This window comes from Schistocerca gregaria, chromosome 1 (assembly GCF_023897955.1).
Source record: "Schistocerca gregaria isolate iqSchGreg1 chromosome 1, iqSchGreg1.2, whole genome shotgun sequence".
Lineage (NCBI taxonomy): Eukaryota > Metazoa > Arthropoda > Insecta > Orthoptera > Acrididae > Schistocerca > Schistocerca gregaria.
In genome coordinates, this window is record NC_064920.1 from 104,668,025 (window position 1) to 104,812,203 (window position 144,179).

Consider the following 144,179-nt stretch of genomic DNA (forward strand, 5'->3'; position numbering starts at 1 on the left):
CTGAAACAGAGAGAGAGAGGGGGGGGGGGGGTGTTTCTTCTGCTAGGACCAATGGATCAGTGCACAGAGCGCCCTGTAGTATAAGATCCTGAATGGTTAATTATTGCTGGCAGCCCAGAAGGCTGTGGAGCTTGGACCAAACCTGAAATGAGAAGGCACACATCCCCCGGGATGAAATGTAGCTCTCACTATTACATTTTACTTCACATAATTAGGTAACGAGCCTCAGTGTGGAGAGGCTTGGCAGCAGTAGGGTTGTCTGTGGAGGGTGTCACTCAAATTGTTGCAGCACATCTCGGCAGTCAACCACAGGATTGGTCAATGATGAGGAGACCTGTGGGTAGGAGAATGGCAGTGTCAGAGGCATGAATATGAGTGGCAGAGACATCTTGCATGACCACATCAATGTAGTCTGAGAGAGAGGTGTTGAAGTGCATAGCAGATGCATATGAAAGTCAGTTGGCTCTGTGGAATGTCCAATGTGGGGGATCTGACTGCCTGGAGGGAATCACCAGGAAGTGGTCATTGTCTCAAAGATCTTCATGGGGTGAACAATGTAGGAAAGCCGTGATATCAGGGGAGGAAATCACAAGAATGACACTGAAGAAATAGGTAGGGAAAACTGTCATTGAGGAGACACAAATCAGTCAATAATAAGTTGGTCAGTCAGAAGACCTTGACCCATCAAAGTGGTGCTCCCCCACAGGGGGTGGTGTGCACTGAAGTCCAACAGGAGATGGTTCAAGGGTGAGAGTTGCTGTCTTAAGGTAGGCAGTCCAGCATATGGTGAGTGCTGGGGTTGTTCGCACTTGTTCCAGGTTGGTACAAAGGGGATCCAGTCACTGATGTGTGAACCATAGTGCAGACCCTTCCAGATGCTATCCCAGGGCCGGCCTGCTCTGACAGAATGCCTAATAACCACAAAACATTGGAGAGTGGTCATCATGGAAGCATGTGTCAAGAAGGGCAAGACAGAATGCAGGATAAGAGGAAACAAGTTGTTATAATTGTAGTAGGTGATGGTAATTTCCCTTGCAGTTCCACTGGATTATTGTATGGTAAGTGTCCAGGTTAGACATAAAGAAACTGAGGGGAGGTCATGTTAGCCGGACAGTGGTCATCACTGACAAGGATGGGGTGACATCCACAAATAGGATGTCGGACTCAGCTTGTGAAGGGGAAATGGCAGCTCTGGGGGCACCAGGGGGCCTGGTTCTAGGGCTTATGTTTCTTCTTTTTCGGAGTTTGAGGAGAGCAAGGCACAGACGGTTAGCAGGCTTCCACAAAATCCAGAACTGAAAGACAGCAGGTGACCTTGAGGTGCTCAGATGGTGCATCCTGGGAGTTATGAGAGCAGGCCTTTGGTGTGAGAGACACCAGATGGGAGGACCCCCGGGGTTGCAACCCCATCACTTGCAGTCACTGAAGAAGGGGGGGGGGGGACCCAAAGAGGAAGGCATGGTAACTGCAGGGATGGGGGAGATGAGAGGGGACTGGGGCTGGGGAAATGATGTAACAGAGGCTAAAGTGGATGAAATCAACGCAGGGTGGAAGCAGTCGTATTTTTGTTGAGTCTCAGGGTGTAACCAGGGAAGAGAAAGGTGCATGATCATACAAAGAGGCATTCAGTGATCCACTACCACTTGAAGAGATGGACATTTGATAACAGCCAGATTTTGGCAAATTGATATGCTTCATGTGCTAAGCATCTGCACTGATACCAACCTCTCTGATCAGGGGCTCTCCTCAAGGGTGCACTCAACCACAGCAACAGCAGTCTGGCATGGCAGCCATTACGATGAGTTCTGATACTCCAGGATGAGAAGCAACCACTCCTTGGCTTACATGGTGAGGGAACAGCTCAAATGTTAGTAGTCTGGTGACTGTGTTGTCAGGGGCTCAGCCATATGGGCACGTAACAGCCCTACTCTGAGGAGAAGGAGGGGGCAGCAGGAAAGGAGTGAGGACAAGGTTGGAGGGGCACGGTGAATGAAATGCAGCTTGGGATGGAAGAATAGGCTGTAATAGCTCAGGGCCCCATGTGCGCCACACATAAACTCACAAAAGAACTGTGAGCCCACTGGCAGGTGGGAAATGAAGTTAATGAAGATGTAATGACATGAAATTATATCACTGTTAATCGTTCAGATATGCCGCATACATAATATAAAGAAACTGTAGTGACAGTTCAAAATCTTTGTCTCACTTAAACATGAAACCTGATTTCCTGCCTTTTGCAAGCAGTCACCTAACCATTAAGCCGTCTAAGCATGCCCTTAGGTCTGACTAGAATTTTCATTGTACATGGTATTTCCACTTATAACTCCTGATCACTTCTATCAAAGTTCCAGACAGTATGTTTTATGTGCATCAAATTTGGTTACAATTGATACAGTGAATAAGGAGGAGATGTGGAACATACAGACATATAAACACTCATTTTATATATGTGTATATGATACATGTAATAGCTATCTTACCACATTAGAAACCACCTTGCACAAATCTATTTAACCACAATTTGTTTTTATGATATGCTTCTACTTGATTCTCCAATTTTGATTTCTATTTCTTTTAATGACACATATTCACCTCCAATAATCATATTGTCAGACCTTTTTCTGTTGCAGTTTTTGTGTGAAAGGTCAGTCCTCAATATTGTTGTATCCATCTACTACATTCATAATTGCCTTTTTTTGTCTATGTCTGTGTCATTATTATTTTCAATGTGCTGAACTTCTAGTTTAATTCTATGTTATATGTGACTATTAAATGAATTTTCAGTATTAAACATTGGAAAATCCAGAATGGTAGACATCTCTCTCTCTCTCACACACACACACACACACACACCACACACACACACACACACACACACACACACACACGATCACAGTCTCTTGGTGCTTTCAACTTCCAGAGACTAGTCAGGTGTGTGAATTGCATTTGCATGAGTGTGTGTCATCTATTCTTTTTGTTTTGCTTATCAGCAACTTGGTATCTCCGCTATATGGTGAGCAGCAACCATTCTTTCTATAGTATTGAATTTATAGTATTAACTTTGTTTTCTTCCCATATGTCTCTTTCCTTTTTGCATAATTTTATTTTCTAACCACTTCAAGGTCACAAGGGGTTTAGGGCTCTCACATTGTGTGTACTTTGTTTATCTATATATAGGAAATGGATGTATGTGGGTGGGTTTCTTTCAGCATTGCTCTGGAATGACTTGAGCTGTTTCAACCAAAGTAAGTACTAATGTGACATGCTGATTGAAAAAAATAAGAAAAAAAACTTGTATGAGGGTTAGAGACCCTTAGCTCTCCTAAGGGCAAGTTAAGGTTAGATTAGGACAGAATAGGTCAAGTTAGCTATGGTTATTATAGGTTTGGCAAGAAGATGCTGCTGTGTAAAGAGAAACTGAATGACTGATGATGGTGTCAAATCCACAAGTTTAAGTGATTCTGTTCTTGTTGGTGACAGTTAATGGTAATGTACTCCTAGGGGTAGTGTTGGTGGTGGAAATGGGACACTGGAAATAATAAAAATAATTTAAAATAACCAATATTAGTGTCAAATGTCATGTTATTTGTGTTCTGCAATTGCAAACATGTCATTACATAGGGCTCAGTGTTCTGCCTTGATATGGTAAAAAAATAACACCCTTCCTAGCAGTATTCCTAACTAATAATAATAATAATAATAATAATAATAATACTCTATTTCAGACAATATATGATTTGCAGCCTTCAGTGTCTTCAGAGAGCTCTTGCCATTTTTCCTGATTGGTTACTGTTATGTATTGAGTGCCACTCATGTTTAAGCTATTAATACACTCCTGGAAATGGAAAAAAGAACACATTGACACCGGTGTGTCAGACCAACCATACTTGCTACGGACACTGCGAGAGGGCTGTACAAGCAATGATCACACGCACGGCACAGCGGACACACCAGGAATCACGGTGTTGGCCGTCGAATGGCGCTAGCTGCGCAGCATTTGTGCACCGCCGCCGTCAGTGTCAGCCAGTTTGCCGTGGCATACAGAGCTCCATCGCAGTCTTTAACACCGGTAGCATGCCGCGACAGCGTGGACGTGAACCGTATGTGCAGTTGACGGACTTTGAGCGAGGGTGTATAGTGGGCATGCGGGAGGCCGGGTGGACGTACCGCCGAATTGCTCAACACGTGGGGCGTGAGGTCTCCACAGTACATCGATGTTGTCACCAGTGGTCGGCAGAAGGTGCACGTGCCCATCGACCTGGGACCGGACCGCAGCGATGCACGGATGCACGCCAAGACCGTAAGATCCTACGCAGTGCCGTAGGGGACCGCACCGCCACTTCCCAGCAAATTAGGGACACTGTTGCTCCTGGGGTATCGGCGAGGACCATTCGCAACCGTCTCAATGAAGCTGGGCTACGGTCCCACACACCGTTAGGCCGTCTTCCGCTCACGCCCCAACATTGTGCAGCCCGCCTCCAGTGGTGTCGCGACAGGCGTGAATGGAGGGACGAATGGAGACGTGTCATCTTCAGCAATGAGAGTCGCTTCTGCCTTGGTGCCAATGATGGTCGTATGCGTGTTTGGCGCCGTGCAGGTGAGCGCCACAATCAGGACTGCATACGACCGAGGCACACAGGGCCAACACGCGGCATCATGGTGTGGGGAGCGATCTCCTACACTGGCCGTACACCTCTGGTGATCGTCGAGAGGACACTGAATAGTGCACGGTACATCCAAACCGCCATCAAACCCATCGTTCTACCATTCCTAGACCGGCAAGGAAACTTGCTGTTCCAACAGGACAATGCACGTCCGCATGTATCCCGTGCCACCCAACGTGCTCTAGAAGGTGTAAGTCAACTAACCTGGCCAGCAAGATCTCCGAATCTGTCCCCCATTGAGCATGTTTGGGACTGGATGAAGCGTCGTCTCATGCGGTCTGCACGTCCAGCATGAACGCTGGTCCAACTGAGGCGCCAGGTGGAAATGGCATGGCAAGCCGTTCCACAGGACTACATCCAGCATCTCTACGATCGTCTCCATGGGAGAATAGCAGCCTGCATTGCTGCGAAAGGTGGATATACACTGTACTAGTGCCGACATTGTGCATGCTCTGTTGCCTGTGTCTATGTGCCTGTGGTTCTGTCAGTGTGATCATGTGATGTATCTGACCCCAGGAATGTGTCAATAAAGTTTCCCCTTCCTGGGACAATGAATTCACGGTGTTCTTATTTCAATTTCCAGGAGTGTATTTATATATGGTGGATTTGTGAAGTGCTAAAGCGACTATAAAATAACAGTAAGAATGATTCACGATGATTTTTATGTTATGCTTTCTGACATGTTCCACACCCATGAGAATCATCTCATTTTTGGGTCTGTGGAATGGAAACTGAATTTAATCTCATCTAATTTGTGTTTTGTCTCTTTTGCATGTACAAAGCATAAACATTTTATTTAAGCATGTACTAAGCATAATGTATTGTTTCCATAGAAAATGCAGAAAATTATGGAGGACAACAAACCAAGGATTGTATGTTCAGCTTTCATTGCACTTTCAGGCTATAATGGCAATGGTCTTTATTCTAGAAATGCCATAATATCCAGTTTAAGGCATCAGGTAACTCTGATTGTAATGTTAAATGACAATACTTATTTATATTCTTGGATTCTAGCATCTTGTTGTCTTGCAGGTATTCACTGATCAAAATACAGTTTCAGTATTTGAGGTATACCAGAATCTTAATAGATTAACTTGGGGCTTCTATAATCATGGTATGCAGAAGGCCATTACAACGAAAAATTTAATGAGACATGGTGAATATTTCAGGCATCCAAAGGATATTTTGTTAGTTTTGTTAGCAGAGCACACAAGTTCACAGGATTTTGATGGTACCGATTAAAATTGTGCAATTATAAAAAAACTTTTGAGGTACTATTAGAAACTTTCAGAAAGGAAGATCATGAGACATGCAATACTGTAAAAGACTAACTATTAGGAAATTAACAGTACAAGACTCTGGAATATGTGCCTTAAGAATAATAGAGGTCCTTGCTCAAAGTACATTTGAATAATGACTGCTGCAACTGTGTACATAGTGCCTATTATTTACGTGAATGTTGTTTCAAAATAATGTCTTCATCCAAGTATTTCAATTTTTATATCCAAGTTTTTATTGTGGTTTAAGTGGTCAACAGAGATCAAGAACACTATAACATTAACACTAGAACACTACAACAGTAACACTATCAGCAGATTATTTTAGTCTTAAAAAGTCATGAGTAAGAAGAGTTACTGATGTAATAAGTGCCTTGGCTTTCATGTAAGGAATGGTTTTAGAAAAAAAAATTATAAAACTCATTCTTATATGTGAAAAATTAATGCTGTGTTTTATGAATAAAAATTACTTTTGTACTAATCTGATTTTATTTTTATGTGCAAAGTTATGAGTAAGAAGAATTATTAATGTAGCAAGTGCCTTGTGTTCAAAGTGAAGAATACTTTTAGGTAAAAATTGCATTTAAATAACTCATTTTTATATATAAAATATGAATCATCTGTTTTATGAATAAAAATAACCATCTGTTAATCTTTCTTGTGCAGTACCTGTACTATCTCTCATAATAAGAGCTGTTTGACACTGTCAAGGTAGATGCAGGGCCATGGAACAAAACCTGTAAATCCTCCCACTTCCATGTATATATGTGTGAGAGATAACCGTGTTTGTGAAAAAAATATTCAATGTAAAATTCCCCCCTCTTCCAGAAAAATGAAAATATCCGCTCCTATAACACCAGGTAAAAGGAGACTTTTATCTAGAGCCCACCAACACCACCCTGAATAAAAAAGGAACCCTGTATTATGGGAAAGTTATATTATAAAAACTTCCCCCACAAATTAAATCAATAAATGTCCTGGAAAATTTCAAGTCAACTCCTAAGGCATATTTGACTCATCACTGCTTCTATAGCCTCCACAAGTTCCTTCAGAAAGTTCACTAATTATTTGTCTCTCTGCCTTAGTGCTGTATCATATAAATGTAACTAGAACTTTAATGATTTACCATGTAAATGTTACTGTACCAGTACAGTACATGCTCTTTCTCCTTTAAAACATCTACTTTTTATTTTTGTACAATATTTGTTCTGTATATTGTAACTCGGTAATCATTTAATGTAGGAATAATGAATTTAATGCAAATGTAATGTTATATTTTGTTATACATCGACTTGTCCTACATCAGAATGTACTATTTGTGTACTATATTATAACCAGGACCAATAAAACTCTACTCTACTCTGAGTATGTATCACTGGCACAGTATAGTTGCTAATGCTGCTCTGGAAGCTAATGGTCAAGATTTGCAAGAATAAATAACTGAGTAAGGCAGTTGAGAAATTTTACACAAATTCTGAGAAATATTCTTCTAATAATGGACAAGTGTTTGTGTGTAATATATTCTTTGAACAGAAATGGAAATTCCAGGGAAACACGTTTTTCCATCAGTAGAGCCCTTTGGGATATGGAAATAACACTACTAGTGTAATGGATTTGGTGGAGCCCCATAATTTACCCTGCAACATGTACTTGCGTCAACTGAAGTCAATTAACTTATTTCACAGGATATCAGTAGAATGGTGTGACATGAAATGATGAAGCTGCTATTCAATGAATATATAATTAGAAACGAAAAATTTTGTCAAATTCCCTTCCACTGTGGATTGGATTAGTGGTGATCAGACAACAGCCTGTGATTTGGAAACCTCTAGGCATGAGAGCAATGGTTCTGCCTCCTTGGGTTCCCAGACTTGGCCTAGTACCTTCCATGGCCACAGTTCCAATTCTTATTCTATCTTTCACCATGTGGATGAAGATTGTATATGAGAGTAGTTTTAGTGTACTGTGTGTAAGGTTGGCAATATTTGGAACTTTACTCATGTAATGATGGTGTTGCCCTTACAGACCATGATGGTAGTAGCTGTTTTTAGTAGCATGTGAGGTAACCATGTATGACCTCAATCGTGAGTAGCTTTGGACCTCAATGCCCCATGATGGTACTGACTGTCCAGCCAAGGGAGCATTTGTAGGTGTGGTAGTAAACTGTTGAGACTACTCTGGAGAGAGACATGGTTTCTATTTCAAGGACTGATGCTGCAATTTGTGGACTAGAGAAGGTCTATCTGGTGTCTGCAGCCACAACCCTCAGCTTAGCTCAGCTGCTGCTGTTTATTTGGGATGAGCTTGATGCACTTGTAAATGTGATGAGGATTTGATTCATTCAATTCTTTTACAATACTCTGCTAATGCTGTGGCACATAATTGAGGTTTATCACAGTTTGTAGTCCAGGACAGAGGTCTGCACATTGGGGAGGGAGGGGGGGGGCTTTTGCTCACTTGTACATTTACATCTACATTATGTTCTGCAAACCACCATGAGGTATATGGCAGAGGGTACAGCCCATTGTACCAGTTATTGGGGTTTCTTCCTTTTCCATTCATGTATGAAGTGTGGAAACAATGATGGTCTGAATGCCTCTGTGAGTGCTGTAATTATTCTAATCTTATCCTCACGAGCCCTATGTGAGCAATATGTCGGGCGTTGTAATATATCCCTAGAGTAATCATTTAAAGATGGTTTTTGAAATTTTGTTAGCAGACTTTCTCAGGATAGCTTATGTCTGTCTTGAAGAGTCTGCAGTTCTGTTTCTTCAGTCTCTCTGTGACACTCTCTCATGGTTTACATAAAGACGTGACCATTTGTGCTGCCCTTCTCTATATATGTTCAATATCCCCTGTTAGTCCTATCTGGTTTGAGTTCCACCCATTTGAGCAATATTCTAGAGCCAGTCACAGGAGTGATTTGTAAGCAATGGCTATTTAATCATTTCATTTTATATCCCTACAAAATGTTACACCCAGGTATTTATATGAGTTGGCCAGTTCCAGCAGTGACTCATTGACATTATAGTCATAGGATACTACGCATTTTCATTTTGTGAAGTGCAAAATTTTACATTTTGAAAATTTAGAGCAAGATGGCAATCTCTGCATCATGTTGAAATCTTGTCAAGATCTGATTGAATATTTATGCAGCTTCTCACATAGTGCTTCATTATAGATTATTGCATCAGCTGCAAAAAATCCTGATGTTACTATTAATATTGTCTGTAAGGTCATTAATATAAAATGCAAACAGAAAAAGTCCCAACACACTTCCCTGGGGCACACACAAAGTTACTTGTCTGTCTTACACTGACACTCTATCCAAGATAACATGCTGTGTCCTCCATACCAAAAAATCCTCAATCCAGTCATAAATTTCACTTGACATCCTGCATGATCACATTTTTGACAAACATAGGTGCAGTACTGAGTAAAACACTTTTCATAAATCAAGAAACACTGCAACTACCTGGTTGCCTTGATCCAAAGCCTTCAGTACATTATGTGAGAAAAGTGTGGGTTGGGCTTCCCATAATTGATGTTTTAAAAATCCATGCTGGTTGGCACTGAGGTCATTCTGCTCAAGACACCGCATTGTGTTTGAGCTCAAAATATGTTCTAAGATTCTACGACAAATTGATGTCAAGCATATTGGATGGCAGTTTTGTAGATCACTTCTACTACCCTTCTTGTAGACAAGAATGACCTGTGCTTTTTCCAGGTACAGGGCACTTTTTTTGTTTGTTTGTTTGTTTTTGTTCCAAGGATCTGCAGTAGATTATAGCTAGAAGAGGGGGTTACTTAACTACAATTTCAGTACCAGTCTGACAAGGATTTCATCAGAGTCTGGAGCTTTGTTCAGCTTTAATGATGTTAGCTGTTTCTCAGCACCACGGACACTAATACTTATTTCAATCTTTTCAGTGGTTTGAGGATTAAATTGGGACAATTCTTCTGGACTTTCCTTTGTAAAGAAACATTTGAAAATAGATTTAAATATTTCAGCTTTTGCTTTGCTACCCTCAATTTCAGTTCCTGTCTCATTTACTAAGGCCTGGATGCTAATTTTCTTGTCACTAACAGCCTTTACATTTGACCAGAATTTCTTTGGGTTCTGAAAAAGATCACTTGACAATATTCTGCTACAACAGCCATTAAAGGCATCATGCATTGCTCTCTTGTTCAAACATGTTCCACTCAGCATCTATCTAGCTTGTTTTACACCTATTATGCAGAAATCTTATATCCTCCTTTCAAGACACTATCCATTCCATTCAACTGCTCTTCCAAGTCCTTTGCTGCCTCTGACAGAATTACGATGTCATCGGCGAACCTCAAAGTTTTTATTTCTTCTCCATGGATTTTAATACCTACTCCGAATTTTTCTTTTGTTTCCTTCACTGTTTGCTCAATATAAGGATTGGGCAGAGGCTACAACCCTGTCTCACTACCTTCCCAACCAATGCTTCCCTCTCATGTCCCTCGACTCTTACAACTGCCATTAGGTTTCTGTACAAATTGTAAATAGCCTTTCACTCCCTATAATTTACCCCTGCCACGTTCAGAATTTGAAAGAGAGAATTCCAGTCAACATTGTCAAAAGCTTTCTCTAAGTCTACAAATACTAGAAATGTAGGTTTGCCTTTCCTTAATCTAGCTTCTAAGATAAGTCATAGGGTCAGTATTGCCTCACGTGTTCCAATATTTCTACGGAATCCAAACTGATCTTCCCCTAGGTCGGTTTCTGCTAGTTTTTCCATTCATCTGTAAAGAATTCGTGTTAGTATTTTGCAGCCGTGACTTATTAAACTGATAGTTTGGTGATTTTCACATCTGTCACCACCTGCTTTCTCTGTGATTGGAATTATTATATTCTTCTTTAAGTCTGAAGGCATTTTGCCTGTCTCAAAGCAAAACAAGGTTAATGGAATGTAGGCAAATTAAGTCGGGTGATGCTGAGGGAATTAGATTAGGAAATGAGACACTTAAAGTAGTAAAGGAGTTTTGCTATTTGGGGAGCAAAATAACTGATGATGGCCGAAGTAGAGAGGATATAAAATAATGTAGACTGGCAATGGCAAGGAAAGCGTTTCTGAAGAAGAGAAATTTGTTAACATCGAGTATTGATTTAAGTGTCAGGAAGTCATTTCTGAAAGTATTTGTATGGAGTGTGGCCATGTATGGAAGTGAAACATGGGCGATAAATAGTTTAGACAGGAAGAGAATATAAGCTTTCAAAATGTGGTGCTACAGAAGGATGCTGAAGATTAGATTGGTAGATCACATAACTAATGAGGAGGTATTGAATAGGATTGGGGAGAAGAGAAGTTTGTCGCACAACTTGACTAGAAGAAAGGATCTGTTGGTAGGACATGTTCTGAGGCATCAAGGGATCACCAATTTATTATTGGATGGCAGCGTAGAGGGTAAAAATCATAGATGGAGACTAAGAGATGAATACACAAAGCAGATTCAGAAGGATGTAGGTTGCAGTAGGTACTGGGAGATATGAAGCTTGCACAGGATAGAGTAGCATGGAGAGCTGCAGTAATCTCTGTTTCTTTAGAAGTCTCTTTACAATAACTGTATACTATGGAGGTTCCCCCTCACTATGAACTGTTCTACTGGGTACATATCTGTCCAGTGCCTAGTCAACTATTCTTTTAAACTTGTTTGAGTGCAGCCTAGTTGGGAATGGCTTGTTCAAGTATGAATGCTCAGAATAGGCAGGCTGTGTTCAAATAAAGTGTTGTGGTGGGAGGAAGGTGGGGAGGGCAGAGGCCACTCTGTGTGTCCGGACTAGTGATTATTTTGATATATTTACACCAGTTGATGCAACAAAAATCATATTAGTTATGCTGTACATTTATATTCCTGCGTGTAGGATGTAAAGCTTTAGACAACAAAGAAGATTCGGAAACGGTTAAAAGTCTTTGAGGACACTTCAGTTGTTCTGTAAAACTGTGTCAGTTCATTGTTGCATTCAATTGTAGCCAACATAAACACAATTTCAACCATCTTAAAACTTATTCAGGTATGCATTCATTATTTTTTCATAGAGTTTCTGTGATTATAGTCTTTTCTCTAGTATGTCACATTAAGGGTAAACTTAGCTAGTAGAATATATTTAGTTTTTATAACTACTTTTTGTCATTGTTTTATAATTAATCTAAAAATTACACAGTGGCAACAGTGTGAATTTGGACTATTGCATATGATTTTAAACTTGGGCAAATAGCCAGATTTTGGACAATTTCACCGATATGACTAACCTGTGCCACTTTCACTCTAGAGTACCATGTCCAGAACCAAAATATATCCCAGAGGGAAAAAGTGAGAAATAGAATGAAAGAAATATCACGTGTGCCCAAGGCAATTCACGTGGTCACAGAAGATAAGGGCACTGAAGGCTACTAAGATATTAAATGTGCTATGATCTATGTTAGAAGCATTTAGTAATGCTGAAGTTTCTCCTTCAAAATTAATTTCACGGAAATCTGGAAGAATATTTGTATTAGGTGTAAAATTGGAAAAGGAAATAGTGTCTAGTGTACTTCAAATAGAAGAGAAATTTTATGCCTACACACTTCGTGAGCTACATCCAAGGGCTTACCAGTTAGCAACAAGGCACAATCTATAATATCTATTTAAGAAGGGAGTTGTAGGAATAGCTAGGATAGAGTTCTTTTTGCAGCATCACAAGAAATGGACAAGAATTAATTGCTTTTATGATGTGTGTGTACTACCTGTGAGACCAAAGCAAATGATTTTCCAGAGTAACTGGTCACCACTAGGTAAAAAATTCATATATATCTGGGATTTCTGAGCCTGATAACATGCCAGCACTGATTGTTAGTAATTTGTTCTTCCCTCCTGCAGTGTTTGACAGTGTGAAAACCATGCAGGAACTCCGTTGCCTTGTGATTGTGGCACTGAAGCTGTTTAATAACTTGCATTCAGTTGTGAAAGAAGACAGACATTCATGTCACTGCAATTTCAAAAACTCGTATTTTTAGCTGTATTTTTAGCTGTATTTTCCTAACAGTAATGTAAGGTCTAAAATGTAGTAATTGATAAGCTGCATCCTATCACACTTTTTCAATATGAGATTTGTAAATCAAGTGCACTTGCTTGGCAAATAACATCATTTCACATTGACTTATGCAATATGAAAAGATAAGGGTTTTATTAAAAAGCTAAGATTTAACACTACCACATGTGAAAAAAAAAAAAATCAGATTTTATAATGGTATACTTTCTTCAAAATCAACTGAGAAACATTATGAAACTAAACATCACAAGAAACAAAAATGAGTATTTTTTTCTTTTTTCACGTGGAAAGTAAAGCTACTGATGAAGAACTGAGTTCATAAAATGAAGTGACTCTTGTACACCAAGTACTTTTGCGGCATGAAAATCGGACAAGTGGATCATCTCTTTTTTCCTGGAGTGGACAGTCAGGCCATTCAAGCATAGGATGCTGAACAAGCATGAGGGAAGTCAAATGCAGTTTCTCTGGAACTACAAGCACCAAATAATTTGAGCGACAGAGATGCAGACTTCTGGTCTGGGGGTTCCCCTGTGATGGCAAAGACTTTTGATACAATTTTCACAATGGCTGCTGATGTGCTAGACATAATTCATATGACACTCAAAAATACCAGTAGCTTATTCAACCTGTAACATTCTTCTACAAACCAGTCTGAAATACTGACAACAAAGCCCAGGCTTGTAATTAATTTACAGAGAATTTCTACAAAGTTCTGTTATAAATAATGAACTGTTACTTGTCTTTGTCATTTGTCACTGAAGGGGTGATTGTTAACAGTTCTCAGTTCATCACTTGTGTAGGATCTTTGAATATTCTCTCTAGTTAAACAATGTACACACATTTGTTATTCACCTCCAGTGTCTCATAAATTCTCATAAAATGCGTTAATTTTGACATACTTACACAAAACAACTACTGCTGAGCTGTAACCACAACTGAGCCAAATCAATTACTTCTACTGCCTAGGCACCCACTTAGATATAACACAATTATGTCCATTTATCATCACTGACATGACAGAGTTTACAATGAACATTTACAATTCAATAAGAATTCAGATATTATACATATTGGTTCTTAAGAAAGTACAGATATAGCTGATGTAAACCAGACTGCTGTGCATGTGCACATATGATTTTAAACTTGGGCAAGTAGCCAGATTTTGGACAATTTCACCAATATGACTAAACTGTGTGTGTGCGTGCGTTTTTGACAGTTTATGTTTTCATTAAAAAAATTGTGTTTTGATTTCTTTGAAAGGTACTAATCCAAGTTTTCCTAAAGTTTAATTTAGAGTAGCTTTGACTGAGAGATCTTTAATAGAATTACAGTACAAATTCCACCATGTTGGACATGGAATAAGTTGGGGATTTTTCCACACGATTCCAAATAGGTTTTGCAGGCTATAGGCAACCCTGCACACACATTTCAAAATGCTTGACATTTTGAACATGGCTACATCATCAATTCTTTTGTATGAATTAAGATCTGGCATTATCCATACTTTTTATGGTATTAAATGAAATGTGTATGCCTTACACATCATAACTAGGCAGTTGCAGCTCTTCAAAATCAATACCTCAAGAAATTCTCTTAGGTTGAAAACACCATCATCATGCAAAACTTCAGTATTTAGAATACAAGCTAAATCTCTGTCACTTGTTCCTGTATCCAAATCTTTTCCATACAGTTGAAGAGCTTTGGCCATATTTGATCTATTGTCAGCTTTAAGTGAATTCTGAATGAATGTCCACAACCTGTTCAACTACTTTATCATAAATGTGCACTCCCTTAAGCCTACCGCAAGCTAGAGTTACATTTTTTTTCATTCAATAGTCTTACAGTTAATTCAATGAGCCATTACACACACACAGCTTCTCTTGGACGAGGACTTAATATCAGAAGCACAGCATACAAAATCAACCTTTTCCAAATCTCATTTCGCATTCTTTATATATTCTGTGTATCGTTCTGCAGTTTTTTACTACATGTTTCCTGGCACATAATTTTTGGTCAGACAGACAACTGCTGTTTGCATTCAGTAACAACCATAAAGGACTCATTTTCTACAATTAATACATGTGATGTGGTATCATTTAGGAAACAAACAATCACCACAGTAAAATCTTTGCCTGCACTTACACTGTAGTACTGGATACACAGGTTTAGTAGAACAGTATCAAAATTATCAATGGCCAATAAAATTATTGATATTGATCTCATCAATGAAAAGAAAAATCAGATGCAGACACTGTTTACAAATGCATAGTTGTCAGTGTCACACTGACTGAACACTTAGCATTTCTCGTCAGTGAACTCATAACTGCACAAGAATGCCATAGTTAGTGTCCCTCCACTTTCTTTTGAGATCACTAGACATTATCAGATAATTTCAGTACATTTTACAATAAACAAACAATATCACATAATGTGCACTCAAGTCTTACTGCCTTTTACTAATGATTACAGTCATGGTCACATTCAGTTGACAGGTATACCTTTGGCACTTACTGCACCTTCTATATCTATCAAACTATTTTTGTGTAAACAATGAATGAGAAATAAAAAGTATGAAATAAAAGGATCGGGAGATGCATAATGCATTTACAAATACAAAATTAGTGTATTATAAGTATTTCGCATAAAATAGAAAATTCTTTTTGAGAAAAAGCAGTTTAAATGCAAAATAGAAAAAGGGATATTGTGTTTGCATTCCAGATATATTTATTTTACGTAACTAAGTATTGCATTTAGCACAACTCTCTCTCTCTCTCTCTCACACACACACACACACACACACACACACACACACACACACACTCACACACTCACTCACTCACTCACTCACTCACTCACTCACTCACACTAAAAAATGACGCACCCTGAAAGAATAACTGAATTTTCCTGATGTGATGTGTTTCAGGCTGTTCAATGACTCAGCCTACTGGCCCATTTGACAAGTCATGTGCAGTGATCGTACTCCAACTCACTGAATGCCAGATACTTGTGCATGTGTTCTCAAGAGCTCACAATGTATGCTTTACAAGAAATTCATTGAGCAGGTCTCCAGTGTTGCGAGACGTGTTCTAATTTTTCATTCCTCACCAATATTGCTGTCAACTGAATGGAGGGATAATATGATAAAATATTGCTTTGTGATATCTTTTAGCTTATGTTTATACTGCATGAATGCTGGTTGCATGGATTGCCCTAATTTCCTTCAGATTTTTAAATGTATATATCCAAGTACAGCAGCTTATTGAGTTGTGCTCATTAAATTTTTTGATACAAAATTAAGTGTCTTAAATATTAATCACTGTGATAATCCATCTTAATGATAGTGGGAGAGCCAGCCATGACAAAACTATTCCACTTTGAATGCAAGGACTTTGAACTGCAGTTGAACAGGATGGACAGTGTCTTGTACATGCTGTTCAGTGTGATGTTGTTTAGATTTATAATCAATAATGTTACCTAAATGTGAGTGATGGGGAATGAACTGCCTAAAGGAATAAAAGGTGGAAAAACTAAGAAAAGCTATTCTTCAAACTACAGGTTAAAGTAGTTGTCATAAAACTTTTTTGCTCCAATACCAACATTGTGGGGCAGCACCTATGGCCACACATATACCGAACTGCTTATTAATTGACAGTCTACATAAATTAGTATGTTATGAGCAACCCAATAAACTAGCTATAGTAAGAAGCATGATAAGACGGACTACGGATCCCAACCACTAATTGTTAAAAGTCGGCACCATTCTGAATGCTGTGTCATATCTTCCTGTTTTGGTTTGCTGTCACCCTCAGTGGCCCTAAAGATGCAGAGGTGTAATTGCCTGACACAGTGTTGTTGTCTGTGAGAGCAGATAATTAACTGGTTAACAACAGTAACTGTACATACATTTAAATGGATTATTCAATATGAGACATGATCACAAATGTTTACTAAATGTTTTGAATTTCATTTTCCTTCTGCTCATTTTGATGTATTACAGCCAGTCTTAATTTCATATTACTTTGTACAAATCTTTACCACATTTGAAAATGACCATGTCTATAATGAGCGTTTATAAATCTATGCCACTTCTGTAAAGATTTACAGATAACTAGCTGAACGGTACACTTTGCACACACCTGTGAGTTGTAAGGCGTACCCTGGAGCAGATATAGACTCAGATCACAATATAGTAGTGATGAAGAGTAGGCTGAAGTTCAAGACATTAGTCAGGAAGAATCAATACGCAAAGAAGTGGGATACGGAAGTTCTAAAGAATGACGAGATACGTTTGAAGTTCTAACGCTATAGATACAGCAATAAGGAATAGCACAGTAGGCAGCACAGTTGAAGAGGAATGGACATCTCTAAAAAGGGCCATCACAGAAGTTGGGAAGGAAAACATAGGTTCAAAGAAGGTAGCTGCAAAGGAACCAAGGGGAACAGAAGAAATACTTCAGTTGATTGATGAAAGGAGGAAGTACAAACATGTTACGGGAAAAATCAGGAATACAGAAATACAAGTCGCTGAGGAATGAAATAAATAGAAAGTGCAGGGAAGCTAAGACGAAATGGCTGCAGGAAAAATGTGAAGACATCGAAAAAGATATGATTGTCGGAAGGACAGACTCAGCATACAGGAAAATCAAAACAACCTTTGGTGACATTAAAAGCAACGGTGGTAACATTAAGAGTGCAACGGGAATTCCACTGTTAAATGCAGAGGAGACAGCAGATAGGTGGAAAGAATACATTGAAAGCCTCTATGAGGGTGAAGATTTGTCTGATGTGATAGAAGAAGAAACAGGAGTCGATTTAGAAGAAATAGGGGATCCAGTATTAGAATCGGAATTTAAAAGAGCTTTGGAGGACTTACGGTCAAATAAGGCAGAAGGGATAGACAACATTCCATCAGAATTTCTAAAATCATTAGGGGAAGTGGCAACAAAACGACTATTCACGTTGGTGTGTAGAATATATGAGTCTGGCAACATACCATCTGACTTTCGGAAAAGCATCATCCACACAATTCCGAAGACAGCAAGAGCTGGTAAATGCGAGAATTATCGCACAATCAGCTTAACAGCTCATGCATTGAAGCTGCTTGCAAGAATAATATACAGAAGAAAGGAAAAGAAAATTGAGAATGCGCTAGGTGACGATCAGTTTGGCTTTAGGAAAAGTAAAGGCACGAGAGAGGCATTTCTGACGTTACGGCTAATAATGGAAGCAAGGCTACAGAAAAATCAAGACATGTTCATAGGATTTGTCGACCTGGAAAAAGTGTTCGACAATATAAAATGGTGCAAGCTGTTAGAGATTCTGAAAAAAGTAGGGGTAAGCTATAGGGAGAGACGGGTCATATACAATATGTACAACAACCAAGAGGGAATAATAAGAGTGGACGATCAAGAACGAAGTGCTCGTATTAAGAAGGGAGTAAGACAAGGCTGTAGCCTTTCGCCCCTACTCTTCAATCTGTACATCGAGGAAGCAATGATGAAAATAAAAGAAAGGTTCAGGAGTGGAATTAAAATACAAGGTGAAAGGATATCAATGATACGATTCGCTGATGACATTGCTATCCTGAGTGAAAGTGAAGAAGAATTAAATGATCTGCTGAACGGAATGAACAGTCTAATGAGTACACAGTATGGTTTGAGAGTAAAATGGAGAAAGACGAAGGTAATGAGAAGTAGTAGAAATGAGAACAGCGAGAAACTTAACATCAGAATTGATGGTCACGAAGTCAATGAAGTTAAGGAATTCTGCTACCTAGGCAGTAAAATAACCAATGACGGACGGAACAAAGGAGGACATCAGAAGCAGACTCGCTATGGCAAATAAGGCATTTCTGGCCAAGAGAAGTCTAATATCAAATACCGGCCTTAATTTGAGGAAGAAATTTCTGAGGATGTACGTCTGGAGTACAGCATTGTATGGCAGTGAAACGTGGACTGTGGGAAAACCGGAACAGAAGAGAATCGAAGCATTTGAGATGTGGTGCTATAAATGAATGTTGAAAATTAGATGGACTGATAAGGTAAGGAATGAGGAGGTTCTACGCAGAATCGGAGAGGAAAGGAATATGTGGAAAACACTGAAAAGGAGAAGGGACAGGATGATAGGACATCTGCTAAGACATGAGGGAATGATTTCCATGGTACTAGAGGGAGCTGTAGAGGGCAAAAACTGTAGAGGAAGACAGAGATTGGAATACGTCAAGCAAATAATTGAGGATGTAGGTTGCAAGTGCTACTCTGAGATGAAGAGGTTAGCACAGGAAAGGAATTCGTGGTGGGCCGCATCAAACCAGTCAATAGAAAAAAGAAAAAAAAAAAACCGAGTGTGATGGAAATTGGTAAATGTGATGTACATGTAAAGGCAAAAAATGATTACAATTTCAGGATAATTGGACAATTTATTCAAGAGGGAAGGCATCACAAGTTGGTCCTTATATAACGAGTTATTCACCTTGACATTGATTTACAGAGTTGTTAGATGTCCTCAAGATGGATATTGTACCAAATTCTGTCCAACTGGTGCATTATATCAAGATTTTGAGCTAGTTGGAGGCCTTGCTTGTAATGCTCAGATGGGGATATTCTGGCAACCTTGCTGACCAAGTTAGAGTTTGGCAAGCACAAAGACAAATAGTAGAACCTCTCAGCGTGTGTGAGTGGGAATTATCTTGCTGAAATGTAATCCCAGGATGGCACATAGTGAAGGGCAGCAAAACAGGGCATAGCACATCATTGACATACCGTTGTGGTGTAAGGGTGCTATGGATGACAACCACAGCAGTCCTGCTACAAAGCTACAAAATATAGTCATACACCAGACCATCACTACTGGTTGTTGTGCCATATGACAGGCAACAGTCAATTGGAATCCTACCCTGGTCCAATAAAATCAAGCAATGTTGAGGGATTAGGAAATTACACACAAAGTAGTAGATGAGTTAAAAATCTGATGATAGCCAAAGCAAACTAGTAATAGTAAGAAAAGCATTTATGAAAAAGAGAAATTTGTTACTGGTGAAAATAAATTTAGTTGTTGGATAGTGTTTTGTGACGGTATTTTTCTTGAGTGTAGCCTTCTATGGAAGTGGAACTTTAACTTTGAGTGTTCAGAAGAGAAGAGAATAAAAGCTTTTGAAATGTGGTGCTACAGAAGAATGCTGAAAGGATTATGGGTAGATCAGATAGCTAATAAAGATGTACTGAATCAATCTGGGAAGAATGGAAATTTATGGCACAACCTTACTCTTGATAGGATACATCCTGAGGCATCAGTTTGGTTATGGAAATAAGTGTGTGGGGGTACCAATTTTAAAGGGAGATGTAAACTACAATACAGTAAGCTGTTTGAAATGAATGTTGGTTGCAATAGTTATACAGAGATGAAGGGGCTTGTATAGCATATAGTAGTGTGGACAGCTGTATGAAAATCAGGCTGAAGAAACAACAGAGGAGGAGGAGGAGGAGGAGGAGGAGGAGGAGGAGAAAATCTGAGCGTTTCTGTAATTCGCATAGTTTTTGCTCTATGATACTCTTCATCTTGCATGCTTTTTTTAACATGGTCAGATACTCACTGAGGAGATTGATTAATCTTTGATTGAATCAAATGGTTGATGTCTTTATGAGCTGCAAAGATTGAATGGAAACTACTGCTCTGCTGTATTTTCTGTAGGAATACATGATTTGCATGCTCATCTAATAGCCTTAAGGTGGAACCACAGAGAGATATGTATGAACAACCTTAAAAATAAACATTGAATTAAATTTATTTATCAATTTTTAACATCCAGGTACAAAAGATACACATAAAAATACGTAACAAATTGGTGCTTTAACAGCAATAATCCACTGAAACATATGCATGTACACATCAAAACATTTTTTAATACATTAATAACAAAAAATATTTGTGGATTTCGTTTCCCTTCAGATGACTTGCCTTCTTACAAATACCAAAAATGTTGCAGTAAATTTATGTGGGTTGATTGTGTCCACATTACGTTATATGGGGAGAAAATCTCTTTGAGCATGTTATGCATTTTCTTATTGGCGGATTTGCTGTCCAGCTGCCTCTCTCCAGTTATTGCACAAAAACAATCTCTCACAAATAAGAATCATCTTGCATAGCTTCATATATTCCATATTTCTGGACACGAGTTGTGACTAATACACCGTAAATGAATTCTCAAACATTGTTGTCAGATCCTCTTCAGTTTGTTCCAATGGAGCCAACTTCCTGACACGGTGCTGAAAAATAAATTTTTAATTTAGAGACCAGAGGCTGTCAAAAATAAAAAAGATAAGCAATGCCTTAACTGACAGGTTATGGAAAAATTTGATGCAGGCAATGTCAAACTGGCTGACAATTTCTAAGTTAATTTTTTTACAAAATACCCATGACATTTTGAGAATTTATTCTCATTACGAAGTCCAACATTTACATAGGTACTTTATGTGATGTTTGTACGTGTGCTATTTTGCCTCTCTTTGCCCTGCAGCCATCATTTTTGGTTTTAAGGTAATGTGTCACCTCTATTACATATAGTAGACACCACCTGCCCAACTCTCCCCCCCCCCCCCCCCCCCCCCCCCCCGCACACACACACACTATGCGAGATCAAAAATAAAAATGTGGTATTTTTGCACAATATTTTAATTTCACATAAATGAATTGTATCAGTGATAGTTTGTGTGTATGTGTGAATTTCTGCAAAATGGAGGCACACCGTACCTTAAAACCACAGATAATGCTTGTAGACGAAGAGAGGTAGAACACACATATGCAAACATAATATAAAACATGTTTGCACTTAATAATGATGATAAATTCTTTAAACAAGTCATGCTAGGCATGAAGAAATACACAACTGGTCCATTGTTTCATTATTTAAATCAAATTTCCTTTTTATGTGATCCCATTAACACATTACATCATGAGCTATTACCATGCGTTTCCAAGACGCTTTCATGTTGCAGAGGGGTGTACCTTCACTAGTCAACCAAAAGATTTACAAATTAAAAAAGAAAAAACTTAACATACAAGCCTACAACATTGGAATACGAGCTGAAAAACTTTTACTCTTTCGCAGTGGACGGTTTGATATAAATAACAGATACCACAACTTCTGAAATTGTAGTCCTGAGATAAAAAAAAGGGATAGTAGATATTCTAGAGAAAAGAGTTACTCATTACATGTGTGTATATTGTGGTGTGATGCACGTTAATCTGTAGTGACCAACTCAGATTTTTCTGTGTGCTTTTGACAAATGTTTGTGTAATTTAACATGTCCAACATATATTTTCAGCTTTTTCATTGTAGTTAGTTAGTTAGTTAGTTATGCCATAACTTTGATGATTTAATATGCTGTCAAGACACAACTGACCAGTGTTGTCTAATTAAGCACATAGGGTACAGTTACACAAAAGAGAATTCAGATTGTTTGTTTGTTTGTTTGTGTGTGTGTGTGTGTGTGTGTGTGTGTGTGTGTGTGTGTGTGTGTGTGTGTGTGTCTCTCTCTCTCTCTCTCTCTCTCTCTCTCTCTCTCTCTCTCTCTCTTTCAAATGTATCTTCAGCCAGGGAGCTAGGATAGATAGAGAAAGGTTTCTCAGAGCAGAGATTTTTTACATCTACACTCTGGAAACCTTACAAATGAAGGGTACTTCCTGTTGCACAAGGTGGTAGAGCTGCTTCCAGATCTATTTGGATGACTGCTTGAATGTTTTTGTGTACACTGTAATTAGACTAATCTTGTTTTTGTGATACCTACAGCATTGATACATAGGAGGGTGTAGTATATTCCTAACTTAAAGCTGATTCTTGAAATATTTTTAATTAGGTTTTCCACGAGATAGTTTTACTCGTATGCATCTTCAAGTGTCCGATTTTAGTCCTTTCTGCATATCTAGCATGTTTCACATGTCAAACAAACCTGTGACGATTCAAGCTGCTTTTTATATGCATTAATCTGCTGTTAATCCAATTTGGTATGGTTCCCACATAACTGTGCAGTATTCTGGGATTTATCATAAATATCTTTTAACTAATGTCCTGTATAAACTGGTTCATTTCCAGGTACTAAGAGAATCAAATTAAAGTCTGGCCTCCACTTTACCTATGATCAATTCTACGTGATCATTCCATTTCATATTCCTACAAATTGTTACACCCAAGTATTTGTGCGAGTTAACCCTATCAGTGACTCATAATTGGAATTGGTCGTCATATGGTACTACATTCTTTCATGGATACAAATTGTTTGTAGGAGCAAGTATAAAAGTGTATACAAATCAGGATATATCTGGCATCTACAAGATCACTTCTAGCCAGTGCAACATATTTTATATAGATTTGAACAACAGAAATATATCAGTTTAAACAGTGTATGGACTACTACAGGTAGGGGATATAACAGACAGAGAGCAGTACATACTCAAGAAAAGGCTATGTTGAAAATTATTTGTGTATCACTAGACCACCTCAGAACTATACCATACATGAGTGAGTTAGGAAAATGTTCCTACCTTGGTGTTAACTTTTAAATGATATAAATCACTGAGCCCTGTCATGTGATGTATGACTGTTGCATACAATGGATGAATTTAAGTAAAATTGACAGTGTACCAGCATGTGTAAAACCACTATCAAATAATTTGCAAATGGCAAATGAGCAATTAAACTGTAAAACAATGTATATTTCAGAGAGTTTAGCTACAGTTGAAATGAGCAACTGTACATAATACAGGATCATGACAGAAATGAGAATCTTCATATGTTACAATGTGTTAATTTTAACTGGTCGTAGTATTTCCAGTGCTATATACTGGGAATGCTGTTTATGCTGGTAAAGGGCATCATATGGAAGGAACTCAAAGGGAAGTCTAGAGCAAAACACTGCTGATACTTTTGGACTGTCAACTAAGTGTGTGCCAGAGATGCAGATGGCTCACAAAATCTGTCAGCAAGAAGTTTATGAGCTTGTTTCACCAATTTCATAGTCACAACTCAGTTCTTAATGAGGTGTTTTGTGCAGAAACATGAGCTGTGGAGGCCTGGGCTACAGGTTAATGAATGTTATATGGAAGGGATGGTAACAACTTTTATGTAGCTAGCACTATTCACATTTTGTGGAGAGAGATCTAGAACCACAGGAGGGAGAGGGGGGAAAGGGAATGGAAAGGATGAGGTGGTAGGAACACAGAGGAAGATGGGTAGATAGGAGGAGAGGTGAATAGATGGCTAATAAGAGAAAGAGGAACAAAAAAAATGAGGACAATGGCTTGGATTTGGAAAATAAGTAAATTGTACTTAGCAGTAGACACTGAAGTTTTGTAAGGTGTAAGACTGTTTTGACTCACTATTGGCATAGGTCACAAAAACTGCACTAACAAATCTGTTTCTAAATGTACCACAAACTTGTAAAGCCCATCATATAAATAGTATAAACTTCAACCTACAAAGTCAATCTTCATGATTATATCCACAATCAGCCTGTAAACCTGTTCTAATGAACAATTCTTGGTGGAAAAAAAGAATCAAAGAGAAAAGGTAGTAACTCACTATAGAGTTGTGTTGTGTGGTCAATATCCATACAAACAGGAGTGGAAACATTACTAACCTATCCAATGATGTCCTTTGGAGCCAGCTAGTGCAGAATACAAACAAACATGCACTTGCATAGGTACAATGTCCCAGTTGACAATGTAACAACACTGCAGCTGTCACACAAAAGTAATGAAATGCTAACAGAGTTTTACGAGGTATCTTTGAATTGGCTTCCAACACTACAGATCTGGCCAACACATTAAAACAGTATGCCAGACTCTGGTGTCCTTTTGTCATGGGCATGGAACCACCAAGTAAGGCATGCTTAAGGCACATCTTACAGCTTCTACATGCCAACAGTATTTTACCAAACTTTGCATAAGGGCTGTTGCTGACACTGTGGGACAGGTGGTCTTAAAAACAACAGGGCAGAGGGGAGGAAAGAGCCAACACCTATATTGCCACTTCGCTAAAATTATACAGACATAGTTCTGGGTGATATGAGATACATGTATTGAAATATTTCACTTTAATATTTAACTTCAGTTGCTAATGATAGGGTATGTAAAACACAAGAATAATAAGCAAGGAAAAGACAGTACATTGTGTTCATGAAAGACTGCTATCATTTAGAAAATAAGAAACTGTTCTATGTAAATTCCATATTGCCCATTGTTTAATGAGGCTCTTATGTTACTATTTTCTGGCATAGTGTCTTTATTCACCATTATGTATAACCCTGCTGGAAGACTTACCTGTGGAACAGTGCCTTTAACTAAGTTAGGAACATCATCTTTAGTGAAGCCAAGGGCAGACAAGCCATTATCTACTTTCATGACCTGCATATATTCTCTTACAGTATCTGCCAAGATCTTTCCTGCAAACAGTTAGATACATGACTTGTGAAAAATGCTGTTTATCCTCTTAAAAACAAAGCAATTGGTTCACTGTATCCAGACTAATGACAAAAATGTCAGTTAAACTATTGTATGAAAAAATTACTCAAAAAAAGATTAAGAACATTAAAACCTGAGCTGATCAGTGAAATAATTCAGGATAGTATTTAAAGCTCAGATTAACGCAATATTTCAATTTAAACATCAATAATTATTTGACATACAATTTCAACCAAACTCATAGGGTAATGGTACAAAGCCAGGTGCTCTCAAGCAGTATACAGACTAAAAGAGTAGATTAAGCATTACCAAATGGTTAGAAGTATCACAATGTGAAGCAACACAGCATTTACCAAAAACCAAACAACTGTAAATACGAGGCTATGGTTTAAGGAACATAAGTAAGGATTCTTTGCAAAACCAAGTAATACTGGCCTTTCTAGTCTGTCAGGTACCATTCAAGGTACTGGCAGATGTACAATGAAAAATGAGAAATCAATCATAAAAAATAATTGTAAAAAGAATCTGCTAGTAGTAAGTACAAGGTATTTTGCCATCAGTCTTCTGGCTGGTAAAATGTGGCCTGGAACGAATTCTTCTCCTGGGCAGACATCTTCATTTCCGAGTAGCACTTGGACTCAACATACTCTATTTGCTAGATATATTCCAAACTTTGACTTCCCTTACTGTTTTCTCCTCTACAGCTCCCTAAAGTACAATGGAATTACTCCCTGATACTCCATCTTCTAACTGCTGTTTCCCATATATCCATTCTGTCACCGATTCTGCAGGAAACCTCAATTCTCATCTTACCAGCCCATAATTCTCAGGATTCTTCTGTAGTGCCACTTCTCAAATGTTTCAAATCTGTTGTTTTCTATTTTCCCATAATTCATTATTCACTTCCATACAATGCTATGCTCTAAACGTACATTCTCAGAAATTCCTTCCTCAAATTTAGCCCATTGTTTGCAACCTGTACACTTCTTTTGGCCAGGAATGCCCTCTTTGCCTACACTAATCCACTTTTAACATTCTCCTTGCTTAATCTGTCAGGTGTTATTTTGTTTGCACAGTATCCTTCACTTCATCTACTTCACAGTCCCCAAATCTGATGTTGACAGTATCACTTATTTCACTTCTGCTACTCCTCATTACTCTCATCTTTCTATAATTTACTCTCCATTCATGTTCTCTACTCATTAGACTGTTCATTCCATTCAAAAATTTATTTAGTTCTTCCTCACTTTCACTGGGGATAACCATGTCATCAGCAAATCCTACCATCAATGTTCTTTCATCCTGAATTTTAATTCCACTCTCTAATCTTTCTTTTATTTCCATCATTGCTTCTTCATTGTATAGACTGGACAGTAGGGGTGAAAGACTGCATTCCTGTCTCGCACTTCATTCTATTGTTCCCTGTTGTTTCTTGTATATTTTGTGCATTACCCATCTATATAGTTTACACCTACTTTCCTGAGAATTTCTAACAACTTTCATCTTTTTATATTGCCGAATACTTTTCTAGGTCAACAAATTATATGCACGTTTCTTGCTTTTTCTTGAATCCTGCATCCTACATCAGTCTGATACATAAAATATATATCTTTGAGGAAATGTAAGAGATTTTATTGGTCATAAGTGTCCCAAAATGCAGTGCCATGCCTCTTCAAACAACATTCTTATACCTCACGTCACTGTATTTTGTTCTGTGGAACTCAAACATGTATATTTTGTAATGGTTGCCAATAAAATATTTCAGGACAGTGGAAATTAAAATGTCCTGTAGTGCCTCTCCTGCTCTGAGTCGGTCAGTTTGACATCCTAATATTGAATGGGATTATTTGTAACCAGGAGAACAAGAACTCTTCAGAAAATCTGGACTCTTTATTGCCTATTAGCTAATAACTTAATCTTCTGTGAAACGTAAAATTAAATATAGGATACCTAAAACCAGTTAAGACAAGAGACAGGCAAGACAGTACACATTTCTTCAATCCTAAGGTCCTAGCAATTTTTCTCTCCAATCTTGCTACAGCTTTACGTGGCGTGCTTTCCTTTCTGTGAAAGTGAAAGTTTCCTCTACCACAGGGTACTTATCAGTCAAGATAACATGATCTCAGTTCTAGCACTTCATTCATGAGCACATTTCATATATCAAGTGGCAATCAAATGGCACAATTTCTGTTCCATTTTGTTTTTGTTTACTACTGGTTCATCTTTTGAAACAGCAAAGGGACTTTTTTATTTGTATTCAGAAATGAAAAGGTTGCTTTTAGAAAATGATGATATCTTTAATAATATCTCACAGTTAGATTAGAGTTACTTTCATTCCAGTTGATCCATAGTTGGCAACACAAAGATGAAAATTGCATAGAAAATATTCAGAATCATTTCATGACATCAAAACACTGCAACAGATCCCACAACATGCTTCTGCTCACATTTATTCACCCCGCCCTCACATTTGTTCACCCCGCCATTGCTATTTGTCTACTTGTAATAGAGGTACAAACATGCCAATAATACGGAATGATTGCCTGGGAGTTCTTATCACTGTTTTGTAGATCACCCTTTGTGCAAACCACCACATCTAATAAAGCACAAATTCTAATCAGTTTACACCCCAAGGAAGGTAATTATTATTGACAGTTCTGTTGCTCTGGAAAGGACATCATGTGGGATGTTGCAGCTATGCAGAAATGAAAATAACAGCTGACAAGTGGCAGCAGTAGAGTGGTGTGTCAAACTGACCTTAGGGTTGATGACCAAAACAACATGTATCTGACATTAACTTATTCCATCATTCAGTAACAACGTGATTATGTCAATACAAAAATAAATTCCCCTAGCAGGTGAACAACATAGAAACAGATCACAGGGATAAAATGTAATATTGTTCTTTTGATGTTGTGGATCTGGAATTCTAATTTAGAGATACTAATTCATGCTTCTTGTGGTTTTCCTCAACCACTTACAAACTACCACAATAATTCCTTTCCCAAATAACCCAGTAAAATCTCCTCCAAACATTAAGTCTGACCTCCACTACAGATATCCTCACAGCCAATGAGAAATTAAATCCAACCAGTAAAGAAAAAACACATACCTCCATCTGCCCTCTTAGCATTTCTTACATCAGCTCCTAGGATACCCGCTGCTTCAATATGTCTGTCAGGACATGCTGGTCCCGTAAAGTTGAAAACTGCTGGTGCACTCATTACAACAGACAAGCCATGTGGAATGATGGGATGATCCTTGCTAAAATCAGTGACAGACAAAAGTATAAATAAATTTTATTATCAACAAAAATGTAAAAAACAGTTCTTACACTACTATTGAATAATTTCAGATCAGGATAGCCAGCCAAATTAAAATACAGTTGAAAATTCTGGGACTCAAGAATAGTACAAATGAGAAAAGAGGAAATAATTATCCAGTCACTCATGTAATTTTAAGTAGTGGATCAATAGTACGGATGGTAAAGTAGATTTTTTTTTTTTTGAGATGACAAAATCTTTCTAACAATAAAGACCATCAAAACATAGTACACTAGTGCCATGCCTATTGAAAGTGCAAAACCATGGTGATAACATGCAAAAAGGTCAAACTGACATGTGGTGTTTGACATTTTTGCGTATGCAGATGATTATCTGCACAAATTAGGAAGGAGGTATATCATCTATATTCTGTACATAAAGAAAGATCACTCAGCAGGTTTCTCATTCGCTAATTGTGTTTGAATGTTGTTCGTTTGCAAGAAGATTGTGTTATCCCTCATGCAAAAATGATGATTGTCTTCCAGTACATGTCGTAATTCTGTAGCAGCAAGATTGTGACCTACAGCAGCTGCTATTAATCGTTCTGCGATTTTGCTGTTCGAGTGGTCCGTATCCCACAATTGTCATGTGAATATTGAACCAATGGATTCAGGAATGCCATATTCAACACCATGCAGGATTTTAATGATGCTACATGACTTGTGCCTGAGAGGATTGACATATTGTTTGCTAAGCCATAGAAGGTGGAATAGCCCTGTCATGGAGCTTGAGTCAGAAAATGAGCTTGTTTGCAGCAATAGAAGTGTCCAAACGAACTGTGTCTATATCTAGAGCGTCATGTGCTGTGAACATGATAACCATTGTTGTGGGTGTCTGAAGTGGCAACAGAGGGAGGTGTGTCAACAGTGGTTCACCCAACATCCACACTGGTCACAGGAGCGCCACCACATCACCTTTTCAGATGAGTCCTGCTTTTGTGATTATCATCACAATAGGCATGTTCATGTGTGAAAATTCTGAAGAGAATGGATGTTGCCTGAAAGCATTTGTCACATTCACACGGAGATGTGGTGAGATGGTATGGAGAACCGTTGAGTGCACTAGGCTATCTCTTGTAGTACACGTAACTAGTAATTTGGACACTAGGCGTTACATTTCCAATGTGCCGAGGCCAGTGACTGTACCCTATCTCCAAAGACTCTGACATTTTCTTTCAACTAAACAACAGAAGGGAGCATGTTGCCTTTGCAGTGCTGGTGCAGACAGTTTTCAATTGTTGTCCAGCCCAGCACATTCTTCAGATTCCTCATCCATTAAAAAACATCTGCTCATATATTGCTGAGAAACTGGCATTCTGCCACTTGTCGGTCTCTATGATTGATGAACTCAAGTACAGAGATGAAGCGGTATGGGATGGTATATGAGTATCTGTTATCCAAACTCCGTATGTCTATTCCCTGCCTTGTTAGAGACATTTTAACTGCAATAGGTGGCAACTGTATGTACTAATTCACACACTCTGAATACTGTCAGTTCACTTACAAATTTATTCATGTGTTGTTGCTCAGGAAGTGAAATTTCATTACATGCTATGCTTCATGGTGTTGCAACTTTAATGGTCAGGAGTGTATTTTCCTGTACAAAACTGCACTTAGCCTTATTTGCCAACTGTTCACTGTGAATGATAATACTCTTTATGGAAAAGTGCACTTCATTGGGACTGGTGACAAAGTGTATAACTAAAATACAAATGAGTATTAAAAAGAAGACTACTTTCAACTGTTTGCAGAATACTGATAGGGAAACAACATTCTTAAGCGAGTAGAGCTCATGGTTCTCTGTTACAGATCCTCAATGTAGAACAAGAGAAAAGTACTAGCTGTTTTTAGGAGTGATATTACTATGGCCTACTCAATGCAAACAGAAACAATAGAATACTTTTTTTTAAAGTAACTATGCTGTTTTTATATATGGATTTTAGTCTAACTCTACAATATATTTATGAATACTTAATCATTAGTTTTACCTAATTGGTGTGTTACCTACAGCTTTGTTTACTATGTTTTCAGATAACCGACAGAGAAATGTTGCAGGGAGTTGATAACATAACCCTAACATCCAAGAAACTAAATTTCTAGATAATATGACACTAAATTCAGCTGTGTAACACAAACACTTTAGTTTGTTCCCCTATACCTTAAATAATAAGGAAAACCGAAATGACACAAAAGTTTAATTTTTGGTTGGGCATAATGAAGAAAATCCCATCTATAAAAATAATCTGCATGTAGTAAAATTACAGTGTTTCAGAAGTATGTCATAAGGAAGGTAACTTTCAGTTCTGGAAACAAGTCAGTAAAGTAATAAATGTGAATTATTTTTATCCAGTAGTCTCTTGTGTCACATTCTGAAGTAACTCAACCTTAAATGGAAACTAGTTCTACAAATGCAATTTATGGTAATTAATTTTGATGCTAGGTTGCCTGAACATTATATTTAGGATATTATGATGTGATATTATACTTGCACCACAGATCTGGTTATTTGCAGTATATTGCATTGTAACTAGTACTTTCACACAGACATTCACAACAACAAATATGGGATGACCAAAAATTACCTAGTCCTTACTCTCAGCTGATAGAAATTCTGCATATAAAAATTAGAAAAAAGCAACTTTTGAGGGGAGGAGCTATAGGGCAATAGGGGCAGGAAAGTGAAACCCTGTTTATTTCGAGAACTCAGTATCTTTCTTTCATGTAACATTTTATTCTTCTGTATTTTTAAAGATTCCTATAAACAAATCAGTATTTGATCACTGCAAACAATAATCATCCTCTACATGATAATGTCCAGGGATGGTAGGAATTCATTTTCTTTCATTTGTTCATAAAGATGATTTTGCCATTCTTATAACTTCAAGTTGAACAAATATATTTCAAGGACGACACAATACATGAAGGTCACAGATCAAGTAAACAGAGCAAGACGTGTGGCACTTTTAAAAGTGAAATCATAACTGAGTCCGAGTCTAGCGGCCGCTGGCTGGCTGGCTGGCTGGCTGGCTGGCTGCTTAGGTGGCACTGCTGTTGCATGGCTAGCAGACAGCGCCGCATGTAGAGGACGCGCATAACTGCGTGGCAGCACTTTGAAAGATCAGCGAGTCACAACAGCCATATATGCCATTTGAGGAGAGAAATGAATTTAATATGGTTCCAGGAAATACTACTGCAAAATACCAAGTACAAATAGGGAATTGTTCAAGGCAACTTAAAATAATAGTACTATGATCGCTCATATGCTGCTGCAGTACTCTGTGTGTTAATATAGTTTCATATTTGTCTCCGGCTTATGAGGAAGATACAATACAAAAACAGTTTCTCATGTACCACATTTTGCATTTTCAATGTGGCAGTACTGCTAGATTACATCAGTAATTGTTTGTAGATCAACAAATCCCACAATGGTTTACAAATTGTCCTTTATCTCTTACAGCGGTAAGTACATCACATACCTGTAACCTTCAGGTTTGTAATCTTTCACATTCCCAGATATTGCATATGACAGACCATGGCAAAGGTGCACTCCGGCATTACCGAAGCCAACACCTGCCATTACTGATGCCAAGTGCATGGCAGATCGGGCCTCGACGTCGTCTGGCTGGTAAACTGACCTAAACAACACATTATTGTTTGACTTAAATTTCTCTGATACTTTCTAAGTAAAAGTAAAACTAAGGTACAGCAGAGGGAGAGAGAGAGAGAGAGAGAGAGAGAGAGAGAGAGAGAGAGAGAGAGAGAGAGAGAGAGAGAGAGAATTATAAATTATTATTTCTCTTCTATTATTCAATCATCATGTTTCATGGTCCAGCATGGCTTTTTTCATTAATAAATTGCTAGCAAATGTGAAAGAAGCAATAAGCTACAAATAAAGTTAAGATACTTTTGTATTTTTAATATGATACTTATGCACAAGGTCACCAAGCCACATGGTATACATTAAGAATGTGAAGTAAATGACAGAAACTGCCTAACAACCACTGTTTAAGTACAATTAACTATTTGTGCTTATGCAAGCGATATTTAACACAGTAAAAGTAAAATAAATGCCACTGACTCACTGATATTCATCTCTTGTGGAAGCCTCGAACATATTCTGATCTCAAACATAATGACATAGCTCTAACAGTTATTTCCTCCATGTTCATCTGCCTGGATTACAAAAATGTCGATAACATGAAGCCTAACTTGCACTTTCTTCATATGACACTTTTACACACATCCTCCAGTGTGCGCACAACCCCCCCCCCCCCCCCCCCTGCACATGGCTGTTCATACTGTTGGACAGCTTGATGGCAAGCATACCAACATAAAAATCTGTGAAATGACTGCAGCAAATCTGGTAAATGACACGGTTGCTTTCACAGGCAGCCCACCCCCTGATGGGCTGGGATAAACCTGTCACAGGATAGTAACAGAAAATGCTGGGTGGGTGTATTGGGCAGGTTTTGCACCTGGGTCTTCCTCAGGTATATGACCCATGTAGCAGGGGGTCGACGTTGGGGATGACATAGGGATGGATTAGGACATTGTGGAGGTTGGGAGGGGGAGTGAACAACACTTTAGTAGGGGTGGGAAGTATGTCAGTAGGATGTCCCTCATTTCAGGTCCTGATGACAGATAGTTAAAGCCCTGGCAATGCTTGTGGTTCAGTTGTTCCAGTCTGAGGTGGTACTGGGACAGCCTAACGAAAATATTTCTCAGCCCTCCTGGTCTTCCATCATCCACCCAACCTCAACTACATCCTAGTCCATCCCTATGCCACTCCTAATCCCTTGCTACAAGGATCATATCCCTATGGAAGCCCAGGTGCCAAACCTGCCCAATCTACCCAAACAACATTTCCTATTCCAGCCCTGTCACAGGTTTATCCTACCCCATCAGAGGCCAGTCCACCTGGGAAGGCAGCCATATCATTCTCCAGCTCTGCTGCAATCATTGCACAGCATTTTGTGTTGATATGACTACCAACCAGCTGTCCATCAGGCTGAACGGACACCGCAAAACTGTGGCCAAGAGCAAAGCAGACGACCCTGTGGCACAGCATGCAGCTGAATGTAACACACTTGATTTAAATGGCTGCTTCACTACCCAAACCATCTGGAACCTTTCCTCCACCATCAGTTTTTCTGAGCTGCACAGATTTAAGTTATCCTTACAACACATTCTCCACTCCCAGCCTCAACCTTTGGTAATACCATCTCCACACTCTCCTCCCAACAGTTTCCATTCCCCCTGTCCTATCATCTCCTCCCCATTCTCATCCCTAATCCTGTTTATCTGCAGTCCTCTGCCAACTCATCCGCCCATCCCTCCCCGCTCCTCTCTTTTTTGCTCATTTTGTCGACACCTACCTGCCCCGCCAACCTTGTGATTCTGCACATGTTGACAGTCTAGTCCCTGTATACTCCACCAAATAGCGTTCTTGCCACCTATACACTACTATCACTTCCTGTTCCTCACCCCCTCTATTGCTGCTTGCATCCCACATAATGTTGCATTCTGGCTCGAGAAGCTGGAGTTGCTTCAGAAGCAAAAACAGAAGGGATTTCTGCTTCACTTGTGAGCAGGGATCAAAAATGGGTTCATTAAGATAACCATGAACGCAAAAAATCATGGCCAAACCGAGTATTCATGCCTCCAAGATCTGCATTTGGGTGGACCAGCTCAGCATCATGTACTATGAGGTGTTAAAACCAAGTGAAACAATCACAGGTGCTCATTATCGAATGCAAGTAATGTCTGAGCACAGCATTAAAAGACAAATGGCCACAGTACAGCGAGAGAGAAAGTGATTTTGCATCATGACAATGCTCGACCCCACATTGCAAGAGAGATCAAAACATATTTGAAAACGTTAAAATGGGAAGTCCTACCCCACCCACTGTATTCTCCAGGCACTGCTCCCTCTGACTATCACCCGTTTACATCAATGGCACATGGCCTGGCTGCCCAACAGTTCCAGTCTCATGAAGAAGTCACAAATTGGATCGATTCGTGGATCACTTCAAAAGATGAACAATTTTTTGACGCAGAATTCGTACACTGCCCATTAGATGGGAGGAAGTAGTGGCCAGCAATGGAAAATACTTTGAATGATATATGTGTAACCAATCTGTATCATTAAAATCTCAAATGTTGGGGAAAAAATGGTGGAAGCAAAGTCGTAACCTCATACAAAAGCATCATCAGAGTCTCAGGGATTAAGAAAGTGAAATTTATAACAAAGTGTTACATATGCAATCTTATACTGACAAGCCAAAACATTATAACCACCTGCTTAATAACTGGTTTGTCCATCTTTGGAACAACTTACATCGTTTATTCCGCATTTTAGTGATCCAAAAGTTTGTTAGTAGGTTTGTGGAGGCATGTGGCATTAGCTTTTTATGCACAGGTCATGTAATTCGCATATACTATGGGTTGCTGGCTTGTGTATGTGGGTGATGGTGCCCGATAGTGACCCAGATGGGTTCCATATGGTTATAATCAGGTGAATTTGGTTGCCAAGTATCAACATAGGCTCATTAGTATGTTCCTCAACTCACTGTAGCATGGTGTTCTGGCTTCAAGACATGGACAATTATACTACTGAAAGATGACATTGCCTTGGGGAAGACATCAGGTCCCATGCAAGTGTGGGAAAATGTCTCCCATAGCATAAGACTGCTCCCACCAGCCTGCATGTGTGGCGCATACACATTTCGAGCCACTGTTCATCTAGATGATGGCATTTTGTGAAGATGACTATCGACATAGCGTAGCAAAAAATGAGATTCACCCAAAGAGGTGATATGTTTCTACTGATCAATGGTCGAATCCCGATGGTCCCATGCCCACTGTTATCACAATTGACAATGTCACTGGGTTAATATGTGGCCATGTAAGGATGGTCTGCTGAGGCACTGCATTTTTGACAATGTACAATGAACGGTATGCCCCAAAACACTTGTGCGTGCATCAACTGTGTGCTCTTTCATCAGAGGTGCCACAGATCACCATCTATCCTACATTATAGGGCAGTTAATCCTCCAAACCCCACGTTCTGTGAAGAGTCTTTGACATCCAACCATTCAGCACCTAGTGGTACTGTTGTCCTACCTCTTTCTGTAGTTGCTCATGACAGTAGCATATGAATATTTAGCCAGATTCGCCATTTTCAAGGTACTTGTTCACTGGCTCTGCATAATAATAGCCTTCCCTTTGTCAAAGTTGCTTATCTCAACGAATTTCCCAATTCGTACCACATATCTTTGCTACAGTGATCCCCATCAGTGTCTGCTCCACTTACATACTTTTGTTACCATGTCAGATGGCATCCAGCTTTGCAGTGAGCAGTGGTCATAATATTTTGGCTCATCAATGTACATTGAGACTATCAGCATCATTACTTTTGTTGTACATCCAACTTAACCTCTGGTGCCAGCAATGTAATCAGTCACCCACTGTACTTTAAACTTAAGATATCTTATTATGGATGGAATATGTTCATTAATATCAATTTGAGATTCCATATTTTCACATTTTATTGTATAATTCACAATGGAAATTCCAGATATACTGGTGATGTTCTTGTAATGTTATAGACTGAAATCTGTCAGTAAAAGCTGCCGAGTGCAATTGGTGGCTGTCCTGAAAAGGCTTAATTTCAACAGTCACTGTTTCCCCTGCAGGCAATGCCTACTCTCACTAAAGTAATGTGTGTGTCAGTGTTCATCACAAGAGCACCACTAAGTCAAACCATGCTCAGTTTGCTTGCTGATGCCAATGTGATGAGTTAAATTTAATCATACAGTACAAAGTAGTAACAGACAAATGTCAGGGGTAAATACAAGCAGTTACTTTTAGATAAGTGTGTGATAAAATTCAGGTCAGTGCTTCTGCCCTGAATATTATGATTGAGTCTGGCACTGATAAATAGGCTTTTTATGACATTAGGAAAAATCAAATTAAAAGTTTGGACTTTGTGCTAAAACAGAATGAACTAGCTGAAAAAACTAAAGCTGACAACTGTACCAAAACTGACCATTTATGATGATGTGGACACCCTGTACAAAAAACACTTCATCACATTTCCTGCGAGAGCAGATGAACTGCAGGCTGCAATAGGCTGTTTCACAGCTAGTAATGTTTAGCTTCCATAATTGAGACAAGATCTTTAACAGGAAAAGAGTGTGAGCTCTCTGCATTCCATACTGAGTGCGGCTCTGTTGTCACTGTACTGCTCACCTAACGCTGCTATCTAGGCTGAGAGATGGCACCTATGCTGAGAGATGGTGTTCTGGTTACTATGAAATACTTTTCATTTTCAGGAAACTATTCAGTTTTTTTTCTTTTTTTCCCGTCTGACAGGCTGATACCTTTGCTCAATAAAGAGCTGAATTTATTTTCATTATTTGTCATACTTACAGTGTTGCACAAAACTCTGAAGAATTTGTACAAGTAAAAATGCATGTTGTAAACTTTGAGTAGCGTTTATCTTAGCTCATACATTGCAGTGTATGAAATGTATATAAAATAACAAAACTTTATTTAAAATTGAGAGCAGAATGCCATCTCATTTTGTTATTGGTTTTTATATCCCATGGACAATCACTTGCGACGTCCCCATTCCCGTCCCCAAGCGTCAGGAGCCAAGTCGTCGTCGTCATGTATCAAAAATTGTTCTAGATACCAAAATGAGGATTTTTGCAAATGACAGCATGTGGAGATGCATGTATGTGGTGCAATAAATACTTGCATATCTTGCTGAATCAAAAAGTTTCAAGTAACTCGCCCAGATGACGGGGTCAGCAGAATGGGATGTGTAATCGTGTCAAAAGTGCATAAGGAAAACTCAGGGGCCGTTTTAAAAACATGTCCTTAACACTTAGTAGTGGCAGAGCATGATGCGTTAACTCATCCACACATGTTGCAAGTGTTGATTGCCTGGTTCATTCATGCTTCCATCCACCCACCCAGTTTCATGAATCAAATCAAGGAGGAGAACCTACAGTTATGTAGAACAAGGCAGGGTATATATTAACAAAAGATAAGGAAAACATAAATGTGTCTGTTACCGTATTAACAGCACACTATCACTATCCTGCTCAGTACTGTTTATGATTACGAAACCTAAAAACTCAATTCGCCACACAGAGTGGTCTCTTACCAGTCCCACGACAACTTCATCCTTTAAGTTCAAAAATTATTATTAAAAAGTTAAAATTGAAACCTAAATATTTGAATATGTGAAAGTATTATTGATTTTAGACAATGCTCCTTCTCAACCCCCTCACCGTGTAGTGACAATGGACTTAATGAATTCATGTTTCCCTCTCCAAACACTACTTGGCTGGGGCAGCCTATGGATCAAGCATCTTTACAGACCAAAGTAACTTTATGAATATATGGTTTTCTTCAACCAAGAAACAGAGTTTGGTCTTTAAGGAATTTAGATTTCCAGGTAACATTTGGAGTTACAGGCATAGAAGAACAAAGGATGTTCATGACTTTATGTACAAAGATGGAGAATATTTTGGCAACCAAATCCTGACTGAGGACAAAATAACAGACAAGGCGAAGGCATTTACAGCAGAGAGGAGGAAATCAAAAATATCAGTGAATGTACAGGAACAAACCAATGTTTTAGCTATCAAACTTGGGGAAATTTTGAACATTAATCCAAATTATCGAAAGTATTACTTTACATTAATAGAAACATGACAAAAATTGATAAAACAACAGAGCACAGTGTTGGGACCCTTGCTGTTATGTTCTACATAAATGACATTGTGGACAATATTATTAGTAAGACCCTGACAAGATTTCTAAATGCTGCAAGGATTGACAACTTGCTTTAAATGTTCAGAAATGTAAAACTGTGTACTTCACAAAACAAAACAAAATACATATCTCTTGACTATAATATCAATAAGTCACAGTTGGAATTGGCCAACTCATACAAATACTTGGGTGCAGCACTTTGTGGACATATGAAATGGAATGATCACATTGACTCAGTCATGGGTGAAGCACCTGGTAGACTTAAGTTTCTTGGTAGGATATTGGGAAAACAATTATTCTACAAAGGACATTGCTTACAGATCACTCATGTGATCCACTCTAGAATATTTCTCAAGCGTATGGGATGCATACTAAACACGGCAAAGAGAGAGATTAAATGTATAATACAGAGAAGGGCAGCATGAATGGTCACAGGTTTGTTCGACCTGTGGGAGAATGTTGGAGAGATGCTGATGAAACTGAACTGGCCAATTCTTGAAGATAGACTAAACCATCCCAAGAAAGCCTACTTACAAAGCTTCAATAACAGGCTTTAATTGATGACTCTGAATACATTATGACCCCTTAAGTACTGCTCACGTAGGGATCGTAAGGACAAGATTAAATAATTACAGTGTGCACAGAGGCATTTAAACAGTAATTCTTCCCATGCTCCATATGTGAATGGAATGGGAAAAGATCCTAATAACTGGTACAATGGGCCATACCCTTTGCCAAGGACTTCACAGCTGTTTGTAGGTTACAGATGTAAATGTAGAATCAGCCAAAAATTAGTTACTTCTTTAAGTACATAGTGTTCATAATTAAAGTTCCAGTATCAAAATGCTATAGAAAGAGAACAACTACCGTATTTACTCGAATCAAGGCCACACTTTTTTTCCAGTTTTTGTATTCCAAAAAACAGCCTGCAGCTTAGAATCGAGTGCAAAGCAAGCAGAAGTTCTGAAAAATGTTGGTAGGTGCCGCCACAACTAACATCTGCCGTCGAATGTATGTAACGCTACACAGACATGCTTTGTAGGCACAAAGATAAATACTGGCATCAAAACCCTCTGCGTCAGTAAAAAATTTTTTTTAAAAAAAGAGGTGGAAGACCAGCTTTTTTTCTCTGCCCCGAGTTTTGATCACTGCATTTTCATACATTATCCAACGAAGTAAATACAAATTCCGTATTGTTCATCTTCGAATGTAACAGAATTTCAATGTACTACAAAAATCCGACTGCCAAGACTGTTTGGGATGTTTGTCAATATGGCCAACTCTACGTTTTGAATTTTTTCCTACCTGTGAGAAGAGATGGTTGCTAATAGGAACCTGATGAAATGTGAATTACATACAGTATTCTCTTCACCATAAGAATAATATGAATATAAACATTTTGCCATGTATTGTTTCGTGTTTGCTGCTATCTCATTTAAACCCTGTCTGCCTAATAAACTACGAAACTGAAGTGAGACAACAGCAAACGTGGAAGAATATACGTATCGTGTCAGGTTTATATTCATATTATTCTTATGCCTAATAGTGATACAGTCAGAAATGAGGCATGGCAACTGACTAGCTTTTTAAATTTAAGAGGACTAATTTCTGTGCAGAATTTGATGTACTAAAGAAACGGCAGCAAAGATTTTCAAATGGACTCTCATTCAGAACATGTTCTATCATACACAGTCTATTATTTGGTTCTTGTTCATCATTATCAAAGAAAGCAGCAGTGTAAGTAACAATAAATAGCAGTCGCTTGCCATTGTTTCGCTAATGAGACGATTCCTCTCTTTTTTTTAAATTGTAAGCGGCGGTAGTGCGCAAAAAAGAAAGCAATGTCGCGAGCGGCGACAGGCCGTAAACACACACTATCAGAATGTAACAAACAATGCGTGCCACAGTACAGTAAAGCATTTTCAGCTTAGAGTGACGTAAACACCTATAACAAAGAATAAGGCACTTATCAGATCAAAGCAAAATAAGCAATCGATTCAAACCAGATGAAGCACACGAAAAAGGAAGGGTACCTGTATAAATACGGACGGAGCACCTGACGCATAGCAATGGCTACCTGGTAAAGCTTAACTGCTAAGCTTAGGACTCGCACCAAACTACTGTAGGTGTATCGTCATTCATATGACCTAAATTGTGTATCATATTACAATGGACCAACTTTGTTTAAATTTGGAGGTGCGGCCTAAAACTTTTCTCTCCCCTTGAATTTCGAGTCTCAAATTTCAGGTGCGGCTTAGATTAGAGTAAATACGGTACTCAGAATGGCATCAAAATTGAACAGCATGTTACTGATGCAGGAGAAGAAAGTCATGAAACAAAATTTAAAGAAAATTTTACTAAGATGTAGCACTGTAAGTATTTTTAAGTAAACGAGGTCAGCTACAAATAACAGTTTAATCACAGTACAATTGCTATGGTTTGAGTAGCACATTACACCATCCATACTATTCAATGTGCATGGCTGCACAAGTTCTGCAGTCTGCAGTTCTGCAGTCAGTTGTGGCAGTGTTAAGTAAGCCATTTCACTGAAGCAAGGTTGTACCATATTAGACGGGAAAAATTAGTTTTTAATTGCCCTGAGGTAAAAAACAACATAAAAAGCAAACTGGCATCAGTTTTTGTGTCTCCTGGGAACAGAAGCTGCATAAAAATCAATATCACATCAATTTCAAATTTTCGTAAAACTTGCGTAAGACATATTCAATATGCAATCCACCATTTTCTGCCACAAGATAAAATAAAAAAAACAGCATGCTCCACAACAAATTGGTGTACCTCAGGGGTCACACTCAGAATACGATACAGGATGTGTACTTTCAATTCACCTATGGTCTTAATTGGAGCACAGAACACATCTTTCAGACAACCACACAGCTAGAAGTCACATGGATAAACGTCAGGTGACCTGGATAGCCACGCTGTAGGGAAATGATGGCAGATAATTCCAAAATTTTCAAAATTCCTCTGCAGCAGCCACTTCACTGGCTGTACAATGGGCAGAGGTGCACCATCTTGTGTAAAATGATCCTACTCATACATTTACACTGTTGAAGGGTTGGAATGCAAAAGGTGCACAGTAGACACTCAGAATTTCCCAGTGATGGTACAGATAACAAGACACAAAGGTCTAATCTGCTTTAAAAAAAAAAAAAAGAAGGCCCTATGATAAACAATGCTGTCAACCTGCACCACATAGACATCTTCGCAAAATGAAGTGATATCGGTTATGTGTGTAAGGATTTGCTGTTGCCCATATTCGGCATACTGACATGTCCTTGGAGGTGTATATTTCTTTTGCTGGAAGGTCAGCAGGAAGCAACTCCTGAACATGGGCAATTTTGTATGCATGCCAATGGAGGATATTTTGTAGGATTTTATGCACCATGCGCACAGGCATGTCCATTGTTCTGACAATTCCCCATGCACTGCATGTTTACATGCCACCACTTGACCCCTCCTGCAATGCTGTGCCTGTCCACATCCTTGACAGATCTCAGATCGACTGCTTTCCTCCCTCTGCCACACTGCAGTTAAAAAAACCTGCCTTTTCGCATTTTTTAATAATTTTCTCCACACCCTGAGCAGACTTCAATCCAATGCCTTTTTTCATACCTCGAGTGTCTAGAACTTCTGTACTGCTGTGCACGCACAGTCACCATTCCTGTAAAAGAGCTTTACCAGCAGCTTGTGATGCTATATGGAGACAGTCGTGTTGGGAGTCTCAGATACAAACTGAGAAACAACCGTGTGCTGTGTGGCTGTTTGTGTACATATTCTGACACTTACTGCACCATTTGTTGATTTGTTGGTCAAATTTTCATTCTTTTTTATCCATGTCATTTCCCCTGCATCAATAATACACTGTTCAAATCTAGCATCATTCTGAGCAGTGGTTCTCTTTCTACAGGATTTTTAAATTAGAACTTTAATAATTGACATCCTAAAATTATCAAAATGTATGGCAAATGAAAACATTTTCTTGGCATCAACTTCCGGTAGTAGTGCCTCTTTAGATGCTGTGCATCATATCATTGTACATCAAGGTGTCAGCAGTAAATAACTGGAGAAATTCATATCTTTCTCCAAAAAATTATGTAATATTTGAAAATGTATTGTAACTTTAATTTGTTTAAAATATTATTGATCATTACTGTGATATCATTACATTAGTTGCTTCTAATTTAAATGTACTCTTCAGTGTTTCACATAATATTGCAGTACATCCAGTTTTTATCCAAGTTCTATATACATTGTATGGTATGGTCTTAACTGCAGCTTCAGATAACTCCTTTAGAAAACATTTCTACAATTCAACCTTTCAAAAATTTGGACAGGGAGTCCCCAATTACTCCAGATTAATCACCTTTCACTGTACCAATTCCATCAAGTAAAATTTCTGCTAAATCAATTAAAAATTAAGCTATCAACAGATTATAAACAAAAGGTATTTAAAATAGTAACAGCTTTCTGTGGTATCCGCCAGCAGCGGCAAACGTCAACACATGCAAAGAGTGGCCAGTCACACAGCTGCATAGGTAGCACTTGTGGCCCGGTCACAGATTTGCTGACCGGCCACGTAGTCCATTTCAAGATGACCACTAGAAGGCTGGAGTCATGAGATGGAAGCAAGCCTCCACTCGGCCCCTGGCACCACCACACGTCGTATTCCCGGACTACCTGGGCGGTATATAGGCCACTGCAACAGCATTGTACAGCCAGTCCTACGCCTGCCTTCACTCGTACTTGTGACCGCATGTACTAGGAACCCTGTGGAACTTAGGATACTGTCTCAGCTATCTCTGATGTGAACTGGAGTGCCCTGGACTTGTGTAATTGCTATGGATTGTGAAATGATACCGTGAAACAGTATTATTGTGAATTAATCATTTAAGTATTTTGGATGTTATTGTTTTATTCTGATATAACGCTTTCCTTCCAATTTACTAAATTATATTCTGCTAGTAAACAGTAATAGTATTATCTACACTTACATGGATACTCTGCAAATCACATTTAAGGGCCCAGCAGAGGATTCATTGCACCATTTCACAATAATTCTGTATTACTCCAATCTCTAACAGGGTGCAGAAAAAATGAACACTTATCTTTCCAGGCAAGCTCTTGTTTCCCTTGTTTTATTATGACAATGATTTCTCTCTATGTAGGTCTCCTGGCTTCAATTTGACCTTTCTTTTATAAATTATAATATTATAGTTTTTGGCTTTTATCTGCCCTGCCATTTATATTAACCTAATATTCCGTACCTTTTAAAATATTTCTGCATGACCTGCAATGCATATTTAGCCCAAACATCTGATATTGGATTCTGGCCTTGATAAGCAGGACGCTGTATAGGATTTGGAGGGCGTGGTTTTCGTTCTGTGTAAGGGACAGCTGTGAATGATTCAAGTGCATGGCACAAGACATCAAACCTGTAAAAGAAACCTGTGTGAATTAAAAGATTTCAAACTACATTATGCTGAAAATCACAGTTTTTATATTTAAAAAAGTAATATAAGTGTGGCAGAAGAAACTACACACACACACACACACACACACACACACACACACACATAAGTCAACAATAAACACACACATTACACTTGGAAGGAAGGTTAGTTATAGTCAAAAGGGGAGCAGCAGTCACATTTTAAGAGAAGAAGTTGGGAAGATTCTGCTGTGGCCTTACTGAAGGAGGTACTTGAGCAATTGAGCAAGATGATTTAGGGAGATGATGGTGAGTCTAAAAGTTTTGCATGTGAATTTCTATTCTATTTAGATTTAACAGTAAATTGGTAGCACTGAAAGAGGGAAAAGTCAACTCATCATAAATGATCAACAGTTTTGTAAGTTTTTTTATGTGAGCAGCTCAAACCGCTACACCTACTGAATGTTGAATGGATTGTTGGACTTGGCAATCAAAATTCCACAGAACTGTTTCTTTCTGTGATAATAATTGAAATTTATGTGGCACATTGTTATTTGTTAGAGGAATGTGGTTCACGGTATGTTAGATATTGTATTACACATTAACCTCTGTAGCTGGACAGACTGATTTGAAGCAAGATGGAAGACAACAATCCAATTTTCAGAGTATAGTAATATGCATTATTTGCGGCAAGTCATCACTGATAGGAACAGTGAATGGAAACCAATATTCACCAAATGATATCACTAAACATTTAAGTTGATGGTCCTAAATATCTACATGCTTAATGAAATACAAAGTATCTCAAACTCACGTCAGCATCTGAAGCGCTGTTTCTGGAGTGGACTGTGCCTGCACACTATACCAACTGAACTATATCCACAAAGAGGCAACCTTAAAAACATCTAATCACTGTGGAAAATGCACCGGTAAAATACAACTGGTACCAATTCCAGCTTTAGAATAGGTAACTGAGTACAGGTCCGCCATCACCCCTCTGCACTCTTTCACTGTTTGGCAAAAGAAAAAAATTCTTTCTAAAGCATTTAGCAAGTTCTATGCACACTTTCTGTGCTGATCTGCAGCACTGTGCCAGACTGAAGGGTGCCCATTCCTTTATTAATCGAGTCCAGGTGCATGTATTATTTCCATAACGATGCGTGATACACAAATTTTTCTCCTCTAGAAGAACCCATTCACAATGAACCAAACATGAATGTAGCCAAACAACTACACAATTAACTAAGAGAATAGTCAGGAATGACTGCAGAATACAGACATGAAATACAATAAAGCACTGTTACACAGTAACTGCAAAAATAAGAAAGTTAAGAAAAAAATGTAATTTAGAAAAGTAAATCATTTTTGGTGTCTATCCCCAAAACATTTTCCCCAGGTTAGACGAAGGGTATGAGCTGACAGGTGTGGTTCAAAGGAGAAGAAATAAAACCAGAACTGGATGCACTCCTGAGAGCTGCAAAAGATTACATATCAAGAGACCATTAGGGTCAAAAAGCTGTGATGGATAAGAAGATTCAGGGAAAATGTTATCTCTGTAGGCTGTGGGATAAAGAGCTGATCTCACAGTGCTTACCACTGTTTAGGCAAAGGCTAACATTTGAGAAGGTGTAATAGGCTGCTCAGCCCTTCACAAGGCTGACATCATTGGGAAGCTCAAGTTTCCTTATCTCTCTGGCACTCCTTCTGAGTATCTTCAGTTTAGAATTCAGGAAATAATTGAATTTTTATTCCAGTACTGATTTATAGTATTTATAATTGACAGTGGGGAATTCCAGGTGGGGTCAACATAAAAACATGAACGGCACAGAATTCCGAGTAGTAAAATGAAAGCACAAAACACACAATGATGAGAAGGTAAGGCCAAGAATACATTAAATGAACAGAATTGAAAGAAAAAGATTCTGTACGACAACTGACAACACGAAAATCAAACACAGTGAGGTGCTACTTCTAGTGCTGCCTTGTACCACAGTAACATACCCGCTGTAAACACATACTCTCTCTGGCATTGTCAAGGTATGCAGCGGATCTACAAGTCCCATTGTTGGGCGAATAGCCCTGTGAGCTATCCCAGTCTTGGCTTTCAGAGGCTCATAATCAAAAATACTCACACCCGTAGTTTCACTTCCAGTACCAGCAGTTGTTGGCACTACAGTTGTGGCAAAAAAGAAAAACAGGTCAGATGGAAAGCTATCTGAAGGCTTTAGTACATACCACTGTTACATAAAAATATCAGTTATTAAAAGTGCTCTAAAGTAACAAAAAATTGATTTACTGCACCTCACCTGCTACAAAAGGTTTCAGTGGAAAGTTTACAGGTTTTCCTTTCCCTATGGGCTCATTAACATAATCCAAGAAGTCTGCTTCAGGGTTGGAAGAATACAGATTTGCAGCTTTGCAAGTGTCTGTAACAGAACCACCACCAACTGCAACAAAAGCATCAAACTGCCCTGCTTTCGCGAAGTTTATTGCATCCTGCAAACTGTCAAGCAACAATTTAATAATGAGGTACTTCAGCCTAATGCTAAGGAATAACACTACAAATACCTGACTCACCTTTTGTCTGTTGGTTCCACTCTGACTTTATCAAATACTTCAAAATTGATACCATGCTTAGTTAATGAATCCATTGCTGTTCGGATGGAAGGGAGTTTTGCTATGTTTGGATCAGTCATCAAACAAACTTTCTTTGCATTCATATTGGCCATATCCATTCCAATTTCCTGTGTGACTCCTGGCCCATAACGAATTGTGGAACAAGCCATCTGAAACGCAGGAATCTATTATGAAGTGTACTTCAAAACTTTATACAATAACTGCCAAAACTATTACTTAGAAAAGGATTTCAATAGTTTACTTCATTAATCTGAGAAGCCTTCAGTATGATACCAATGACTGATTGTAATTTAAATCATAGCTGTCCGAACAGTAGGCGAAATATAACAGCAATTGTAATTTTTCCTAATTAGGAAAATTAATTATGGGGAACTACATTAAATAAAAGACAATCTTTACTTCTAATCACCGAAACAGTAGGAACTATAGAAGGACAGAAAAGACATTGAATGTTTAAATTCCTAAACTTTTCAATTATTTCCTTGTGAGCAAAACACACAGCACATATTAATGAGTAAAAATATATTCCCCTTAAAGTAGTGCCAAAGGAGAATAATGGTAAACTAAACTCACTTAAAGGCAAATGATACAATCTGGAAAGAAGTCAAAGAAAACAGAAAAATGAAAAGAAATCAAAGAACACAGATGCACAGAAATGAGAAGGTGAAAATGTACAAGGAAAAAACCACAGAAAAATGAAAAAGTAGAAAGGAAAAAAAGAGCAGCAGAATATAAAGAACAGACAATAGATCATGTGATAGGGGGATGCATTGTGCAAGTCTTACAGTGATGTTATCCTCATGGAAAATGAAACTATTTACATAAAAACTAACGCAGCTACTTTCAAGGAAAGCCCCAAACGTAGCAAGGGGAGCTGTGTGAAAACTAATCCTACCTGAAAAATCTGTTGCTGTAGAGGGAATGTTTAGCACAGAATGGGCGACAATTGTCAAAGTAAATATTCTGTTTATCAACATCGCCTAAGCCATTGTCAGTGTAGTCCAAACGGTTCTTTTAAGAATCTAAGCTTATCTAATAGTGAGTGCATAGCATAGACCACAGAGGGTTTTAGTGAAATTAAGCAGCTCATCATCTTTATAATTTAATAATCAAGTTATTCCTTTTACTACTTCTGGTGTATATGATTACTGCTACCTTGGGCAATGCTTTGCGTATATCAAAAATGCTACTTTGGTCATGATATATGGTCACTGTAGCTGGGCACTGACGTCCGACTTTGACTACATCTGTCATGAGCAGCAATCTGATTGGCATGTGGTGGGTATAAAGAAGTGGCATGGGGCAAGGATGAGGGATAGCAGAGTAAGGGTGGGGGAAGATGCTTGTAAGGGTGGGTGGGAGAAGATGCTTGTGCTGCCTGTGGGAGCATGCACAGAAATGGTAGGGACAGGTATGTTAGACGAAGCATCAGGATGCTCTGCTGGGAGGGTGGGGGGGGTAGGGAGGGGAGGGACGGAGGAGGAAAAGACGAGGAGCGAAGAAAGAAGGGGGAAAGGGCTTGCAGGTGTATCAGTAGAATAGAAGGTGTGTGGTTCTGGAGTGGGAGCAGGTAAGGAGATTGATGGGTGGAGGGCAGGAACTAGCAATGGTTGAGGCCAGATGGTTACAGTAAAGAAGGATATATTGCAGGGAGAGTTCCCTCATGCTCAGTTCAGAAAAGATGGTGTTAATAGGAAGAATCCTGGTGACAATGGCTGTGAAGCTATCATTAAAGTGAAGCACATTGTGTTGGGCAGCATGGTCAGCAACGGGGTGGCCCAGCTGTTTGCTGGTTACAGTTTAGTGGTGTTCATTCATGTGGGCAGACAACTTGTTAGTTTCCACACACATGTAGAAAGCTACACTGTGTTTGCAGTTTAGCTAGTAGCTCAAATGGCTGCTTTCACAGGTGAAAGCATCTACTATCCATTGATGGGGTAGTAGATGGCTGTGACAGGACTGGCATAGGTGGCAATGGGAGGATGAATGGGACAGGTCTTGCATCCAGGTCTATTGCAGAGATATGAGCCACGAAGCAAGGGGTTGGGAGCAAGGGTAGAATATGGACAGTCAAGGATATATGTAGGTTTAACGGGTGGCAGAACACCACAGTGGAAACTGGGAGAAACACAGTGAAACCAATTTTGTCACTAACTCTATTAATCAGATGATCTAAAACCAATACTGAACCCTGCCTAATTCAGTTTCCTCCTCTCTCGTTAGCTTCCCACAATTGCCTAACCTCAAACCTTGCCTTACCATCACTCCCCAAATCACTCAACATCAACATCAACCTTGCATCTGTTGAAAGAACTGCAATTAATCACCTAAAAACAAATGCCACACTTACAGTGCTACCTGCCGAAAAAGACTCCATCATTGTGGCTATGAACCATCAGGATTACATGATGGAGGGGCTCCATTAGCTATCAGATAAGTATCCTACAAACCCTACCAGTGACCCCATTCCATAAACCCAGCAAATCTCTAGCCCCTCCTCAAATCTTCCACTCCAGCCCAGAACATCTCCCCTCTGTCTTTCTCTTACCTCATCCTCCCCAACATTCCCTGCTCCCCTACCTTCTACATCCTTCCAGAAGTGTTACTGTACCAGCACAAAGAGAATTTTCACTCTTCTTGGTCAACACCTTCTGGCTATTAGCTGTAACTTACTCTGCTATAAAAAAAAGACACCAACAATTTCCTCCACCGACTCTCCACAGTTCCAGTTCTTTACCGCAAGGAGCCCTGCTTGTCACTATTGATGCCATTAATCTCTACACTAACATCCCTAATGTCCAAGGCCTTGCTGCTTTTAACACTGATTTTCTCAATACCCAAATGGTTCCAGACCCATACCCTCCTTCCTGATAACTATACCCTTACACACAATTACTTCTCCTTTGAAGCTATCACCTACAAACAAACCAGTGGTACAGCAATGGGCATGCGTGACACCACACTATGCCAACCTATTCATGGACCATTTAGAGGAATCCTTCCTTACCTCCAAAAATCCCAAACCCCCTCACTTGGATCAGGTTCAGTGAGGACATCTTCATGATCTGGACCAAGGGCGAAACACCCTATCCACATTCCTCCACAACATCCACACCTTCTCACCCATTCACTTCAACTGGTACTCTTTAAGGATGGCTGCATTAGTACATATGTTCACATCAAGCCTGCCAACCACCAATAAACCTCCAGTTTGGTAACTGTCATCCATTCCATAACCAGACATCTCTTGCATACAGCCTAGTTCCCGGTCACCATTGTACCTACACTGACACGTAATCCTCTCCAAGTATGCCCGGTGCCTTAACAGAACATAATTATCCTTCCAACTTTCTTCAGAAACTGAGTTCCCTTACTTGTCTCTGCCACAACCTACCTCCTCTGACAGAAGCACTGTCCAGCTACAAAAGAACATTCCCCTTTTTCACTCAGTACCACCCAGGACTGGAGCAACTAAATCCCATTCTCTGTCAGGGGTTCGACCTTTCCCTCAGTGGTATTCCTCCACCCACCGAACCTATGCAATATTCCTGTCCATTACTATTCCACCCATGCTCCTACCCCTTGCCTCATGGCTCATATCCCTGCAACAGAACTAAATTCAAGACCTGCCTCATACATCCTCCCACTACAATCTACTGCAGTCCTGTCACAGGTATTTCCTACCCCACCACAGGCAGGGCCACCTGCGAAAGCAGCCATGTGATCTACCAACTAAGCTGCAACCACAGTGTCACGTTCTGTGTGGGCATTACAATGAAGAAGCTGTCTGTCTACATGAATGACCAAAAGGCAGCTGGAGTACCTAGTTGCTTTACTTTAATGAAAGGCTTCATAGCCTGCACCATCTGGTTTCTTCCTACCACCACCACCACCACCACCACCACCACCAGATTTTCTGAAACACACATGTGGGTGCTCTCCCTCCAACATGTCCTACATTCCTGTAACCATCTCACCTCAACCTTCATTAGTCTCTACTCTCCACCCACTTATCTCCTTCCCTGCTCCCACTCCAATACTACATACCTCTCATCACAGCCGCCCAACATAGTACCTAACAGACTTATCCAGTCCCCACACACTTCCTTAAAGCTCCCACATACAGCACTAGCATCTTCCCTTACCCCTACACTGCTATCCTTCCCCTTCCCCATGCCAGCTCCTTACCCCACTATTCAGTCCATCAGATTGCTGCTCATGCCAGATTCAGTAAGTCAGGCCCGAGCGCCTGGTGACTGGTCAAGTGTGTGTTCATGTCTTGCTTCTGTGAATGTGTGTGTGTTTTCCCCTTTGAAGGAGGACTTTAACTGAAAGCTTAACTATTTTTGCAGTCTTTTTCATCGTCCTACCTGTGAGTCAAGGCCTCCTCCATATGGTGAGTAGCAATATTAAAGTGCATATTACAGTGCATTTTAGATGGATGTTTATTATAATTATTTAATGACACATATTTACTGATTTCACATTATTATGATTTTTAAACTCAAGTAGTGAAAGTCATGGTCATATGTAGAAATGCAGCAATAGTGTATTATCATAAAAAAATTTGAAAGATCTTCCTAGAAATAAATACATCAGATGAACTGCATTATGATCAGAAAGGAAAAATTCCTATCCCTGGCACATTCGGGCAATGAAATAATTCACTGGCAACAAATGAAAATTTGTACCAAGGCCAGGGTGCGACTTCGATAGTATGTGGCAAACAGGAATTTGCATTGAGGGGGGAGGGAGGCATGCTTGGATAGTCCATCCAGTTGTGCCAAACTGTTTTGTCAAAGTGGTATAGATGGTTAAAGCAACTGCCTAGTAAGCAGGAGACTGGCTCAACTCCCGACCTTGGTACAGATTTTTGTATGTTGCCAATGAATTCTTTCATTGCCCAGATGTGGTAGAGATTGGAATTTATCCTTTCTGAACATAGCCTGGCCTTGGAATGAAACACATAAATGGTGTCTGTTCTTTTGAAACAACAGATACCACTCGTATAGATACATGAACCATATTGACCTATTTGCTGTTTCTGCAAAACATACTACGCTCATTGGAATATAATGACAGTCCTGACTGCAACTGAAACCTTGGCCATGAAAACCTGCAGCAGGACTTCTCCTTTACAGTTGAACTGAAGACTTACACTAACCCACTTCCATGGTATAGCGAAAGTCTGAACTGGCCATGTGCTGCAAACAATTGTCCCCTCACAATTTGGCTAGCAAAAAAGAGTTAATGGCCTATATAGATTGTGCACTGGTTTCTTGAAATATATTTTATTGAACAGAATTAACAACCACCACCACCACCACCACCACCACCTTCCAGCTGTCATTTTTCTCTTGGATGTGATCTATTTTGAAGCAATAAAAGCAGCTGTTTCACACACACAGTATGCTCATCTACAATACAAGGCAGTTCAACAGCTATCGCTATTTAATGCATAGCAGTACACTGATTAGAAATACAGAGAATGTGAAGGAGACTTTTCGATCTCTGCATAAATGCAGTGAACTGGAATATGGCGCACATTTTTAAATCAGCATCTTCCAAACTGTTGACTCGGTCATACTTGACGTGACAACGCAATGTTCTGTTCTTGACCACCTAGATCTCTCTTCCTAACAGTTGTGGATTTATTTTTGGGTTTCTCTGAAAGACACTGCGCTTGTGCCTCCTTGGGCAAAACCAGCACCAGATTTCCAACTGCCCATTTCGAAGTGCTTATTTGGCCGACTCCACTTATGCTTCAGAGTGTATGGCATGAAACAGATTATCACTTAAGTGTTGACCATGTTTTCATACAAAATATCACAAATATATAAATTGCTACTCCCACAAAGTGGACCCATTGAGTTGCAGACAGACAATAAAAATTCTGTTTCAGTCAAAGCTCCAACAGAGCTCCAGTTGCAGCTGCTGGTGGTAGTGGTCATGTTTGCATGAGGTATGATTACTTAAGTATTTTCTTTGCTGAAGAAGGCTTTGGCTGAAAGCTATAAAGTGCCACAGTTTTTTCATTGTTTCTGTCTGCAAGTCAATGGGACATCTTTACAGTGAGTAGCAATATATCTTTTTCCTAATATTGTTGTCACCCCAACCTGGAATTTCCATTGTTTAACAAATAAGTGAAACTGATGATGGCACATTCTAGTAGCACTTTTAAGTCTTTAGTGACAGCAAATGTCAAGCAGTGTAACTAGAAAGACAGAAACCACAGACTTAAAAATGCAAGCAATTAAAGAAAATGATGATGATGGTGATAATAATAATAATAATAATAATAATAATAATAATAATAATCTGATCAACTTTCTTTTGTCTGAATGGTTTTCTATCTGTAATGTTTGCCTGAATTATCGTGGCTACTTTAAGATCCTTCTCAGTCACTGCAATCCATTTAATTGGCTCAGTTTTGGCTTAACTTCTGTTTTAGTAGAATTCTACTGTTTTGTCAACCTAGTCGAACCCATTTGTTTAATGTGGCCATAAAATTAAAGTCTTCATTTTTTCATGTCACCATCTATGTATGTGTATTCTTCTATTTCCTTATTACTTCTTTGCGTATAAGTGTCTCCATCAGTAATTTTGGGGCCTAATATTTTCCTACCAATCTTTCTTTCTACCTTTCTTTTGAATTTCTTCAATATCTTCTTTCAATTTAAAATTAAAGTTTCTGCTCCATAAAGACAGTCAGGTTTGATTACAGTTTACTGAATTTAGAAAGTTATTTTGTATTATAAATATTTTTTGTTAATCTGAATGCAGTTGCCATTTTTTGACAGCGAATTTCATCTGCAGTTTTTTCCAAGCCATTTTCTCGTATTATTTGTGTATTTAAGAAAAAATGTACTTAGTCTATTATTAATGGGTTTTACTTCCATTATTGAATTTTAAATATTTTTTTAGACTGCTAAAGCAACTCCCAGATGATGTTTATTATTAATTTTTCTTTTATCAGTTTTACTTTTTAAAAGATAATAACTGCCAAGATTCATGGTGTTATTGTCCATCATTCTTATTTCTTGAAGTGCCAAAATTTGAATCTTCCATTCTTTAAATATATCTCCCAATTTATGAAGTTTACTTGGTTACAAAAGTGTTTGTATGTTACGTGCTGCAAAAAAATTATTTATTTTGATGGCCAGAGAACTCAGTGTTCTTCTGTTGAATCACATTGCATTTTAACAAGGCTGCCCCAGAATCTGAAAGACCAGTTGTGCCAGTGATACAGCTGGTGGATTGACCACCTGGGGTAATACAGTCATCATCTAAATGTTCCATGATAATTGTACCTGGAATCAGGTGGGGTTGACTCAGTGAGTGGACTGAAAGGGTTAGTTCCAGAATATAAATTTCAGCCACACCACTGAACAAATGCTGACCACTTTGCCGCTTGCCACAAGACAAATGCAAAGTGGATTTTGTTTTGTTTTGCCTTGGTCTGGGACTGCTTATTCTCTATTTGCAGCTGTCCACCATATATGATGCAACATTCACTATCTGCCGCCTGTGATCCCCACAATGCCCTGGGCAAAGTCAGCTTCTTAGACTTTTAGTTACAGAGTCTTGAAGCCTGGACTATTAATATTATAAAATAACTACACACATTGATAGATTTAACCGCAAGAAGTTAAATGATTTCTTGTAGACAGTAGTATTTAAGAGCAAACATTTTGTTCTTTTGAGGGCCATGTTTGAGTGAGTTGGTGTCAAGCTAGAGGATAACTGGCATTTCTTGTTTTATTTTCTTATTTTAAGTTCAACATAATAAATAACCATGCAAAAGACAACTTATTTCTTTACAAAATCTGTTAACTGAGAACCTGTACTTAAAGAAGTGTGTGACCATTACACTCCCACAACTAGGGATTATGGTAAGAGATTAGGGCACTTACAAATGCAACGTCTCACTCAGTATTTAAATCATGCAAGACATCAAGCACTGCACAGTGGTTTGTGCACAATGTGTGAGTACATACAGATGATAGTAAAGCACATACATAAAATGTAACACCTCTAAGACTATTTTCATCAGAATAGCAAACATTATGTAGAAAATTACACAAGGTACAGGTAATATACATGAATTAGTTACATCTGTGGAAATTCTTAAAGATGAGGAAACTGTACTCACATGAACTAGTATGACAACTTTTAAATTTTCAGCAAGAGTGCTATCGTCAAATGACATGGTTTCGTTCCACGAGTCAAGAGTTTAGGTCATATATATTTAAAAAAAAAGACACTGACAGAGTAATACAATCATTGTTGCAAGTGGTGGCACAAGTTAACTGCTGTAGCCTGCTAAGACCAGCACATACACAGCCCAAGAGGCATCAGAGTAAATGGCATGTAAGCTGACACTGCCATGAGATGCACATGAGGATTAGTAGTCCCATCTAGTAACAAAACGGCAAACTTATAAACTACTACGACAAGAGAAAAATTACGTGCCTGTAGGTATCTATTAGTGACTGTTTCCCATAATCCTGTTAGTAATGATGAAAGAAAGGCATTAATAATAAACTTAAAGTAAATAATGCTTTAACACTGAAGTCTGAAAGGAATGTCATCGACATTGCTAAAAAGCAAGAATAAGTTACGAAAACCTTGGAGTTTGAGAAAACTGATAATTCTGCGCTTCAGGAGGATCCCACCTCTGTTTGGCAAAAAGAAACCAGAACCACAGTTAACAATGACAAATTTTTACTTAAACCTTACCAAAAAAGGCAGTTAATTAACATGACCTCTCAAGCTCCAATGTTATGTGTACAGTTTAAAGTTCATAAATTAGTTCACGGTATATGATGACAGCCAAAACAGTTGGAGGATAAAGATTTATTAAAATTCTTGACCACAGTTTCGGTATATCTAAATATACCTTCATCGGATGTAAAACACACTAAAATCACATGCTGCAATGGAGATTCATAAAACAATTGTGCCAAAGGCATCATTAGTAGTTAAAACATCATCTCCATTTATAAAACATAGTTATGGACAGAGGGTCAATGCGGACACAGCTTAGCATCAGTACTTCGCCTATGAACTCCAGTACTTCATAGGCGAAGTACTGATGCTAAGCTGTGTTCGCATCAACCCTCTGTCCATAATTATCTTGTATAAATGGGGATGATGTTTTAACTATTGTTTTATGAATCTCCATTGCAGCATGTGATTTTAGTGTATTTTACTTCTGATGAAGGTATATTTAGATATACCTAAACTGTGGTCAAGAATTTTAATAAATCTTTATCCTCCAACTGTTTTGGCTGTCATCATTTACTGTGAAGAATTTGAACAGCTGCTGTTTGAGCCATGTTTAAAATCTTGTAATAAATTAGTACATCCTGTACATCCCATTTCAAATAGTAGAAATAGTGCCTATCTTGACCTAGCTATCTGCATGACAACTTGAAAAAAAGTCTTTTGTTTTCCAGAATAATTATTCCGTCTCCAACATTTAAAACTTACTCAGTAAAATTAGAGACATACATTGTGATCAAAGTACTACCTTAATTTCTTTCGACATCAAAAATCTCTATGCAAATGTGGCAGTAAAAACAGTGTTGGACATAGTAGAAAAAATATACAGCTCTTCAAAAACAGATATTACTGATAAACAAATTACTGATTTCATGAATTTGCTTCAAATTTTAGTTAAATATAATTACTTCAAGATCAATGGGGAGTTATATCAACAACCTGACGGTCTTGCAATGGGAAACCCATTTGCAGGAATCCTAGCAGACATTTTTATAAACTCCCTACAAGAAATTTCTTTTTTTTAATTTTTCAGCAGTTGCCATAAGCATTATATCATATTATAGATATGTTGACAAGGACCAAACAATGGAACTGATCACCTATTCAAAATCTTCAATGAACTTCATGAAAAAAATTACTGCCAACTGCGAGCCTGAAAACAAGTACAGGCAATTACACTACTTAGACCTTACTCGGACAATAGTAGATGATAAAATTTCCTTTAATATCTTCCACAAAGAAACTTACACTGGTCAAATAGCACCTTTTACTTCTCACAAAAAAACGTTTTTTTCATTCACCTGTCCTTGGAGCTATTTCTATTCCCTTATCCGATTAAAATCTTTAAGCAGAAATAAATCTGATCAAAACCGTTGCAGTTAACAATGGCTATGAACCCAACATAGTAACATTTTTAATAATAAAATGAAGAACAGAATCTTCACTCTGCGCATTTCCACTAATGACCAAAATGAAAAATTTTGTTTCTATACCATTTCTTGGACCTGTCTCTTACATAATACAGTGTCTTCTGCTAAACAAATATGATTGCAAAGTAGCTTTTTCCACCAACAATTCTCTAAAACAAAATCTTATTCACAGTCTGGATTCAATACAGTCTCATTTGCAAAAGTCAGGAGTTTGTAAAATCTGTGACGCTTGTCTGGGCTATTATGTAAGACAGACAGGGAGAGCTATACCTGTAAGATCTAGACATCTCCTAGGGAAAAAAGGTTACTAATATTCATAATTCACCCATTGCTGACCACTTGTTAATCACAGGCCATAAATCCAAGGAAATGCAAGATGTCAGTATCCTACACTCCAAGGAAAAAAAAATCTCCAACTCAATATCCTTGAAGAGCTGGAAATTTTCAAATACCTGTCGCATAAAGATGGTTTTATTCTTAACAAACAATTGCAGTTGTGTAACAAAAATTTCCTTTGAGGTTTAGAGCCATTACTTAGACCTGATTAATTTTTGGAATTTTTCCTCACAGTAGCATTGGGAATGTCTGTTTTATGTCTGTTTTCCTTATTCAACTGTCATTGTAAGCCTTTATTTTAAGCCTTTATTTTAAAATTGCCTGCAAAAAGACTGATTTACTATTTTTGTACTTCCATTTTGCCTATTACCTGGGTACTTTATGGTACTATTGTGTACCTATAGCTACATAATTTTGCTCTAATCATAGATGTTTATAAGTTTGCTGCTCTCTTACTAAATAGCACTACCAAACTACCAAACTTTCGTCCATCACATTTAGTCTGACGTCTCTTGTGCTGTGTATGTGCTGGTCTTAGCAGGCTACAGCAATTAACTTGTGCCACCGCTTGCAACTATGATTGCATTACTCTGTCTGTGTGTTTTATTATGGCCTGTATTCTTGACTCATGGAACAAAACCATGTCATTTGACGATAGCACTATTGCTGAAAATTTAAAAGTTGTCATGCAAGTTCATGTAAGTACACTTTTCTGGTTATATAATTTTCTAGGTAACTTTCACCATTCTGGTGAAGATAGTCTTTGAGTTATCAAAACCTGGTTAATATGTGTGTTTTTTTGTTTTGTTTTTTGTTTTTTAAGTTGTGTGCAACTGGTTGGCTGACTGTTACATTTTATATATTTGCATATATGTTTGCTGAACGTACAGCCAAAAAAATGTTTAAAACATCAAATAAAGCATATTTTGGAGATGATTTTTAAACGTTTAGTAATTTTGTTGTGGCTCATACAGTTGAGACACTTTGCCTTGTACTGACTGTAGAGTAACAATTGTGTTTAAAAGCTTGTGCTTTCACGCGATAAATTTCTGTATTTACACTGCCAAACCAACATTTTTTGGGTTTCTATAATCTCAAGAATGCTCTTTAATAGTTGGTGCTTTAAATCAACAGTGAGCAGCAAAAAACACACACATTCTCTCTCTCTCTCTCTCTCTCTCTCTCTCTCTCTCTCTCTCTCTCTCTCTCTCTCTCAATCACTGGGTGGATTATGTGAAAGAGCACAGACAAAAATCAAAGAAGTTGTAACTGAAAGAGAGAGACAATACAGGTGACAATGAACATACAGTATGTTGAACATTCGGTATCAAGTATCTGAGAGTGGAACGCAGAACTTACAATTATATTTTGATGGCGAGTTCAACAGTTACAACTGAAGCACAGGGAGTAGCAAGCATGGAAAATAAGAAAGTAGTCAGTCATAGTTTGATAAACGAGGAAACAACAATATTACAGAATAAATAGACAATACAGGTGACTTTCTGATGGCAGCAGTGACCTCATTCCCAAGGAAACAATGATGTAAAACATATAGAAGACAGTATAATGGATTAATGACACAAGATCACAAAAAATATAATATACCCAGCATTTTTAAAATGAAAAAAATCACAATAATAGGAAATTTACTTTTCCAATCTAATAGGTATTTTAGATCACTAATCAGATGATCAAGAATATTTGGGGATCACAATTCTCTTCGTTACAAGATAAAATCAATCGCAAAAAAGAGTAATAAATTGAGTTCATTGTTCTCTCATGTATTGTTACAATTATTGAGATTTTATTTCTTTTCTTACAAGAAATTTCATAATAGAGAGTATTATTGTTTGCTGTGACGATAATGTTAAAAGGGGAGTTCTTTGAAGTACTATCTACAATAAGATCTCAGAAGATCACCATGTATTAATCTCATGGTACTATTCAAGGAGTGAAAATCTGAGCAGAGATTACTTACCCAAAACATAATTCCACACGATGGTATACGAAAACAGTCAACATTTACAAGATTCGAACACTGCTTACCCTAGACTGTATTTCCTGCAGTTCAAATTATTCACATGTTCCATTTATTACACTTTTGATTGTTAATGCCTCTGTTCATGGATGCAATTTAATGTACTTTTTTTTTTTTTTTTAAGCTGAAAGGAATCATCCAGCATAAAATCACTTAATTCATTACAAGCTATGTTTTTACTTCCTCTGATGATTTGTAGTCATTAGGAAAGAATGCAATCACTTTGTGAACAAGAAGAAACAGTACAGCCTCACTGTATTAACTGGACATTCATTTGTATTAAATTTTCTGTATTCCTCTGTAGCAACACATTTCAAAAGCTTGTATTCTCTTCTTGCCTGTAATTTGTATCATCTATATTTCATTTCAATAATAGACTATGCTTCAGACAAAATTCTTTAGAAAATATTTCCTATTTAAATTAATATTCAATGTGAACAATTTTTTTTCCTTTATCAAAAGTGATTTCTTGCCATTTCCAATCTGGATTTTATATCCTGTACTCTGATCATTGTCTGTTATTTTACTGTCCAAATAGCAAAACTCTTTCATTGCTTTTAGTAACTCATTTCCTAATCTAATTTCCTCAGCATCACCTGATATGATAATATTCCATTACCTTTCTTTTATTTTTGATAATGTTGTTCTTATTACTTCTTTTCACGACAATTAGCATTATATGAACTATTCATTCATTGTAGCACTTTCTTACTAAAATAGCTTACACTGGTCACATGGCAATTACCAATACTAATATCTTCTCATTAGTAACTATTTATTTATTTATTTATTTATTTAGTCTGACCAGATCAGGGCCATAAGGCCCTCTCTTACATTGCACCAGGACATATGTAGCTATACCTCAAATGCATATTCCTTTTCATTCTGTGATGTGCTTGTGTGAGAATGCTGTACACATGAAGCTGACACAACATTCACTGGGCCAGCAGTGTGTGAATGAGCAGGGCATCTACACCTGAAAGAAAAAAGTTAAAAGTAGTTGTAAGAAAATGAGCGCTATTTTGCAGCTTTTAGGCAAAATTGTGGCAGACTGCTTAAGAGATATTATATTCAAGCATGTTTAGAAGTTAGCAGATACAGAATGTAGAACATTCAGTAAGAAGTATCTTAGAGTGCGATGCAGAATTTTTCGAATCATATTTTGATGACAAGTTGAACAGTTACAAAATTTTATCTTGGTGCATGTGTCAACTGGTTATCAAGTAGTAATAACTATTTCAGACACTAAAGGTACAGTACAACAAACACTGGTGAACCAAAAAAAGAGTATCTGAAAAGTATAATGTTCAATGCTTGCTGAGAACTTTTTTCTGGCCCATTGGAAGTCAGAAAATAATTGGCTGTTGATAACAAACCCACTAAACTTGTTGCCAAGGTTACCTTCTTTGGTTTTACATTTCTATACTTGAAGATGATAAACTAGATCCTGAGAGATTTAACAGAATACAAGCTACAATAAGTCCAGCTCTAAACAAAAAAATTCAAGGAAGCAAACAATGCTGAAATTTTACAGTGTAAGTTGATGTAACATTGATCCTTACTACCAAAGGAAAAAATGGGCAGTGGAGCAGATAGATGACATTGGCAAACTTTTTTTTTTTTGTCATCAGTCTACTGACTGGTTTGATGCAGCCCGCCACGAATTCCTTTCCTGTGCTAACCTCTTCATCTCAGAGTAGCACTTGCAACCTACGTCCTCAATTATTTGCTTGACATATTCCAATCTCTGTCTACCTCTACAGTTTTTGCCCTCTACAGCTCCCTCTAGTACCATGGAAGTCATTCTCTCACGTCTTAGCAGATGTCCTATCATCCCTTCTCCTTATCAGTGTTTTCCAAATATTCCTTTCCTTTCCGATTCTGCGTAGAATCTCCTCATTCCTTACCTTATCAGTCCACCGAATTTTCAACATTCGTCTATAGCACCACAACTCAAATGCTTCGATTCTCTCCTGTTCCGGTTTTCCCACAGTCCATGTTTCACTACCATACAATGCTGTACTCCAGACTTACATCCTCAGCAATTTCTTCCTCAAATTAAGGCCGGTATTTGATATTAGTAGACTTCTCTTGGCCAGAAATGCCTTTTTTGCCGTAGCGAGTCTGCTTTTGATGTCCTCCTTGCTCTGTCCGTCACTGGTTATTTTACTGCCTAGGTAGCAGAATTCCTTAACTTCATTGACTTCGTGACCATCAATCCTGATGTTACGTTTCTCGCTGTTCTCATTTCTACTACTTCTCATTACCTTCATCTTTCTCCGATTTACTCTCAAACCATACTGTGTCATTCTGTTCAGCAGATCATTTAATTCTTCTTCACTTTCACTCAGGATAGCAATGTCATCAGCGAATCGTATCATTTATATCCTTTCACCTTGTATTTTAATTCCACTCCTGAACCTTTCTTTTATTGCCATCATTGCTTCCTCGATGTACAGATTGAAGAGTACGGGCGAAAGGCTACAGCCTTGTCTTATTCCCTTCTTAATACGAGCACTTTGTTCTTGATCGTCCACTCTTATTATTCCCTCTTGGTTGTTGTACATACTGTATATGACCCTTCCTCCCTATAGCTTACCCCTACTTTTTTCAGAATCTCGAACAGCTTGCACCATTTTATATTGTCTAACGCTTTTTCCAGGTCCACAAATCCTATGAACATGTCTTTATTTTTCTTTAGCCTTGCTTCCATGATTAGCCGTAACGTCAGAATTGCCTCTGTCGTGCCTTTACTTTTCCTAAAGCCAAACTAATCATCACCTAGTGCATTCTCAATTTTCTTTTCCATTCTTCTGTATATTATTCTTGTAAGCAGCTTCGATGCATGAGCTGTTAAGCTTATTGTGCGATAATTCTCGCACTTGCCAGCTCTTTCCGTCTTCGGAATTGTGTGGATGATGCTTTTCCGAAAGTCAGATGGTATGTCGCCAGACTCATATTCTACACACCAACGTGAATAGTTGTTTTGTTGCCACTTCCCCTAATGATTTTAGAAATTCTGATGGAATGTTATCTATCCCTTCTGCCTTATTTGATCATAAGTCCTCCAAAGCTCTTTAAAATTCCAATTTTAATACTGGACCCCCTATCTCTTCTAAATCGACTCCTGTTTCTTCTTCTATCACCTCAGACAAATCTTCACCCTCATAGAGGCTTTCAATGTATTCTTTCCACCTATCTGCTCTCTCCTCTGCATTTAACAGTGGAATTCCCGTTGCACTCTTAATGTTACCACCGTTGCTTTTAATGTCACCAAAGGTTGTTTTGACTTTCCTGTATGCTGAGTCTGTCCTTCCGACAATCATATCTTTTTCGATGTCTTCACATTTTTCCTGCAGCTATTTCATCTTAGCTTCCCTGCACTACCTATTTATTTCATTCCTCAGCGACTTGTATTTCTGTATTCCTGATTTTCCCGGAACATGTTTGTACTTCCTCCTTTCATCAATCAACTGAAGTATTTCTTCTGTTACCCATGGTTTCTTCGCAGCTACCTTCTTTGTACCTATGTTTTCCTTCCCAAATTCTGTGATGGCCCTTTTTAGAGTCGTCCATTCCTTTTCAACTGTGTTGCCTACTGCGCTATTCCTTATTGCTGTATCTATAGCGTTAGAGAACTTCAAACGTATCTCGTCATTCCTTAGAACTTCCGTATCCCACTTCTTAGCGTATTGATTCTTCCTGACTAATTTCAGGAACTTCAGCCTACTCTTCATCACTATTATATTGTGATCTGAGTCTATATCTGCTCCTGGGTACGCCTTACAATCCAGTATCTGATTTCAGAATTTCTGTCTGACCATGATGTAATCTAACTGAAATCTTCCCGTACCTCCCGACCTTTTCCAAGTATATCTCCTCCTCTTGTGATTCTTGAACAGGGTATTCGCTATTACTAGCTGAAACTTGTTACAGAACTCAATTAGTCTTTCTCCTCTTTCATTCCTTGTCCCAAGCCCATATTCTCCTGTAACCTTTTCTTCTACTCCTTCCCCTACAACTGCATTCCAGTTGCCCATGACTATTAGATTTTCGTCCCCCTTTACATACTGCATTACTCTTTCAATATCCACATACACTTTCTTTATCTGTTCATACATAAGCACATACATAAGCACCTGCAATACAGGATACTTTGCTGCGTCCACTGCCTCCACCATACCCTCTCCTCCCCCAACCCCTTTCCACCTTTGCTGATCTATAATTTTAGTTTATTTCCTATTTCTTCACTTTTCAGAAGCATTATTCAATGGCACATTTTGACTGATTCTTTTAGTTGGTATGCAACAGATGCTCATACTTTTTTCCTCAGATTTTTAGTTTTCAGCGGTAATCTGACAATCCCAGTATATAAATAAAAAAATCTGTAGATCAGATTAATACTTGTTTGATAGATCATGAATACGACACTTCGTAATGATGTGGAACGTGTCAGGTTAATAAAAGATGTCTGTACAAGATATTACATTACACAAAATATTGCATAACACTAATGTTTAAGTTTTTTTTCCTTCCCCTCCCTTAATTTATATCTAAAAATTCAGCCAATGAGTAGAAGGGTTTGTCATCTAGAAATTCTTTTAATTTATTTTTAAATGTTGGTTGACTATCAGGCTTTTGATGCTGTTTGGTAGGTGACCAAAGACTTGTGTGGCAGCATAATTTACCCCTTTCTGTGCCAAAGTCAGATTTAACCCTGCATAGTGAAGATCATCCTTTCTCCTGGTGTTATAGCTATGCACACTGCTATTACTTTTGAACTGGGTTGGATTATTAACAACAAATTTCACAAGTGTATATATATACTGTGAGGATCCCTAGATCCTTAAATAGACGTCTGCAGGATGACCATGGGTGGGCTCCAGCAATTATTCTGATTACATGTTTTTGAGCAATGAATACTTTTCTACTCAACGATGAATTACCCCAGAATATGATGCCATACGAAAGCAGTGAATGAAAGCAGGCATAGTAACCTAATTTACTGAGATTCTTATCAGCAAAATTTGCAATAACCCTAATAGCATACGTAACTGAACTCTGACATTTCAGCAGACCATCAATGTGTTGCTTCCAGTGTAACCTCTCATCAATGGACACACCTAAAAATTTTGAAAATTCTACCTTAGCTTTATACTTCTGTTCAAAGTCTATTTATTACTGGAGTTGTGTCATTTACTGTACAGAACTGTATACATTGTGTTTTATCAAAATTTAAAGACAGTCCGTTTGCTGAGAACCACTTAATAATTTTGTGAAAAACATCATTTACAGTTACATCACTTAGTTCTTGGTTTCTGAATGTTATTACTATACTTGAGTAGTTGAATTTACTACTTTTTATTTACTAACTTGTATGTTCGATACATACTGGATTAGGTCATGTAAGTCCACACTTCAAATCATTAATTAAAAAGTGGAAGGAATAAAGATAATTCACCTATATATGTAGGAATGGAGCAAAGAGAAGTTGTAATGGAAGTTAAAAATGAAGTCCAAATGCAATCAGTACATGACTGCTTGTGAACTACTGCTGGGTATGCCATTTACACAAGCATCCCCCCCCCCCTTAATAATGTAGAATCCTTAAATCCACAACTGCTATGGATGTAGGCTGCTCACTTTGAGATCACTGTATGAGGTTGCACATTCATGGATGTATTTTACATTTGATGTGGTCTTAACTTATTACACCAGATAGGACTAACATGGGATACTGAACATATACAGAGAAGGGCAGCACGAATGGTCACTGGTTTGTTTAATCCATTTGAGAATGTCAGAGGTACTGAAGGAACTAAAATGACAGACTCTTTAAGACAGGCAAACTATCCTGAGAAAGTGTATTAATAAAGTTCCAAGAATTGGCTTTAACTCATTATTCTAGGCATATACTACAACTCCTCACATAGGGATTATGAGGATAAAATCAGAATAATTGCTGCACGCACAGGGGCATTCAAAAAAATTATTCTTCCCATATTCCATACGTGAATGGATAAGGAAGAAACCCTAATAACTGGTACAATGGGATTTACCCTAGGTCATGCACCTCATGGTGGTTTGCAGAGTACAAATGCAGCTGTAGATGTAAATAACAAACAAAAACTCTGTATAATTTACTTATTATTGTTCTGTAAAAAAGCAATATCAAAAGAGAGATGCACTGAAATATCTCCCTGCGTTACTGTTTCCACCTTAACAGTGGGCAAAAGCAATAAAGCACCAACTTTAAAAATATCCTCATCTATAGCTGTTAAAAGCTTATTCTGGTTACACCCATCAGTGTCTTGCTGAAACTCCCTCCACTGTCCACACCCTCCTGAAGGGATGCTAAAATAGAATATTTCAGTCTGTCTGAAAATATCCCCGTGGTTTCCATGAGAAATTTACATCTGAGGGAGTTAATTACATTTTTAATAATTTCAACAAAGCATGGAGTAATAGTGACATTGCTCTTTGCACAGAAATCTCTCAACAAGTGAAAATTTTTCACCTTGGGGTTGCATTTACAATTACTGAACTCACACTCATAGTGAACAACACGTTATTGGAGGTTGCATTATTTTATAGTGAAATAAACATAATACACCTCAGAATATTCTTTTAGTTTCACATATTTATGATTTTTTCCTTTGCTATGGATATTTTATGCGACAATAGGGGTTGCCATAGGGAAGTAAGTACTAGGATGCATTATGGGAAATGCGGCAAATGGTTTCACTGGGACAAATATGGTTGGGGGAACTCTGGGGAGGTCACTAAGGACCTGCCTTTGAAGTGCAAAATATGCAGCAGAAACAGGTTAATAGACGACCAGGAAAGGAAGATCTGTGCCATTTAGAAACAGCTGAGTCAAGGTAGGAGAGACATAGCAAGAACGAATAAAGGCAGTGGTGAGTGGAGTGGTTAGTGAACAGGCAATTGGTAGTAAGGCCAACAGGGGGAGGATGCAGCCTGACAGTTTTCTTGTGTCTACCAGTAATGGTTTCCAGCTACTAGAGTTGAAGGGAGAAGAGCCTCAAGATGGTGTAGGAAGGCTAGGAATAAGACTAATATTAGGTAAAAGAATGTTTTGGTGCTAGACAGTGTATCAGATCATCAGCAATGTCAAGTTGAGTGCTGTCTGAATCAAGTGACTAAAAATTTAGGGCCTTTCCATAAGAAGTTTATGAAAGGTAAGATGATTGCATCACATGAACAGACACACATCTAGTTGGTGACCTAAGTATGATAGCTTCCCTAACAGGTAGCACCCATGTGAGCACATTTGAGCTGTTCCAGCAGCATGATCGGCCACACCTTGACAGTGCTATACAGAGAGTTAATACATAGCAGGAGTTTGAGCTGAGGACTACTGACTGGACACACATTGCACTAGCGCCAATAATTATCAGAAGATGAGGCTACACTAGGCATAGTCTGCATCCCAACAAGACTGAAATGGGGAGATTGGCAGAATTCATTTATGAAAATATAGCAGCTGGGTGTGGGCCCACATATGGACAAGTACAAGTCTTAGTAGGCAATAAGACTACACCTTTTTAGGATAATCATGACAACAGGCTCACTCCCCTTGAAAGTTTTTCACTCAATTTAGGTATTTCTTCAGTGTGTCCATGAAAGGTAGAATACACGAGCACCACACAAATTTGCTCAGAATTATTTATTCCTTATTAAAGTGTGCAGTCTATTAAAAAGATTGTACACCAATTTTAAGCTGAATTCCAGTCTTTAAACAGTACAGTGGTAAGTATTACAGAGCACCGGTAGACAGAAAATTAAATATCATATACAGTACTATCATCATATGAAAGTGCAAGTTGCTACTGTAGAATTACCTTAAATGGTGGTGGTGGGGGAGAGGGAGATTATGCATTAATATCAGAAGTGGTGTACATATTTTAAAGCTAGAGAAGATCTGATAGTAATTAGTACATACAAACATTTTGAATTGCCAGCCACTGAATTAACATAAGAAATTAACCATCCTGTATGTGTACCACTCACCTAGTGTTCATGGGTCCACTTTCTTTAACAAATTACTTGGAATCCTGGGAAGAGCCCCCACCTCCCAAACTAACTTACCAATATGTAGAGGCATGAATAGTAGTACAAGTGATGAAATTAGTAATAACTTGCTCAATATTTAAGCACTTTTAACAAATCACAAATGGTAAACACTGTTGTTAGGATATCAAAAATTTCACCATCAGTCTTAGGCTGAATGGAAAACTTTGTAAATGACTATTTCTTTGATACTGAGAAGAACTTTTAACAAAAACTTGCTGAAACACACACAGCACCCACACTGACACATGCAGCAAGCACAATTATGTTGCTTCCTGCTATATCCTCAGCCTTTCGCCTGAAGTAATAGATACCACTAACACAGGTTTGTCTGGCAGTTTTCTGTCACTCTAGCTCACTGGTGATGCCACCTTATGAAATTCAACACACTTGTCTGTTGTCAAGGGAACCACTTGCACCCACTCTGGAAACATGTGGCACTAGATTCACCACTACAGGCACCAGTTTTGTCACCGTTATTATTACAGTCAACAGTGCTGTAGTCATGGTCACTACTTCACATCCACCAGTCACTTGCCCCCGAGTTCATATCCTTTCACTGGGCATGTACTGACTTCCGGAAAGCGTTTGACTCAGTGCTCCACTGCATACTCCTAACTAAGGTACGAGCATATGGGATTGGTTCCCAAATGTGCGAGTGGCTCGAAGACTTCTTAAGTAATAGAACCAAGTACGTTGTCCTCGATGGTGAGTGTTCATCAGAGGTGAGGGTATCATCTGGAGTGCCCCAGGGAAGTGTGGTAAGTCCGCTGTTGTTTTCTACCTACATAAATGATCTTTTGGAGAGGGTGGGTAGCAATGTGCGGCTGTTTGCTGATGATGCTGTAGTGTATGGGAAGGTGTCGTCGTTGAGTGACTGTAGGAGGATACAAGATGACTTGGACAGGATTTGTGATTGGTGTAAAGAATGGCAGCTAACTCTAGATATAGATAAATGTAAATTAATGCAGATGAATAGGAAAAAGAATCGCGTAATGTTTGAATACTCCATTAGTAGTGTAGCACTTGACACAGTCGTGTCGATTAAATATTTGGGCGTAACGTTGCAGAGCGACATGAAGTGGGACAATCATGTAATGGCAGTTGTGTGGAAGGCAGATAGTGGTCTTCGGTTCATTGGTAGAATTTTGGGAGATGTGGTTCATCTGTAAAGGAGACCGCTTATAAAAAACTAATACGACCTATTCTTGAGTACTGCTCGAGCATTTGGGATCCCTATCAGGTTGGATTGAGGAAGGACATAGAAGCAATTCAGAGGCGGGCTGCTAGATTTGTTACTGGTAGGTTTGATCATCATGTAAGTGTTACGGAAATGCTTCAGGTACTTGGGTGGGAGTCTCTGGAGGAAAGGAGGCGTACTTTTCGTGAATCGACACTGAGGAAATTTAGAGAATCAGCATTTGAGGCTGACTGCAGTACAATTTTACTGCCGCCAATGTACATTTCGCAGAAAAACCACAAAGATAAGATAAGAGAGATTAGGGCTCATACAGAGGCATATAGACAGTCATTTTTCCCTCATTCTGTTTGGGAGTGGAACAAGGAGAGAGGATGCTAGTTGTGGTAAGAGGTACCCTCCACCATGCATCGTATGTTGGATTGCGGAGTATGTATGTAGATGTAGATGAATAGTGCCTGGCTGCTATACAGTTGGTTCAATTTGCTGAGCTGAAGAAGGATATCATCCTCACAGCATCCAAGCAGCTAGCTGTGGCAGCTGCCATATGAACTCTGACATCAGGCTTCCATGGCCACAATGGGCTGCCAGCCATCTAGAATGAACCTCAGTCTCTCTGACGGCCTCCACAGACTCTGGGCACCGGAACTTCATATCTGCCAGTGTTTATTGACTTTGGTCGAGAACAGCAGCCCTCCAAGTGGTCCATCTGGACTTAGAATTGTAGTATTTACACTCGGCAGTGATTACAGTCAGAACCAGACATATTTACTTCAAGAGTTTGTATCTTCATCACAAACTCTAAGAAACAATTATTCAGTATCAATCACTGATCATGAAGATCTATTCTCTGTATTCAGTTATTCTTTCCTCTTGGTGCATCAGTGGACTTCAGTGTGACACTTCTTTCATGCTTGCTAAAATAATGCGAGTCTGGTTTTATATTTACATGGAAATCTTATCTTGCATTATGAGTCCATACAAGGTCACTACTGTTCTGGCAATGAGACTAAAATGGTATGCAGATTCAACCAATTGTAACTGCACCAAGGTGTCAAATGAAACAGACTGAGTTTGACTATTTCCAATGTAGCAAGTGCATTTACAGACACTTTCCAACACTTAACGTAATTGGCAGAACTGATATAAACAACTTTCAGTGGAGGGCAACCACAGCTCAGACGCATTATGAATAACAATAACAATACTCAACACTCAATAACACTGTTATTGTTATTCATTGCTATATTCATAATTGGCAGTGCCATTACCAGTGACACTAATCTTGTTTTCTCATTCCAGCACAGTGACATAGCAATAGGAATTATTGATGCAGCTACCACTTTCCATGCAGCGGCTTCATAAAAATAGGACGATGCTGCCACCACCATCTCGAGCATACAGTGAGGGAATGGCCAGCGTTTTATCACTAGGCTGGAGCACCACTCTGTGGCCTCAACAATGTGCCTGTTTACTGAGCTATTCCACGCCTACAGGCTGTAAAACCCTGCAACTTAGCATCCCAGATTGTAACATGATATCTTATTGTATGTCCAATTAAAGGCCCAACTAAATGCTTATTATGTTTCACACAATAATTTTTATTATCATGTGCATGCTCAACACTTATAGGTGTTTTCCACAATACTACAGGACTTACTGCCAGTCCATCCTATTTGTCAAACCTTTTGTGCTCATATGCACCACACGCATCCCATGACATCTTCCATGGTGCTAGATTCACCAAGAGAAACACCTGCTTCACCCACACCTGTGTGAGTATTGCTATCAACAGCACTGCTATCATGAGTGTTACTTCACATCTGCTAATTACATGCCCACTGAGCGCCAAGCCGATATCTATCTGCCGAGCATGTACTTATGATGCAACCTGGCTGTTATGCAACCAGTTAAGTTCGCGTGAGCCAAATGGGGATTTACTCCTTGCAGTGTTCAAGCAGCCAGTAGTTCCAGCCACCATACCAACTTTGATATCATACCTTCACAGCCACAATGAGCCTCCCACAGGCCTCCATGGACTCGGGGCATCAGGACTTCATAACTGCAGTGGTTAACGACAGTTGTCCTCATAGTGGTCTGTCTGTACTTGTCGATTGTACTCAGCAGTGATTGTGGTAAACAGCAGACATATTTACTTTAAAATTTTGTATCTTTGTCACAAACCCTAAGAAACAATGATTCAGAATGCAGTATTGATCAAGAAGATCTAATCTTTGTGATCAATTATTCTTGCTGTGTTGGTGAAGTTTAGTATGAATTCTGTATATTAAAAAAAAGATTCCAAGAATTACCAAGTGGGAAAGCGCCGGTAGACAGGCACAATAAATAAAACACAAACAATCACACACAATATCTAGCTTTCACAACTGACTGTTGCTTCTTCAGGAAAGAGGGAAGGAGAGGGAAAGACGAAAGGATGTGGGTTTTAAGGGAGAGGGTAAGGAGTCATTCCAATCCCGGGAGCGGAAGGACCTACCATAGGGGGGGGGGGGAGAGGATATTTATATACTCGCGCACGCGCACACACATATCTATCTATCTATCTATCTATCTATCTATACATACATACATACATACATATATACACAGACACAAGCAGACATATTTAAAGGCAAAGAGTTTGGGCAGAGATGTCAGTCAAGGCGGAAGTGTGGAGGCAAAGATGATGTTGAATGGCAGGTAAGATACGAGTGGCGGCAACTTGAAATTAACGGAGATTGAGGCCTGGTGGATAACGAGAAGAGAGGATATATTGAAGTGCAATTTCCCACCTCCGGAGTTTGGATAGGTTGGTGTTGGTGGGAAGTATCCAGATAACCCGGACGGTGTAACACTGTGCCAAGCTGTGCTGGCCGTGCACCAAGCCATGTTTAGTCACAGGGTGATCCTCATTACCAACAAACACTGTCTGCCTGTGTCCATTCATGCGAATGGACAGTTTGTTGCTGGTCATTCCCACATAGAAAGCGTCACAGTGTAGGCAGGTCAGTTGGTAAATCACATGGGTGCTTTCACACGTGGCTCTGCCTTTGATCGTGTACACCTTCTGGGTTACAGGACTGGAGTAGGTGGTGGTGGGAGGCTGCATAGGACAGGTTTTACACCGGGGGCAGTTACAAGGGTAGGAGCCAGAGGGTAGGGAAGGTAGTTTGGGGATTTCATAGGGATGAACCAAGAGGTTACGAAGGTTAGGTGGATGGCGAAAAGACACTCTTGGTGGAGTGGGGAGGATTTCATGAAGGATGGATCTCATTTCGGGGCAGGATTTTAGGAAGTCATATCACTGCTGGAGAGCCACATTCAGAGTCTGATCTAGTCCCAGGAAGTAGTATCCTGTCACAAGTGGGGCACTTTTGGGGTTCTTCTGTGAGAGGTTCTGGGTTTGAGGGGATGAGGAAGTGGCGCTGGTTATTTGCTTCTATACCAGGTCGGGAGGGTAGTTGCGGGATGTGAAAGCTGTTTTCAGGTTGTTCGTGTAATGGTTCAGGGATTCAGGACTGGAGCAGATTCTTTTGCCACGAAGGCCTAGGCTGTAGGGAAGGGACCATTTGATATGGAATGGGTGGCAGCTGTCATAATGGAGGTACTGTTGCTTGTTTGTGGGTTTGATGTGGACGGATGTGTGAAACTGGCCACTGGACAGATGGAGGTCAACGTCAAGATCTGTCCAATGGCCAGCGCGCGCGCGGGTGTGTGTGTGTGTGTGTGTGTGTGTGTGTGTGTGTGTGTGTGTGTGTGTGTGTGTGTGTGTGTGTGTGTGTGTCCGCGCGCATGCGTGTACACCTGTCCTTTTTTCCCCCCTAAGGTAAGTCTTTCCGCTCCCGGGATTGGAATGACTCCTTACCCTTTTCCTCAAAACCCACATCCTTTTGTCTTTCCCTCTCCTTCCCTCTTTCCTGAAGAACCAACCGTCGGTTGCGAAAGCTAGATATTGTGTGTGATTGTTTGTGTGTTTTATTTATTGTGCCTGTCTACCGGCACTTTCCCGCTTGGTAAGTCTTGGAATCTTTTACTTAATATATTTTTCCCATGTGGAAGTTTCTTTTTATTTTATTTAGTATGAATTCTTTCATACTTGTTAAAATAAAGTCTGGGGCTTTATGTCCACCTGGGAATCTTTTTTTGCAATGTGAGGCTGTCTCTTGCTAAATTTCCCACAAGAATTTTAAGTTGGGAAGATAATACAGAAATATAAAAAAAAGAAAGAAAGAAAGAAAAAGACATCAGCAAGAGTGTATGAAGTTCCAGGTTCTCGTCTGAAGTTGTGCATATACAGCATATAATCCCATTTATAAACATAATGAATTCATAATTTCTGTACATGTATTTTTTCTAAGTACATAAAGCACGAACAAGCTATGCCCTTATTAAAGGAAGGTAATACGGAGAGTACTGAAAACAACAGGCCACTTTTACCACTGCCTGCATTATCAGAATACCTGAATTGTTATGATAATTAGACTAATAAGTTACATGGATAAATTCAACCTTTTTAAAGAAGCACAGTTTTTCCCCAGTGGAAGAAGTACAACATGTGACATTAGCAAGTTCACAGGAGTACCACCCAAAGTTCTTGACAAGGATGATTGTGTTACAAGTATGTTCTTAGACTTGTCCATGACTTTTGGCATAGTTGACTGTCAATTTTTTTTCTAAATAAGCTGGAAACACCTGGTCTGAAAGGAAAATCAAACAAGTGGTTCCATTCTTACCTGGAAAAGAGGATGAAATAATCCAAATATCTGCTGATTATAATTTTTTTAATACAAAAATTGTTACACAAGAAACACACACACACACAGGTGTTCATCAGCGTAACTTCAGGTCCACTTCTGTTCTCAAAATTTTAGCAATGGCTATCCAAACAGTAGAAGACATGGATTTGCTGATTAAAGCAACATCACAGTCACTGATAAAACAGTGTACCTCTTATTAGATAAAGCAAATGGAATCCTCAAGAATGTTTACAATTGGGCAGTATGTAATAAGTTAACATTGAACAAAGAGAACCAATAGCATGCACTTCAGCACAAAGAGGGAAAACAAGTGTCAAATTAAGCATAGGTTATAAACTTATACATTGGTTTAACAAAGCTTTTAAGGATGAATATTAACTGTTAGTTAATATGGAATGGACAACCAAAGGTGCTAGCAAAAAGAACATCATTGGCATGTTACGCTCTTAATATCCTATAAAATGTTTGTAACAGTCAATGTCTTGTGATGACATACTATTCTTAGCTATGGAATAAACACAAACACAGTTTTTAAACTGCTGAAAAAGCTGGAAGGTTAATAACAAGAAATACGAAGGTAATACCAAAAGTAAGGTCTCCTATTTTTTTTAAAAAGTACGTAGAGCTATTTATTTCTACAATGGTTTACATCAGTTTACAGCTTGAACTTTTAGCTATTTTTCGACATAATCACCATTTCTGTCAATGCCTTTCTGTAGACAATGTGGCAGTTTTTGTATGTCCATGTCATACCAGCTCGCTGCCATGCTGTTTAGGAAGTTATGAATCAATTCTTTCACCTTGTCATCCGAACTGAATTGCTAGGACCACAATTAAGGCTGACAGGTACTGTGAGACCTGAAAAAACTAACAGGCAATTCAGAACTGGAGAACAGGAATGTTTAGCAAAAGGTGCCAACATTCTCCATGACAACACTCGTCCTCACACCACTCAGCAAACCACTGCTCTCCTGCAACAGTTTCAGTGGAACATAATCACCCACCCACCCTATAGTCCTGACTTGGTGCCCAGTGACTATCACCTGTTCCATAGGTTAAAAGAACAGAAAGCGATTCAGCTCCAACGATGGGGTGAAAGAAGAGGTTCATAACTTTCTGAACAGCATGGCTGCGACCTGGTATGACATTGGTATACAAAAACTGCAACAACGTCTACAAAAATGCATCGACAGAAATGGTAATTATGTCAAAAAAAAAAGCTAAATGTTTAAGCTGTTAACTGATTTAAGCCATTGTAGAAATAAACAGGTCTATGTACTTATAAAAAAATAGATCTAACTTTTGGGATTACTCTCGTACCAATCAAGCTCACTGTAAACAACTGCTTAAAGAACTGGGTATCATTACTCCATGAACTACATGCACCTACCAGTCTGCTGTGCATGTCAGGGAAAACATTAGTAAGTATTTCACTAATGGGACCACAGACAATAATGGAAAGAGAGACCATATTGGCTTATATTTGCCAGGGAAAAACAAACAAAAAACCTCCAACTGCACTTTCTATCAGAGAATAAAACAGCTTAAAAAATTGTCCAAGGATACCAGTTGAAGACAAAGTGTGTAAATGAGTACGCAATCATGTTGCAGCACTTTATTTGTATAGTTCTGTCTTACACACACCAGGCTCCATGGGGCCTGTGGGGGTCCGAGCCCCCTCAAACATTCGTTAAATTATTAGTTATATTATACTTTGTAAAATCACAAAATTACATTGGAATTCTTTATTTTCTTGTTTGACAATAGTTACCTTTTAAAATACAATCAGTAATGAGCAAAACCAAATAATTATTACAGTAGTAAGCAGGTTAGCTGAAAACGAATGGTGGGAATCATGACAGTGTTACAGTGCTCCGGACACATGTAGAATTGATCCCGGTGTGCGAACCTTTGGGTAAAGTCTGGTGCCAGCAGGCCAGCGCTGCAGCCACAGCGACATCAAAAGGTCAGGAGCAGAAGCACCTGAAACCCTCCGCCACACGTCACCTTGATGCTTCAGGACATTACAATGCCACAGCTATATAAAGCCCACCCTGGTGTTGCAATCATTCGGTGTGTATAGTTTCCTTCAGTGCATGCTGCAGACGTGTTTAGTGTTCCGACTTTATAGTGTCTAGTGGATTATTTTGTATGACTATATTTTATTCATTTACTTTAGTCTCTTAGTGTCTTGTGAATTAAGTTTGCAATGGATAAATTTGTTGCCAAAAAAGGCACGCTTGGAAATTGATGATGCTGCTGCAAGTCAGAAGTTGTGGTTGATCAAATATACATGACTAGAATATGAAGCATCTACCAAAAACGTTTTTTGCATAACCAATTTTCTTTAAAAGAGAGAGAGAGAGAGAGAGAGAGAGAGAGAGAGAGAGAGAGAGAGAGAGAGAGAGAGGAGGAGGAGGAGATGCATTTACAACGTGAAAAAGGCTTTTGGAAAAATTCTGTCTCCATGAAAATACGTTTACACATAAAGAAGGCATTCTGAAACTAAATTCTATCACTAACTGAAGTGTGGCCTCCCAATTGACTGAACAGTTAGATAGTGATATGAAGGAAGACCATTTAGCTCTTTAGACAATTTTTACTACCGTGCAATTTCTTTGCCAACAAGGACTAGCAATTAGAGGGCACAAAGCTGTAAACTTAAATTTTTTTTCAATTGTTGGAACACCAGAAGAACGACATCCCACAATATTCAAAACAATATCATTGATCTACTAGGAAAGTCTGTGTTGAGAAAGGTATTGGCTTCAATCAAGAAGACTGAACATTTTTCTATTATGGTTGACGAAACAACTGATCTTAGATTCACGAATAAGTGTCCTCCTGTATTTGTAGTGTTGATGATTAAGTAATCATCAATCAAGATTTTATTACCTTATACGAAACCCCACAATACTGAATCACAAACTCTGTTTAGCATTTTAAAAGATGTTTTTGCTCATCTTGATTTGTCAATGGATAACTTTAGAGGACAGTGCTATGCTTCAAATATGAGAGGTAAGTTCAAAGGACTAAAAAAAAGTTAGTTTTGGATATTCAACAAAAAGCTCGTTATGTGCACTGCACTGCTCACGGTTCAGACTTTGCAGTTGTAGACAGTCTCCGCCATCTTACATCTGTTGTTGTGGTCTTCAGTCCTGAGACTGGTTTGATGCAGCTCTCCATGCTACTCTATCCTGTGCAAGCTTCTTCATCTCCCAGTACCTACTGCAACCTACATCCTTCTAAATCTGCTTAGCGTATTCATATCCTTGTCTCCCTCTACGATTAATACCCTCCACGCTGCCCTCTAATACTAAATTGGTGAGCCCTTGATGCCTCAGAACATGTCCTACCAACCGATCCCTTCTTCTGGTCAAGTTGTGCCACAAACTTCGCTTCTCTCCAATCCTATTCAGTACTTCCTCATTAGTTATGTGATCTACCCATCTAATCTTCAGCATTCTTCTGTAGCACCACATTTCGAAAGCTTCTATTCTCTTCTTTTCCAAACTAGTTATCGTCCATGTTTCACTTCCATACATGGCTACACTCCATACAAATACTTTCAGAAATGACTTCCTGACACTTAAATCTATACTCGATGTTAACAAATTTCTCTTCTTCAGAAACGCCAGTCTACATTTTATATCCTCTCTACTTCAACCATCATCAGTTATTTTGCTCCCCAAATAGCAAAACTCCTTCACTACTTTAATCGTCTCATTTCCTAATCTAATTCCCTCAGCATCACCTGACTTTATTCGACTACATTCCATTATCCTCGTTTTGCTTTTGTTGATGTTCATCTTATATCCTCCTTTCAAGACACTATCCATTCCGTTCAACTGCTCTTCCAAGTCCTTTGCTGTCTCTGTCAGAATTACGATGTCATCGGCGAACCTCAACATTTTTATTTCTTCTCCATGGATTTTAATACGTACTCCGAATTTTTCTTTTGTTTCCTTCACTGCTTGCTCAATATACAGATTGAATAACATCGGGGGGAGAATGCAACCCTGTCTCACTCCCTTCCCAACCACTGCTTCCCTTTCATGTCCCTCACCTCTTACAACTGCCATCTGGTTTCTGTACAAATTGTAAATAGCCTTTCACTCCCTGTATTTTACCCCTGCTACCTTCAGAATTTGAAAGAGAGTATTCCAATCAACATTGTCAAAAGCTTTCTCTAAGTCTACAAATGCTAGAAACATAGGTTTGCCTTTCCTTAATCTAGCTTCTAAGATAAGTCGTAGGGTCAGTATTGCCTCTCGTGTTCCAATATTCCTACTGAATCCAAACTGATCTTCCCCGAAGTCAGCTTCTACTAGTTTTTCCATTCGCCTGTAAAGAATTTGCGTTAGTATTTTGCAGCTGTGACTTATTAAACTGATAGTTCGGTAATTTTCAAATCTGTCAACACCTGCTTTCTTTGGGATTGGTATTATTATATTATTCTTGAAGTCTGAGGGTATTTCGCCTGTCTCATACATGTTGCTCACCAGATGGTAGAGTTTTGTCATGACTGGCTCTCCCAAGGCCGTCAGTAGTTCCAATGGAATGTTGTCTACTCCGGGGGCCTTGTTTCGACTCAGGTCTTTCAGTGCTCTGTCAAACTCTTCACGCAGTATCGTATCTCCCATCTCATCCTCATCCACATCCTCCTCCATTTCCATAATATTGTCCTCAAGTACATCGCCCTTGTATAGACCCTCTATATTCTCCTTCCACCTTTCTGCTTTCCCTTCTTTGCTTACAACTGGGTTTCCATCTGAGCTCTTGATATTCATACAAGTGGTTCTCTTATCTCCAAAGGTCTCTTTAATTTTCCTATAGACAGTATCTATCTTACCCCTAGTGAGATAAGCCTCTACATCCTTACATTTGTCCTCTAGCCATCCCTGCGTACCCATTTTGCACTTCTTGTCGATCTCACTTTTTAGACGTCTGTATTCCTTTTTGCCTGCTTCATTTACTGCATTTTTATATTTTCTCCTTTCATCAATTAAATTCAATATTTCTTCTGTTACACAAGGATTTCTACTAGCCCTTGTCTTTTTACCTACTTGATCCTCTGCTGCCTTCACTACTTCATCCCTCAAAGCTACCCATTCTTCTTCTACCTTATTTCTTTCCCCCATTCCTGTCAATTGCTCTCTTATGCTCTCCCTGAAACTCTGTACAACCTCTGGTTCTTTTAGTTTATCCAGGTCCCATCTCCTTAAATTCCCCCCTTTTTGCAGTTTCTTTAGTTTTAATCTACAGATCTTAACCAATAGATTGTGGTCAGAGTCCACATCTGCCCCTGGAAATGTCTTACAATTTAAAACCTGGTTCCTAAATCTCTGTCTTACCATTATATAATCTATCTGAAACTAGTCAGTATCTCCAGGCTTCTTCCATGTATACAGCCTTCTTTTATGATTCTTGAACCAAGTGTTACCTATGATTAAGTTGTGCTCTGTGCAAAATTCTACCAGGTGGCTTCCTCTTTCATTTCTTTGCCCCAGTCCATATTCACCTACTATGTTTCCTTCTCTCTCTTTTCCTACTACTGAATTCCAGTCACCCATGACTATTAAATTTTTGTCACCCTTCACTATTTGAATAATTTCTTTTATTTGATCATACATTTCTTCAATTTCTTCGTCATCTGCAGAGCTAGTTAGCATATAAACTTGTACCACTGTAGTAGGTGTGGGCTTCGTATCTATCTTGGCCACAATAATGCGTTCACTATGCTGTTTGTAGTAGCTTACCCGCATTCCTATTTTCCTATTCATTATTAAACTTACTCCTGCATTACCCCTATTTGATTTTGTGTTTATAACCCTGTAGTCACCTGACCAGAAGTCTTGTTCCTCCTGCCACTGAACTTCACTAATTCCCACTATATCTAACTTTAACATATCCATTTCCCTTTTTAAATTTTCTAACCTACCTGCCCGATTAAGGGATCTGACATTCCACGCTCCGATCCGTAGAACGCCAGTTTTCTTTCTCCTGATAACGACATCCTCTTGAGTAGTCCCAGCCCGGAGATCCGAATGGGGGACTATTTTACCTCCGGAATATTTTACCCAAGAGGACGCAATCATCATTTAATTATACAGTAAAGCTGCATGCCCTCGGGTAAGATTACGGCCATAGTTCCCCCTTGCTTTCAGCCGTTCGCAGTACCAGCACAGCAAGGCCGTTTTGGTTATTGTTACAACTCCAGATCAGTCAATCATGCAGACTGTTGCCCCTGCAATTACCGAAAAGGCTGCTGCCCCTCTTCAGGAACCACACGTTTGTCTGGCCTCTCAACAGATACCCCTCCGTTGTGGTTGCACCTATGGTACGGCTATCTGTATCGCTGAGGCACGCAAGCCTCCCCACCAACGGCAAGGTCCATGGGGGGAGGATCTTAATCTTACATCTATGAGGGATATTATTGTTTTAGCCAAGGACTTAATAAGTAACATAAGGGAATCCAAAAAAAGGATGGGACTTTTCAGAAGCATACACTGTGAGAGTACACTTTAGCTGACTATGGACTATGCGAGCTCCTAGTATCTTAAGAATATTGAAAAACTCTGAAGAACTTCAGAGTTTTTTTGAAACATTTTCTACAGAGGACAAAACCGAGGCAGATTACAAATGTGCAGGCTACCTTGAGTCAATGTTACAATTCAAGATTTATTTCTTTTTACATCTTTATTGCCATGCAATGAACCCAGCAGAGGATGTCAATGAAAAAACTCAGTGCCGTCATCAAGTGTTGCTGACCTGGAAACACTTAGGGCTTGCTTTGTATATTGCATGGAAGGCATGACAGTTTTAACACTTTTGGGAATTGTATTTAAATGAAAAACCCTCACAAGGTTATGATCCTTCACTTCCTCGGAATCTAAGCACAACAAAGAAGTATAAAAACAACAAAGACAGCTCATCATACACTTTCAAAACCCTGAAGGAATACTACAAAGCTATTTACATTGAAGTTTGTGAAACAGGGCAATCTTGCATTACTGAGCAGTTTGCTTCAACTGGACTCACACAGGTCATTGCAGTTGAACAATAGTGCTTGTTTTTAGTAAACAGAGGTGAAACGAATTCGGAAAAATCAACTGAGTTTTTCAAAAATAACCTAGACATTGAGAGACTGCTCTTACACTTGAATATGTTAGCTGATATCACTAATAAAAAACAACTGGTCTCAAAAAAAACAGGTGTAATGTAAGAAAGTACATTTCACAAGAGCCTGCAGTTGGAGAAATGTTTTGGAAGTAATGAAGTGCATTAAGCTTTTCCAAGTAGTTCCAATCATGACAGCAACAGCAGAACAGTCATTTAGCACCCTTAGACATTTGAAGTCATATCTCTGATCACCAATGGGACAGAAGTGATTGAACAACTTGGCTGTTCTTCATGACTACCAAGATGTTTTGGATGAATTGGATATCTGACCAGTCATCAATGACTTCATATTCAGTAATCCAGTCAGACTATCGACATTTGCACCTTTCTAAAGACACTCTAGCCCTAATAATGCCATTTACAGCAATATTAAAAATCTTTATAAAATAGAGAATTAAATTACAAACACAATGTTAAATTTTCAGTTTTAAAACAATAGCACTAGTTTAGTACCGTATTACTATAGTACTGTATTAGTTTTCAAACCCTTAAATATTTTTAGGGCACAAGGCACAATTAATACCCGTTATTTATATACTTTTGACTGAAAGTATTAGGCATACTGTATTAACTGTACTAAAGCATTAACTCTGAGATTTTGTTTATTTAATGAACCCTGAACATTATTCAAAGTAAGCTTAAATTACCTATTTCACTTATTTATCAAAGTGCTATTACTGTGCGACAGCAATATTTTATTCTTTATTCTTTTAATGATAGTTTAGGATTTATTCAAATATAATTTCAGTCTTTTCAAAGCTGTATATTCACTGCTCTGTAATAGTCTGTAAGCATGATTATTACCGTAAATTAAATTAGCTTTTTATGAAAATACCATGCGTGTTTATGTTTTGTTTCTTTTTTCAAAGCCAAAAAATGTGTCATGCTTGTCAAGTTTCCCGGAGTGTTGAGTTATCAAGAGTCCAGTTTTCGGGGTTCGTTTGTTGATCATATGAGTCCAAAATGCTTAAAAAACTTTAAAACTATTTTTCATCTAAAACTTAGAAATTTTCCTGAGGCATGACCGCCAGATGAGAAAGATTATTACACTACATACCATTTGTTTAAAAAGCAGTTAAAACATTATTCATAAACAGTGCACACTACACAATTTAATATTTCTTAGCAGAAGCACCTCCCCCCATGAACCATGGGCCTTTCCGTTGGTGGGGAGGCTTGCGTGCATCAAGACACACATAGCCATACCGTAGGTGCAACCACAACGGAGGGGTATCTGTTGAGAGGCCAGACAAACTTGTGGTTCCTGAAGAGGGGCAGCAGCCTTTTAGTGGTTGCAGGGGCAACAGTCTGGATGATTGACTGATCTGGCCTTGCAACAATAACCAAAACGGCCTTGCTGTGCTGGTACTGCGAACAGCTGAAAGCAAGGAGAAACTACAGCCGTAATTTTTCCCGAGGGCATGCAGCTTTACTGTATGGTTAAATGAAGATGATGTCCTCTTGGATAAAATATTCCGGAGGTAAAAAATAATATCCCATTCGGACCTCCGGGCGGGGACTACTCAGGAGGACGTCGTCATCAGGAGAAAGAAAACCGGCATTCTACAGATCAGAGTGTTGAATGTCAGATCCCTTAATCGGGCAGGTAGGTTAGAAAATTTAAAAAGGGAAAAGGATAGGTTAAAGTTAGATATAGTGGGAATTAGTGAAATTTGGTGGCAGGAGGAACGAGACGTTTGGTCATTTCTACAGGCAAGCCAAAGGGAGGACAGAGACTTGCATGGGGTATAGTAGCACGTTTATGGGCCTAGAGGCACTTTGCCAAACAGAATGAAGTTAGTGCAAGGAGCACAGCAGTCACCAGTGGGTGCCCTTAGAGAGTGTACTAATCACAGGAAGTCTATCATTGGTGACTGTCTCGCCCCTCTCCCCCTCCCACCATACTATTAGCTACCACCTAAACTTATCTATCTTTCCCCTCCTGTGAAGTTGTAGGTCATGTCTTGTGTATCCCCATCTCCCAACAGCAGCAACATGTGAGATTCGTCTGAAGTTAGCAGTAATGCTGTCAATTCACCTGAAGGCTTTCTTCAGCCAGTGTTGATCATGCTGCTGATGTACATCAACAATGCTCAAAATTGCATCCATTGTTGCTGCCCCTTGCTTATACATGTCACTATTGATACTATAGTCTGTTCTTGGCCACACTGTTGCATCACCCCTCCCCTTATCATCAACACCTGTCCCTCTTAATTCAAATCCTTAATCAGTTCCTCAATGTCTTCCACTACCTAAACAAGGCTAGTACTAGCTTTTGTAATCTTGGTGATCTGGTACTTCTACATACAGCTGTCTGCCTACAACACTCACACAGCCACTACCTGGTAGCAAGGCCTTTATTTCTCTACTAGAATCAGATACACCTCTTAAATTCTTATTAATGGTGGGCTGCACCATACATTTTTCATAGCCAAGTGAAGCTCCTTTCCTTCAACAGTAACAGTCTATACTTGTTCCTGGGCTGAGTGATATGTTTTAAATGAGTGATATGTTTTAAATGTAAAGTACATATCCATGTTCAGGGAAGTTCTAGGTGGACAGATCCTTTAATGAGATACAGTATGTGGACACACACACACACACACACACACACACACACACACACACACACACACACACACACACACTACTATACAATTCAGTGCGTGATCTCATTTAAGAGTAAAGTATGTATACATTCATATGATAGTCTAATTGGGAATCCCTTCTGTTCCACTGTAGTTGCTACACTGAAACAGTATTCACAATCTACACACACCAATGCAAACTACTAATTACACTGACATAGGCATTTCTTGATATCAGTGGTTCATTAAATTACGTTCATAACACAATTAGTATTAATGACATCCACCATGTGTGGATGGAGTCATATCTTAAAAGAAACAGAAAACAGGGGGACACATTAGTAAATAATGCCTTAGGATTAAAACTAAATTCAGAGTGGGGAAATGTAGATATGATGCCACGTAAGATTTGGTGCTTGAGCAACTCCTGTTTCTGAAGTATGTAAATAATTTGCCAAAGACAATGGAGAGCTCTTCAGAAAGTTATGTTTGCTGATGATACAAGGTGTGGCCTGCTAATAAAGACCTGAACACATTCGTAACAGATTCAGCCAGCACAACAGTGGAACATGCTTACAACTGGTTCTTAGAAAACAATGTAGTACCTAATCATAGAAAATTCATATTGTAAAATTACAAGAAGAGAGTAGTTGGCTAGTATTTACCTTCAAGGAGGTGAAATTCCAAGTACAGTTGACAGACACAAAGACAGGAAAAACTTTTTAGCTTCTGGTGCAAATAGTTCTGTTATAAGAGAGGAGAAAGGGGGTGATTAAGGAAAATTTGGAAGGAAAGACTCATCACTCAAGACACTAGAATGTGCAACACCTACTGTGAGGGCAAAAATCAAGTAGGTCCCTCCCAGCCTTCTCTCTTTAATGCTTTTCTCCTCTGTGAGGAAGGAACTAATAGTTGAGAAGGGTAGGGTAACTATTTTTATAATTTTATTTGTGTATATTAGCAGTACTCAATTTCCTGAATATAAACACTGGCCAGCCATTCTGTTTGCTTGTAATTTTTGCCACTTCCACATGTAAGTAACAGCCTACTATGGACTTCCAAACAAAATCTACCTGCAGGCTCCAGCAATAGAGATCAAGGGAGGAATCTTGCAAAAATCATACAACGTCCACAACTGAAAGTCTTGGAACTTCAGAACCATTATAAGAGTAGTGTAAAATAAATTCCTTATGGGCCCTGTCTAGAACTTGGGAGTTAGTTTTCATCTACTGATTTATAAATCTTTGACAAATGCCCAAGAGGTGACAGACAGGACCTCAAGTACCCAGAATCTAAATATTACACATGTATCTGAATATTTAGACTCTGGCATGTAAATTCTGGTAACACTAATACTAATATCAAACACGTTTTTCATGTTTCCAGTATATAAACCCCTGATAGTGCTTGCCTTTAAGTTATATAACCTGTTAGCATAAATAATTGATATCAGCAGCAGCTGTATATACAAAAAACAGTGACTGTTTTAAAAGCATCTGCCTTGTTTCCTATTGTTATTCCAAGACAGTCACCATGATTAGCACAGTAGTAGTCATACTTTGCTGGTTTATGCCAGTTAACATTCAAACACAACATGAAAACGTAAATGAACAGAAAACTGTTGAAACTAGTTGTTGCTTTCTTCAGCAATAACCCTTTGTGTTTTTTAGTTTATTGTGTGCAAATATGTGGCTTGGGAATACAAATACAAAAGGAGACTTGTAGCAGTGTGCAACTGCAAAGTTCATAACTTAGAGGTGTCTCTAACCTGATGATTCCCTGCTTTTAAAACACAATACAGTGTCTATAGCGCTTCCTCTACTGGTGGAAACTTCCACTAGTAACTTTAGTACCAATCTTTCTTGCAAACACCGCACACTTAAGAAACGTACCAATACTTTATTCTGTCCTTAGTTATTTTCTGGCGAAAGTTACAAGTAACTGTACGACAGCTTGCACTGGAGAAGTTAGCAACAGAATTGCACAGCTAACTACATTACTTCCAGTGGCAGTAACTATATTTTTCTGGCACAATATATCGCGAATTTTATGTTAACCGATTTTCCGTCATAAACACAGTCTACAGCTTTCATGTGTGGACCTAACTGTGATGCTCGGTAACATGAGCGTAGACCTATAGCACTTCATTCCGCTTACAAAAATTGTGAGGTCCTGAAAGAGCAACTTTTATTTACGAAAAAAGGAAAAAAAAACTCTTTCATACGTGTTTACTACCAGTGGTCTACATCTAACCAAACGGCAAAAAAGTTACGACATGAAATAACACAATCTCCTTATATATATATATTACAAAAAACATTACCCCACTATTCGTAAAAATGTTGCAATCACAGCGAAACCGGTTGTTCTAGAGAGTTGAGTGTTGCTTTACTCGCAATCTGGCAGTCACAGATTGTTTCCTTTAGCTGTTTATTTTTCGTAACCTGAGAGCTTTAGTGGGAACATAAAATACAAATAATACTCACGAAGCACTCGAGATGACACGCATTAAGTCCAACACCTGTCTTCTAGGCGCCATAGTTTCGTAACTTTGGTGGTAGCGTCCAACAAGCGTCCACTATGCCACGCGCTCACTCAAGCACTGCCAAGTGCCAAGGTTGTTTTGAAGGCTCGACGACATGTTGACGATAGTGCTGCGGGCGTGGCAGGCTGTCCAACCTGCTCAGTTCAGTGGCCCCCCTACCACCGATTAGTCTTGTAACCAACCGTGCTTAACATACAGCTGAGGAAACATATGCTAACACGTTTGATGTTCAGTGATGAAGTTAACGACATAAACTTTACTCACTAACGTCAGAACAGCGTAAGTTAACATGCAGTTTTCGCAGCGCAGAAGTTGCGAGCTTTTCACCGTGGGATCAACAAGCCATCACTCAGGGTCACATCACTTGTGTTGCCATGTCAAGGCTAATAATAGCAAGAATGTGTAATGAGGTTAAAGCTCTCAGCTATGGATGATGGTACAATGTTTGGCTGCACTGCGACGGCGACGTATTTCCCACACACACTACGTTATTACGAGGCAAGTTGACGAAAAATCAGTAAATGTCGCTAACAGGCCTGTCCACGGAAATTAAGATAAGGCTCTCGTTAAAAACAAACGCTCTTTTACCTGTCAGCTCTAAAACTTGTTATAAAGAGTGAGTAACTTAAGAGAGAAACGTGCCTGGCTGATATTAGGACTTACGGATGCAGCCGACTCTACAACACATCAGATAAAGCTTTCAGCCGAAAAGCTTCTACGATACTGAAATCTGTCCAGAACACTACCTGAGCTTGGAGGCCCTCTACAAGAATCTGGGCACAGATTTTTAATTCATTATAGAATTCTCGCAAATTTGTAGTAACGTCTGCGGCCCTAATGAACTGCAGATTTAACATTTCCGAGAGCGAGGAGAGATAAGAGTGACTTTAGCAATCATTTTTTTCGGACAGCAAAAATGGTTGCGAACGTTTACAGCACCGTACCGAAAGAGTGTCCTTAATTTCTTATGTCACTCCCTCTCGCAGCCATTATCGTGTTGCAGAGAGACTTCTCCAACACCATGACGCGAAGGTTCCTAGTGCAACATATTTAAGGGATAACTATCAACCGTTTGAGATACAGTACGTTTTATGTGCGGTACTTCTGACGTACGGTACTCCTTCACAAATTTAGTTCTTGTGGGATGATACGTTTCTCGGACCGTATGAATCAGTTATAACAAAATTGGCAGTTTTAGAATCCTGCCTCTTCCCGCGAAAATTTCTGCGGACGCCCCTGAACTGTGGCGACCGTGGCAATTCCTCAGGCTCTCAAAGAACAAGATACCTCTTGGCGCCTAAGAGTAAAAATGAGAAAAATAAAGAGAGAAAAAAAGGAGAAATTTTAACGGACGAGTAAAGTGGGAATACATAAGTGACGACGTGCATCTATGTGTGTTCATAAATGTGTGTGTCCCGGAAGTACTCCTTTGATTTGCTCCCTTGCGAGTTAGTGAATCTCACACTGAGCAAGTGGAAGTAGGTCACACGTGACAGCTATACGACGACGCTGACTTCCGTCAGCACAGCAACCCAGGAGAAAACAAGGAATCCGTTTCGCAGAAGGAAAATAGCAAATATTCGCTTAACAGTAAACAACCATCGTCGGCCCCAGAAGAAAACATGACCCGCCACCACGTGGAATTTGTTGCGAAGGAGACAGTTGTATAGAGAGAGATGACGAGAATTATGTGAGTGGGTGGGAAAAGTGACACAGGTGATTTTGTCCCACAAACAGTGTGTCTTCAGCCTCGTATGTTCCTGTCGGTGTGGAAAACTTTGGCAGAGTAATTTCATCCGTCTACTGCTAGCTCTGGCTGTTGAACTTGTTGATAGGCCCCTCCACATCAGCTGATAGTTCTTGCCGCGTACTTCGTATAAACGACAAGCGTTTGCTTACGCGGGGCAACCTTTACCCATTCCAGGGTCTTTAAGAAGCTGATCGAGAAGTTTACACTTCATACAGAGCTTCTTCTTCTTCTTCGTCTGAATCTACACCTTATGCAAATCGATCTTAACTGCCTGCCAGAGAGTTCATCGAACCACCTTCACAATACTTCCCTATTATTAGTCTCTCAAAATAACTAATGATGGTCGAAGTAGAGATGGTATAAAATGTAGACTGGCAATGGCAAGGAAAGCGTTTCTGAAGAAGAGAAATTTGTTAACATCGAGTATAGATTTAAGTGTCAGGAAGTCTTTTCTGGAAGTATTTGTACGGAGTGTAGCCATGTATGGAAGTGAAACATGGACGATAAATAATTTAGACAAGAAGAGAATAGAAGCTTTCAAAATGTGGTGCTACAGAAGGAAGCTGAAGATCATATGGGTAGATCACATAACTAATGAGGAGGTACTGAATAGAATTAGCGAGAAGAGAAATTTGAGCCACAACTTGACTAGAAGAAGGGATCGATTGGTAGGATTCTGAGGCATCAAGGGATCACCAATTTAGTATTGGAGGACAGCGAGGAGGGTAAAAATCGTAGAGGGAGACCAAGAGATGAATACACTAAACAGATTCAGAAGGATGTAGGTTGCAGTAGGTACTGGGAGATGAAGAAGCTTGCACAGGGTAGAGTGGCATGGAGAGCTACATTAAACCAGTTTCTGGACTGAAGACCACAACAACAACAACAACACTCTCTAACAGTGAGCGAAAAAAAAAAACGAACAGCTGTATCTTCCCGTGTGAGCTCTGATTCCCCTTATTTTATTATGATGATAGTTTCTTCCCATGTAGGTGGGCGTCTACAAAATATTTTCATATTCTGAGGAGCAAGTTTTTGTTGTTGTTGTTGTGGTCTTCAGTCCTGAGACTGGTTTGATTCAGCTCTCCATGCTACTCTATCCTGTGCAAGCTTCTTCATCTCCCAGTACCTACTGCGACTTATATCCTTCTGAATCTGCTGGGTGTATTCATCTCTTGGTCTCCCTCTACGAGTTTTACCCTCCACGCTGCCCTCCAATTGAAATTTCGTGAGAAGATCCAGCCACAACGAGAAACGTCTTTGTTCTGATGAGGTCCACCTCAAATCCTGCGTCATGTCCGTCACAGTCTCTTCCCTATTTCTCGCTAATACAAAACGTGCTGCACTTTTTTTAACTTTCTCGATGTACTCCGTTAACCGTATCTGGGAAGGACTCCTCACCGCGCAGCAATACTCCAAAAGAGGAAGGACAAGAATAGTATAGACAGTCTCTGGGGGTGTATTATCTGTTGCATTTTCTAAGTGTTCTACCAATAAATCGCAGTATCTGGTTTGCCCTCCCCTTAACATTTTCTATGTGTTCTTTCCAATTTAAGTTGTTCCTAACTGTAATTCCTAGGTAATTAGTTGGATTTAGGCCTTTTAGATGCGACTGTTGTTGTTGTTGTTGGGATGTTTAAGGGGGACTAAACAAGATGCGACTGATTTATCGTGTAACCGACGTTTAACGGATTCCTTTTAGCACTTATGTGGGTGACCTCACACTTCTCAGTATTTAGGTTCAATTGCCAATTTTCGCGCCGTACAGGTATATTTTCTAAATCGTTTTGCATTTTGTTTTGATCTTCTGATGACTTTACTTTGACATGTCCTATATCCTTGGAAAAAGAGATCTACTGATGAACAAAGCTACTACTACCACTTCTAAGATAAACTACAGCGTCATCTGCAAACAACTAAAGGCGGCTCCTCAGACTGCAAACAACTAAAGACGGCTTCTCAGATTGTCTCCTAAATCGTTTATAAAGACAGGGAACAGCAGAGAGTCTATAACACTACCTCAGGGAACGCCACAAATCACTTCTGTTTTACTCGATGACTTTCCGTCAGTTACTACGAACTGTGACCTCGCTGACAGGAAATCACAAATCTAGTCGCATAACTGAGATGATATTCCAAAAGGACGCAGTTCGATTACAAGCTGCTCGTCAGGTAGGGTGTTGAAGGCATTCTGAAAACTAGAAATAAGGAACCAATCTGAAATCCCTTGTCGATAGCACCCCACACTTCGTGTAAGTAAAGAGATAGTTTTGTTTCACAAGAATGATGTTTTCTGAATCCGTGTTGACAGCTTGTCAATAGACCGTTCTTCTAGAGGTATTCCATAATTCTTCAACCTATCTCAGTGCATTGTTAGATATAGGCCTCTTTCACATGTCTTCAATTTTAGACCACTTGATGCCATCATGTTCTAGCCCCCAGCTACATGTCATCAAGACTCTTCCAGTGCCTTTCTTGTGGTCCCATGGTATACATTGAACAATTGTAGGCGTCCAAATGCTGTAATCTTGTCGAGCTTCCATCTGACCCATTGCCACTTCAGTCTTGCAATTCTCTCTAGGACGTCTGTTACCTTTGTTCGCCATCTAATGTCCTCTGATCAAATCCTATCCCTGAGGCTGACTCCTACCTTATGCTTCTCCATGGCTCGTCAGGTGCTCTGTTAGTTTGCAAGCACTTAGAGTCATAGTTTCCAGACCATGTGTTGTAACTGGTAGTATGCACATATTACAGGCCTTAACATTCAGGTTGTTTGGCACTTCCTTGTTGGTCAGGATAAATCTAAGTTTCTGGAATGCTCAGTCTTATTATAGGAGGAATTTCTACATTTTGTTTTTCCCTAGTTTACTTTTGTGGTGGATGTATTCATTCACAGTTTCCATAGACTGGTTTCTGGCAGTAAATGGCTGATTCCCTGGGCTTAGTATTTTTGTTTTATTGATGTTTATTTGCAAGGCAATCTTCGCAGATACAAGTTTTTGTTCTTGGACCACACTCTTTAGTTGTTCCAAATCTTCACTTACGACCACACCATCATCGGCACAGGACAGATGGTTCAGACGTAAGCCACTGATTTTTATTATTCTGTTATTCCACTCTAGTGATTTAAATGAATTTTACAATGCGAGCATGAACTGTTTCAGAGAACCTTTGCCTCTTCCGATCGAGATCTTACTGGTTACAAATATTTATTCACTCGGTTATTGTTGCCTATTTGTATATGTTTTGCAGGGGCTTTATATAGCTTCATTTTATCCTGGCGTTTTCAAGCGGCTTCATGATTGTCCAAATCTCCACCGAGCCGAAAACTTTTCGATAATCCATAACTTTGATGAATCCTGACGTTATAAACAGTTCTTCTCTCAAGAAGAAGGCGAATGGTCTGGGTACGACATGCAGTAAAAAAACCTTTTCGAAATTCAGGCTGCTCAACAGGTTGACGAAAATCCAAATCTCTTTTGAGGCGGTTTGTTAAAATTTTAGTCCGGAGTTTGTAAAGATGTGATAAGAAACTAAATGGGCTATAGTACAGTTTTTGACGAAACAATGTCTGGTGAACAGCCTGGTGCGAGTGTACAAAGGACACAATATTTCGGCAACAAGGCCGATTGCCGAAATGTTGTGTCCTTTGTACACTCGCACCAGGCTGTTCACTCGAGATTTATTTCGACATGAAATAAGCCTAGAGAAATTGAAGAATCGCAGTTCAGTTTTTATTATTACCCTTTTTGAAGAGTAGAAGCAGTTAAGCATTTTTCCATTTTTCTGGCATTCTTCCAGAGTTGATGTATTTGTTGATTAGGTATCCTCACAGTTTCCAGCAGGTAATTTCCACCTAGTTTCAGCTTTTCATCTGTTATTATTTCCCCCCTCCCAGGGGCTTTTTTGGTTTTTGCTTGTTTAAGAGCATTTTCAACTTCAGGAGTGATTTCTTTCGGTGCTTCTGCCCGAATATCATTCAGCACAATATACTTTTCCTCAGGCGGTCATCGTAGTTATCGTAGCCGTAATTTCGTGTGTGTATTTAGCATTATTCTCGAATTTTTGTTAGGGAATACTTGGAGTGTGAGAGAGTTACGCTCCATGTGTGGGGCAGGACAAAGAGGCTCTACTTTCACTAATAGATAGTACAGTTGAATTGTTCTTGATGTGTACGATAAATTTATTAAATGTAACTGTGAGAGGTGCGAGGCTGAATTAGGAACTTGAAAGTGGTGAACAATGGTTCAAAATGGTTCAAATGGCTCTAACAAGGGAACCTCCCCATCGCACCCCCCTCAGATTTAGTTATAAGTTGGCACGGGGATAGGCCTTGTAAAACTGAACACAGATCAATCGAGAAAACAGGAAGAAGTTGTGTGGAACTATGAAAAAAATAAGCAAAATATACAAACTGAGTAGTCCGTGTGCAAGCTAGGCAACATTAAGGAGAATGTGAGCTTACGAGCTCCGTGGTCCCGTGGTTAGCGTGAGCTGCTGCGGAAGGAGAGGTCCTTGCTTCAAGTCTTCTCTCGAGTGAAAAGTTTAATTTTTTATTTTCAGACAATTATCAAAGTTCAGGCACACACACATAATCAACTTCGCTCTCCAAAATTCCAGGACATCTTCAGATTTGCTTGGACATACGCAGGATTTGACGGTCTAAACACGGAAACATTTGAAAACGTAAAAACACATATGTTTTGACAGAGCACAGGGAAAACTGTGCGACTGTGAAACTGTTGCAGTCATTTGTTACAGTTTATGTGACAAACTCTTATGTTTTCATCACTTTTTTGGGAGTGATTATCACATCCACAAGAAAACCTTAATCGGGCAAGGTAGAAGAATCTTTTTACCTATTCACCATGTTTGCAAGTTAGGTGGGTCGACAACATATTCCTGTCACGTGACGCACATGTCGTCACCAGTGTCGTATACAATATATCAGACGTCTTTTCCTGTGGAGGAATCTACATCTACATTTATACTCCGCAAGCCACCCAAGGGTGTGTGGCGGAGGACACTTTACGTGCCACTGTCATTACCTCCCTTTTCTGTTCCAGTCGCGTATGGTTCGCGGGAAGAACGACTGTCTGAAAGCCTCCGTGCGCGCTCGAATCTCTCTAATTTTACATTCGTGATCTCCTCCGGAGGTATAAGTAGGGGGAAGCAATATATTCGATACCTCATCCAGAAACACACCCTCTCGAAACCTGGCGAACAAGCTAAACCGCGATGCAGAGCGCCTCTCTTGTAGAGTCTGCCACTTGAGTTTGTTAAACATCTCCGTAACGCTATCACGGTTTCCAAATAACCCTGTGACGAAACGCGCCGCTCTTCTTTGGATCTTCTCTATCTCCTCCGTCAACCCGATCTGGTACGGATCCCACACTGATGAGCAATACTCAAGTATAGGTCGAACGAGTGTTTTGTAAACCACCTCCTTTGTTGATGGACTACATTTTCGAAGGACTGTCCCAATGAATCACAACCTGGTACCCGCCTTACCAACAATTAATTTTATATGATCATTCCACTTCAAATCGTTCCGCACGCATACTCCCAGATATTTTACAGAAGTAACTGCTACCAGTGTTTGTTCCGCTATCATATAATCATACACTAAAGGATCCTTCTTTCTATGTATACGCAATACATTACATTTGTCTATGTTAAGGGTCAGTTGTCACTCCCTGCACCAAGTGCCTATCCGCTGCAGATCTTCCTGCATTTCGCTACAATTTTCTAATGCTGCAACTTCTCTGTATACTACAGCATCATCCGCGAAAAGCCGCATGGAACTTCCGACACTATCTACTAGGTCATTTATATATGTTGTGAAAAGCAGTGGCCCCATAACACTCCCCTGTGGCACGCCAGAGGTTACTTTAACGTCTGTAGACGTCTCTCCATTGATAACGACATGCTGTGTTCTGTTTGCTAAAAACTCTTCAATCCAGCCACACAGCTGGTCTGATATTCCGTAGGCTCTTACTTTGTTTCAGGTGACAGTGCGGAACTGTATCGAACGCCTTCCGGAAGTCAAGGAAGATAGCTTCTACCTGGGAGCCTGTATCTAATATTTTCTGGGTCTCATGAACAAATAAAGCGAGTTGGGTCTTACACGATCGCTGTTTCCGGAGTCCATGTTGATTCCTACAGAGTAGATTCTGGGTTTCCAAAGCCGACATGATCCTCGAGCAAAAAACATGTTCTAAAATTCTACAACAGATCGACGTCAGAGATATAGGTCTATAGTTTTGCGCATCTGCTCCACGACCCTTCTTGAAAACTAGAACTACCTGATCTCTTTTCCAATCATTTGGAACCTTCCATTCCTCTAGAGACTTGCGGTACACGTCTGTTAGAAGGGGGGCAAGTTCTTTCACGTTCTCTGTGTAGAATCGAATTGGTATCCCGTCAGGTCCAGTGGACTTTCCTCTGTTGAGTGATTCCAGTTGCTTTTCTATTCCTTGGACACTTATTTCGATGTCAGCCATTTTTTCGTTTGTGCGAGGATTTAGAGAAGGAATTGCAGTGCGGTCTTCCTCTGTGAAACAGCTTTGGAAAAAGGTGTTTAGTATTTCAGTTTTATGCGTGTCATCCTCTGTTTCAATGCCATCATCATCCCGGAGTGTCTGGATATGCTGTTTCGAGGCACTTACTGATTTAACGTAAGACCAGAACTTCCTAGGATTTTCTGTCAAGTCGGTACATAGAATTTTACTTTCGAATTCACCGAACGCTTCACGCATAGCCCTCCTTACGCTAACTTTGACATCGTTTAGGTTCTGTTTGTCTGAGAGGTTTTGGCTGCGTTTAAACTTGGAGTGAAGCTCTCTTTGCTTCCGCAGTAGTTTCCTAACTTTGTTGTTGAACCATGGTGGGTTTTTCCCGTCCCTCACAGTTTTACTCGGCACGTAGATTTCCGGAAAGCTTTTGACACCGTTCCTCACAAGCGACTTCTAATCAAGCTGCGGAGCTATGGGGTATCGTCTCAGTTGTGCGACTGGATTCGTGATTTCCTGTCAGGAAGGTCGCAGTTCGTAGTAATAGACGGCAAATCATCGAGTAAAACTGAAGTGATATCAGGTGTTCCCCAGGGAAGCGTCCTGGGACCTCTACTGTTCCTGATCTATATAAATGACCTGGGTGACAATCTGAGCAGTTCTCTTAGACTGTTCGCAGATGATGCTGTAATTTACCGTCTAGTAAGGTCATCCGAAGACCAGTATCAGCTGCAAAGCGATTTAGAAAAGATTGCTGTATGGTGTGTCAGGTGGCAGTTGACGCTAAATAACGAAAAGTGTGAGATGATCCACATGAGTTCCAAAAGAAATCCGTTGGAATTCGATTACTCGATAAATAGTACAATTCTCAAGGCTGTCAATTCAACTAAGTACCTGGGTGTTAAAATTACGAACAACTTCAGTTGGAAGGACCACATTGATAATATTGTCGGGAAGGCGAGCCAAAGGTTGCATTTCATTGGCAGGACACTTAGAAGATGCAACAATTCCACTAAAGAGACAGCTTACACTACACTCGTTCGTCCTCTGTTAGAATATTGCTGCGCGGTGTGGGATCCTTACCAGGTGGGATTGACGGAGGACATCGAAAGGGTGCAAAAAAGTGCAGCTCGTTTTGTATTATCGCGTTATTGGGGAGAGAGTGTGGCAAATATGATACACGAGTTGGGATGGAATCATTACAGCATAGACGTTTTTCGTCGCGGCGAGACCTTTTTACGAAATTTCAGTCACCAACTTTCTCTTCCGAATGCAAAAATATTTTGTTGAGCCCAACCTACATAGGTAGGAATGATCATCAAAATAAAATAAGAGAAAACAGAGCTCGAACAGAAAGGTTTAGGTGTTCGTTTTTCCCGCACGCTGTTCGGGAGTGGAATAGTAGAGAGATAGTATGATTGTGGTTCGATGAACCCTCTGCCAAGCACTTAAATGTGAATTGCAGAGTAGTCATGTAGATGTAGATGTAGATGTACCAGTCTAAAACGCATTTTACAATTGCCTTAAACTTTTTCGGTAAACAGTCAACATTGTCAGTGTCGGAACAGAAATTTTCGTTTTGATCTGTTAGGTAGTCCGAAATCTGCCTCCTATTACTATTGCTAAACAGATAAACCTTCCTCCCTTTTTTTATATTCCTATTAACTTCCATATTCAGGGATGCTGCAACGGCCTTATGATCACTGATTCCCTGTTCTGCACTTACAGAGTCGAAAAGTTCGGGTCTGTTTGTTATCAGTAGGTCCAAGATGTTATCTTCACGAGTCTGTTCTCTGTTTAATTGATCGAGGTAATTTTCGGATAGTGCACTCAGTATAATGTCACTCGATGCTCTGTCCCTACCAAATGTCCTAAACATCTGAGTGTCCCAGTCTATATCTGGTAAATTGAAATCTCCACCTAAGACTATAATATGCTGAAAAGTTATGTGCAGTGTATTCCAAATTTTCTCTCAGTTGTTCTGCCACTAATGCTGCTGAGTCGGGAGGTCGGTAAAAGGAGCCAATTATTAACCTAGCTTGGTTGTTGAGTGTAACCTCCACCCATAATATTTCACAGGAACTATCCACTTCTACTTCACTACAGGATAAACTACTACTAACAGCGACAAACACGCCACCACTCGTTGCATGCAATCTATCCTTCCTAAACACCGTCTGTGCCTTTGTAAAAATTTCGGCTTAATTTATCTCTGGCTTCAGCCAGCTTTCTGTACCTATAACGATTTCAACTTCGGTGCTTTCTATCAGCGCTTGAAGTTCCGTTACTTTACCACTGCAGCTTCGACAGTTTACAATTACCATACCGGCTTGGTCCCCGCATGTCCTGACTTTGCCCCGCACCCTTTGAGGCTGCTGCCCTTTCTGTACTTGCCCGAGGCCATCTAACCTAAAAAACCGCCCAGTCCACGCCACACAACCCCTGCTACCCGTGTAGCCGCTTGCTGCGTGTAGTGGACTCCTGACCTATCCCGCGGAACCCGAAACCCCACCACCCTATGGCACAAGTCGCGGAATCTGCAGCCCACACGGTCGCAGAACCGTCTCAGCCTCTGATTCAGACCCTCCATTCGGCTCTGTACCAAAGGTCCGCAGTCAGTCCTGTCGACGATGCTGCAGATGGTGAGCTCTGCTTTCATCCCGCTAGCGAGACTGGCAGTCTTCACCAAATCAGATAGCCGCCGGAAGCCAGAGAGGATTTCCTGCAATCCATAGCGACACACATCATTGGTGCCGACATGAGCGACCACCTGCAGATAGGTGCACCCTGTACCCTTCATGGCATCCTCTAGGACCCTATCCACATCTGGAATGACTCCCCCCGGTATGCACACGGAGTGCACATTGGTTTTCTTCCCCTCTCATGCTGCCATATTCCTAAGGGGGCCCCATTACGCGCCTGACGTTGGAGCTCCCAACTACCAGTAAGCCCACCCTCTGCGACCGCCCGGATCTTGCAGACTGAGGGGCAACCTCTGGAACAGGACAAGCAGCCATGTCCGGCCGAAGATCAGTGTCAGCCTGAGACAGAGCCTGAAACCGGTTCGTCAGACAAACTGCAGAGGCCTTCCGTTCAGCCCTCCGGAATGTCTTTCGCCCCCTGCCACACCTCGAGACGACCTCCCACTCTACCACATGTGAGGGATCAGCCTCAATGTATGCAGTATCCCGGGCAGCCACAGTCGATCTTGGGATGCGTTTGTCCCCGACAAACCCCCATACGGACCCCCACAGTGATGCCCATTGGCAACAGCCTCAACCTTTGTGACCGAAGCCAACACTGCCTGAAGCTGGGAGCGAAGGGATGCCAACTCAGCCTGCATCCAAATACAGCAGTTCCAGTCCGTATCCATGCTAAAAACTGCTGTGCAAAGAACGTTTGAATTAATCTACAGAGAGCACAAACAAATCGACACAAAATTTAAACGGTTATTAAAATACAAGATTGCCTAGTAAATGCAGTAATGCTGCTACTTGCGCACTGCTGACACACTGCTTGGCGGCGGAAGGAGACTACGCGATTTTACACTATTCGGGTACTAAAACGCGATGCTACAACTCAACTCTCAAATACTATAATACGCCCGAAATTTATGAATTAAACAATGCAAGTACCAGAAACACGCAAATAAATTAAGAATTAAATTATGTAACAAATGAGTGAGCTAGGAGTATACGACTTTCTGCTGGCAGTTGCTTATCCAACGGCGGCAGGGAGCACACTGGCTGTGACCAACCGACACTGGCCGTTCAAAACAAGAACAGAAGACATACGACTACGCGATTTTACACTATTCGGGTACTAAAACGCGATCTACAACTCAACTCTCAAATACTATTATACGCCCGAAACTTATGAATTAAACAATGCAAGTACAAAAAACACGGAAATAAATCAAGAATTAAATTATGTAACAAATGAGTGAGCTAGGAGTATACGGCTTTCTGCTGGCAGCTGCTTATCCAACGGTGGTAGGGTTGACCTATGACCTTTACATAAAATGTTTTCGGTTCCTATTGGAGAGGCACGTCCTTTCGTCTACTAATCGCACGGTTTTGCGGTGCGGTCGCAGAACACAGACACTAAACTTATTGCAGTGAACAGAGACGTCAATGAATGAACGGACATATCGTAACTTTGCGAAAATAAAGAAAGTAAAATTTTCACTCGAGGGAAGACTCGAGCCAAGGACCTTTCGCTCCGCAGCTGTTCACTCTAACCACGGGACCACGGCGCTCCTCAGATCACTGTGTCCATGATGTTGCTTATGATGCACATGGACTACTCAGTTTGTATATTTTGCTTATTTTTTCATAGTTCCACACAACTTCTTCCCGTTTTCTCGATTGATCTGTGTTCAGTTTTTCAAGGTCTATCCACTGTGTCAATTTATAACTAAATCTGATGGGGGTGCGATGAGGAGGTTCCCTTGTGAGCACTATGGGACTTAAATTCTGAGCTCATCAGTCCCCTAGAACTTAGAACTACTTAAACCTAACTAACCTAAGAACATCACACACATCCATGCCCGAGGCAGGATTCGAACCTGCGACCGTAGCCGTCGCGTGCTTCCAGACTGTAGCGCCTAGAACCGCTCGGCCACTCAGGCCGGCTACAATGGTATGATTTAAATCTGTTCCATGTTAGTTTCAGTTAATATACGAACCTTCAGTGTGTGAGTGTTAGGCGTAACAAGCGTATATTCCGAACTGATATTAAATTTATCTTTCGTGTACTCATGATTATTCGTTGTGTGAGCGTGGGTGTTCTCGAACACACGTGTTACAGGTAGAACGTGTAGCAGTTGCTTACTAATCAATGAATAGACCTCAGTCTGTAGAGTGGAATGAATAGTTACACGGCCAAATTATTTTTGATGGTCTAGAATTCACTCCGTCCCTTCATTAATTCTGCGACGTACATGTGCCTTCAGTGTTCGTGGATCATTTGTGCACGTCACTAAATTTCTGTGGATTTTATCGAGATTTTTATGGTTGTTCTGAAGTTCAGGTTTCTTAACCGTATAATCAAAAACATAACACCACAAGGTTCCAATACAAACAACAGCTGCTACCGCCTGCCACCATATCAGCGTCACTTTGCTCCATAGTTCTGCTTCATACGTATTGGCACAAGTCGGTAGTCTTCGTGAATATGACATCATGTTTTCAAATGCTGCCAGCCTCAACGTTCGAACAGTTGCTTTGTAGCTGCTCTATGAACGTGTGTTCAGTGATGATGATGATGGTGGTGTGTGACGAGGGCCTCCCGTCGGGTAGACCGCCCGCCTGGTGCAAGTCTTTCAAGTCTTTCGATTTGACGCCACTTCGGCGACTTGCGCGTCGGTGGAGATGAAATGATGATGATTAGGACCACGCAACACCCAGTCCCTGAGCCGAGAAAATCTCCGACCCAGCCGGGAATCGAATCCGGGCCCTTAGGATCGACAGTCTGTCGCGCTGACCACTAAACTACCGGGGGCGGGTGTGTGTTCAGTATTCTTGAGTATACTGTACGTGCGTACACAACCACACACACACACACAGTATCTCCTGCCGGTCACATCACGTTGGCGACCCATTGTTCCGTGCACTTGTGCTGGCGCAGCGGCAAATTATAGTTACGTTGTGATTTAACACACTTGTACTATTTCAAATCTCCGGTGCTGAATTGTTAAAAAAAATTAAAAATTAAAATGGTCTCTGGGAGGTGCCGGAACGCGTTCCGGTCGAAATTAAGCCCTGGTTGTCTGTAAAGCGGCATGTACGAGCTCGTGTTGTTCAGGGCATGCTGTACTTCTCCTAGCAAATATTCTCACTGCTGAGTAGGCAGTGAGTTTTGTGGTGGTATTAGTGGTTGTAATGTAGTGTTTATTTCAAATGCTGTATTTGTTTCCTAATTGACTCATCCTTTAGCTATCCCAACTATCCCCCTATTATTGTTCAGTATAGTGTACTGATAACTCTCATTTAACTTTCGTTTGAAGTTGAGATCACACCTATGTATCATACTACTAAACACGATTTCTATTGTTTGTGCTTGCTCAGGTCTAACCTAACTGTACAATAAAGGCAATTTTGCAGGAACAAGCAGAAACCCCCATTAATGGAATTAGATGCGATATTCTGCCTCCTTGGTTAATATATTATACGAAAAGAAAGCTATCCGCGGCATTTTTAATGTAAGTGTCAGGTGCAAGTATTAACGGCCCAGTAGTTAGTAGCAACTTTTACAGAAACCGGACTGTAGATGTAAGAGTCAAATGACACGAAAGGGAAGCAGTGATATAGAAGTGAGTGAGACAGAGTTGTAGCCTCTCCTTGGTGTTATTCAGTCTTTGCACTGATCAGGCTGTGAAGGAAACCTAGAAGATTTTTAAAGAAGGGAATTAAAACTCAGTGAGCTGAAATAAGAACTTTGATGTTTGCTCTAATCTACCCGAGTAGGTAAAGAACTTGGAAGAGCAGATGAACGGAATGGGCAGCGTCTTAAAAGAAGACTATAAGTTGAAAATCAAGAAATGTAAAATAATGGTAATCGAATGTAGTCGATTTAAATCGGGAGACGCTGAAGGGAATAGATTAGTACAAAACACACTAAAAGTGTCCTTCGAACGGTTTGCTCCGAAACATTTGTGAGAGCTCCAGCACTGTACTCTGTCGTCAGATCGCAGCCTATCGTGGATTACACAGTGGGGAATCCTTCAACCCTTACGTTTTCTGATGAGACGTAATGGTCCCATACCATATGGCCAACACATTTCTGACCATCCTTCAACTACTTGCCATAGCTGCTCACTATAGCAGTATGCCAGCAGGCGACCAACTTCGCCGTTACAGAGATCCTCGTTTCCAGCCACAGTGCCATAACAAAGCGTCCTTTGTCAAAACCGCTTAGACCAGCGGAATCACGCATTTGCGGACCGTACAAAAGAACTGAGAATGATTGAAATAGAGAGGGTATAAAAAGTAAACTGGCATTAGAAATAAAAGATCAAGAAATCTTTTCTGAAGGCATTTGTCTGTGGCGTGGTTTTGTTCGGAAGCGAAACGTGGACCGTAAACAGTTTAGACAAAAAGTGAATAGAAACTTCTGAAATTTCCTGCTACAAAAAATTTTGAAGATGAGATCAGTGGATCGAATAGCTAATGAGACGGCACTGATTCGAAATGAGGAAAAACTTAATGGAACAACCTGCCTATGAAAGAAGGAATCGGTTGATAGGTCACGTCCTGAGGCATCAAGGATTTGTCAGTTTGGTGATGAAGGGAAGTGTAGGAGATAAAAATTATAGAGCAGGTTCAAATAGACGCAGACTGGAGTAGTTATGGAGAGAGGAAGAGGCTCACGCAGGGCACAATAGCGTAGAGAGCTGCATCAGAGCAGACAACGGACTGAAGGCCACAGCAGCAGCAACAACAAGACAAACTGTACCAGCTGTCGACTTCCATTATTAGATTTGCACCCGAGAGGGAGCCGTGCGTTTAGCCAGGCTACATGCATCTCAGCCAGACGTGGTGACTAGTACATTAACAAGCAGTAAGTGAGAAAAAACAGCCTTTGGAGCATCGACAGATTAAGTGTAAATCTAACGTTCGTTCAGTACTCAAACGAACCGGGCGAGGTCACGGATTTTTTTTTCAGTTATTAGTATTTGTAATCCATACAGAGAAGGCAACTGAAATGCAGATACTTACAAAGTTAGTTACTGTACAGGTCTTAAATAACACTAAGCAGACAGTCAACGATCGGGACAGAAACTAGGAACTGTCAAAAAGTAGACAAAGAGAAAAAAAAAACATTGTGAAAATTCTACCGTGTCCAAAGAGAAATGCGATGGATATAATTGATGAAGTTAGTGCTTTTCTGAAAATAATCGATGTTGATGTTATTGATGAAATCGAAACTATACAAATACGTATGCAGGGTGATTCACGAAGATTAGCAAATATTTTAATATGTTATTCTACACACGTAAAACTAAAGAAAAAAGTTCCTACAAACATAGGTCCGCAAATGTTTAGTGACCGAGTTACGGCTAGTAAAAGATCTTGCCTGAAATTTATCAACTTCGCTAATATGAAGCCATGGCAAAACTGTAGGAGGATAAAGTAAAGCACGATTTACATTTATTTTGTTGTTATTCATCTGGTGAATCTAATAAAACATGCCCCAGACGTGTATCTGCAGTAGTTTTCCAGAACATCCAGAGAAGCAAAGACGTAATTTCGTAAAATTTTATTAACTACTTGGCCCAATTTTTTTAACTTCCAGGCAATTGCACAAAGTTTTCAGAAAGAGTTGTAGAGAATGTTATTTTGAAAAAAATGTTGGTAATAACATTAACAAATTGTATGAATGTGTCAGATAATCTACCTTCTTTAATACCATAGCAAATCTGGTTTCATATTAAACCGTAAAAAACAAAGCTCACTGTTAAGGAAGTTGTACAGTGTACATACAATTTCACAAAACATTCACAATAAATGTTAAAAAATGTCTCCACCGAGTTCAATGCATTTAGCTGCACGTGTATGAACAGATTTTGTTGCTCGTTTCAATTTCACAGAGTTGTTCGTAATTTCGTCTATTGCATTCATAATGCGAGCAAGTAATATCTTACGTGTATTGACTTTCACTGAACAATACAGAAAACTAACTCGTTTCACAGTTAGGGAACGACTGAAACAACTCACTAACGGTTGCCAACATTGATATAAACGTTTCTACATTCTTAGAGGGAAATAAACAAATTTACTTGTATAATAAACTTTGCCTCTCTGCATGTTTGAAAAACTACTGTAGACAGACGTCTGGGACATGTTTTACTAGATTCACCAGACCAGTAACAACAAAATAAATGAAATGCTAATTAAATGGAAATCCTAGCTGCAAACAGGCGTTGATGTACTTCATTGGGGTTGTTGTTCTTGTGGTCTTCAGTCCTGAGACTGGTTTGATGCAGCTCTCCATGCTACTATATTCTGTGCAAGCTTACTCATCTCCCAGTACCTACTGCAACCCACATCCTTCTGAATCTGCTTAGTGTATTCATCTCTTGGTCTCCCTATACAATTTTTACCCTCCACCCTGCCCTCCAATACTAAATTGGTGATCCCTTGATGCCTCAGAACATGTCCTACCAAGCGGTCCCTTCTTCTGGTCAAGTTGTGCCACAAACTTCTCTTCTCCCCAATCCTATTCAGTACTTCCTCATTAGTTATGTGATCTACCCATCTAATCTTCAGCATTCTTCTGTAGCACCACATTTTAAAAGCTTCTATTCTCTTCTTGTCTAAACTATTTATCGTCCATGTTTCACTTCCATACATGGCTATACTCCATACAAATACTTTCAGAAACGACTTTCTGATACATAAATCTACATTCGATGTTAACAAATTTCTCTTCTTCAGAAACGCTTTCCTTGCCATTGCCAGTCTACATTTTATATCCTCTCTACTTCGACCATTATCAGTTATTTTGATCCCCAAATAGCAAAACTCCTTTACTACTTTAAGTGTCTCATTTCCTAATCTAATTCCCTCAGCATTACCCGACTTAATTCAACTACGTTCCATTATCCTCGTTTTGCTTTTGTTGATTATTATCTTATACCCTCCTTTCAAGACACTGTCCATTCCGTTCAAGTGCTCTTCCAAGCCCTTTGCTGTCTCTGATAGAATTACAATGTCATCGGCGAACCTCAAAGTTTTTATTTCTTCCTCATGGATTTTAATACCTACAACCATGTCTCACTCCCATCCCAACCACTGCTTCCCTTTCATGTCCTCGACTCTTATAAGTGCCATCTTCTTTCTTTACAAGTTGTAAATACCTTCTCGCTCCCTTTATTTTACCCCTGCCACCTTTAGAATTTGAAAGAGAGTATTCCAGTCAACATTGTCAAAAGCTTTATCTAAGTCTATAAATGCTAGAAACGTAGGTTTGCCTTTCCTTAATCTTTCTTCTAAGATAAGTCGTAGGGTCAACATTGCCTCACGTGTTCCAACATTTCTACGGAATCCAAACTGATCTTCCCCGAGGTGGGCTTCTACCAGTCTGTAAAGAATTCGCGTTAGTATTTTGCAGCTGTGACTCATTAAACTGATAGTTCGGTAATTTTCACATCTGTCAACACCTGCTTTCTTTGGGATTGTAATTATTATATTCTTCTTGACATCTTCATCTACATCGTCTTACATTTCCATAATATTGTCCTTAAGAACATCGCCCCTGTATAGACCCACTATATACTCCTGCCACCTTTCTGCTTTCCCTTCTTTGCTTAGGACTGGGTTTCCATTCCATTTGAACTCTTAATATTCATGCAGGTGGTTTTCTTTTCTCCAAAGGTCTCTTTATTTTTCCTGTAGGCAGTATCTATCTTACCCCTAATGAGATAAGCCTCAACATCCTTACATTTGTCCTCTAGGCATCCCTGATTGGCCATTTTGCACTTCCTGTCTATCTCATTTTTGAGACGTTTATATTCCTTTTTGCCTACTTCATTTACTGCATTTTTCTATTTTTCCTTCCATCAATTAAATTCAGTATCTCTTCTGTTATCCAAGGATTTTTACTACCCCCCGTCTTTTTACCTACTTGATCCTCTGCTGCCTTCGCTATTTCATCCCTCAAAGCTACCCATTCTTCGCCTGCTGTATTTCTTTCCCCCATTCCTGACAATTGTTCCCTTATGCTCGCCCTGAAACTCTGTATAACCTCTGGTTTAGTCAGTTTATCCAGGCCCCATCTCCTGAAATTCCCACCTTTTTGCAGTTTCTTCAGTTTTAATCTACAGTTCATAACCAATAGATTGTGGTCAGAGTCCACATCTGCCCCTGGAAATGTCTTACAATTTAAAAACCTGGTTCCTAAATCACTGTCTTACCATTACATAATCTATCTGATACCTTCTAGTATCTCCAGGACTCTTTCATATATACAACCTTCTTTTATCATTCTTGAACAAAGTGTTAGCTATCATTAAGTTATGCTCTATGCAAAATTCTACCAGGCAGCTTCCTCTTTCATTTCTTAGCCGCAATCCATATTCACCTACTACATTTCCTTGTCCATGACTATTAAATTTTCGTTTCCCTTCACTACCTGAATAATTTCTTTTATCTCATCATACATTTCATCAATTTCTTCATCGTCTGCTGAGCTAGTTGGCATATAAACGTGTACTACTGTAGTAGGCGTGGGCTTGGTGTCTATCTTGGCCACAATAATGCGTTCACTATGCTGTTTGTAGTAGCTTACCCGTACTCCTATTTTCCTATTCATTATTAAAGCTCTTCCTGCATTACCTCTATTTGATTTTGTATTTATAACCCTGTATTCACCTGACCAAAAGTTGTTGGAAATGTGTGTCCCGACCGGGATCTCCTGCTTACATGGCAGACGCTCTATCCTATTTTTTTTTTCTTTACATTCTGTCGGCCTGACATCTTTTTTTAAATGGAAAAAAAGGAAAAAGGATTTTGGAAGGTTTGTTTTTCTGCTGTTTTTTTGTTTTGCTTATTTTTTTTAATTTTTATTTTATTTCATTTTATTTTTGTGCAAATGGATAAATGGAAAGCGGTTCCTCTTCGGCTACATAAACAGAATAATAGGAAGTCGCCCCGTTACGACAAAGAATGCTCCATACTATAGCCCGCTGCGAATTTTCCGATGACTGTCGTCTCGTTGCTGTGTTGTTTCCGTTGTTTGTTCAGTCTCATAAAAAAAGGAACTATCTTCTCATGTCATCGATAATCCAGCTGCGAGGAGAATTATGGAATGCGCTCCAAACAAAATTAGAAAAATATTGCCTATATTTAGGGTTCTTGACGATCGCACAATGTCGTTCGTTGAGGTAATACCAAAAATCGGGTAATGTTTTCTCGCCATTTCCGAATAGGTAGTGAACAGCGTGGCCGCTAATCCACGTCACAGAGTTCGTTTTTGCTCTTGGGAAATACTACACATCGGGGAAAAGAAGTGATCGGGTACTTATCCTGTCGGGAGTATTGCGTGTGAGAAAAGCCAATATCTGACGCACCAAATACCAAACGTCCTTTGCCGACCCGCATTCGAAACGATGTTTATCCGTGCCAATCACTTGACATGTGGCACACAAGGGTGAATCGGCGAGGTGGATGCGATTTAGGTGGGACTGGCACAACAGTTTCCCATTAACAGTTACGTACCATGCAGATTGCACGTCAGTATCAAGGGTGGTGTCATTCACTGCCTGCCACACAGCGCGCCACTTTGCAGTGGGGTGTTTGCTTTCAATCACATTCGGCGTCATGTTCATTTGCATGGCAGCATATATCGCCCTCGTCATCATCAAGCGTGTGGGTAGTAGTGCAGTGCGGATGTAGCTTAATTCAAGGAAGAATTGGCTAATGTAGAAGAAAGGTGCAGGGATGTCCGATATCATCACAGGGGGTGCGAGTGAGCTTGGTCGTAAGGCCTCCAGTAAGAGACTTGTGAGGCACGTCGGACTTCGTCGCCACAGTTTCAGGTGACAGCTGACGAACAGGGCCTTCGCTCTGTTCTGAACATGACAAAGGCCTAAACCCCCTCTGCTCCTCGGGAGGGTTAGCATATCGTGTCCGTTGCAAGAGGTCTAGATGTCTAAGACGGTGATCACTTATTCCTGCTCTCATCTGATTCAATAAACGCCTATAGTTAAGGGCTGTTGAACGCTTCATGGCAGATGTAAATCCAATGCCAAGACAGCGGATTGTGTCACTGATTCGTAGCGATGCGACGCTGTCGTCGGGTAGACCACTGCCTATAGACAGGGCGCGCGATTTTTCGAGATTGAGATGGCCCAGCGATGCCGCACCGTAGGTCGCCACCCACGCCAGTGCTGCACGAACATCGTCATTACTGCGAAGAAGGAGTACCAGATCATCCGCATAGGCAGCGCAGCAAAAAGTGGGTCCACCATCCCAGTCAGGCGTTGTCGGAGGCCGCAGAGGAGTGGTTTCAAGACGAGGGCGTACAATATCGCCGAAAGAGGGCAGCCTTGTCGCACTGATCGCTGGATCTATATCGGCGGCGTGAGACGGCCATTATATAACACCTTGGACGTCGCGACGCGTAGAAGATGCATCAGTACCTTAACAATGTTGTCCGGATACCCCATGTGTCGCAGTATCTCCATCAAAGATGTGTCGTCGACTCTGTCAAAGGCCAAAACTCCTGGCAGTTGGCGAGCTTTGGCTACGCGATCTTATCTCTATATCGGCACAGTGCACCTAACGATACCTGGTTCTGCGACACAACACATTGTACCGATCGCTTTAGGCGTGCCGCCAGAAGGCGGATGAAAATCTTCAAGTCACTGTTGAGTAAGGTCAAGGAGCGATAATCACTGATCCTGGATCCGTCTCGTGGTTTGTGTATGGGCCCAATCAGTCCTTCTAGGAAAGCCCCAGGGATCTGCGTCGTGGGAAAGATCGCGGCAAATATCAGTCCATGCTGGTGCCAGCAATTGTTGATACGTCCAGTAAAATTCCAGAGGAAGACTATCAGGCCCTGAGGACTTATGTGCAGCCCCCGTATGTACTGCTTCAATGATTTCCTCTTCCGTTACATCTGCAGTCAAATCGGCTGCCGCTGTCGGAGAGATCGTGCCGTAAGTGAGTTGAGAGACTTCGGCGATCACCTCTGGGGGATGTCGGTGTTCCGAGTACAGCCTAGTATAGTGAGCAAGAAGGGCGTTTCCTATGTCGTGCTGGGTTTCAAGGCGTCGTCCGTCTTCCGTCGTAATAACTTGGAATAGTGTCCTGCGTCGGCGCCGTCGTTCTGCAATGATGTGGTACATGGACAGTTCCTCCTGGGCCACTCTGTCTTGAGTGCGCGCTCTCACGATCGCACCCTCAAGGTGGCAACGTGTAAATCTGATGATCTGTGCCTTGGCACGGTTCACCGTCACCTGCCGTGCAGGTGAGTACTGCAGTGTTGTACATTCCCTTAATATGCTGTAGTAAAAGTCCATAGTGTGTCACTTCCATGCTGCAACGTCTCGGCCGTAGCCTATCAAGGTCTTCAGGAGGGCTGGTTTGGCGCAGAGTAACCACCACGACAGTGTAGACCGGTAGGTGCTACGCCGGCGGCTACAAGGTTAAATGGTTCAAATGGCTCTGAGCACTATGCGACTCAACTTCTAAGGTTATCAGTCTTCTAGAACTTAGAACTAATTAAACCTAACTAATCTAAGGATTCGAACCTGCGACCGTAGCGGTCACTCGGCTCCAGACTGTAGCCCCTAGAACCGCTCGGCCACTCCGGCCGGCGGCGGCTACAAGAGTCCCGCGTGTTCTCTATAAGGCGGCGGCATTTCTGAGAGGCTAGGCGGGCGACGTTCAACTTCCAAGGACCACAGCTGTGCCATACCTTCTGGTGGCTCAGGGTAATAGCGCAGATGTAGGCCTCGTGGTCAGAAAAAGCTGTGGACCAAACTTCGGCAGCTCTCGTCCCCACAGCTATGGAGCCCGAGATGTAAACCCGGTCGATGCGGCTGGAGGAATGGCTGGTGTAATGAGTAAATCCTGGCCGATCGCCACAAACATGTTCTCACGAGTCCACCAACTGAAGGTTATTTATAACTGTCGCAAATTCTGCGCAGGGAGAATGATGTGGTAACTGATCCTTAGGTACTTGGCTACAGTTGAAGTTCCTTCCGATTATCATGGCGTCCTGACGGCCCATAAATAGGGGCGTGATTGTATGAGCGGAAAAGGTGGATCGTTCGCGACGCCGACCAGATGTTAATAAATTTGACTGCTTGGATAGTAAGAGCCATGCCTCTGGCGTCAGGGAGATACTCGACGTCTTCTGCGGATATACCGTCGCGGAGGAGGGTCGTCACACCACTGCCATTGGCAGGCGCACGTGAGACCCAAGTCTTGCAGCCATAGGGTTCCTTGAAGTCTGCGACATACACCTCTTGAAGGAGAACAATGTCGATGTCTGCTGAGTTGAGCAGATCCTGTAGCAACGCTAGTTTATGCCGGGCACGTATGTTATTGATGTTAATCGTCGATAGACGGTATGTTTGGTCAGCCAGGTCGGCAACTGGGTTGTGTAGGAGGTCAGGTGTGGGCGGCAGGGGCGGCCCCACAGAGGCTGACGATACAGCGGTAGTCACTGTGGTTGGTCGGTGCTGGGTACAGCCGAGGAAGCATCTCTGGCCTCGGCATCCTCCTGGTGCTGTGGCTCATCCTCGACATCATCCGCCCAAGAATTAGATGCAGCAGTTGGTAACTGTTTATTAGCGCTCTCAATAGAGCGCTCGCGCGCATGTTAAGTAGCAGAAGTGGTGTTGTCAGACCGAGGTTCAGAAATTGTATCCGCCGTAGCATCGTGATGGGAAGGGTGAGTTGTGGTGGTAGAGTCGTCCGAAGCCAGATGTTCGCCCGGGTCACACATCCAAAGCAGGCAATCATCGGATGGCGTATGGCGCCGTTTCTTGCGTTTACGAGGGGACCGTTGTTTCCGAACATGTTGTTCTGTGTCAGAGTGCGCGCGGCAATCGTCTGATGCGGTCTCCATTGGTAGGAAGGCAGAAGTCGGGACAATTTCCGTTTCTACTTCCATCTCCTCTTTAGGCTCGTCTCGGTGGCACAATTCATCAGCGTCTTGAGGCAAGTCGGCCGATGACGTCGTAGAGGGGGATATGCTGTCCACCACACTGTCATCGACCACTTACTGCAATATGGTGTTACGATCCTGGGCAAGAACAGCTGTTGCGGTTGCAGCCGCTGCATACGTGATGGGGAGTGAAGTAGGTGTCGCCGTGGATGGAACTTCACCAACCGGTGTCTGAGTCAGTCGGCGTCGAATGCAGGCTGATCGGACATGTCCTTCCTGGCCACAGCCTGCGCAAGCACGCGGTTGTCCGTCGTACATGACAATGGCTCTGCAGCCGCCAATTACTAAATAGGATGCTTCGTCAGTTCAATCTTAATTTGTCGCACTCCGTTTAAGACGGGGTATGTCTCAATTGTTTGCTATTTTTCAGGCAGGTGGCTTAGCACGTTGCCGTACGGTTTGGAAAAAAAATGGCTCTGAGCACTATGGGACTTAACATCTGAGGTCATCAGTCCCCTACAACTTAGAACTACTTAAACCTAACTAATCTAAGGATATCACACACATCCATGCTCGAGGCTGGATTCGAACCTGGGACCGTAGCGGTCACGCGGTTCCATACTGTAGCGCCTAAAACAGCTCGGCCACAGACCGGCTACGGTTTGAAAGCTGTCATCACAACATCTGGCGGAACTTCAAAGACCCTCAGAGTGTGAAGGCCTAATCCAGCGTGGTCGATCGTGACAGTTCCTATGTGGCCATCAGGATCTTTAAATTTAAGTCCTTGAGTGTGTCGGCACACACTTTCAGTGCACGCCATTTCATTGATTAGTTTTATGTATACGACACTTTGTGTTATAGAAAAGTGGATCCCAATGATGTCTTGAGGTGCAATATGAAGTTCTTCCCGGATGAAACGTTCAATGTCAAGTGCTCGAGGTCTTGCGTAGTCCGCTTGAAACGTGATCTTAATTGTGGACTTGCGATACGAGTGCGCCATGGCACTACCGAGACACGGACGCGTGACACTCGCCGGAGCGCAAGGTAAACAGTAAACACTTGCGCGCACGATAACAGGGGGACACGGGCGCTCCCCACCGCTGCTAACAGCGTACTGACATCTGAGCCACCGAGGGCACAGTGCATAGTGCGCCTGCAGTGACTTATCCCTTGCACGCCCCCCGTGAGACCCACATTCCCAACATGTCCACACCACTACATTCGTAGTGCGCCTAATAGATGTCTGCCCGTCATAGCCGGCCGGGGTGGCCGAGTGGTTCTAGGCGCTACAGTCTGGAACCGAGCGACCGCTACGGTCGCAAGTTCGGATCCTGCCTCGGGCATGGATGTGTGTGATCTCCTTAGGTTAGTTAGGTTTAAGTAGTTCTAAGTTCTAGGGGACTGATGACCACAGCAGTTAAGTCCCATAGTGCTCAGAGCCTTTTTTTCCCCATCATATTCATTACTCGTGGCAGATTAATCCACCAAGTCCCGTACGAGCTCGGATATAGCGTGTGCGTTCGCACAAGAAGGTCAATGGCCGGAAAGCCATATTTTTAATTATATATGACGGTAGTATCTGTTCCCGGAAGAACAGTTACCCTTGATGACGATGCAGCTTTGCTAGAAATGAAATGATAATTAAATGGACGCCCTAGCTGCAAACAGGCGTTGATGTACTTCATTGGGGACATGGTCATTAACGGTAACGGTAACTGTTCTTTCGGGAACAGATACTACAGTCATATATAGTTAAACAAAATAAATGGAAATCGTGCTTTACTTTAACCTCGTACAGTTTTGCGATGGATTCATATTAGCGAAGTTGCTAAATTTCAGGCAAAATCTTTCCTTAGCCGTAACTTCGTAACTAAACATTTGCGGGCCTATGTTTGTATGAACTTTTTTCTTTAGTTTTACTTGTAGCACAACATATTAAAATGTTTGCATATCTTCGTTAATCAGCCCGTATAAATAGACAGCGAAACCCACACCAATTATCGCGCGAAAGACATAATAAAGTCACATCAAGACACAAAATGAAGGCTGTGTTTGGGATTCTTGTTTTGATTGGAAGAAGAAAAGGCCATTTTGCTAATACACTGCAACTCTGGGTGGCAGATGTAACAGGAATGCAACTGTTTGGGGCTGCAGTGAGTTACAACAAGATTCTGTTTCTTCAACGCTGCATGCGGTTTGATGACATAGAATCGAGGAAGGGTAAGAGAAAAACTGATAACTCGGTTGCAGTTCGTACAGTATTCGACGCTTTTGTTGCTATCCGACGAAGTTCTTACAGCCTGAGTGAATTCAGCACAATAGATGAAATGCTTCGCCCTTTCAGAGGCAGCTGTGGATGGATTCAGTACGTACTCAACAAACCAGCTAAACATAGGATAAAAATGTTTGCACTATGTTATGCAAAAACATTTTATTGCAGTAACGTGGAGATTTACTGCAGCAATCAACTAGAAGGGCAACATCTGGCATCTAATGCTCCTGAGGCTATAGTGAAAAGACTTGAGGTGCCTACAAAAACTCTAAAAGGAATCTTACAACTGAGAATTAGAACGCAACCTGCCTTCTTTCTGAATGTTTGCTGATGAAGTAAAATACCTTGCATTGGTACAATGAGGAAGAACAAACGTGAAATTCCTCCAGAATTTCTCCCAAACAAAAAAGAGAAATTGGAAGTGCAATGTTTGGATTCCTTAGTTTCATACGTTCCTCGTCAAAAGCGTTCTGTCATACTTTCGTCTACTATGCATGACACGGTAACAGTTGATGAAGAAACAAAAGAAACTGAAATGATAGCTGACTACACTGCGACAAAATGTGGAGTTGATGTTGTAGATAAGCTGCGTGTCTGTTGCTCAGTCTTAAGAATTAGAAGGAGACGGCATTAGCTAAACTTTTTATTTTTTGAACATTGCTGGAATTAATTCACGAATATTGTTTTTCTTCGAAAGCCCAGAGATAACTTCACAGAGGCATATTTATCTCAATCATAGCAGATTGTTTTTCGAAATAACATCTCGTACCTAGAGCTCAACTCATATAGTTGCTGTTCTTATGCGGTTGCGTACTGAAGCATCGACTTCTGAAGATCAGTACCCTGAACCTCCAACGTGAAAACGCGGGACGCGATTCTTCGTGGACATAAAAAAATTCATCGATATCAATTAAACGTGTTGCATGTAATAACTTTCCTTGTAAACAGCACACTAAGAAAAAAGGTCTTGTGAACGGTGTTATGGCCGGCCGCGGTGGTCTCGCGGTTCTAGGCGCGCAGTCCGAAACCGTGCGACTGCTACGGTCGCAGGTTCTTATCCTGCCTCGGGCATGGATGTGTGTGATGTCCTTAGGTTAGTTAGGTTTAAGTAGTTCTAAGTTCTAGGAGACTGATGACCACAGCAGTTGAGTCCCATAGTGCTCAGAGCCATTTGAACCATTTTGAAAGGTGTTATGAAAGTGAACGTATCTCAGAACAACTGTCTGAAATGTTATTAAAAGAAGTAAACGAACAAAAGCTTTGTTACAAATGTTGAAGGTAGTGAATGTGAACTGCTTTCTTCAATAAATATAATAGTTTGTTCAGCGCATGCTTGTTTTTATTCGCAATTGTCATGTTGTAAATCTTACAATGCGCGCCTGCTGATGTGGCAACAATAGGTGTGCCTGCCGGAAAGATAACAAACTTTTTGAATTACATAAATCTCACGACATGTATGTGAGGGTAAAATTCGATTTTCGAGTTCTTACGGAGACGTAACGCACCATTCGTTTCGAAGTACCCTCCACCACACAACGAAAAGTAGCTTGTGGAATAAAAAATGGTTCAAATGGCTCTGAGCACTATGGGACTCAACAGCTGTGGTCATTAGTCTACTTAAACCCAACTAACCTAAGGACATCACACACATCCATGTCCGAGGCAGGATTCGAACCTGCGACCGTAGCAGTCGCACGGTTCCGGACTGCGCGCCTAGAACCGCGAGACCACCGCGGCCGGCACTTGTGGAATACATATATTGCTGTGAAAACAGTTTAACGGATGATCGGATCACAGCCTTAGCTCTTGACAGCCTCCCGCTTGCAGGAGTGGGAGATATCCATACCGTGGAATCTAAAAGCAATTATATCGCAGCGACAATGCCACTCGAGCTGATAAGGTATCTGATACATTTGTATGGATTACGCAACACAACAGGCCCCTGTACAGTAGCCTTTTATCGAATGACGCAAGCATCCCATTTGTCTCGGAATGAATGAAGGTCGCCCCTGTTGCCGAGAATGGGTGCAGGACAGCCAGACAAATTTACAGGAATCTTCTGCTGAAGCCACACGGAATTAATGTTCATAATTGCAGTCCTCGTCGCGTACACTATTTACACCCGTATTCCTTTCAGTGGCTTTCCTTCGTCGTTTTCTGTTCTCTCTGTAGCTTTTTTCTCGTGTTTTCTTCTTCTTTTTTCCTTTCCGCGTTAGTATATTCTTCGCTAGGTCGGTTATGATATCGCAGCATCTCCTGTACTTCTTGTTTACTGATTGGGCTTCTACTTTTCGTTGCCAATGAGATCTTGGTATGAATTTCCTTTCTTGAATTTCACCAAGACACATTTTTCTCCATTTTACACTCTTCCTTAGTTTTGTGTTCATTCGATCAACTCGACTCGTACTCTGTGCTGTTTCTGACTTACCTATTGCACAGTGCACATTCTACAAACTCTTCGTGGTGGCTGTTGCACGAAAACTGACAACAAAGTTTTATTTTTTGGCGCCTACTATACGTACCTCCGTATTCCACAATTTGTTCTGGTGTTCATTCACACCACTGGTTGTTACATTGATCGAATGTCGACTCTTGCATTTCGTGGTGTTTCCGTTGCAATGCTTAAAACCATGTATGGTTCATATCCCAGGTAGTATACTCCGACATGGTTCGAATCTCTGAGTTCCCCACACTGATCCGGTGATAGTTCTTCAGATTTTTCCAGAGTCCCACCTGAGTTTAGACTTCTTTTAAATTTGCTGTGAACCACAATTGTTAGTGCGTAATAAATTAGTGCCGGCCGCGGTGGCCGAGCGGTTCTAGGCGCTTCAGTCAGCGCGACTGCTACGGTCGCAGGTTCGAATCCTACCTCGGGCATGGATGTGTGTGATGTCCTTAGGTTAGTTACGTTTAAGTAGTTCTAAGTTCTAGGGGACTGATGACCTCAGAAGTTAAGTCCCATAGTGCTCAGAGCCATTTGAACTTTTTTTTCAGTTGTTAAGTGAGCTGCTGTATAAAAAGATCGACGGCTGGAGGTGCAACTGTCTACCACACTGAGCGTCTGTGCCAAGCTAACATACTGTCAATATGCATTCGGCAGTGTCGATTTCATAGCCTCCACTATCTACGGCTGGAATACTTTTCGCAGCACGAGGGATATCAAATGAATCACACCAGTCCCAGCTCTCCCAACATCTGAAGACGTGAAGAGGCTTAAATTGTCTCCCTCTGCAATAGATGTAGCTCACCTAGACGTCGTGTAACTTCAGTTATTTCAACGTAAGTTCAAGCAGTGCAGTACAGAAGGTTACTAATCTAGATTTGAACATGACGAGTCCCATTTTATCACACGTATTCACACCCACCTTCAAATATGTGCTGTCGATGTATGGTAAATGCGGCGGGAGATATTTGCTGCAGTGCTAGAGTTTTCACACATCCGGCCATACAGAGAAAGTGAGTCGACTAAGAAATCTTGAACGGCGCTCGCAGTTGTCATAACAGTCAGTGAAAGTCGGGCCATCGTCACGACGAGCTGCAATCTAATCGATACACGAGTTTCCACTTCTTAACGGGACTGTACTAACGCGATACAGTAACGGCGACAAACACAAGCGGGCATCACACATCTTGAACTTGGCTCCACACACGGAGAACAATGCGGAGGCCTTGTTTACTGCTTTGTCAAAGGTCGCGGTACGTTTGTTTTCCTGTCGTCTCGCTCACTTCGTGTTGCTTAAGTTGTGTAATTACCTCCACTTTCTTAGCAGAGGTCTTCCACGTATGTCTGTCGACGTGAACGGCTGTACTGTACCAATGCACCTGTCTGCAAATAAATGAAACGTAATTAAATGAAACAATACAGTAAACGACCAGCAATGCTGGCAGCTATGTTTCTGCCCTTGTCTCCTTAAGCTAGGTCACCTGTTCAAAATTTACATGCTTTTACATAATGAGTTTACAGGGTGTTTCCGTAAGAGCGTGCAAAAATTTAACAACCTGTGGTCGGAGAAGCCAGCTTAAGGAGATTATTGCAATAAAATCACACTAGTGTGTCCTTGTTTACTTACATTAGTACATTGACACAATGAACGAACCATTTGTACTGTATCTCACAAAATGTGCTGAAACTGACGGCCGTCAATCTCTTTGCAGGCGTGACATCGGTGAACAAGATTCTGACGCAGCCGCATGCTTAGGAGTTCTCTAATGTGTTTCAAATCACACCACAGGCAGCTCAATCCTGGCAACTAATACCTTCGCATCCACTGGAGTCTCAGTCACGAGTGACTTTAGATATCCCCAAAGGAAATAATCAAGGCGATTCAGTTCAGGTGACCTCGCAGGTCATGGAATAGGATCTCCCCTTCCAATCCAGCAGCGGCACGGGGTAGCCACGCGGTTTGAGGCGCCATGTCACGGATTACGCGGCCCCTCTCGCCGGAGGTTCGAATCCTCCCTCGGAAATGGGTGTATGTGTTGCTCTTAGCTTAAGTTAGTTTAAGTACTGTGTAAGTCTAGGGACCGATGATCTCAGCAGTTTGGTCCATTAGGAATTCACACACATCTGAACATACAAACAGATGTGGCGCAAAGAGCCGTGATCAGCGTTCTTGCCTCAGGTGTTATTGGCAACGCCACATCTCATTCACAGCGGCTGTGATTTGCCGAAAATATCGATTTGTGATAGTCTACCAGTTTCCATTCTTGCTGTCTTTTATTTACCAGTCAATGTGCGCTGGACATATCGGGAGTTAATACCTTACATAGCCAAACCTTGGTGAATGTTAGATACGGTAGAACGCATAACTCCACTCGTAATAAGATAAAGATGTTGGTCTATTTCAGGAAAGCAAAACCAGTAACACGGCTGCCGTCTTGCCTCCTTTTTTCTTTCTCTAATTTTCCTCGAGTTCGTACTGCATATCACTATGGTTCCTCCTTGTTGTTCCTGGAAGGTGTAGCACTCATTGTCCGAAATAAGAGTCGTTACATAGGTAACTTAAAACCATTTACATTGTGGCTTCTGGTAAGATCGTCTCAATGTAAGAAAAGGATGCCGTTTCATACATTAGTCTTATTTACATTTTAGTGTTTTCTCTGTTAACCAATGCATTACTGTTTGTGTCACAAATTCCTTTAACGGGCAAATTTTCGTCATTTGCTACCACATTCTCGTAATTAACAGCAACGAACATTAATTTCACCTGGGACGTTTCACACACGTTCTGATGCAACGGAGTCAGTTAACTACTCGTTATACAGGGTGAAACAAAAATCCACCGACAGACTTTCAGAGGTGGACCAAAATAATAAAAAAAGTCTGCTGAACATGGACTACAAAATAAATATCTTAATAGCTAAGAGCAGCAAGCTCTCTGCCCTCTATGTTTTAAGAGGTGGTATCATGGACCAAAACAAAAGAGTTCCAGTACACATGGCCTATAAAGTGCATACTTAAAGAGCTATGAGTACTTGTTCACAATCTCTACCGTGAAAAACATCTCTTCTAGTGAACACGTTTTCATAGCTCTTAAGATACGTATTTTAGAGCCTATTTTTACTACACATTGTTTTTCTTCTTTCGGTCTATAAGTGTGACAGGGGATTTCTGGTTCACCCTGTAGATGGATTTATCTAATACGGATGTACACACATCAAAAAAAAATTGTATCACCTGGGTTTGGAGAGTTCCAGAACCTGTACAGAAAACTGGAATAGAGATCAATATAAACATCACTTCCGCCCTTTTTATTGCTCCTGAAAACCACACATAGCATTTCATACAGCGAGACCTTCAGAGGTTGTGGTCTCGATTGCTGTACACACAGATACCTCTAATATCCAGAAGCACGTCCTCTTGCATTGAAGCATGCCTTTATTCATCGTGGCATACTATCCACAAGTTCCTCAAGGCACTGTTGGTCCAGATTATCACGCTCCTCAACAGCGATTCAGCGTGGATCCTTCAGAGGGGTTGGTGGGTCACGTAATCCATAAAGAGCCCTTTGCAATCTATCCCAGGCATGTTCGATAGGGTTCATGTCTGGAGAACATGCTGGCCACTCCAGTCGAGCAATGTCGTTATCCTGAAGGAAGTCATTCACAAGATGTGCACGATGGGGCAGCGAACTGTTATCCATGTAGACGAATGCCTCACCAATACACTGCGGCCATGTCTTATGTGAGCCGAACAACTGGCTCGTCACAATACGCCAGTCACCACTCTTGATGAACTGTGGTATTGTGTTGAAGCTGCATGGGCAGCTGTACCTGTGCACGAAATCCAAGCTCTGTTTGACTCAATGCCCAGGCATATCGAGGTATCGAGGCCGTTATTACTGCCAGAGGTGGTTGTTCTCGGTACTGATTTCTCAGGATCTATGCACCCAAACTGCGTGAAAATTTAATCACATGTCAGTTGTAGTATAATATATTTGTCCAATGAATACCCGTTTATCATCTACATTTCTGCTTGATGTAGCAATTTTAATGGCCTGTAGTGTACTACGCCGTGTGATATTAAACGATTTGGCCGCCAGTCACTCTGAAAATTGTTAATTGGTTGGTTGGTTGGTTGTTTTGGGGAAGGAGATTAGACAGCAAGGTCATCGGTCTCATCGGATTAAGGAAGGACGGGGAAGGAAATCGGCAGTGCCTTTGGAAAGGAACCATCCCGGCATTTCCCTGGAGCGATTTAGGGAAATAACGGAAAACCTAAATCAGGATGGCCGGACGCGGGTTTGAACCGTCGTCCTCCCGATTGCGAGTCCAGTGTCTAACCACTGCGCCACCTCGCTCGGTAATTGTTAATTGTCTGACGCAATTTGAACTGATAAACTATCGTCGACTGTAGCAAATCAGTGTAAGAAATAAGAAACCGACTCACCGCGATGGAGTTATCCGAATGGAACGGAAATCAGTAGCTGTGATGTACTTGTATGTTCAAACAAATGATTCGGTAGTTGTGACGTACGTGTATACTCAAACAAATGATTACAGTTTCATAAACATTGAATGATTCGTTCAGAAATTGAGCAAGTCAATAACGCTTTGGCCCACCTACGGCCATTACGCAAGCAGTTACTCGGATTAGCACTGATTGATAGAATTGGATGTCCTCTTGAGGGATATCGTGCCAGAGACTGACGAACTGGTGCGTTAGATGGTCAAAATTCCGAGCTGGTTAGAGGGCCGTGGCTACAATGCTCCAAATCTTCCCAATCGGGGAGACATCAGACGACATTGTTAGCCAAGGTGCGGTTTGGGAAGCACAAACACAAGAAGCAGAAACTCTCTTCGTTTGCTGGCGAGCGTTATCTTGCTGAAATAAAAGCCAAGGGTGGCTTGCCATGAAGGACAACAAAACCGGGTGTAGAATATCTTCGACGCACTTCTGTGTTGTAAGGGTACCGCGGGTGACGAGCAAAGGTATCCTGCTATGAAGTGAAATGACGTCCCACACCATCGCTCTTGGTTGTCGGAGTGTATGGCTGTATGGCAGGTGACACTGTTCGGGACGTCTCCAGAGCGTCTTAGCTGGTCATCGGGACTCAGTTAGAAGCGGGACTCATCACTGAAGGCAATTGTACTCCAGTCAATGAGATTCTAGGAGGAATGAGCCCGATACCACTGGAGACGTGCTTGTTGGTGTCCAGATGTCAATAGTAGTTAGCGCAAGGGGTGCTGTGAGCTCATCCCCCTTTCTGTGAGCTTCCTGTTAATGATCATTGTGGACACTGAAGCGTCGGACCGATGATAATGAATCCGGTGCTCAGAGTACCTCTCTGAAGATTGCTCGGTCCTCACAGTCTGTCATCTCTCTAAGTCGACCGTTCCTTCTTGACACTGTTTTCGGTGTTTGTTTGCCCATTCATGCCAACATTGTTGAATAGTGGCTTCAAATGTCGAGCGATGCGCCAATTACTCCAACCGACTTCTCAGAGCCCAGCTACACGTCCTCTTTCAAAAGCTGATACCTGCGTATATTGTTCATGCGCCTGTCTATGAGGCATAGTTGTTGTCCCACTGAGAACACGGAATGAGATTCGCAAAGACTTTTTGCCCTTGTATCGTTGCCAGCTACGCGGTAAAATTGCGCTGCATCGGCATCCGTCGGTAGCTAAAGTTTACAATTTTGCATTTTCCGTCGATAAGTGTATGGATACCAGTTTGTCACCAAATTGCACAACTCTTTCGCGGTGCGCCTCTTTTTTGTCTTATAGTGTACTTTTCCAGACCTTCACCTTCTTCATAATTTTCTTCTTTCTTTAATTTCCACATCACATCACATTTTAGTGCGTTAGCTGCCAGTTAAGGTTTCCTTTATTTTCGGTGTTACAGGAACTCTTTTTCCTTTTCATTTGTACTTCTTTATTTTCACTGATATGCTTTCAGAATCCACCTTCCTTATATTTTACCCACACCAGACTGGTAAACGAGTAATTGGATAGAAGCTTGACATGCTAAGTGATTTAACGTAGAACCAGAGTTTTCTCAGCTTCTCGGCAGTCTCTTTCAGTGAGGTATAGCGCTGGAAGCTGCATGCTTTGCACGTCGATCTTTCGACAGTGGCATTAATTTCCACTAATTTCTGATTGTCGACGTTTTCACGTTCTTATTTGAACCGTTAATTGCAACAGTCTCTGCTTCCTCAGGATTTTCGACTTCCTTTATTAAACCAAGGTGGGTCTTTTCCGTGATCAATCCGCTTACTCGTCACATGCTTCTCCGGACTGCAGGTTTTGATCATATTGGAACTACGTGATGACCTCTCATTGTCTAAGTGGGGTGCTGCCAACTGTTTATCTGGTCTGGTATTTGTCATGATGATATCATGACAAATAGTCCCTGTCTCTACACTGAGTCTGCTGATGACGTAAGACCTGTTTGTAACTAAAAGGTTTAAAATATTTCCAATGCGTGTGGATCGTCGAACTAGCTTCTCAAGACCGTTTTCGGAAAACGTGTTCAGAACTAATTGACAAGACTGTCGGTACCGCTTGCAATGAATCCGTAGACGTCGCAAACAGTACTCAGGAGGGTAAAGTCGTCAGCAACTAGTACTGCATTAACGGTATATTTCCACGTTACTGAGTGCAGACTTTCTTTGAATGAGTCTACAATTGTTACAGCTAGATCGAGTGTCCGATAAAAACATCCGATGATTAACTCCAGTTCACATAGACCGGTTACTCGTGTTTATGTAACTTCAAAATCAGACTCAGTTTCGACTTCTTTTTGTCGACTGCAATGAACACTTCCCCCTCCTACGGCGTCTAATATTTCTTTTCGATATACGTTCTGTGCCTCTCAGAATATTTCAGAGCTTTCTGATTTGAGTTCCATCCAGCTCTCGGTTCAGAGAATTTAAAGCTCGACATTTCCTGGAAGGCAGTAAATTCAGGTACTTTGTTACGAACGCATCGGGAATTTACGGTCAAAATTCTGACAGTCGAAGTGTCTTTACTTTGTGCGCGATCTGATTTCTCTCTCTGCTTGTCGACTGGCAAGCGTATATCAGAGAACATCGATCTATCTACAAATATTAAATGTTTTCTTGGTTAAACTGTCGTTGTCTTTCAATCAACTGTCGTCAAGTAAAAATGTCAATCGTAGTTGAACGTCATTTTCTAATACTCACTTGTTCATCACTAATAAGAAAGTCAGCTACTGATCTGAAACACTTGTTTATAATTCTGGCATGTACAATAGTTTGTAATACGTGAGAAGTGGGCTTCTTTGCTCCATAGTTACTGCATATAGTCTTGTGGCCTTTATTGTTCAGTATTTTAGTTTTACCTCCTTCCTCTTTCCTTTTCCTTCCAACTCTTATGCGAAGTTGTAGAATCTAAAATGAAATTGCGTTTCCTTGTGCTTAATTAACTCTGCAATAATTACTTCGATAACGTTTGATGTCCTGTTTTTGTTGTCGCTTATAGCTACTGTCAGTTCTTGTAAACACGTGTCATCAAGACCTTTTGTTTCCTCATCCAGGCCTCTTAGGAAACACACGGCGTCCGGGAAAGTTATAGTTCCTAGAAAGAGAGGGGTAACATGTTCGGAATTGACAGTCAAGGCGTGTGTATGTTACTCTACTTCACAGTTCACTTAACTGCGTTGCAATTCCCTCCAGGACGGCCGACTTGGGGTGAAAATAACGACGTAAATGATCGATGGATAGCTGGATGATGGATGGCTCTAGATTAAAGCCCTCTGAAGTTGGGTCATCACACACAGTTTATACTTCAATTACGCTAATTGCCCGTTAAGCGGTGCTGTTAATACGTTGCGCTCGTGCTCGGCTACGAATTACGTGCACAGTTTTGCATTTGCATGCATTTAATGTAGACACATATTTCTCAGTGCAACAGGACCACAATTGTCAAAGCACTACTCATACGAGGGTCGAAACTTTAATAGTGGCAACTATTTATTTACAGCTCGTACAAAATAGATACGTGTTTCAACGTTTTACTGACGTCCAAATTAGTCACCAGCATTGTGTATAACCCGTTGCCAGCGATGTGGAAGTCGTAGGATACTCTTAGAAGTGCCAGTTGTGTTGACAGTTCGATCGGCGCGGTCTACTGTGCGACGAATTTGTAGCAGTTCTGAAGCGAATGCCGTGAAGCGTTTCCTTCAGTTTAGAAATCGAGTTGAACTCACGAGGGCTTAAGTCAGGGGAGTGCAGTAGGTGGTATAGCACTTAGCAGCCACATCAGTCAAGCAAATCAGTAACAGCTTGCACTGTACGTGCTTGAGCATTGTCCTGCAAAATGATGGTCAGGTCCTGCAGAAAGTGTCATCACTTCTGTCTCTAAGCTGGTCATAGGTTTTGTTCCAAAAACGAACAACATAGAGGCAGAAGTGATGACAATCTCTACAGGACCAGACCATCATTTTACAAGACAATGCTCAAGCATTATTATTATATCAAGACAGGGTTTAGAGTATGTAGAAACCGCAGTCAGACAGTGGTGATTTTTTTTTTTTTTTAAAAAAAGCTTAGGCACAATGCAGAGATACAACCTACCATCCCAACAGCTATCTGGTTTCAAGATCGAGATTTGTCAAGACGAACCATAAGCACGATTTACAGGTTGACGTTTGGGCATGGTTATTTGGCGTTTCACCTGCATACAATCAACGTCAGTGCAGCGACATTTTGTGGTTGTGGTATTGAGTCGGTCGGAGATTTAAACCATTATCTCTCGCAGCTAGTGCGCAGTTCTGGGGGAAAATAATCACGAAGCATTTGAGTTCATTAGATATCCAGATCCTGCAGAACATTACAGAAATTTGCTTTGAGAACAATGTGCAAGTTGTTTCAGTAATAATAGAATTCACATGGAATATCAATTTTTCCATATAAATTTGAACGTGAATTAATATATACACTCCTGGAAATGGAAAAAAGAACACATTGACACCGGTGTGTCAGACCCAACATACTTGCTCCGGACACTGCGAGAGGTCTGTACAAGCAATGATCACACGCACGGCACAGCGGACACACCAGGAACCGCGGTGTTGGTCGTCGAATGGCGCTAGCTGCGCAGCATTTGTGCACCGCCGCCGTCAGTGTCAGCCAGTTTGCCGTGGCATACGGAGCTCCATCGCAGTCTTTAACACTGGTAGCACACCGCGACAGCGTGGACGTGAACCGTATGTGCAGTTGACGGACTTTGAGCGAGGGCGTATAGTGGGCATGCGGGAGGCCAGGTGGACGTACCGCCGAATTGCTCAACACGTGGGACGTGAGGACTCCACAGTACATCGATGTTGTCGCCAGTGGTCGGCGGTAGGTGCACGTGCCCGTTGACCTGGGACCGGACCCCAGCGACGCACGGATGCACGCCAAGACCGTAGGATGCTACGCAGTGCCGTAGGGGACCGCACCACCACTTCCCAGCAAATTAGGGACACTGTTGCTCTTGGGGTATCGGCGAGGACCATTCGCAACCGTCTCCATGAAGCTGGGCTACGGTCCCGCACACCGTTAGGCCGTCTTCCGCTCACGCCCCAACATCGTGCAGCCCGCCTCCAGTGGTGTCGCGACAGGCATGAATGGAGGGACGAATGGAGACGTGTCGTCTTCAGCGATGAGAGTCGCTTCTGCCTTAGTGCCAATGATGGTCGTATGCGTGTTTGGCGCCGTGCAGGTGAGCGCCACAATCAGGACTGCATACGACCGAGGCACACAGGGTCAACACCCGGCATCTTGGTGTGGGGAGCGATCTCCTACACTGGCCGTACACCTCTGGTGATCGTCGAGGGGACACTGAATAGTGCACGGTACATCCAAACCGTCATCGAACCCATCGTTCTACCATTCCTAGGCCGGCAAGGGAACTTGCTGTTCCAACAGGACAATGCACGTCCGCATGTATCCCGTGCCACCCAACGTGCTCTAGAAGGTGTAAGTCAACTACCCTGGCCAGCAAGATCTCCGGATCTGTCCCCCATTGAGCACGTTTGGGACTGGATGAAGCGTCGTCTCACGCGGACTGCACGTCCAGCACGAACGCTGGTCCAACTGAGGCACCAGGTGGAAATGGCATGGCAAGCCGTTCCACAGGACTACATCCAGCATCTCTACGATCGTCTCCATGGGAGAATAGCAGCCTGCATTGCTGCGAAAGGTGGATATACACTGTACTAGTGCCGACATTGTGCATGCTCTGTTGCCTGTGTCTGTGTGCCTGTGGTTCTGTCAGTGTGATCATGTGATGTATCTGACCCCAGGAATATGTCAATAAAGTTTCCCCTTCCTGGGACAATGAATTCACGGTGTTCTTATTTCAATTTCCAGGAGTGTAGTTATATACCTTGTGCATTCATGTCCTGTATTGTTTCGATGTTGGTTTCATATGATATAAGTTTCATCACATATCGGTGCCTGTTGCGTATTCTAGCTCGTCCTCTTAAGACTTGATCTTACAAATTTAGTGGAACTCTTTTTAAAGACAAGGCCGATAATTATAGTGGGCCGCTGTCAATTACCGAATAGGGCAACTCTAACGTTATATGGACCAAAAGTCAAAAAGAAATTTAAAACATTGGTGAAAGTGGGAAGGACTTATTATGTTCCACATAACGGCAAAAGGGTGTTTACTCTAATCAGCCAATCCTCTAAGATGAGGGTCCGTATTCTCATAAACCATGTATGGCACAGAAGGCTAAAATGTGATGCATTAAGAGCTACACGCCAATGAACAGTTTCTATTCCAATAAGTCTTTTTGACAAATGAGAGAGGCGTTTGTCAGGTGGCAATACGTATTATACAACTTCGAGGCCTGCAGCAGGGACACAGTAGGAGGACTGTCGATATCATAAACCGCAAAACCTAGTTTCCCCCCTTTCGGCCAGCAGTTCTCCAGTACCGCGCGATTACAGCGTTGACTCTGACGGCAAGGCGGAGACATTATCGGTGTCAGGGTCGACACCTTTTGACCCGGTCAGTGCAAGTTACGCTAGCCGAGGCAGATGGGCGCGCCTCGCCGATAAATACTCACCGTCACACACTGCAATGAACTGGTTGAAACCTCTGGGAGCAAGATATCTTAGCATCAGCAGCATGAAAGAGCACTACTGTCTTCCTGTACACGTTCACGGACATGCAAATTAGTATTACGAGTATCTGTTTCTATTAACGATTTATTTGGGTGTAACATGTAACTAGTCATCGTTTTTGAATTTTTGATACAATTTATTTTCTTTACCATTAACTAGTTTCCAAACCAGTAAAGGCTCACAGTCAGATGGAGGTGTTATAGGAACATTCCCTGGACCATGTGTAGCTAGGCCATGATTATTTGTCACACCACGATCCTCGACTTGAGATGCATTGCGTTGCAGAATAAATATTAACAAACATTGTGTAGATATAAGTGAACCTCCCAAGCTGCAGGTGTGTTTATATACTGAGAACATACTTGTACTAAGAATGAAAAATAAATACAAAATACATACAATTAGAGTGAAATATTTACTAGATAGTTAAAGAGTGAATAAGTCACTACCTTATATGACAGCATTTCTTCGTGGGGATGTTGCAATATAAATAACAAAGAAAAAAAGATTTATGAAGAAACAGAGTGTCATATTCGTTACATAAATAAGAGAATGATACTTTATGCAGGAAAATGAATACATTTTTTACTGCCGTTTTTTGGTGTTCAGGTACCAACGTGTCTTGGAAATTCTGGAAGAAAAAGTTCTTTTGATTCAGTACCTTCGTTAACGGTTCACTGAGGTGATTTTAACTTGTGAATGTAAATCTCTTTAAGTGTTCGAGGAGATCCATTTGTAACTCTTTGGCAAAAATGCGTAACACAGATGAGTTGTCGCTGATGACTCCAGCAGGGTATTAGTAATCGGCAGTGTGTGGCGTATAGGGTGACTTGTTTGTCTTTGAGTTGGACGGCATCCATATGATCATCGTAGAAGGTTGCATTCTCTATATCTAGCATGTCTAGAATAAAGACGAGGGCTTGTAAGTTTACATGAACTAGACTTTCGATGCCCCCACCCTTCTAGTGGAATCGAAGATTTTATTTTGTCGTTTGTTGTCTGTATGGAACAATATATTATATGTATGCCGGACGATGTGGCCGAGCGCTTCTAGGCGCTTCAGTCTGGAACAGCGCGGCCGCTACGGTCGCAGGTTCGAATCCTGCCTCGGGGATGGATGTGAGGGATGTCCTAACGTTAGGTTTAAGTAGTTCTAAGTTCTAAGGGACTGATGACCTCAGATATTAATTCCCATAGCGCTCAGAGCCATTTGAACCATTTATCATATGTCTGAGGGTGTATGAAACTTTACCGAGGAATAGAAGACTGGCAGATTTAGGCGTTTCTTTTTTAGTATGCAATGTGATGTTGGTTGCTGGAGTTTGCTTTATTCAACTAGGGCGATAAGAATGAGGGATTATACCCCTTATCTGTAATGCAATGCATCTCAAGTTGAAGATCGTGATGTGGCGAAGTGTACTATCCATCACATGCACATTCAATGTGCTTAGCTGGAGTGTTTACTAATTGGGAATACTTTCACTCTAAAGTGCAGCTAAATGCTGTATATGTCTGTATGTAACCTGGAAAATGTGCAACACAAAACGCATTTGTTATGGATACGTTGAGGGAGTGCAATGTCAGTACCAAAACAAACAACCTTTTTGGTTCATAAACTTTTCGTTACTAGTAAAAAAACGTCTGTCATATAATCCAACACCACTACCATTGCGACTAGCTGCATACGATCTCCATATGTTCCTGCAACACCTTCATCTGGTGATGAGCCTGCAGTGGCTTGAATTCTATCAAAAATTTAAAAAGATGGTTGCTTATAAAACCCAAATAAATTACCAATTTAAATCACAAATCCAGTTCGGTATCCACAATGGATATAGTGAATTTAAGTTCCTTATTGGAATTTCGATTCACTACGTAAATCTCTGCGTCAGTTTGACGACTACTCTCATCGGTCGATCGTTGCACAGTAGTCCCCCCACACTGCACAGCCACTTTCGCGTTTTTGCCCCGCCAACAGCGACCACCCGCTACACAGCTTCGCCACTCTTCCCAATGTTTCAGATTCACGGAGGCATTCCAAAAGCTTCACCCGGCGACAGTTGTGCTCAGTGATTATCTACGATTGAAGACATGGTTTAACAATGCGAGCCTAGGCGAGAGGACGCGATGCCGTAAGGACACTTGCTGCAGTACGCTGGCACAGCATTACGCCAAAGCACTTGCTGCTTGCTGCTGCCACTTCCCTCCCCCCCCCCCCCCCCCCCCCAACACCTATTAGTGCCCACTTAGTGAATCGAATCGGCGACTCATGTAGTCAGTGCCCCTCACAGTGTTCGTTTCCACTGCGAGGATGCTGTTGCTACACTGTTACCCGGACAGGACTGCCCGCCAGTGGGTCAAGCCGTAGCGGTGATGGACCAGCGGTCGAACTGAGGCCCTCCTAGTTACCGAGCCACTGGCCATCTGCCAGCGCCAGACGCGACCAGTCAGATGCTGGACAGTGTTTCGTTCCCTGGACTTCCACGCCCCTATCGCCCACCAGAGATGGGGCGGGCCTCACTGCCCGTACGCACTCGGCTTGGCCGGGCCGATCTGCCACATCATCTCCCGACGTAATCTGGCCGCCGGCCCGATCTGTTTACCGCACAAGGTCGCGCCATGCCTGAGCTGTGCTGTGCCGGGTGTTGCAGCTGCAGGCTTCTTCACAACTCAGACGAGGCCTGTGGATCGGTGCGCACCTTTCAGCGCCCAGCAGATGTGGACTTCAGCTGTAAATATGAACTGCTGGAAAGCAAGAACGAAGTTCTACCGTCGTCGAGTGACTTACGACTAACCTCAAGAGTGGATAAGCATGAAGTATGTAAACCAAACACTCGGCATCGTGCACTTTCTCACAGTCCAATTCCCATACTTGCGACTGACGTGAGAATGGCTCACCTGAAGACATAGTGGTCATCTGCGATGCCCCAGGACATATAAGACGGAGGTCAGGGATCCAAGACATAGGACAGCTCATACGCAGACACGATGACTGTAACTCTGCAAACAACATTGCAGACGAAGTATCCGGATCACTACAGGCAGCGTACAAACAGGAGAAACCATACGCTACAATAAGACAGGCTCCACATCTGACAGGGTAAACCACAGAGAGAGACTGAGATGCTTTATCACGCACAGGAACTGAAGACGAGATACCTGTACAAGCATACGAAAACTAAGATAAGGTTTTCCAGCGCTAAATCGAATCAATCTGAAAATGTAAGTCTTTATATATTTGGTTGTGGACCATTTCATAACACGTAAATTCTTCTATCGCTGCATCAGGTGTGACTATCTCAAAGTTCTACCGTGCCCTCGCACCGGGTGCAGCTGACTATGACGTTAAATCAACTCCCAATCTCCGTTGTTACCTTAAGTTCGGAAATACATTGTAACCCAATTTATCAACACATTATTTATTGAACACTAGCACAGTCAAGATAACATATGTAACCGACGTATACCAAACAAATAGAAGGTATAAAAGGAAGAACTGTAACATCATATCTAAGTCATGTATCATCATCTTCTATTTTTCCATTAAATACAATTTTAATTTTAACTTAAAATACGTCCACACCCTATTATGTGTCTTATATGTCTTAATTATATAACTCAGCAACAAACTTAAGCAAAATTTGTAACTACAGATTTGCACCTTTTTCTTCTTTAATAAAACTGAATTTGTATGAAATAATGTGCACAAAATGTACGAACGGCTATATAATAACAGACACTGTGGTGTCACCGCCAACACCACACTTGCTAGGTTGTAGCCTTTAAATCGGCCGCGGTCCGGTAGTATACGTCGGACCCGCTTGTCGCCACTATCAGTGATTGCAGACCGAGCGCCGCCACACGGCAGGTCTAGAGAGACTCCCTGGCACTCGCCCCAGTTGTTCAGCCGACTTTGCTAGCGATAGTTCACTGTCTACACACTCTCTCATTTGCAGATACGTCATTTACTACGACCTACCAAGGCGTCATATTCAGTTACTAAATTACTATTTCAAGAATGTATTCTGAACAGATAATATTGTCTGTCATGTACCGTCAAGAGAGACGTTCATCATTAATGGATTAAATTGAAGTATCAAACTAATTACGCCCGCTTTCTGAATTCTCATTCCTTATCATGTTCCAGACCTCACGTCAGTATAGTTCTTCCCTCCTCACGGCAGCCTGTGTGAGCTAAAACGCGTGCATTTCGGTCTCCACTCGAAACATGGTGTTGGCTCTTCTGCTAACACAAAAGACACAGGTCTTTACTTGAGAAATAAATAAACCACCCCAACCCACCATCCTCCACCAAATCAAACACACGCCCGTTACAGTTTACCTTCTAGGCTCTAGTTGAGTGCAAAAAGATACTCGGCAACACAACGAAAATTATTTTTCTGCTCTGGGTCATCAATTGCTGTGGACAGCTGGAACTCATCGCCAAGGATTGTACGAGGGGCATTCAATATCTAATGCAACACATTTTGTTCCTGAAACCAGCTAGATTTTAATCACGATTGCCATACAGCATATTATCTCCCACTCTTTGGCTAGAAAACCCTAATTTCAAAATAATCTCCGTTCAATGTGATGGCCTCACGCCAGTTTACTGGGAGGTCCTGTATGCCCACATGGTACCAGTCTACTGGTCGACGTGAGAGCCAACGTCTTGTTTCATCAATGACCTCATCACCATCCACTTACTGTTTCCTGAGTAGTGCAGCTTTCGTTTGGCCAGACAGGTGGAGTTCAGAAGGTATGAGATCCAGGCTATAGTGTGGATGAGAAAGAACAGTCCAGTGAAGTTTTGTGAGCTCCAGTCAGGTGTTCAGACTGTTCAGGCTTTGCGTTGTCATGGAGAAGAAGTTCGTTTGCATTTTTGTGATGACGAACAAGCTGAAGTCGTTTCTTCGATTTCCTGAAGGTAGTACGATAGACTTCAGATTTTATCGTTGCGCCATGAAGGAGGACATCAAACAGAACAGCCCCTTCAGAGTCCTAGAAGACCGTCTTCATAACTTTAACAGCTAAGGGTGCGGCTTTGAACACATAACGCGGAAGCAATTCTGCATTGATAGCCCTTCGTCACTCTTTATGGTCATCTGTTAAGGAATCCAGTGGGCACAAACTTTTGAATACTCCATCTGGTGGACGAGCGTGTCTGCACTACCAACACAGAACTCCAGTTGCGCAGCGAGGTGTTTGATTGGGATCCGTCGATCACCTCGAATGAAAGTGTCCGCACGTTCCAACATTGCTGGAGTCACTGCTGTGTGCAGCTGACAAACAAGTAAGAGATCGGGCAGGTCTGCCCGATCTTGTCGCAATGATGACAGACACCTTGCACAATGACTCACCATCCTCTTTGAACCGTGGATTTATTTCAAAGAATTCACAAGCAAATTCATTTTTAACAAATGGTAATTTATTCACTTTAATTGTGCCTAAAGCATTTTTTAAAAGAAACAGATTTAAAATTATAATCAGAACGCCCCCTCTAAATATCAAGTTACAATTTATTCACAGGCAGAAAGAAACAAATTTTTGACTGTATGAGCTTTCGGGCTGAGAACATTGCCGCTCCCTTTTGACACGGCAGTAGTTACGACCGCTCACAACAACCTCTGAAAGACTACACTGGCGCAAATCTGCAACACACCAGATTACTTTAAAATAAAAGTTTTAACAATTCACATAAGCACACGAACTATGCACCCCGTAGGAGAGATGGAAATGGTACAAAACACTAAAATTAACTTTGCCACTGAAGGTGCAATTTGATTTTAACTTCTAAGAAAAGTCTTACCGTGGAAGGGTGGCAACTTTATATACTAAGATGACCATTTAAATAAAAGCCTATAAAATGCGATCTTATATAAAATTATACAAGATTGGCGAAACAAGTTAACGTGCTCTACAGTACACAGATACCGCCTCTCAAGATGATAGGCAAGATCAAATCATATTTCAGGAACTAGGCCGTTACACTCCAAGCAATAAATTCGTTAACACACCGAATCCGACCAATGTGACAGAGGCAACTACTAACATATGGCAGATTGTTAGGGAGATCACCGAACAACCCGAACCGCTCGTTGGTCTAGCACGCCCCTACTCCACAAGGGAAAAACGGACCACCCAATTCATAAATAACCACCTTCCCGCGGGTGGGCAAACAGAGAGGTGGGACGACCCCAAAACAAAGCGGCTGGTGACCTCACCAAGATAACAAGTAGAATTTAACAAGTAAATGAAACAGTCTGGCGTGAGGCCGGGCGCTTGGCGCGTTCGGCGCGGGCCCGCCTGTTGCCGGCGCTTCTAGTCGGGCGTGCCGCGGCAGTCCTTACGCGGGGAATTGACGCGTCTCTTATAGCCTCTCCTTCCCAAGTGGCTCTTTCCGCCTTCCTGTGGTGCCAGATGTTAAGCTCGGCATTCTGCCTTGCGACAAAAGAGAGAGCTGCGACCCAACCCGATGCGAAAGCGAAGGGTGCGTGGTACAGGGGGAGCTGTGTGAAGGGACAGAACATTAGTCCCTCTCTGTTCGCAGGGCACAGACCATCAGGTGTTCTGCATGCCGGAGACCTCGTTCGTCGGCGTGGGATCGCGGCGCGATTCGGCAAGGGTGCATCGCCTCGCCCCTGGGTAACTGGGGCGTGTTCTGCCAAACCCAGGAGGTGGTGACATCGCCTGGGCCAGGTTAGATGGCTCCAGACCGCTGAACGACTGGGCGACCGACCCACCACCTGAGTAAGAGTGGGTCCTTCCCGAGAGGTGGAAGCTCGGGCTAGTAAGTGGCGAAGGGCGAGAGGTGCAGCCGCCTCTTCGGAGTGCGGGGTGCACTTGCCGAGGAGCGTCTGGTGAAATCGACGATGACGGAACCACCGACGAGGACCAGTGCGCTGGCAACGGCGCGCTGAACCCTGCAGTTCGTAGAGTGCCCTTGGGGCGAGGCCGGTGGGCGAGCTGCCTTTTGTCCCCCACCCCCACCTCTCCCCCATGCCAGAGGAGCCGGTACAGGGTAAGAGACGGGCTCCCATTTTTTATCACTCGTTTACTCATCATGGCGACAACTGAAACGCGTGATTCGTGTGCGTCGAAACGCACTTCTATTGCGCCTGATCCCTCTCCCCTGGACGAGCTGGGACAGGCAGAGGGTGAAACAGTAACACAGAGGCACGCCAGAATTTCACTGTTCTTACAGCAGAATGTTAAAAATGGTAAGATAAGCCAAGCGGCTCCGTCTGTCATAAAAAAAATGAACCTACAGCATAGGCCATTGCTCATGCAAAATTTGAAGGCCAGGTGGAAGAGTTGGAGAAGGAAAACAGCAGATTGCGGAACCAACCGGTCAAGACCTGGGCGGCGGTGGCTGCTCAAGCGCCAACCAAGCCACACACAACCAAAGAGACAATAGACAAAGTAGGCAAGAGAACAGACACTGCGGTTTTTCTCAGGACACTGCCTGGGCAAGACACCAGTGTGAAGAAAATCCAGGAGCTATTTACGAAAACAATAAATCCAGCAAAAGACAAAATTAAGATAAAGAGGATTAAACCAAGTAAAAATTCGGTAATTGTGGAGGTTGCTTCGGAGGAGAACAAATATAAGTTACTGAACGATCAAAAACTAAACTCAGTAGTCAAGTGTGAACCTCCAAAGAAGAGAAATCCTCTAGTAATCCTTTACGTTGTACCCACCATAATGACTGATGAGGACCTGACAGACACAATAAGAGAGCAAACTTAGATAAATGAGGAGGAATTTAGAAACAGCTTTAAATTAAGATTCAAGACGGGGACTCGGGGGCGTGCTGTTGTTCATCACGTTGCTGAGGTCACGAAACCAATGTAGAGGAAGATCACGGCAATGGGCAGATTATACGTTGGCTTCCATTCGGTCAGCGTCAGAGACTACATCGTGGTACCTCGCTGCCACAACTCTGGTGACCTGGACCACATTCTAAGGCTTTGTACCAGGGAGTCAGCTTGTACGAAGTGTGGCACAAACGGACATAAGCAGCGGTCTGCATTCCCTCCAAAAGCCGCGGAAAAAAATCATGTGGAGCCACGGGACGTAATTGCCCAACACATCGAATGCTAGAGCAACGTTTGATCTCTAGAATCTACTATGGCGGATCACAGCCCACAAAACAGGATGCCAAAGCGCAAATTCCCGAGCAAGAGGAGGCGGGACACTATGAGGGCAACCAGATTTAAAAACTTCTTGATGGCGCTCTCAGGCGTCACGAATTAATAGACAAGGCCATCCAAACAGAGCCTTATATGATTGATAGACGTATACAGACAGACCTCCCTGCAGCGGGCATAGATCACGCCCCTCAATGCCGGGGAACGAAGCCTACAGTCCATCTGAAGCGGCAAGGGCATCCTATGACTGTAACAACCCCAACAAAACTCAAAGAAAACCAACCTATCCAAGACAACGCAGTCACAGGTACAAGCCTGAAGTCCACAACGCAGAACACTCCAGTGGTCAGATTGCCATCTGTGGACCCCAACATCGAGTACACGATGCAACTGGCCAGGCTGGAAGAGCCGATTACCCTGGCCACTGCCTTACGACGTGTGGTCCGTGTAGGACATGAAGAGGGTAGGAAGGTAACCTTCTCGGTAATGGAGGCTGTGGACAGATTTCAGTGAATCTCCCCACTGATTTCGGAGCCCTGCGTGACCTGCTGAAAAAAGTCTTTGAGAGACGTGGTGAGAAGTTTGACCTTCAGGACATCTATGAGTAGGCTGTGCTGGCAAATGGACGAATTGCTTTTGACTGGAGTAAGACCTGACCAGACGACCACATGCACACATACTTCCCATGACGATTGAAATAACAATTGGACAATTAAATACGCACAATAACCGACTTGTAATGCGGGAGCTCTGTAAAGAGGTGAAGGAGAGGAGACTGGATGTGCTCTGCCTACAGGACCTGTACTCCCAAGCTGGAAAAATAGCTTTTGCTGCCACAACATGGCAAATTGTCAGCAGAGGGGAGGACCCTAGAGCGGCGATAGCAGTTACAAATAAACTTCTGAGGATCACCACGCTCTCACAATTTACAACTAGTCACGAGCAACGTCGTGGAGCTTCAGTCCCCAGTGGGAGTAATTATTCTCATAAACATGTACTTCCAATACGGAGACGAGATTGAACAGCATTTAGAACACCTGGCAAGAGTTACCACGGCGTTGCGGGGATGGAAGATAATCATAACAGCTGACATCAATGCAAAATCCCCCCTGTGGTTCAGCGGCACCAGAGATACAAACGGTGATAATGTGGAAGAGTTTCTCATGGCTTCACAGCTCGTGGTGGCCAACAAGCCGGGCAATCCTCCTACCTACACAGCAGGAGGAGGACAGGGCACGAATATAGACGTAACCCTAAAATCTCATAAAGCAGCAAACCTCATACAAAGCTGGAAAGTCGTGAGCAATGCCACCACGAGTGACCATAATTTAATAACCTTCACTCTAGGTGAAAGAGAGAACCGCTGGACCGTGGAGTGGGAAGTACAATTCAGTTATAACAAAGCTAATTGGAAACTCCTAGCAAGGGAGTGCAACATTCCTGCCTTACCGGGAGGTGACGTACACCAAGACATAGACGTGGACGAAAGGGCTGACGAACTGGTGGGCACAGTACACAGAGCGGTGAGGACCGCTGTATCAACCAGGAGGAAGGCCCTGGTGGCCTCATCGTCACCATGGTCGGCCAAATTAGAGGAACTACGTCAATCTGTCAGGAGGCTAAGGAGGAACTACCAGCGCAGTGTCGTCTGGCTGGAAAGGCAAAGATGGCAGTTGCAATATAGGGAGGCCAAGCAGAGATTTCAGAAGGAACTACGCGAAGTGAGAATGCATAGCTGGGAGAGCTACGTGTTGAACCAGTTGGCCTTAGACCCGTGGGGTCTCCCCTATAAATTATTGAGGGAAAAAATCCGCTCTCCCCTGGAGCTATCAACAGTCAGGCAGGGGGACAGGATGACGGAATCTTGGCAGGAGACTGCAGAGGTCCTCCTCCGATCCCTGCTGCCTGACGACAATGCGGGTGGAGAAACCGTAAGCCAGCAGCGAGATACCGACCTAAAAATTACAACAACGACACGGCAGTCTACCCCTTCTCGGAAGAGGAGGTGGCTGCACAAATAAGATCCCTAAAAAGAGGGAAAGCTCCAGGACCAGATGGCATTGTGGCTGAGGTGGAGCAATTTCTGGCATCCCAGTTAATTGTACCTCTGACTCACCTCTTTAACGAGTGCCTCAGACAAAGGAAGTTCCCCAAGAGGTGGAAAACCGCGAATGTGGTCATAATAAAAAAGGGACCAGAAAAAGACCCAGCCGAAGTCAAATCATACAGGCCAATCTGCCTACTGGACTTGTTCGGGAAGCTTCTGGAAAAACTGCTGGCTGACAGGTTGATGGCTCACTGGGTACTGTGTGGGATGAGTGACAGGCAGTTCGGCTTCAGGCTGGGGCGGTCGGCATCTGATGCTATCGCTCTGGCGGCTGAGGTCTGTGGCTCAACCCCGCATAAGTATGTCGTCGGCATCATGGTGGATATCAGTGGCGCCTTGAACAACCTGTAGTGGCCTTCGCTCTTCTTCTGTCTCTGGGAGAAAGAGTGGCCAGGGCCGCTATATGGGTGTCTGAGGAGCTATTGTAAGAACCAGGAGGTATGACTATCATCCCCTTAGTGGAAGAATTGGGAAAGTAATTACCAAGGGGTGTCCTCAAGGCTCTGTTCTGGGACCCCTTTTCTGGGACATATGGAACCATTGCTAGACAGACTACAGCAAAGTGAAGAAGTGCTAGAGGTGATAGCCTACGCAGATGACCTCCTGCTGGTTGGCAGTCGCAGCTGAGAGGACATCGAACCAAAGATCGAAAGGGCCATAGAGAAACTGCACCAATGGTGCCTAAATACAAAGGTGAAAATATCTCCGAGTAAATCTACATACTTACTGCTAAAAGGTCAGCTTATCAGGTATCCCACTGTTAGAATCGATGGCTCACCAGTTCTTCGGCGATGGAAAACGCGATACTTGGGAGTCATAATTGACGAGAGATGGAACTTTGGAAGACACATAGAAACCGTAACCCAGAGAGCTCTCCAACTACTAAACAATCTCATCTCCATTGGACATAAAAGATTTCATCTCCCTCCTCATCTAATAAAACTTTATCACAATAGTATTCTAACCTCAGTAGTGGGTTACGGCTCGGGAGTCTGGGCGCAAGGGCTCACGCGGGTCGTGCCTGCCATGACAGTGAGAAGAGTCCAAAGAAGCATGATTCTGACATAGGTGGGGGCCTACAGGACATCACCAGTGGGAGCTCTGTTAGTCATAATGGGGCTCTGCCCGCTAGATATCAAGATACGCGAACAAGTGGCATGGTATTTGGCCAAAAAAGGGAACAGGGAAAAATAATAGAGATCATGGGTGTGAGTGTAGAGGATAAGAGAGAAATACGAAACAGAGGGGAGGAACTTTGGCAGAGGGTTTGGGAGGAAGAAGAAACGTGGAGAAGAACCTTCCAGTTCTTACCTGACGTAAAAGAACGTGGGGGCATAAAATACTTTGAACCTACACGAGGACTCATTCATTTTCTCACTGGTCATGGACCCTATCCGACATATCTATGTCGGTTTGGGAAAAGGGCAACCCCCGACTGTGACTGTGGTGCGGCGGAAGGAACTCCCAACCAGGGTTAGTAAAGGAGGCCGAAATGCACGCATTTTAGCTCACGCAGGTGGCGTGAGGTCTGGAACATGACAAGGGAATTAGAATTGAGAAACACGGACGTAGCTGGTGGAATACTTAACTTTAATCCATTAATGGAGAACATCGCTCTTTATGGCACATGATTCACAATATCAATAGTACGGATACTGGTACCTTGCTAGGTCGTAGCAAATAGCGTAGCTGAAGGGTATGCTAACTATCGTCTCGGCAAATGAGAGCGTAGAAGTCATTGAACCATCGCTGGCAAAGTCGGCTGTACAACTGTGGCGAGTGCTAGGAAGTCTCTCTAGACCTTCCGTGTGGCGGCGCTCGGTCTGCAATCACTGATAGTGGCGACACGCGGGTCCGACGTATACTACTGGACCGCGGCCGATTTAAAGGCTACCACCTAGCAAGAGTGGTGTCTGGCGGTGACACCACATTCGTCCCCCCGCAAATCGGCGTACGGTTGTGGCATAAGGCTTCCGCCCGCTGTGGGGAGGACCGCATGTTGACGTATGCGACGAGGTGGGGAGCCTAACAACAGGCGAGGCTGTGCCACCCGCACCCTGCCATTCGGACCTCGGGGAGCGAGGAAACGCCTGAAAACCTGCTCCAGGGTGCACGCCAACATGCGATGTATGCGCCCGTAGAGAGACAGGAGGGGCCGAAGGGTCGATCTCCATCGGGCCGGGGCACCCGACGGGCGAAGACGACATATGGTCCGGAGCGGGAAAGAGTTCCACGTCGGAGGACAACTGGTACAGGGATGCGATCGGCGGCGCGGGACCCAGGGAGGCGCCGGCGGTTGCAGCGACGCGCCCACTGCGGGCGTCGCCGACGGGAGAACAGGCGGTGGCCGCGGCGGCGGCGGCGGTGGCGCGTCGCCATCGGGCAAAATGGAGGGCAGCGTCGGAACCACCTGGGGCTGAGGCGAGCCAGTAGATGGGTCCCCGGGGCGCTGACCGCACGGCACCGTCGCTGAAAGCAGACGGCGAGCGGCAGATCCCGTGCGACGGCAGAGGCGCAGCTGATTGACATGCCAACGCACCTCACCAGAGGCCCCCAAAACCAGATACACAGGGCGTCCGAGGCAGCGAAGAATGCGCCCTTCGAGTCAACGCCGTGAACCTCGACAGTGGCGATAGTAGACAACGTCGCCTGGAGCAAAAGCAGGTGTCTGCCAGTGCACAGGAACCTGATGATGCGGATGTAGCAAAGACATCAAGGTTCGATGATGACGACCGTGGAGAAACTCGACGGCGAGCGACCATCACGGGGCTGAGAGCGATACGAGGACAAAAAGAGCAATAACGCGTCCTCCCGAGAATGCGACTCTTTCAACTTCAACATCTGTGACTTGAAAGTCCTGACCAATCGTTCAGCGGCACCGTTTGACTGTGGCGAAAACGGCGCGGACGTCAGATGTTGAATACCATTGGCCTTGCAGAATGACTGAAATTTTGCGGACCTGAATTGTGGGCCATTGTCGGAAACAAGTGTCTGTGGAAGACCTTCAAGCAAAAGATAGCCGATAACGCTTGGATGGTGGTAGATGACGTCGTGGAAGACATCCGGACAACAAAAGGAAAATTACTGAATGCATCTACCACAACCAACCATCGAGCATTCCAGAATGGACCAGCAAAATCGATGTGTAAGCGTTGCCAAGGGGAAGTGGCTTTTGGCCATGCAAAGAATTTCCGCGGTGGTGCTGATTGTTGTTCGGCACACACCACGCAAGAAGAGCACACATTCGTAATCGCGGCATCGATTCCGAACCAAGTATAGTGCTGACGAGCAAGTTGTTTCGTTCTCACTATACCCAAATGTACTTCGTGGAGAAGCTGTAGGACAGAGGACTGTAACGAACGTAGTACCACGACCCTGGACTGATCATTATCAGAACGCAACAGCAAAACACCACGTCGTACAAAAAGTCTCTCCTTGTGAGCAAAAAATCGGCGAACCAACGGGTCCCCGATCCGTGACTTTGACAAGGGCCATTGCGTAGCAACAAAACGCAGAACGGTAGCAAGGACAGGGTCGGCAGCTGTGGCTGTACCTACACGACGAAAATCAATCGGAAACGATTCGACCACGTCATCGGTTTCCGCATCAATGAACATGCAAGCAAGTTCGGAGGAATCGAATGCCCTATCCTCAGCAACAGGCAAGCGGGACAACGCATCGGCGTTTCCGTGCTTAGCAGTGGACCGATACAAGATATCGTAGCGGTACTGCGAGAGGAAAATAGACCAGCGAATGAATTGCTGCGCTGTACGTGGAGGTACAGGCTTGGTCGGATGAAAAAGCGATTTCAATGGTTTGTGGTCTGTGATTATGGTAAAGTGACGACCATACAAGAAATAATGAAACTTTGTAACACCAAATACGAGAGCCAATGCTTCTTTCTCGATCTGTGAATAATTTCTTTGAGCAGACGAGAGCAATTTGGACGCAAAGGCAATAGGGCGATCGTGCGATCCATCTTTGTGCGCAAGCACAGCACCGATCCCGAAATCCGATGCATCCAACATCAACAAGAGGGGCTTCTGGGGATCGAATGGCGTAAGGCAAGTATTGGAAAGCAACGCCGATTTCAACTGGCGAAAGGCGCGTTCGCATTCCGTCGTCCAGACGAACGGAACACCCTTACGGCGTAAGCGATGAAGCGGAGCTGAAATGGAAGAGGCCTGTGTCACATAGCGATGGTAGTAATTTATTTTTCCCAGCACACTCCGTAGCTGCTTCAAATTCTGCGGCGACGGCAAGTCTTGTATGGCACGAAAGTGCGTGGGACTGGGATGTATGCCTTGGGCATTGAGTACGTTTCCCAAGTATGCCAAGTCCCGAGCAAAAAACACACATTTGTCCTTCCGTAAGCGAAGACCATTTTGTCGCAAGACCTGAAATAATGTTCTGAAATTGGCCAAATTTTCTTCTTCCGTCTTTCCAGAGATCACAATATCGTCCAGATAATTTGCTGCAGTAGGGACCGACGCACAAACAGTTTGTAGATATTGCTGAAACAATGCAGGGGCGGATGCACACCCGAATGCTAGTCATTTAAATTGATACAACCCAAGATGCGTGTTAACCACCAAAACCCGCTGGGAGTCTTCGTCCACCGGTATTTGCAAGTACGCATCTGCTAGGTCCAAATTCGAAAAATATTTACCCGGGCACAGTTTGTCAAAAAGATCTTCCGGGCGGGGTAAAGGAAAAGTTGCAATCACTAGTTGTGGATTCACTGTTGCCTTGAAGCCCACACAAAGTCTCAACTTTCCGAAAGGTTTTGGCAAAATTACTAAGGATGATGCCCAGAGAGAAGCGTGCACACGTTCAATTACACCTTGTAATTCCAAATCGTGTAATATTTTTGCGACCTCATCACGCCATGCGTGGGGAACATTGCGCGCTCTGAAAAATTTCGGTTGCGCGTTTACTTTCAGTTCCAAATGTGCTTTATAGTTCTTAGCGCAACCGAGACCCGGTGCAACGGAGGTGCAACGGAGGTGTGCTCAGCAGTTTGTAAGTGTCGTGATTGATCAGTGAAACTCCAGCACCGGTATCGAGCTGGAATGGTATCACTTTGCCGTTAATGTCCAAGTCCACAAAAAGTTTATTGTCCTGCTGACGACAAGAGCGACTGTCTCGTGCAACGTGAACTGACACTGGTACATAATCACTGGCGACTTGACGGGAGTTCCGGAGATGTCGACGCATTTTATTTGTGGGAGGAACACAGTCGCTTTTAGAGATAGTGGCACTGGGCGGAGTGGAATGAACTACACGAATTTCCATGGGCGAAGTTTCGCGAGCCTGAGTATCCTTGGTTCGAGTCAGATTCCAGCGCGAAGCAAAGGGCCTGGAACGGTTTTCAGTTTCCGATCGGAGCTTTTTCTGGCTAACACTCTGAACATGTCCTTTTTTATTACAATAAAAGCAAATAGCTTGGGGTGACGGGCAATTCTCACGCGAATGTGTAGTAGCACACCGCGGGCATGATTTGATCACTGCATTTGCTTGCCTGCGCGGCACACGTGGTTGAGAGCCTCGCGGCAGCGGCGCGGCCGGGTGCGAGGGCTGTTTACTGCTCCGTGCAGCTCGCCCGGCGGGCCGGATAACCTGACACACCGCTGGCGAAGTTTCAAATGATTCCTGAGCAAAGTCAAGTGTGTCCTGCCGATCCAATATGTCCATCACTTGTTGAAGGGAGGGATTTACTAGTTTCAAAATCTGTTCCCTTATACGAACATCAGAAACGTTCTGTGCAATTGCATCACGTACCATAGTATCTGAATAAGGGAGTCCACATTGACACTCAAAAGCACAACCCCTAAGTAAGGCCTTGCAAGGTTGCAACCCACTCCCGATTAGTCTGACCTGCCGTACGTTTTGTACGAAAGAAGGTATACCTTTTTGCAACTACATTGACTGATTCTTTGAAATATGCTTCTAATGCAGACAAAATTTCTTCGTAGGACAGAGTTGCTACGTCGCTTCGGGGAAATAATTTGACTATCACACGGTACGTTTGCACCCCGACGGACGAAAGGAGAAAAGGCTCCCGCTCGTTACCTTGAATTTTGTAGGCGGCGAGATGGAATCCAAATTGGCGTGGCCACTCCGTCCAGCTTCCCAGTGCAGCATCAAAAGGTCGAAAAGTTGGTGCAACAGCGTTTTGTGACTGCGTTAGCGGTGGAGCGACTGCTGCCGCATCGTTTTGCATCGCACGTTGACCCTGGACGAGCTGTCCAAGGGCATCCAGTAAGTCTGCTGATTCTGTAAGCGATAAAATTCGGACAGTACATCTGGAGATTGTGGCGAAGCCATTACACAAGTAAATCAGGGCAATATCGATAAGAACGCGGTTTTGTCTCGTCGCCAATGTTGTGGTTGGCAGGAGAGCCAACCAGGATTAGTATAGGAGGCCGAAATGCACGCGTTTTAGCTCACGCAGGGTGGCGTGAGGTCTGGAACATGACAAGGAAATTAGAATTGAGAAAAACGGACGTAGCTGGTGGAATACTTAACTTTAATCCATTAATGGAGAACATCGCTCTTTATGGTACATGATTCACAATATCAATAGTACGGATACTGGCGCCTTGCTACGTCGTAGCAAATAACGTAGCTGAAGGCTATGCTAACTATCGTCTCGGCAAATGAGAGCGTAGAAGTCAGTGAACCATCGCTAGCAAAGTCGGCTGTACAACTCGGTCTGCAATCACTGATAGTGGGGACACGCGGGTCCGACGTATACTACCGGACCGCGGCCGATTTAAAGGCTACCACCTAGCAAGTGTGGTGTCTGGCGGTGACACCACAATGTGGTTTTCGAGTGCCCTCTCTTCAATGATGTCGCGACAACACGCCGAGACAGACTTCCGAACAACAATACACACCATCTACTTAGACAAGAAGACACTTTTCATACTTTGAATGCTCTGGCAGATGAGGTATCACGGAAAGTGTTAACAGAATACCTGAGGGACCAAGAATAGGTACCAATTCATAGACCAACCGATTATGACCTGATCCCATTCCTATACCGCCTGTGCGTGGAATGGCCGACTTCCATCAGCTGGAAACCGTCACGTACGGGATTAGGGGGGTGGGGGGTGGGTTAAATTACCACCGATTATGACTAAAAGCACCGTTGATGACGTAGGTTAAGTTAGTATTTAGTAGGACTTAGATTAGAACATTAATTTAGAAAAGTGCAGCGAATACTAACCTTGGCCAGCGCAGTGCCAGGGGCATGCTCCTCGGGGTTAGCTCGTGGAGCCTGGCTATTCTAAGTAGGTTTGCATTCTACTGGCACCCCTGTGACGCCGCAGTTAGTAGTCATTTCTGGGTTAGATAATTAAATAAAGTAGGTTAAACTAAAGTGCCCATTGTTGTAGATAACTAACCATACTATAGTAGTTTAAACTGTACTTCATTAACATAACTGTAATATCAAGCTGCATTATAACTCAATTTTATGTAACAATTAATGGCCCACTAATCATGTTAGGAGGTGGGTTAATATGTATAATTAGTGTTGTTGTGGAAATAAAGATTTTTTTAAAAAAGTAAATGAAACAACATATCACCAATCATATAACTTCTAATAAACTGCGATTTCTGGAGAAGACCAGCAGGAAGGCGCGCCGATCTCCCGTCTCACGGCGTCGCAGCTCGGCCCGGCCAGACCGATGTCGTGGGTTGACCCCTGTTGCTCTCGTGTGGACCGCGAAGCCACCACCCCTCGCTATACGCCGCGGGCGACTGGACTCACGTGGCGACCTCACATGCGCCGACGCTCAAGGCGGACAAATCATCTTGTGTCTCAGTGCGCGGCCGACCAACCGATCGATCCAACCGCCAATGACCATTGCCTGAGCAACTCGAGCAGACTGGCGGCCTAACGCGCAGACTCAGATGCAGGAACTAAGCCCCGACCGGGCGACCACTCGCTGAGTTCTCTTACTGGCGGAGTGGAAAGACTCTCATTTGCCGACTTTAAAGGTTGACGCGAGCAACAGACATACTAGCACTCCGAACGACAGACAGACTTTAACTGCCTAACAAATGCGGACAAGAGAGAGACTATCCGGCCGGCCGAAGTAGCTGAACGGTTCTAGACGCTACACTCTGGAACCGCGCGACCGCTACGGTCGCAGGTTCGAATCCTGCCTCGGGCATGGATGTGTGTCATATTCTTAGGTTAGTTAGGTTTAAGTAGTTCTAAGTTCTAGGGGACTGATGAGCTCAGCAGTGAAGTCCCATAGTGCTCAGAGCCAGAGACTAGCCAGCTGGGGACGAGAGACTGACCCAGACTAACCGACTGGCGAGCTCATAGCGCCCCTTAAATGCACGTGAATAGGCAGTCTTTCCCCTTTCCCACCAGAGGGAGACACCAAAGCTGCGATTAACAGTGGCGCCACCGCCAGAAACGGAGGTCGACTGCTTCACACTAGGTGCTGCGGCGCGCTCTTCAAAACAGCAATTTCTACCACGGCTCACTCTTGTTCACTGTCAGATCTCCGTGAACATTCTGCAGGCAACTATGAATATTTGTGATGGTCTGGTTTTCCAGCAAAAGAAGCTCGACGACA

General features: G+C 41.5%; 1 protein-coding gene across 1 annotated transcript; it reads right to left on the reverse strand.

Moving 5' to 3' along the window:
• Positions 1 to 20,763: 20,763 nt before the first annotated feature.
• On the reverse strand, positions 20,764 to 85,946 carry LOC126334429 (hydroxyacid-oxoacid transhydrogenase, mitochondrial). The gene is made up of 10 exons (XM_049996838.1): positions 85,539 to 85,946; positions 60,098 to 60,212; positions 46,589 to 46,797; positions 46,318 to 46,514; positions 46,013 to 46,181; positions 43,848 to 44,015; positions 32,253 to 32,411; positions 28,567 to 28,718; positions 25,314 to 25,435; positions 20,764 to 21,262 (listed from the first exon to the last, which is right to left on the reverse strand). Exons 1-10 carry the CDS (start codon positions 85,589 to 85,591, stop codon positions 21,179 to 21,181), a joined length of 1,428 nt encoding a protein of 475 aa, XP_049852795.1. The 5' UTR covers positions 85,592 to 85,946; the 3' UTR covers positions 20,764 to 21,178.
• Between the last annotated feature and the right edge of the window lie 58,233 nt (positions 85,947 to 144,179).

Excerpts from the sequence above, each read along its gene's own strand:
- LOC126334429 (XM_049996838.1), bottom strand. The coding sequence starts at position 85,591 with ATGGCGCCTAGAAGACAGGTGTTGGACTTAATGCGTGTCATCTCGAGT. Across the intron at positions 44,016-46,012 it reads AGAGTATGTGTTTACAGCGG|GTTTGATGTCTTGTGCCATG; the intron begins GTATGTTACTGT and ends TTTCTTTTACAG. Across the intron at positions 32,412-43,847 it reads ATGCAGAAATATTTTAAAAG|GTCAGTTTACCAGCCAGACG; the intron begins GTACGGAATATT and ends TGTGTTGTTTAG.